Here is a 138946-nt window from a genome sequence, read left to right as displayed (position 1 = left end):
AATGTTAAACGCTCTGTTGTTCCATCTATTGCTAATTGTGCTAGATTTTATGCTTTACCTAAGGTGCATAAAGCTGGTATTCCTTTCAGGCCGATTGTTTCCAATATTGGTACGGCTTCGTACAAACTTGCAAAATATTTAGTCTCTGTGTTTTCTCCCCTTAGGAGTCACAATTTATTTACCATTAAAAATTCTGTTGAGTTTGTTAAAAAAATTCATAGTTTCGTTCCAAATAATTCTTTTATGGCTTCTTTTGATGTTAACTCTTTATTTACGAACGTTCCCGTCGAGGGTTCATTGTTATGCCTTCGTAGAAGACTTTCTGAATTTCATTTCACCAATACGGAAATTGAGGATTTAATTTTCCTTACCCGTACTTGTCTTAAACAATGTTCTTTTGTTTTTAATGGGAATTTTTATATTATGTTAGATGGTCTGGCTATGGGTAACCCACTTAGCCCCATTCTTAGTGATATTTACATGCATTATTTTGAGGTTAAGCTGTTCCAAAAACTGCAGTTCCAATTTTATGTTCGGTATGTTGATGATTGTTTTGTTCTAATGAACCAGAATCAGTTTGAGAGTGATGAGGTTTTATCTATTTTAAACTCCATTGATCCTCATATTCAGTTTTCTTGTGAGAAAGAACGGAATAATTGCATTTCATTTCGTGATGTACTTGTTTCTCGTACAGAAATTGGTTTTGAAACTACTGTTTATCGCAAACCTTTTGCTGTCTCTTTACCTCCTCATAGACTATCGTATCATCCTCCAAATCAAAAATATTCTGCTTTCAATTCTTTTGTTTATCGCGCAATTAATATTTGTTCTTCGTCGGAACTTCTTAAAGTGGAACTTAATTATCTTAAAGCTGTGGCAATTGATAGAGACTATCCGCCAACATTGATTGATTCCATTTATAAAAAACTTTCAAATAAATCCCAAACTAATGTTCTTAACCGAACTTTCATCAGAAAGAATTTGGTTGTTTTGCCATTCTTTCCATCTGTAAGCTATCAGGTTGCTAAGATTCTAAAACGTTTCCAATTCCAGGTGGTGTTCTCTCCTATTAATAAACTTTCATTCTCTTCTCTTAAAGATCCTATTCACCCTCTTAATTGTTGTGGAATTTATAGAATTAATTGTAGTTGTAAACTTGCCTATATTGGACAGACTCGGCGTGCTTTAAAAATTCGCTTGAAAGAGCATCAAAATTATGTGAAAAAACAACAATTAAATAAGTCTAGTATTGCTCAACATTGTTGGGATTCGAATCACTCTTTTGATTTTAACTCTTTTCAGATTATCCAAAAATGCCCCAATTCATCAGATCTTGACTTTTGGGAATCCTTTCATATTTTGAGGAACAGTTCTAACTTAGTTAACGATCTTAGTGCAGTTCCATATTTTTCTAACATTTGGCTCCCATATCTTTAATATTGTCCTTTCCCCATTCCCCCCCCCCTCTTTTTTTTTCCATCTTCCTTTGTTTATTTTTGCCTTTTTGTCTTGATTGACCCCCCCCCCCCCAATTTTCTTCTATTTATCTTTATTTTTCCTTTTTTCGAATATTTTTTGTTTCTGTTTATCTTATTTCATGGTTTTCCATTCTGCTTTTCCTTTCTTGCGGTTCACGGTTACTGACAATTTCTTTTCTTTTTGTTTAAGCTTCGGCTTAATCCTTGTCCAATTGAATTCTTTCTTTCTGGGTTCGTACCTAAGCGAAAGCTCCTGACCTTTGCTTGCATTCCTATTGGTTCCTGATAGGTTTATAACTTTGTCATTGGTGTTTGGCTAATCCGCTGTTTTTATCTTTCAAGCTGCTTGCTTATCTGCTCTTGGCTTTTGTCGGATGTCTTTTCATCCATAAGCTCATTATTTTTGCATTGAAAAAGGCGTTCCCTGTAACGCCGAAACACGTGTCTGCTGTAATTTACAAATTTGTGCTTCTACTTACGTTGTTTGGTCTGACTTTATAAAACAATGATTTGCACAATTTTAAAACACTTAATTGAAACACAAACATTTACGTGTGGAAAAAACTTGCCAAGACGAGAATAGTTCACGCGTCGAGCGAGCAATCAACACTGAACGAAAATACGAATTCGAATAATACTTTGAAGTCTGTACGCTGCGCTGTACCTATTGATACATTAAGTTAATTGTTAGTTTTACTTGTTTCATAAAATAATTAAAAAATTAATTGCAATTATTTTAATTGTGAAAAGCAATTAACGTACATTAATCTAATTAAATTAATTGCAAAGTACAATTAATAGTTTAATTGCAATTAATTTAACTGCAATTAATTTAATTGCAATTTATTTAATTGCATTTAATTTAATTGCAATTACTTTTTTAATCAATTAACAAGGCAAATGAAAAAATATTTGATTAATGCCCAACACTGCATACAGGGTGTTCCAAAATGGACTGACAGTTTTCAAAATAAAAGAGATTGGTGACAGAAATTTTACTCATTCTTGCTGATTATGAACTTGTTAAGTCAGGAATTTGCTTTGCTACCTTTTGCTTGCAGCATCAAGTACTGACTAAAAGTTGGCAATGTAGCTTCATACTGTTGCGCACAATGCATGCGCTGTAAAATTCATTATTGTGTTTGTTCTGGAGCACGTGTGCAGATATTTTCTCTTCCAAACTACTTAACAATAATGTATTCTGTTATGAGCAAGAGGCTCGTCTAGGCCTAATGTGAAAAATATTGCAATAAAGACTTTGAAGTACGGCACCGTTATTTGCGAACTTCTATTGAGACTTGTGGTAGCGGTGGAAGAGGAACACTTTGAGAAAATCGTCTTCTAATAGCGACCGTAATTTTCCCATTCGGCAAATTATACACAGAGCCTGATGGGCTTTTGTCAATGACACTACGCTTTGTTGTATCTTATTTTGATATACTTGTTAACCCTCTTCATTTATAAATGTACATGTTTCAACTACATATTTACTTATTTACTCATTTGTTAATGAAATTCCAAGCAATAAAAAGAAAACAAAAGGGGCCATTAGGGTGGTTAAAAAAAAAATTGAGCTTAAGACCAGGCCACCCCTTATTATTTTTTATACTAACTAATAGTATTATGTTGTAAAAGTTTTAGCTTCTTACTCAAATTTTACGAGGATATTCAATATCCCTCTTATTTAACTTTAGCCCTAGTGTAGAATGTCGGTAAAACTTAGTACCTCATAAAAGTGAAAAATTAAATTGTATTAAAATTTCCTGTTTTGTATGTTAATAATCCGCAAGAATGAATTTGGCATACGTTTTGTAAATATATTTTTTGTCTCCGTTCCCTTATAATTCCGTTTTGGAATTTGTCAGTCCATTTTGAAACACTCTGTATGTATGTTCATCCGCGCAAGTGCGGTTACAGCAATGACAACTTAGAAGAAATCACAAGTAATGCACGCCAATCTTTCAAACATAATATTTTAGAAAAGGTATTTGATAAATTACGATTGATTAATTCGTAAACTCATTTTGAAAATCTTTTTTGTTTATAAAAATGTAGGCAATAATAAATTGATGATAGCAAGAAGTATTCAAAAGCGTATGTGAGTATCATGCGAAAACCTTAGAGTGAGATGATTGAAACCACTTAAGTTTACCATTGTTCTTCAAAGATACGTAATTAATAAACATTTGTTGATAGATTGTTAGAATAGAAAGAACTAGCTTCAAAAATATTGAAATATTTCAAAATTTGCTATTTGAGAATATTAAATAAAGTACCTAATATGTTTTTTTTTTCATTCTTTAAAGAAGACGTTTTATTATTTTTTTGTATTCCGAATTAAATACAAAGCAAATTACTCTCTGTGTTAAAATTTTCTGCTATTTAAAAAAAAATGGCATTCATCGAGATAATTTTTTTAAAGTTATTTTTCTGTTAATCAACAAAATCTAAAATCTATTCCAAGAAAATTCCAAAGCCGAGATTCGTAATATCAAATAGACAAACGCATTGGAGGATGTACACCTGATAAAATATGCAGGGAATTTTTCTTCGGACACCATGTGTGGATAACATTCGATATCACACAGAATTCTATTTACGAAGAGCTTCTTTTTTAATCTCCTCTTGTTGAACGAAAATTCCTATTTGTCCTCTCTTTGTTCAAAGTCTCGCATGAGGGAATACAATTCCCTGTTTGTACATTTTTTTTTTTACCTGATGCGGGCTCGTTTGTGCCCCAAAAGAAAATTTGAAAACCAAACTTTATTTTGCCTTTCTGATATACATGTGCTTTAGTTCTTTAGTATCAGACTTTGATTTTCTTCTCAAAGGTGATGATTTTTCTAGGAATTATTTATTGTAAAATAATTCAATTTTAAGTATATCTGTTCTTCATACTTATATGAAAGTTGAAATTTATTTCAAAAAAAATGAATCAAACAGATTGACGTTGCAGATGTAAATATTGTTTTCAGTAATGTAATTTTGAAAAAGGTAGTGAAACAGGGAAATAATAACGAATCGAGTTTTACTTTTGGTTCCGTTATATTTCTAGAAGTTGCAAAAGAAAAAAAATATTTACAATTTACTTATTATACTTCATTTATTTCTAGACAATCATAAACTATATAACTCAAATAAACCTGTAATTTCATTAAATTCGGAGTTCTTCTGATTTCTTTAATTTGAGAACTTTAGTTGAAGACCTCGTTGAAAAGCAGGGAAGAATTCCATTGCAAAAACTCTCAGGATTGCCACGAAAAAGAAGACTAAAAATTCCTCTTTAAAGAGTTTGTTTTTATTCTTAATATTAGGGTTGAATTTGTCTGTACGAAACGTTACTGGGTATTTCTGTGTCACGTTTCGGGATTTTAATGGTTTTTATCCACTTCCTGGAAAAATTAAGCATTCTTGACAAAAAGTTTCCTGAATTTCTACAAGTCGCAAGAATGCAGACTTTTCACTGTTCTGAAAAACATTTTTAGCTCCCAGTTAAAAGCTTAACTGAGCGTATTTATAAAGTGTATCGGCTTTACTTCAAGTACGGCCCGTCCATGCTAATTAAACTCCCAAAGGGAGCGAAAACGTGTGGGCTGCATTGCGTTGCAAGATTTGCAGGTAAGTAAAATGATCGTTACTTACTTGCAATTCTGGCATAGCTTTGGCCATGTTTGCAATAATGCTCTTTTAACTTCCTTGATAAATCAGAATGATGACAAGATATTATTTCCACGGACACGACTGGTTTTAAACGGGAAGATTTCTGAATTTTTCAGGAGGCTTCTAAGATAATATCAGGAAGGTTACTGAATTTTAGCGGAAAAAGTTCCTGGAATTTGCAAGATATGTTACTGGCAGATATTGGGCACATCAGCTGCCCATTATTTTCCAGGAAAGTTTCTGAATCGTTTTTACAGTGAGATAAGTGATTGCCAAAATATTTTTGCTGTTGATGGGGTATTACTCCCAAGTAAAAGCCTTTAAAATTATTTTAACATATGCTTCCCTAATGCTCTATAACTAGAATATGAATGCTGAGCTGTACGACGAACTTGAATAATCTTTAAACGTGAAGTTAAATATTTAATACATAGGCTAGACCAGGGATAGTTGGCCCACACTTTTCTGTGATTAAAAACAATATAGTGTAAAACACTTAGGATTTTTTCCAGTTAAAATTATCAGTTTCTTCATGGTATATATTTTATTTGCAAAACTTGAAAATAAGAGTTATAATTATTGTTTTCAAGTTATGAAAAGACTAAGATTGACGTCTAGTCGATAGGGCCAACTTAAGATTGCGGAGTACGTTGGCTAATGTCGTTTATTTGATGTTTTGCTAATTTAGAAAATGAAGATTTGGACAAACTTTGATCAGATCTTTCATTTAATTTCGAACAAGAAACCTATACTATATCCTGTAAAAGCGAATCCGTCATACCTCATACTTCATGAATAAAAATCCAAAAGCATGGGGAACAAACCAAAAATCCTACAGCAACAATAATTAAGCAATATTAAGTCTGAAAGTAAATTAACTTCTTTCCTGGGAATCATTTTCAATGTTACAGGAAATGCAAATGATAAATATATTTTTACCAGTAGTTCTACCAAGCATTTTCACTTTGTACACGAAATCTTTTTTCCCAAATCATTTACTATTTTCAGTTTGAAAGTAAAATTTTATGATTATCTCTTCTAACAGAAGTAAAATACGAATGAATAATTACACTGCAACCAGTGAAAATTGCTCCCAAGGCTATTTCTGCTGATCTTTATGCAAAATGACCTCCTGAATCCAAATATTATCCACATTTCCCAAATTGAATTAATCCGAAATTATCTCGAATTCCGAAAATCGGTTGGCCTGAGACATGCAGAAAAGCATATGATTCATTTCATTTTTTGTAACCCGACCTTAGGAAAGTATTTCATTTTTTTTCGCATTGTATAAAATGAATTTTTAAAGAAAGACATTAATTTCTCAAAAAAGTAATTATGAAGAAAGTTCGCTGATTTCAAACAATACTTGCTCATTTCAATAATTAAAAGTATGCCTGAAATAATCAAAAGATGAATTGATATCCGTGTTAAAGTTTCATTTCTGTATACCTTTATACACAATAATGAACATGAAAGGAAAATTCCGCTGATAGAATATTTTAATTGCACTGTCATATTGATCACTTCAAAATTAATCAGCAGTTCCTGCAAAGTTTAAATGAACTTCCGAAATGCCTTCTTTATTTCACTTCTCTTGAAATAAATTAATAACTGCTGATATGTTAGTGACAGGTATATAATTAAAGAGCCTGCTACGCGGCTCCTGAATTTTAAATCACTTGTAGAAGAGATTTATTTAACATTATAGGCAATGATTGTTTTTAAATAAAGCATTATTTTGAACGCATGTCGTAAGATTTTACTTTAAAATACTGAATATGAAGTACAGAAGCCGTTTCAATTTCATTAATTACTTGGGTGTCTGTTTAACACGTTTAACGTTTATCTATTAAGAATTGTTTTAGATTTAGTGACTTAACCTCCCATCAATCGAATTCTTTTTTTGCGCAGATTTTTTACCTGTGATAAAGCTCTTGCTCATCGTTCACACTCCTATTGGTTCGTTGTTGGTTCAAAAGTTTCTCATTGGTCTTCGTTGAATCCACTATTTCTTTTTAAAACTAATCGCTGTGCTCCTCGTTGTTTTGTCATTCAGTTACTCATTTTTTTTGCCTTGAAAAGGGCGTTCCTTGTAACGCAAAACACGTGTATTTACCTATCTGCGAATTTAAGCAATAAATTGTGGCTATTTTTCATTTTGCATTTCTGAACAAAGAAATTTATTTATTTCTCACATACTAAGGGGATACTTAAAACACAGAAATGTTGTTTGCCAAAATGATACAATAGATTTAAAGGGTTTACGAACAGTCTATTCTTGTTTTTAACGGAAACAGCGATAGTGATAAGAGAAAATGAGACGTTTAATAAAAGAAGAACCATACGGATAAATAACGCAATGGATGTTAGATATATACTACTACAAACCTCGGCTAACTGGCATGGCCCGTGGGGGGGTTCGAGTCCCTCTCAAGTCATTGGTACTGTCATTTTGTTAAACAATGTTAGAGCATAAATACCATTCGAAACATCTCAATATAAGCTATTAATGAATGACCCTTTTTAAAAATCTTCTTTACATTAAAATGTGTCCAATATGAATCAACATTGCTGTTGTTTTCAGAATTATGATATTGTATTTTAGATAACAAATTTCCACCTGTCTTCTGATGAAAACAAAAATATTAATCATCTTGAAATGGCTTTAGACCATAGAATTTCAAACCAGAAAATCTTTATGAATTGAACTTTTTTTTTTCATTGTAAAAAAGAAGAAAGTAAAAGTTTTTGTTTTCTTTAGGTAAAAGCCTTGAAACATATAAGTTTGCTTCACTCCCCCCCCCCATCTAAAACTACAAGCATGGCTTCCCATGCTAACTGTTAATGGGGTTGTTTCCTTTAGTCAAAAGTAGTACTTTTAGTCACTGAAATTGATAGAATAAGCAAAAAAAAAAAAAAAATAGTAATAACATGCACCCAGAAAATTCTTTCATTTTCCCAACTGTTATTTTCTAATTAATTTTTTAAACTGTCTGATTTTTCAAACAAGTCTGGATGACGTTACAAATGATGTCCTTTGGCGCATTTTTCACTGCGTTTCCACGTTATGATAATCAAGAAGCGAAATAAAATTGCGCTCTATGCTTGCTATCAAACATATCGCTGCCAATACAGGTGAGTAAAGATGCGAATTAAATATTTTGCTCTGTGAATGGCAACAAAGAATAGCATTTCATCATTTGTGATGTCGTGGGCAGGAAATGTAAACAATGAAAGCGCACCGATTCAAGTAATTTTTTTTTTTAAATATATAACTTAAACAAATTATTGAAAAAATGGTATATCCTATGTTTTTATGCATGTTCTTTCAGAAAAAATACTTTTAAAATTTTGCAAATGACTCCATTGGCAGGGTAAACTGGCATGTTCCACACTGGATCAGAAGTTATCTGATTATTGCGTGAATGAGCATTGTTAAGCGCCATCTATTGGAACATTTTGGAGCTATTTTTTTCGCTTGGCCGAAGAAAAAGCAGAGTTAGACATAATTATATGTAATTGCGTTCCTACGAAAATTCATTTTAATCAATACTCTTACAGTTATTGTGTTTGCTAAGGAGCATTCAATGCCCTAAATAGTTCGTAGTCAATTTTACCAACTGATTTATATTACATTTTCTCATTGAAATCTAACATTATTTTAGGGTGAAAATGAAAGTTCCTCATAGAAAACTAATAACTTTTTTCGGGTGATAACACAGTCACTCATGAAGATTTATGAAGTTGTGTGGTAAAAACCAGTAGAAACTAATAATTTTTCGCATGTACAGAAAACTAATTTTCATTTTTTTTTCGATTCTTAGAATGTTCTCTTGTTAGGATAAACAGTGAAAGATTTGATTTCTGTACTGTTTTTGCTCTGATTTTTGCCAATCTCGTAAGGAAAGTTGAGTTCTCTAATTTTTAAATGATGAATCAAGACAGACCTTCTATATATGATTTTTTTAAATTTTAATAATTCATATATTATAAGAAAGTTAAATTTATTGTTATTCGTATTCGGAATATTTTGCTTCGGAACTTAACACTTTTCATAACATCCAAGTTTAGGCTAGTTTTCCAAATGTCAAGCATTCATTTCAAGTTATACTTTATTTTTATTTTTTTTTTTATTTCATTTTATTATTACTTTTTTTCCAAGAGTTGAGCTCTAAAAAAGAAACACATTTTTATTATTAAAAATATTTGAAAGAAAAAAAAGTAATAAACAAACTTTTCTACTTTTATTCAAATATTCTGAAACGTTCTATATTCGAGGACTAGCCTACATATTCACTATTGTGATAAAATTTTGTTTAGTGGCATATCATGCAATGTATGAAAACTTTTGCACACACAGTAAATTAAAAAAAAAAAAGAAAGTGAACTGATTTTTTGTGAAATTTATAATCGTAACTCAAAACTTTTCGTGACAAAGCAAAAGATACTGAACTTGAATTTTACAAATATGTTTTTCGTTCTTTGTAACTTCTAAAAGCTTAATAGTTATCTGAAGATTTATGGGTTTTATCGCAAGTACATGGATGTTGCTCTATTCTCCCGAAGGTCTGCAAATTGCAAAAAGTAATGAACTGTAGCATCAAGTGGATGAAATATGCTTACCCTTTGTTGCTGTGGAAACAAATGATTCAGGAAAATTTCCCAAGTGCGTCATTCATGAAAACCTTCGTCTGGAAATTCTTTTAATGTTGAACTCGTTTTGCGAAGGATAAAAACTGGGAGGAAGAAAACTTGTTTTTAGGATAAAGTTATTGACAATGTTGTATTACAAATCTAAAAAAAAACATGTTACTATATTTACTATATTAAACAGGCAAAAATATTTCTTGGCGTTTAAATTTGTACGTTAGGAGAAATAAACCGAATTATATTTTGTAAAAGTATGCAAGAGTGTAAAGAGTATTTCACCAATTATAAAAGTTTGAACTTTGATTATTTAACCAAAAAATAAAAACTGGAAGTAAAAAAACTAGTTTTGTCAATAAAGCTATTGCCAATGTTGTAATACAAATCTCAAAAAGAATGCTACTATATTCACTATATTAAACAGGAAAACATGTTTCTAAGTGATAAGTTATGAGAATTTGTACGTTAGAAGAAATATACTGACTTAAATTTTGTAAAAAATATGAAAGAGTATTTAAATAGCGCTATACCTATAATAAAAGTTTAAGCTTGGATTTTTTATATGAAAGATAAAAACTGGAAAATAAAACTTGTTTTTGAGATAAAGTTATTGAGAATGTTGTATAAAAAATCTAAAAATGGAAAAAAATTCTACGACTTTACATTTCCTCGACTGCACCTTCTGAAATTTTAGTGATTCTAGAATCTTTCTTAATTAAAGTTTATACACCTATGTAGTTTTCAATTAAGACTCAGCCATTATGTTTCTTCGGAGCTAAGCATCTGCATCAAACCATAATATTGTCGCGGTATTTACCAAACTCATTAAAAGCGGTCATCGACCCAGTAATTCAACGCAACGGATTTTTTGGACATCCCGAAAATATTCTTATTGCTATGTTAGCTGATGATAAGCAGGACACACAAGTTTTGGCATTGCGCAGAATCTTAAAAGCACGGCAGGTAAAGAAGCCTTCAAAGAAAATCATTCGTACATTTAAAATTCCTAAGTTCAACTTTGAAGCTACTGACTATATTGATATAATAAATTGAGCTAATGTGACAGTCACTGAGCCATCGTTAACCAAACAGGCAGATGATCAACTTATTTCAAGGTGCATGATGAATCCACAAACTACAAATACTATCATAGTATCCACTATCAAGCTATTCCCTTTTCACAATCAAGTCACTAAAAGGTTTGTAAAATCAGTAACCGAAGCGTCCGCTTCGGTTTGTGGACCTTCCAGACGGGATGGATTTATTAAAACTTGTTTGGAGTCACGCAAACAAATGCCAGTCTTTAACACCAAAACACAATACAGACCAGTATGAGACCATATTTTAATCTTTGTCGTCAATGTAACTAAATATAACCATTAACCAACCATTTATTTAACCAATGTATCTAAAAGTTGGCAATTTCTATGATTTTGTAAAATGTTTATCATACATTATTGTGGCAGGATTAAATATTAATATTTTAAAAGATATTTTATATTCAGGATGTTTATTTCATCGAACAACTTTTCCACATCGGCCAAAAATGACTATTGTAAAAAAAATATTGTAAAAAAAATTCCGAATAATGGCAATTTCTGTGATTTTTTTAAAATGTTTAACATTTTTGATGCAGTATGAAATATTAATATTTTAAAAAGATATTTCCTATTCAGGATTTTGCTTTAATAGAGCAACTATCCCACACCGCTCAAAATTAATTATTGAAAAGAAAAAAATTTCTCTCCACCCTAGTGTACAACCCCATGCTACAAACTAATTTTTTTGCCAAATTTCATAAAAATCGGCCGAAAGGTGTAGGAGCAATGCGCGTCACAGAGATCCAAACTGTCCGCTTTTGGTAGAGAAGCTTTTTGTTTTGTAACTGACAGTGTTAGATATTAAAACACCCGAAATTATCGAAATTGGTTCAATTATCATTTGGTAGTTAATTTTGAGTAGAGTGTAGTTTTTATTAATTGCTAAATTAACACATATCACTAACTGGTGATATTGATATAATTCTGTCCTGTGTATACTTTTACAGTTTTAGTGAGAAAATCAGCATAAAATACTTTAGAGCTCAATTAATGTAAATAATTTTACAGCTTCCATTACCAAAGTTAGTGTTTTCATAACTGGACATCAAAAAATAGGAATGTAAATAGTATAAATTTCTGAATACATTATTTTGTTTAAGAAACTTTCAAACAGTTTCCATATTTTTCCAAGTGGAAACAGAACCGTCTGAGTAAAAACTATCCCCCCTTTCCCCTCAAAAAAATCCCTACAATTTCGCTGTTTTTTTTTTATTTTTTATTTTTAGTCGTGCCAATCTCTACACACATCATATGAAAATTCTTTGTTAAAATGTTCACTTAAACATTTCCAATAACTGATGATATATTGTTACACTATTTATGTTTTGTGTACATATTTAGTATTAATAAGAAAAATAGCAAATAATACTTTATTTTACAGGGAAATTAAACTATCTTACGGATCGCATTATAAAATTGGTGTTTTTATGTGGGATACTGAACAAAAAAAAACTTTTGACACAAAAACATTGGAATACTATTATTATACGTTTCGGAACGCAGAATTTTGTTCTTCAAATTTTAAAATTTCCAGTTTTTTCCAAAAGTTTTCTGGCTTTTTTGACCATTTCCATCTTAAAGTGCCAATATTGTCGGCAAAGAGAGATAACCTTTGCGTCAAACTACTAGTCACTTTAGTTTAAATTACGAGTTCTAAGTACACTGTAAAAAAAAATCGGAAACGTTTCTGAGTATATCGTGCAGCTGCGGTTCATGAAATTTTCGAAAACGTTTCTGAGTATTTCGGAATTCTCTTTCTGTAATGTCCGGAAACGTGTCTGAGTATTTCGGAATCCTCTTTCTGTAATGTCCAGAAACGTGTCTGAGTATTTCGGAATCCTCTTTCCGTAATTTTCAGAAACGTTTCTGAGTATTTCGGAATCCTCTTTCCGTAATTTCCAGAAATGTTTCTGAGTATTCTGTGCAGCTGTGGTTCATGAAAGTTTCGAAAACGTTTTCGAGTATTTCGGAATTCTCCAAACAATTTTCAAAAACGTTTCCGAGAATTTCGGAATCCTTTTTCCGTGATTTTTTCTAAAATATAATTCTTTATTATAGTATTGCATACCATATCAGTTTCAATTCTTTCATATCTAAGAGCAATAATACAAGCAATTTTAGAATCATTCGTGGATTTTTTTTTTTTTTTTTGGAATTTCTAATGACAAATAGCATGGTTAACAGCATAACATATGCACAGTTATAAATTTTTGAAAAATTATGAAATAATCTACTAGTTTCACTCTTAATCACAAAATCGTCGGGGAATTGGAGTGGGGGCACCTTCTGAAAAGTGGGGATTGTTTGTTAAACAATCTTAAACTTCAGTTTTTCTCTCAATATTTTTAAGACAAAACTATCAACATATTGTATTTTTAATGCAGAACTTAAAAACATATCTTGTATCAAACTTGATAGCTTTTATCTTCGGATAAAATTTGACAGGACTTACCTACCCTTCGCGTTCCGGAATTCGTTCACCTCAAATCAATTTCTCTGACGAACAAAGTGTACCGAAAAGTACCAACAGAGAAATTGATGAATTTAAATATGACACCAAGTCCCCCTGCTGGAACCATTCGGGTTGATTCTTCAATTCTTGCCCTTTTCCAGCTCATCACAAATATAAATACTTATTCAAAATAGGTTACTGATTTTATTTTTACAGTGTGCGCAAAATGCATTATATATTTTATTTATTAAAACACTGAACATGATTATTCCATTTCATATATACGAGAATACCCCCCCCCCCCCACCATAAGAGTGATGGTGCACCCATAAAATGATATGAAGCGCCCCCCCCCCTTGAAAAAGCAACATCATATACATTATAAATCAAAGTATCATATACATTATAAATCAAAGTATCATATAAATTATAAGTCAAATACTTTAATATGGTGTAAAACTACAAAATTATTTTAATAAGTCTTTTTTTTTTTTTTTTTGCTTTTGGTAAAATTGAGGCTCGTAAAACGAAAAAAATGAAGACACTTTTAAATACATATATGTATTTATTTGTTAAATAAATTAATACATATTTAACTAATTTAAAGCGTTTCGCTAATGCAAATATTTAAAGAGATATCGTCATTTAGATAATACGGAAGCACTATGTTCCTAATTACAAGAGATAGTTTTTTTTTTTTTTTTTTACTTCATACAATCTAGCTACACTGTTTACAAGAGAATGAAAACGTGCAACCTTAAAGACGAACTATCAAACCTGACAATTTGCATATTATAACATTTAATTCATAATGCTTGATACATAAATGTTTAGCCAAATATTAACTGAGATTGACACATAAAAACAAAGTACACAATAACACTTATTTAAATTTTTTTATAATCTTCAATTCATAAATTTTACAGAATAAAACTAGACACACTTGCACTTTAAATATGTGTTCTATGTAATGTAAAATATTTTCAAATTGCAATAGTTCACAACGAAAAAATGATACTGAAGAAAATAGTTTTTTTTTTTTTTTTTTTTAAAAAAGATTTATATGGACTAAATCTCTTTAAAGTAATAGAGTTGCAAAGCGACTTACCTATTCGTCGGTGGTGGTCTTTTGCAGGCTTTGGTCACCAAAAAGGTGATTTTTATGACAGAATAAAATTCTGCCAACAAAAATTACCCATTTGGTAGAAAGAAGAAAAGTATCCAAGAAAAAAGTAAATTACCTACATAAGTTATGCGACGCAATGAATTTACATGGCGTCCTCTAGGCAGTTATTTGGTTTTGAATTTCAGTTTGTATTCCTTCCGCGAGCATGCGTCGAGAATTTGCACTTCGTACTTAAAAATAAGTGACATAGCTTCAAATTCAATCTCATGACGATACATATGCAAGAAAATATAAGACTTTAAAATTATCTTCAGTGAATTCATGCGAGGAACAAAACTTCTACTAATCCCCTTGATGAGTGTTACTTCGCATACATGAGTCAGCACTTGTTTTCATTGCGTGCTTTCGAAAGCTTCAGTTTAGATTTGCGCTGGACTATAAAATTGCCGTGTAAGCTGCGCATGCGTCGACTCTTACTTTCTTGCTAAACGGGAAACGTTTTTGATTATAGCAGAAAACTGCAGAGGGCGTACGAATCTGTGTATTACGGAAAACTTTTTTGTATATTCAGAGAGTTTTCCGAGATTTTTTACAGTGTAGTAATTAGTTCCAAATTGTTCTATAATTAATTTGCTTAAATATTGTTTACCGTGCATTTAACTGAATAAGTTATTTCCACACTCAATTCATTTCCCAATGCAAACTCCCTAAATAGTTTCTAATTTGAAATATAATATTCTTCTGTTAAAGAAAGTGTATGGAGAAGTTATTAATCTTTGAATAAATTTGTGAACTCATCATTTGCTTAAATTGTTAATATTTGTTTAACTGTCTAATTAACTGGTTCACGTATGATGAAAAGCTAGATATTAATAGTTTAAATTGTAAAATGTACATTTAGTTTCCTGTAATAAAAATAAAGGTTATTCAATAAAGCGTTGTTATATGTTATTTAACGGGAGTTCAGAATATCGTAGAGTTTCTTTTCATACTGTTCAAAAGCAGTGTTGCTAAAATCTTAATGACAGAATTTTAAAGTTTTGGTTTTTGGATTAAAATTTGGTTTTTAGGTAGTTTTGCACAAAATTGACTTTGAATCCTTAAACTAGCGCCTACAGAGTAGCAATATATATTAGGGTGTCCCAAGATATAATGGCGAAAAAAAAAATTGTGAAATCGAATACGCATACCCTCCAAATTTTTTCCATTTCACCTCAGAAACATGAGAAAAAAGTTCCATTGCAATTAAATAACGGGAACCCGTGCCGACTTGAGGTCAAAGCTGGACCTAAAATCCTGTAAGGCGACTACAGTGGAAAAATTGCTAACTGCATAATTCATTACTACACGCGACATCAATTTATTTAAAGCAGATATTTACAACAATATTAGACTAAAAGAAACATTACTGTACATATTTTTAATTCAATGTTTGCTTTTTGCAGTCAGAATAGAATGTCCTCTGCTCTTGAACACAACGTAACAGATTGTTTTTGTTCCTTATCAGCTGTTAGCAAATCATGAAAGTTCTGCATCATTTTTACCGCTCTTTCAGCTGCATCGTTCACTGCACTAAGCTTTGAGACACTCTTTTTCACATAAAGGAATGAAATATTATTGACCATACCATAAAAACTGGATGAATTTTTGTAGAGCAGCTTTTGAGATAATTGGGTCCACATTTTCGTAAACTTTTATCAAAAAGCACAAATCATTTTGGGTGCTTTGACTGTCAAAATGCATTGAAGCCATGGTTTCACGTATATTGTCACTACAAAAAAGCAGACATCAAACAATGCTTCATTTTCCTTCGTATCTAATTTTAGTTGTGAACTAAATATAATAGTTTTAGGGAGTAAATCGCTCGAGCCATCCATCGAGCTTTGTGCATGACTCCCGGTGGTCTTATTTTAAATTCATTTTCTGTATCTCCACCTAAAAATATGATGGGCAGTTCTGTCAACTCTTGATAGTCATCCCTGAGCGTAATATTAGTAAGTTCAGCACGGTAAAGTCAAGTAAATTTTCCAAGTTAGGGTACAGTTCGGAACAACTCCGCAGTTCCTCCATAGCATTTAAGTGAGATAGATCAGTTCATATATGTGATGGCGGCAAGCAAAGGAAAGCATTTCTCTATCAAATTTTTGCTCAAGAATAGTGCAAGAACCACTTAAAGGACCTGTTCTGGAAGCTGTAATATCACAACTTAACTTTGTCTTCGAGATTCCAATCTAAAACTGCCTTTCAAACAGCCTTTGTTTGTTCTTTTCCTGTGGAATTATCCAGTTTAGACTCAGCAATGAGTTGTTCCGTCACATCCATATAAAATAACTATAGATAAGCGATCTTCTTTTGATTTTTGAGCACTCAAAGCAGGCAACAGTCCCATCTCCCTCTATTTTGATTAACCGAAGTGCATCAGCATGTGCAATATTGAATAAATTGTTTAAATTACTTGAAAATTCTTGTTGGCGCTGCCTGAACACTTCTTGCAGTTTCTCTGCATTTTTTTGTAAGTCTCTCTAGATTTGATACAGGTTTTTAAGTTTATTCACACAATTTAGCAACGATTTGGTGGGAACGCGTGCCTTTTCCCAAAAGATGATGCATTCCCGAATAGCGATATTAACACTTTCACTGATGGTTAAATTTACTTCTCGAATGTTATAAAACAAAACCGACAGAACTTGTCTGTTAGAGGGAAGTTTCAAGCCCGTAGTTTGTTGTTTTACGACTCCTATTAAAAATATCCCTTTTTTCAAACTTTGCAATTCCACTGCCATGTTTCGTTCCCTATGGAAGACTATACTGCGCTCGCTGACCGGAATGTATTCGTACTGACATGTTTGACGGTTTGCAAATTACTACGGATAAGCCCCCCTCCCCCCAATATATGTTTTTCTGTTTTCATTTGCTTTCTGTGCACTATTTACAGCTGTTTTGAGCTTTGCAAAGTATCGCGTCGCCAGCATTCGCTTGCTTATATGAATACACGTGCTATTTACACGTTTAGGCCTTTAGGCGCAAGTCAGCACGGGTTACCGTGCTTCAAATTGCATGAAACTTTTTTTCCAACGGTTTTGATATAAAAGGAAAAAAAATAAGAGGGTATGCGTTTTAAAAAAACGACTTTCATTTTTTTGGGACACCCTAATATATATATATATATATATATATATATATATATGTTACGGCCAAAGCCCGAAGTTCGGCCAGTTCGCGAAATGGCCAAGAGGTTTGGCCAAAGCCCGAAATACTTGCAATTAGTATTGTATTTTCTACTTTGGCTGGCCATTTCGCGAAGTGGCCGGGAATCCTTGGCCAAAGCCCGAAATGACTATATTAGATTTAAGATTAACGCATAACAACACATCTGTCGCTTGCAATGTGACGTCGCGGCGTGCAATTGGTAGAAACTAGAAAGGGGGTGCCCCAGGGCCGCCGAGAGCCAAATCGTGCCCCTTGTCAGTTTCGTCACCAAGCCCGCCTCCCCCAATAAAAGCAGTAAAATTTATACTATACTTTGATTCCGAATCGAGCCCCTAAGTTTTCGACTAGGGTGACATGTTGGCATCTCGTCGGGCTTGGAGGGTGCTACCACGTCCCTGTGAACGTCCTGCCAATAGTTATTCAAAGCTTCGACGTCGTTTTTCTAGGCTTTAGTTCTTCAACTGAGCTATGAGTATGAATTTCTCGTATTTTCTCTTCTTTATTTTTAGTTGAAATTATTTGCGATAGCTAATAAGGGGTTATTCAAGTATTGTGTGAGTATTCTTTGGTCATTTTGTACCCTTCCCCCCATCTTGTGAGAAAAAGTAAGCATACGTTATACCCCCTTCCCCTTTTGCTTACATAAGATTTTATGACATTTTGTACGCCACAAGATGCTCTTTCCCCACGTTTTTTGTTGTTGCACTGCAACTGCTTCGTTATTTAATGTCTATCTAAGAATTTCTGTGACCGATCTCCTCTTGTCAGAGAAATGGGAGACCCTTTGGTCTCAACTTTCATGTTACATAATACTTGACCAGTCACAGCTGAGGTTAAACCTAAGGCCGTGTTTTTCAATCTTTCAGTGTTTGTGGCATAAATTTTAAATATAATTTTCATTTCGAAACCAAAACTAATGACAAGTTATTAATTTAATGCGTGCTTCCCTCCCCAGAATTATATTTAAAACCCCTCTATCACCCAAATTTCCACAAAACCACATCTCAGAGAAAATCTTCAAGTCAAAATCAGTCATGATTAAAAAATTAGCTGAAAAGTAGATATACAAATTCAAATACAGCAACTTAATCGTCGGCAACGCAAGTTTTGGAAGTGACTTATTGCACGAATAATATAGACTTGTTTCTATTTAGAAATTAATTATGTAGTCATGTCTGATTTTTTTCATTTGAAAATATATTTTGTCTTAAGCAGAAGGTTTGAGATTTGAGAAGCTACAAATGTTTTCTTTTTATTTTTCTGCTTTCAGCTGTGAAAAATTGCCAATTTAAAAACGAGATAGCGAAGAGGGGAAATTTAGCATGTTTTGCGCCGAGTCCCTGTGATTAGTCTGTACCCACAGGCTATTCACACCGTTGCTTTGGTGCGATAGCCATTTCGATAATTTTTAGAGTATTTTTATTAATTACGAACTATACCCGCATGACAATGCTCGTTCTAAGAGTTTGAAGGAAGTTACTTGAATAAATGAAAATTCTCCCCCCTTCCATCTCTGATGCAAAATAATAATTTTCTTGTACTAAAATGTGTACGTTCTTTAACCCCCCCCCCCCCCAAATGACAATAATTAATAAACAATCTGCAATTTAAAATATTTTGATAAATGGAAAATACATGAAATTACATAAACAGTTGCTTTAAAATGTAAAATAATGGAAAAAAATTCTGTAGTTTTTTCATCCAAACTCGTTAAGTAATCACCCTTACCGTAACCCAATCGATTTGAGAGCGAAGCAAACTCCGATCGATTAGTGATACAACCTTTCTTACGAAAGCGTTTAAACGATAATCCCGTTCTCTCGCCTTCCTTGCAGAAAAAAAAGATGGTAATTAAAAACACATTGTATCTAGAACAAAAGGAAAATCTCGCTCCTCCATCCCCCGTAGAAAAAAAAGAGTTTGGCTGAAATAAACTACGCAATTTATATAAATGATCATTCCGCATCCTCAAGAAGAAAAAGTTTTGAATTAAAACTCGCATTGCAAATACAGCGAGACGAAAAGAAAATCAATTAAAATGCATACAATGAATTTAACCTAAAATAAATGCAGTAAAACATGCGTCAAAACGTTTAAGGAAAAAAAGAAAGAATTAAAATAAATACCGTGGCAATAAGAACAAACTTTCCTAAATGTTAAAAAAAAAAGTAAATAAAATATGCTAAATTTTCTAGATTCCTTTTTCTTCCGAAATATTGATTCATAAAAATTCGAACTAAGGAAAAAAACAATGTTAAAAATAAATTAAAATAAATATAATGACATTCATGTATAAAATATTAGTAAGGACATGTTGTGGGGGATTTTCGACAAAAAGCGGCATTAAAGAAATGCCTCTTTAAATAATATTAACAACAAAACTATTTTTTCTTAATATTTTTCTTAATGAGCCCTTAATATTGAGGATTTGCAAAATAATTAAAACAATTTTGAAGCAATATTTCTTGGTACAATGTGATCTAGGATCTTTAAAATTAGGTCTATGGAGCAGAAAAAGACTGGCGATCGTCCTTAATTCAATTTGCCTTTGCATTCGCACACTTTACACAACGCATTTATTGAAGATAATTCGCTCATTTGAAGAGCGCAAATGTAATCTTCCTCACGCGCAAGTATAATCTTGATTTTCCTCTTCGTACTTTGGCCGATCGTCCATAGCCACTTCGCGAACTGGCCGGCCAAAGCCCGAAATGCAGAAAATTTCGGGCTTTGGCCGGTAAGCCTTCAGCAATGTTGGCCAGTTCGCGAATTGGCTGGCCAATTCGCGAACTGGCCGATTTCGGGCTTTGGCCGTAACATATATATATATATATGTACATATATATATTTTTAAATTTAAACCAATTTATTTCTTGGTCTCTTTTAATTTCAAAGACACACTGTACAAAAATTGTGTAAGTTGACCAGTATTAAAGGTTGTAACGTTACACGAGTTCTGGAATGTGTATTAACGTAGTTTTAAAAATTCAAATTGTTGGTGGAACCTTGCACTATGGTTCCTCCAACGGTGGAGGAATAGAAGAAATTTTACAAACACTTCTACTTTACTTAAACTTTCAGAATCTTTACAAACTTTCTGAAAGTTTCGTTCTATAAATAGTCGAATTTTATAGAAATGTTGAAATGGAATAAAATTTTTCTTGTTAAGAAACGCTTTTTGCATCCTCTTTTGCGGATAAAATTCTTATTAAAAAAAAAAAAAAACACGTAACATTTTTCTTAAACAGGAACAGAAAATATAACAAACACAAAATGCAGAAATATTTAAATACGATTGAGGGAAAGATGAAATACGAAACGTGTTACTGTTGAAAAAAAAATCATTTAGTTTTATTCTTGTAGTTCATTACATCATTCGAGTCTATTAAGGCGTTTAATATATGTTGATAGTTAATAAAAATGTTTCAGCGAAGTATTTATATCCAATTACTTAGAGCAAAATGAAGAAAAGAAAAAGCTAAGACTGGAGGGGGAGGGGAAAGATAATTACGAGGAAAAAGGAAGAAAGAAAACTCATGATATGGCAGTTAATAAGTAAACGTAATGAGTCTAAGTTTTAAGTAACCCAACACATTAGCTTATATAAGAATTGCTTATGATGCTTTTTTAAGAAAAAAATTCAAGATACAGGAGTTTTTGCTGCAACACGTAACGATGATTTATATTCTTCAGCAAATTAAATTAAGAGTGTTGATTGTCTTCATGAAAATTTCTTCTTAACATATTCGAATGTGGTTTTAAGTTAATTGTATCACAATACACACTGTAAAAAAAAAATCCGAAACGCTACTGGGTATTTCCGTGTTACGTTTCGGGATTTTAATGGTTTTTATCCACTTTCTGGAAAAATCAAGTATCATTGTCAAAAAGTTTCCTGAATTGCTACAAGTCGCACGAATGCAGACCTTTCACTGTTGTGAAAAATATTTTCAGCTCCCAGTTTAAAGATTAACTGAACGTATTTATAAAGTGCATCGGCTTCGGTTCAATTACGGCCCGTTCATGCTAATTAAGCTCCCTAAGGAAGCGAATAAGTGCGAACTACTTTGCTCTGCAAGAATTGCAGACGGGTAAAATTAACGGGTAAACAGGGCCAAGCTGTTAGATTATCTCTACCTAAGATGACTCTAATGTTCCAGAGACACAACAGGCTTTAAACAAGAAGATTTCTGGATTTTTCAAGAAGGTTACTTAACTTCAGCGAAAAACGTTCCTGGTTTTTGCGAGATATGTTACTGGCAGAAATGGGGCACTTCAGTAGCCCATTATTTTCTAGAAACATTTCTGAATCGTTTTTACAGTGCAGTAAAACTCTAATTATCAGAACTCAAACAACACGAATCTCTGATTATCCTAATCGCTTTCAGAGTATCATAAAAAATAATTGAAGAGTTAAAACGTACTGTGAGATTCGAAAATTATTTATTGTGTTTGAGCCCGCTAATATCCTTATTTTCGCGAAGTTATTCCAATAGCTTAATTTGACCGAGATATTTAGCAAGCAATAACATTCATTTACAGTACTATAGTACATGTGATGTTCTACTGCACATCACTTGTAAGTACGCTTAGCATGAAAATTATTCCCTATCTATATGATTAATTAAACGCAATTTTTCTTCAGAAATATCTTTTTCTCTCAGTTTCAACGTGCACACATAAAATTGCAAGAAAAGTATAGCTGATTTGCAATTTTGTATCAAACTACGTAAGCTAACTTTTTTAGGTTTGATTGACATATGTACCAAGTTTTACTCTAATCCATCAAAACATGTGTTTTTATAGTAAACATATATATACTAAAGGATGTGTACAAACGTATACACATAAACACGCTTATATACAGTTCTGGTAAAACAAATTGCATCACCCTCGCATTTTTACAACAATGGGATTATGTGAGAAGTTTTGGTCGACCGATTAACAATGAATGTATGTGAAATTCTGCAAAACTTATGAAATAAACATTTAACAGCAGGAATCCGATAATTGTTTACGTAGATCGGGACTGTCAGTTTAAATCTAATGGCAAGATAAAGGTTTTTAAATTGTTACTTACCAGTTTTGTCCTATGGCACAGAGCAGAATCATCCTGGGAAATGACGTTTGGAACTGAAGTAAATTGATCCCGGATAGTAGGAAGCAATTTCTCCTCCAAAATGCCAATATACACCTGAGCGTTTACTGTTCCTTGCACAAAGTGAAGCCCACCAACTCCTTGATCAGAAATACATCCTCAAATCATCTGGGATACGGGATGCTCAACTGTGTGTTGGATGCAGTCGGAATGATATTCTTCTCCTTTGCGGCGTGGGTGATGCAATTTTTTTTACCACCACTGTAGCAATATAGATATGCACTATGGTTTTCTATATGTATGATTCAAGATGTACTTATATTATCTTTGGTGTTGTACAAGCAATCATTACTAATAGAAGAATAGAACAGGTTTCCATCATTGATACAAAGCATACATCACCTAAGATAATCTCTTAACCAAAAATATAAAAGGCGAACATGAAAAATATAGAATTAAATCAGGTCGTTAATTCGAAGAACTTTTGAGTATTTTTATACTGTCATTATTTTTATTTCCTTTCATATTTTTAGTAGCTGTCATATGTGTGTTGTTTTTTTTTTTAAACGCATTGGGGGGAAAACTAGTGAAGTAGATATAGTAAATGTGTCTACATATTGAATAAAAATTTGAATTTTTTGCTAATGTATTCCATTTTCTTTATTTTATAGGATAAAGGACCAAGATCTGATTCTGTGCTCTCTTAATAATATGTGACAGCGCAAAACCAAGAAAGAGACTTTTTTAAAAGAATACTTTCGAAGAAAAACCAATTTCAAAATTAATGAAATGGACTTAGTGTTTAAATCGTTAATTATTCAAGAAATCCAAATTATTTTCTGGGATCATTTCTTAGCATTCACATTTATGACTGCGAAAGTTTTTAAAGCAATTTCTACAGTTGATTGTGAAGAACCTTTCTAATAACTTTTACTGTGGATACATGTTTCTAATCAACTTCATTTAAAAGAGAAATATTTGAAAAATATTTTTGAAATATTCATTTAAATCCCGCATGCTTTATTGCGTGTTGTGCAAAGTATTGAGGATTTTAAACTTTGGCAAATAAATATGGAAAATACTTATTGTATATTGACTGGTGTAAGGACTAAGATGAGACTAAGGAATTTTCAGTATTTTTTAAGAAATATTTGTGTGTATTTATTGATTTTAATACACACATATTTTTGTGAGTTTACTTGAAAACTTACCCTTTTATTAAAGATGTTTAGTTTTAATTACTTGGAAAAGTTCTTTTTTACCACTATCACCCGAATATTTCAGACTCTAGAACCGAAATTTAAAGTTCAACCTTTATTTTAATTTTTTGAATGTTTTCATACTTTATAGATGTAACTTAAATTAATATTACATACTATATACTTCATATTAAGCGATAATAATTGTCTTTCTTGCTCTCAAAAATTACAAAATCATCTGAAATATAACGATTTTTAATGTTGAAGGGGAAACGATACTATCATTAATGTTTTCTGTAAGGATTGTTCTGAAAAATAAATCCATCAAAACAAAAGACTATTAGATCTATCAGAACCTAATGATTTAAATCGAAACTTTTTATATGTATCTACTCTTATTTAACATATTTAAACGATAACGTAGTATCTGGTTACTACGTTACTGTCACATGATTTATCAATATATTAAACACCAAAATCAGTCGTATATCTGAATATTCACTGCACATTTTTCCAGTCATCAACTGTGATCATACATTTTTACTGTAAAATTAATGAAAAGGCATAAATATTTCGCTCATTACCTGTCTATTCCATACACTTGAAGAGATAAAGAACGTGAAAAACATGAAACCAAGAACTTTTTTCTTAAACCTTACTTGGAGATGCTTGTATGTTTTACATCTATATGTGTTTTCGTCAATGATATTTCATCCCCTTTAAATCATTTCTTTTTGGTGACGAATTGAATATCGGGAGAAATTATTAAAAAATCCTATTGAACCTTATATGAAGATTCTTGCTTGCATCTATGATAAATACTTTCTTCTGTATCCTTTCATTTCATCAAGTGCCAAATTGGATATCGAAAAAACAAAATTATTCTAATTCATACTTCAAGACGCCTGCTTACGTCTGCGATAATTATTCTCTTTTGCAGCTTTTTATTTCTCCAAGTGCCAAATTGAATAGCGGAAAAATAGTTTTTTTTTTTTTTTTTCACCTTACTTCAAGATGGCGGTTTACGTCTATGATGAATTTTCTCCCTTTCATCCTTCAAGTGCCAAATTGAATAAAGAGAAACATGTAATAAATAACTTCTTTTTCAAACTTACTTCAAGATACCTGCTTACGTCTATGATGATTCTTCTTTCTTTGATTCTTTAAGTGAAAATTTGAATAACGAGAGAGCATATAATAAATTACTTATTTTTAACCTTACTTCAACATGGATGCTAACGTTTCTAATAATTCTTCTCCTTTACATCCTTTAAGTGCCAAATTGATTAACGAGAAAGTATATAACAAGTAACTTTTTTTAAACGTTACTTCGAGATGCCTGCTTACGTGAATGATGATTCTTCTCCTCTACATCCTTACAATACAAGTGCCAATTTGGATAAATCTTTACAATACTCTGAAGAACTCAATCTAAGTATTTTTTCCACAAACGACTCAAATGACTCTAACTATGGCATGCAATCAAATGGACCCGGAAAAGTATTTTGGGCCTTACTTCTCATTCCACTACCGCTGGTGGCTGTGATTGGAAATATCCTGGTGATTTTAAGTGTGTACAAGGAAAGAAGCTTGCAGACTGTTACGAACTATTTCATAGTAAGCCTTGCGTTTGCTGATTTATTGGTTGCTGCAGTTGTGATGCCGTTTGCTGTATATGTCCTGGTAAGTTTACTAAACGTGATTTCTGTCCTAGTTCTTTAAAAATATATTTTTTAAATATAAATGTAATGATATATTGTTTTAAAATAATTAATGTTAAAACTAAAATTTAAACATATATTTATTTTGTTAAATAAAACAAAAATGAAAAAAAAATATCCCTGTAGTGCTAACCGTTTCTCTTGTTTTAATTGCACTACTTATCAGTTTGTATTTGAACAGAATTAAAATTCTTCATTTTATAGTTTGGAAATATTTAGCAAAGCATCGTTACTAAAATCTTGGTTAATAATATTATTTTTTGGTTGTTTTAAGCATATTTTGCTCAAAATAAAATAGCTGTGTTTAAAACCAAATGCAAGTACTATTTGAAACAAAATAATATCATTTTGAATAACTTAACATTTAGTGATTTATATGCATTTTTATGTTATAAGAATTTATTTAATGTATTGGTTAATATTATTATTCTTTGCTTCATTTAAGCATATTTTTCTCTAAATAGTATAGCTGTGTTTAAAAACAAATGCTAGAACTATTTAAAACAACAGAATATCATTTTGAATATCTCAACATTTAGTGATTTATATCCATCTTCATGTTATAAGTACAATATATCTAATAATAAATAAGTATATCTAATTTAGAGTAAAAACATGTGAACTTCACTCAAGAGCTAAACGACGTACGTTTATTGATAAGATATTTTTTTTTTAGGAACACGTTTTTGTTGAGCCCAGTGTATTGATAAATTATTGTTTTAATTATTATAATCATAGCATAGTTCGAAAAATCAAACGTTCCTCACAAGTATTAAACTATATGTTTTTAAAATTAATTATTTTCTTAAAATCAACTTCAATAATCTTTAATGAATAAAAATATGATTTAATTCGTTAGCATTTTTTTTTCAAATAAACAAGTTTCATACATTCAGCAATCTATCTTACTTTGCATTTAATCATCACACTTTTAAATGATGAAAATCTTTTATGACAATGATAGCAAAATTTGGCTTCATGTAGGTTATATCTAAAAATGAATCGATAGTTTTTTTTTTTTTTGTGACAAAAACGATAACCAAAGATGCCCCTTATGTTGCATTTACGAGTGAAATGAAACCACTTAAATCAAAATAGAAAATAAAAGCGATAAAAGAATTTGCTAATTTGTTAACTATTTTATTTACCTTACTTTACTATTATTTAAGTTGCCATGTTTTACTCACGATATAAAGTTTCGACAGTTTTTACAAAGTTAGATTTATATTTCGTCTACAACTAAAGTCGAACTAAAAAATAAAAAAAAAGCGTAGTGAAAAAAAAAAAAATATTTACCAATATCCAATTTATTTTCATAAAATGTAGACGATTTAATACGTAAGATAACGATGTAAAGATTTATTTAATGATGGTTTAGAAAACGGTATACATACATGTTGGAAATATGGTACGAGGTTTCTGTTACACCTTAATGTATGTATAGCTAATATAAATCAGTCATTAATAAATTAGTTTTGGCAACAGTTAATGATAGAACCACGTTGTCTAACAATGTATACCATAATATAAAATATGATATTACAGTCTGACCAGCGATAATATGGAAAGGCAAACATCCGGTTTATTGGCGGAACAGGACGCATCTAATAGTTTACAGGGGTCATCGTTCGTTACAAATATGCACATTTGCCTCTTAATTATTTAGACACAAATCTGTAAAAATTAAAATTTGTTCACTGCAATATTTATTTAATCTAAACTTATTCGATCTATATTCTCACTAAAAAAATTAACCGATTTATAATTTTACAACAATATTCTTACCATTTTGCTTTTGCATTTCCGGTCGAACGAAATTATTTATTTATTTATTTATTTTATTATTATTACTGTTTTTTTTTTTTTGTTTTTTTTTTTGTTTGTTTGTTTGTTGTTTTTTCCAAGAAAAATCTTTTTATCTTATTTTATATTATTGAATGCAATCAATTAGTAAGGCACTAGTGACGTTATAAAACGCGTGCAACGAAATCCCATTTTCGTTTTCTTTTGCTAGATTCATTCAGATGAAATCGTCTTTAATTGGCCGATTGCCAAATTACATATAGTTCGTTGTCAAACTGTAAGCGGTTAAGTATCCACGTTAAGAAAAATCATTAGAGTAGCACTCCGTATCAAGGCCATGGACAGTATAACTGCAAATTTATATTTTTAGAAAATCAGCATCGTTTGCACTGTCGGCATTTTTTAAGCAAAGAATGATATTCTCTTTTGCGCAGTAAAAAACTGCTTCGTGACATTGAATAAATAAATCTATTTTCTCATGTCCGCTTTACTTGTTATTTAGGGTAAAGCACTACAAAAATCTAATTTATTCGCAGCAGCGCCGTAACCAGACTTTTCTTTTGGAGGGGGCATTACCAAACACATTTTTGAAACATTTATATGTTCTATCAAGTTTAGTTTCATGTGCATTCTATTGATTTTTGTTACAATAGATTATCTAAATGGAGGGAGGGGATGTTCTTACAAAACGGCATATTGTTTAAAAATAAATGAATTTCTCAATAACTACCATAAACTATCATAAACACACAATGAATTTGTACAATATTTCAGTCAAAACTTATTTCACCAATAATAATAACAACAATATTATTTGTGTCACCAAAATATAAATAAATAAATAAAATGAATAAATAACGGAAAGCATTTCTTTGGGTGAAAAATTTCGGAGGAGGTTTGAACCCTATAAACCACACTCTTGCATACGATCCTGATTCGCAGTCATACAGTGTTGTCATACAATGCTTACACTTAATATATATTCATTTTTCGAAACAAAAAATGCACCTTTTTAGGTAAGTATTAAAAACGATGGAATGAAATTTGAAAAATCTTAAATAATATACTTATGACAATACTTCCTTTATTAATAGTAAAATGAGACTATAGTAAAAAATTTTCCTACGGCAGTTAAAACCTTTAAATGACCGTGAGGTAAATCTTGGTAAAAACTATTTTAAATGGCGCCTGGAACAATATGGAAAATTTTTCAGATCTCGGCAAAACTATGAAAGCTACTTTGTGCTACACTTTCAGTTATTAGAGCTTTTTTAACGCTCGAAGAAAACTGAAAAAGTCTTAATATACACTTCTAAGAGTCTTTTTTTAACATCATTAAAAACTTGGTCAATATTACATTTTTGAGTCGACGAAAGGTACATTTTTTAAAAAATGAAGATATCAATGCATTACAGGTATTCTTTCTTATAGTTGAATTACATGAACCTTGATTTTTTTCGCAGCATTTTAGTTGCATCTCGGTTCATAAGTGTTACACTTTAACATCTTGTTTCAAGTTTGATGCTTGTATGAATAAAAATATCAATAATGTAATTAAAGGAAACAGACAAAAATTATCAAAATAGCTAATTATTGCAGAGCGAAGGGGCTAGTTGTTTAATAAAATTGATTTTTATATTATTTTATTAAAATTAAAAAAGACATGTTAGATTTAGTAACATAAAGCTCGCATGTGGATAAATATGCCTTCTCGTTTATTAAAAACTAGCGGTACCCACACAGCTTTACCTGTAGTAGAAAATTAAAAGGTCATTTGGTCACCTGTATATTTACAAATAATGGATGATGAATTTCTCGCCAATTATCTATGTTAGTTTGCTCGTCCATGTTATGAATATTTACTCGTCCATGATATAGTAATTCGCTCGGTGCAGAGGAATTAAATCTGCCAGTGGTGGTAAAAATAATATCATAGAAAATGAACAAAATCGAATTTTCGAAAAATCGCTTCGGGGTGCTCACCCCTACGCTGCAAACTATAATTTTGTGGCCAAATTTCATGAAAACCAGCAGTACGATCTATGTGCTATGCGCGTAACAGAGATTCAGACATTCAGCTTTATTACCAGGAAAGATAATATGTTGTAAGACATTACTATGGTTACTGATATAGTTATATAGTTGAGGTTGCTGTAATTAAAAAAAAGTTTTAAAAAAAATATTTGGATGGATGGATTTTTTAAGTCTTGTTTGATCAATTGAGATCTTCCCATTTCTAAAGTTCTTTCAACACTTTTTTAGATAAAACTTCTAAATATATTCGAAGAAATGAGTATGAACTTCGAATAAATTTTTTTATCAAATATTTAATTACTGACGCACATGCTTTTACATGAACATAGAAAGAAGCATTTTGAGATAAAATATATCATATCTTGCAGAAAACGTACCAGTTATACTAGTAATTTTTATTCTAAATTGAATAGCGAAAGTTGCAAGACTAAAGCAGTTTTATTAAAATTAAAATTATGTTACCCTTTTTTTCTGTCCAAGATATTTTCTTAGCTCTGAACTAGTAAATCACGGCAGAAAAGTCAGATCTCGTCTTTTCAATACTCTTTTTTCCTTGCTAATTATCACTAGCTAACAAACGACTTAAGAAGTCTGTTATCAATCATCATCTCACCGTCGTCAAAATACATTTTTCTTCCGTTTAAAATTATATCCAGTAGAAAAAGTATGGCGCTATTAAATCAATCATTTTTCAGCCATTAAACTAATATTTCCCTACGTATCTTCCTGTAAAAGGAAAGAAAAAAAGTTTATAAATCATTATTTATAAAAGCTAAGTAATGAATATTCATTATACAAAATTTTAATAAGGTTAATAACCCGAGAAAAAATATTTTTAATTAGTGGTAGAGAAGGTAGTAATTATCCTTCATAAGCTATTAAGGTAGACGCATGAACCATTAATTTTACATAAATAATTTATTTTGCAAACGCAACCTAAAAAGTAAATAACATGATAACCCTTACATTTCAAATTAGTTCCTACATTTGAATGCCATTGTATTGGTTCTTCATACTGATGATTTCATGAATTTTGTTTGAAAAAAATAGAGATTTAAGACCGCTCTCAAGTTGAATTTCTGCAGTTTAGCGCTTTTACTTCTGTTACAGTATTGTTACAATGAAAGCATCTTTTCCTTCATGGCCATCTGCAAATTCCATGCTATTTTAGAAGTATTTATATTTGTTACACACATCTAGCGTAGGACTTCAGGTTCTAAAATTGTTTTGGGGTACCATGTTTATTTCAGTTTCTTGTGACGAAAGACATTGCGTGATTCAAAGTTGGCTGATATTCGCTGTAAAGACGATTCAGAAGCGTTACTGGAAAATAATAGACAGCTGATGTGCCCGATATCAACCAGAAACACATCTTACAAAAACCAAGAACGTTTTCCGATAAAAGTCAATAACCTTTCTAATACAGTAGGAAATCTCCCCTGTTAAAGCCAGTCGTGAATCTTTTAAAATTAAATAGGTTTAATTTATTTCATTAGAACCTTCCTGATTTACTTAGAAAGCTCCAGAAATATTAGAGCAACCACGGTCAAAGCTACGCGAAAACTGCAAACAAGAACCAAGCATATTCCTTGCCTAAAAGGCCTGCCTCGCAAACCTGTAGCTATCCAGTGACTTATTTGCTCCCATTGGAAGCTTTGTCAATCCGAACGGGCCATAACCAAGCTAAAGGCGATACACTTGATAAACACAATCAGTCAATATTTAAATTGGTAACAAAAAATGATTTTCACACCAGTGCAAGGTCTGCATTCGTGCATCTTTTAGGAATTCAGAAAACTTTTTTGCGAAGATAAGGTAACGCACTAGTAGTGGCCACAGTTAAGCATATTTTATGTCTTTTTTAAGCAGTGGGTCTACAATATTAATTCCAATTTTTTAGCTCAATAAACGTACTATAGCTCAACTATTCCTAAATCGTCCCATTTTCTAAAAATGCCAGAATTTCAATTTTTTCAATTTTTTATCCATTTTTTTTCCCAAACTTCAAATTTGATCCAATAGTGGCCACTGCAAAATCTGAGATTTTTAGTAGTGGCCACATGCATGAGTCAGTAGTGGCCATCTGACATCCTTTCCTTAGAATTCACATTACTCACTTTAAATTCAAATAACTGATGGATAAAATTGATCAATATGATAGTTACATTAAGTACCAATATATTAATCACATTTTTATTGTACATTTCTTCCTTCAAAGTACATGCGTACTTAGGATAAAATAAAATAATTTTAGTAGAAAATTTGCATTTTCATTTTTTTACGCTAATGTAAAAGGTAAAGTAAAAGGAAATGAATGTACTTATATAAGTTTTCTACATATGAACTTTGGTAAGTATGAACTGAATAATCATTATCACTACGAAATCATCTTTACTAATAAAAAAGCTGAAAGTCTGTATGTCTGTATATCTGGATCTCTGTCTGTCTGGATGTCTGTGATGCGCATAGAGCCTAGACCGTTCGGCCGATTTTCATGAAATTTGGCACAAAATTAGTTTGTAGCATGAGGGTGTGCACCTCGAAGCGATTTTTCGAAAATTCGATTTTGTTCGTTTTCTATTTCAATTTTAAGAACATTTTCCGGAGCAAAACTATAAGATGGACGAGTAAATTACCAAGTTATCATAACGTGGAACTGTAACATGGGCAAGCCAATTGGCGAAAGTCACCATACATTATTTATAAATACATAGGTGAACCAAAAGACCTTTTAATTTTTCTACTACGGGCAAAGCCGTGCTGGTATCACTAGTTCATAAGAAAATTGTAAGTACACAATTCAATGTAATTCTAGGAAAATTTGTTTCCTAAAACTTACCAAGGTATATCAATGGATATAGGAAACTGGTAGCATAAGTTTTCAATACTACTAAAAGCAGGGTGTCCATGCAATCAGAAAGTCATGGATTTCGGCTATAATCAAAAAACGTCATGGAAAAGTCATGATTTTCGGAAAAAAGTGCTCAAAAATCATGGAAATTGACAATTGGTCATGGATTTTGAGTTCAAGAACATGCATATTTAACGAATTCTACACATTAGCTTAAACTTACGCATCTTGGTCATTTTTTACGCTATTACGTGTTAATCCCAATTTTTCACACATTTCTAAATCCGATTGCATCCGCTTCTGTAACACTCGCTCATTTTTCTTTTCCTTGTGATTTTACCTTTTGGACATTTATAATTATGTATTTAGCATTATTTTTAACCCTCGTTATATGTCTTATTGTGTAGTTGAGGACTTTTAAACTTCTAATTTTGCCGATCGCATTCGATGTAAACATTTTAAGTCACCCGTGTTGACTCAAGAGTCTCATAAAAATTATCATTAATTCTCAGCTATGTCTTAAGTTAATGAAGAGTTTAGAAAATAAAATTGGTCTGAAGAATTAATTACGGACGTTTTGTCTATCGATACAATACAGAAATCAGGGAATTTTCGAAGGTAAAATTTTTAAAAAGTCCGTAAATGTTACATATTTCACAAATTCGGAAATTTTTTACAACATTTGTAACCTATCATAAAACTTTGACTATAAATGTCTGGTATTGTCCGGTAAATTAGTTTTTAAGTACTTTATTATTTTATTTTTTTCTGATTATTTATGCTATTTATTGTAAACATAATTTTAGTAACTACTAAATTATTGCTAGTCACAGATAATTTAGAAAACTACTAGTAGTACCATGCTCCTATTTTTTATTCGGTAAGCTTTGAAGTTTTATCCGGTAAACTGATTACTTCCCCCTTCCCAAAAATTTGAATTTTGGGCGTCCCTGACTATTAGCAGTCATAAATAAATATGAATCAATAGATTATAAATTGCAAAACACATAGTTACTGACATGATTTAGAATACCAAAGAGAAAAATTGATCCATAAACAAGTGTTATAACTAGGAATTTTATATATCATGGCTTTTTCTAATTTTACTGTGTGTGACTTACTTCTAATAATGTTTTACCTTTAAAAAAATGTATTTTTAAGAAATGATTGCTTAAATCTAAGAAGTTAAAATTTATCTGCTTTGCTTAGAAAAGGGATAACTTCGATCAAGCATTATGCCCTTCCCCCTTCATTTTTTTACCTGCTCAGCAAGCAGGTTGCAATCTCTCTCTCGGTTCTAGTAGAATGTTTCTCCGCTTTTTGTACTAGTGCGCCGAATTCCTTTTTTTTTTACCAACAATGTATTTAATACCCCCCCCCCTTGATATGCGCCCCTGGGCCATGGCGCATGAGCCTAGGGGATGGCCTGTTGAATAATCCGGACCTGTCCATAGAAGAGGTAAACGCACTAGCAGTCACCACAGTGAAGCGTATTTTTGTGGCTTTTTTAAACTGTGGGCCTACACTATCAATTACCATATTTGAAGCTCAATGAGCATATTAAAGCCCTTCTCTTCCTTAATCGTCCCATTTTTTAAAAATGCTAGAATGTCAATTTGTTTATTTTTTTTTCAAACCTCAAATTTGATCCATCAGTGGCCATTGTATAATGTACATGAGTCAATAGTGACCGTATTGCTGTTTAGAAGTGGCCACCGGGTGGCCACTACTAGATCATACAATAATATTATGTCAGAAATGAGGCAGGTTATTATGTAAAGATATTACAACCTATTAAAAGGAAAATTGAGTTGATTTATAAAAAACCTCCCTGATTCAGTAGTGGCCACCCGGTGGCCACTTTTGAATTTCCCAACTTTTTTGGTACCAGTAGTGGCCAGGTGAACTGTCAGCCAAAAAAGTAACTATTTTGAGTTGAAAACGTTCCAAACATGATCTTTCACATTTCATAATATGGTTATAGCTCTAAAAATATTATTTTTGAGCATTGTTCTATTCATAATACAACACAATGTTTATATACCTCGTTACGGAGAAGCGTTAGAAGACAGCTGAAAAACATCGACAATCCAGACGACCGTATTAAATAGTTGATAACAATTTTCCATGATGCTCTACCTACTCCTCCTTGAATTGCTCACTACACCATAGCCTGAATTCTACCTCCTGCAGGTTTGAATCCACTGGGACCTCTAGAATCCTTATTTTTAAAATATAAACGTTAAAGTGGCCACTACTGGTGCATTTACCTTACTTGATTTTTTTCGGGAAATAAATGAAAACCTCTGAAATCACGAAACATTCTACGGAAATAACCAGTAACGTTTCGAATTTTTTTTTACAGTGTTGGTTGAGAACGATACCGAGCATATCGTCGTATTAATTTAACCTGAATTTTAATTTTGGAATCTTAACGCTTAAACACACTCGAATTTGTTTACCCTTGCTTCTTCTTTTATATAATTGCTATCTATTTATTCAATTAATATTCAACATAATGTTTTCATACCTTGGTTCTCTTCAGTTTCTGCACTGTAAAAAAATTCCGAAACGTTACTGGGTATTTCCGTGTTACGTTTCGTGATTTTAATGGTTTTTACCCACTTCCTGGAAAAATCAAGTATCATTGTCAAAACGTTTCCTGGATTGTTACAAGTTGCACGATTGAAGACCTTTCACTGTTGTGAAAAATGTTTTTAGCTCCCAGTTTAAAGATTAACAGAGCGTATTGATACAGTGTATAGGCATCAATTCAATTACTACCCGTCCATGCTAATTAAGCTCCCAAAGGGAGCGAGTAAGTATGGACTACGTTGCTTTGCGAGAATTGCAGGCGAGTAAAATTCTCGTTACTTACCAGCAATTCTGGCTTAGTTTGGCCATGTTTGCAATAATGCTCTTGGAACTTCCTTGATAAATTAGGAATATGCCAAGCTATTATATTATACCTTCTTAAGTTTACACTAATTTTCCAGAGAGACAACTGGCTTTTAACGGCAAGATTTCTGAATTTTCAAGAGGCTTCCTGGATAATGTCGGGAAGGTTACTGGATTTTAGCGGAAAAAGTTCCTGGATTTTGCAAGATATGTTACTGGAAGAAATTGGGCACATCAGCTGCCCATTATTTTCCAGGAACGTTTCTGAATCGTTTTTACAGTGTGTTGCTGTGGTAGCATTGATGTGAATTCTAAGGAAGACTTTTTATTTACTTTTTTAAATCCCTTTTGCGTATTCTGGTCGTTTCTTTAGGCAAATCATATGGCAAAGCAATTCATATTACGAACAGTGCAAGACATCGTACACTGTAAAAACGATTCTGAAACGTTCCTGGAAAATAATAGGCAGCTGATGTGCCCAATTTCTTCCAGTAACATATCTTGGAAAAATCAGGAACGTTTTCCGCTAAAAGTCAGTAACCTTTCTGAAATTAACCTTGAAACTTTCTGAATAAATGCGAAATCTCCCTTGTTAAAGCCAGTCATGTCTCTAGAACCTTCCGGCAAAATTAAGTAGGTTTAGTGTTAGTGATTAGAACCTTCCGGATTTACCAAGAAGGCTCCGTAGAAATCAGAGTGATCACTGCCAAAGCTATGCAAGAAGGAACCAGCCATATCTCTTGCCTGCAGTTCGTGCCTTGCAAAGCTGTAGCCATCCATTTTTTTTTTCGCTCATCATTAATTGCAAAGCTGTAGCCATCCATTGTTTTTTTTCGCTCATCATTAATTGCAAAGCTGTAGCCATCCATTGTTTTTTTTCGCTCATCATTAAGAGCTTAGTCAACCTGGACAGGCCTTAAGCAATCATGGGTCGATACACGTAATAAACACGCTGATTTAATCTTTAAACTGGTTGCTAAAAATATTTTCCACAACAGTGAAAAGTTTGCACGCGTGCAACTTGTAGCGATTCAGGAAAGTGTTTTGGGAAGATACTTGTTTTTACGGGGAAATAGTTGAAAACGTGTGAAATCCCGAGACGTTCCACGGAAATAACCAGTAACGTTTCGGATTTTTTTTACAGTGTAAGGCATTTTTGGGTTTCGAGGTATTTAAGAGCAAGCAAAGAGTTCTGTAGGCAGCTATGAGCCCCCTAGACTACGTATTAGGCCCTGGTTAGCTGTCTTGTAACTCTGGAGAGCACAGTCCAGTTGAAACAGTTGCACAACTATCAATTATGTGTTTTTGGTCTGTTCTCAAATTTTCAGTATTTTCCTTTTCATTTGCCAATGTAGAAATACATGACAGAGGTAACCTTGAATGATAGCATAAGCAGGTTTTTGCATGACATCAGTTTGGGTTTGATTGCGCCAGAAAGTTCTTAAGTTCAGTACTTTCTCTATCTTATTTATCAGGTGTCAGACCGGGAGTTTGCACACAAAAACACACAAAAATTTACAGCAAATGCTGCAGTTCTTTATTTCCCTTTTTTTTTAACACCTGTAGTGACAGTGTTTTTTTTTTTTCTTTTTTTCTTTTCATGTTCTTACGCGAGTGCTGCTTCACGCAACTGTTTTTGCTTAAGAGACAAAAACTTTGTTTTTATTTTAAAAGATTTACCAGTTGTTAGGAACGAATTCTGCGTTGCTCCCGTTGGGTTTGAATACTAATCAAACAGAGAGCTGCACTAAGTTTTCTAATAGCATATTTTAAATTTAAAAAATTTATAGAAGATATATAATTTTAAGAAGTTAATTTATAACGTACCACGCATCTAAATATGGATCACATGTGATAAAACTATGTAATTATGGCAGAAAAATATGACGAAAACAAATTTCTTACTATTTGAGACTTTTTATTGAAAACGTTAAAAAAACTGAAAATTGCTAAAATTTCTGCTTATTTGTGGCAAAGGAAAAACTTATGCCACACACCCCAAAACTTTAATGGGAGTTGAGTGTCACCAATGGTACCTTTTTCGCGCTACTCATCATCGAAAATAGAAACATACTATTTTTACTAATTTTGGCTAAAAACATGAAAAAACAGCATTGTTTCGAAACCTCTACCCAATTGCGGCAAATCATGAAAATGTCAGAAAAAAATTCGAATTTTTTATGTGCACTTTGCTCCACCAATGGCACCTTTTCCGCACTAACCCATCATCGAACTAAAAAAAAAAAAGGTGTTTTTCAAACCACCCTATTGTATAGTCATCACTTTTTGAAAATGATACCTTGAAAGGAGTTATTTTCTTAAGTTTAGTTATCTTACATTTTCCCCTCCAGGTAAAAATACATATTAAGTGGTTCCAACTACTTTTATTCGTTAAATGGAAGGTAAATTGAAATCATTTACCTATAAATTTTACTTCCCCTATTATTTGTAATGTTCAAATTCAGATGTTACCATTCTGCCCATATCTGCTATAGTTTGAGTTAAAAGGAAGCAACTGAGTTTGTTATTTTCCTGTTGTTTTCAAGGATGCAATTTTGACTAAAATAAAATGTTTCAGCGTATTTACATAAATTTCGCGGTTAATTTAAGCTTCTATGTGATTTTTCTTTCAAAATCTTATTAGGTTGCATTTTAAGGATTAAGCAGGTCTCATCCGACCTGTGGTTTTCTGATTGAGCATCATCGATGCAGAACTTCTAAACTAAGCATCAAAAACGATACTGTATATTGCGCGCTTATTTCCCTTCTTCAACCTCATGAATAAAAGAAAAATAAATTTCTGGATTTAAACAAGTCCCTAGGGTAAATTTAAAAACAATTTTGAAAATGTAAACACGCTTCCATTCGCTAACAATCAGTTACTAAGTGAAATTTTTCATATCCAGTTACTCTTACAGAAAGTATAATCTTGAATAGAAAGCTCAAAATTTCATCTCTCAATTCATTCAAAAGTAAGGGAACGATCTAAACTTGAACCATCATTTTAACACCATTTAATCCTATGTAGTAAGCACTATAGTTGATTTTAACCTCCCTTTGTAAAGTAAAGGACGTATTGTATTCGGGGGAAAATGTTCACTCAAATATCAGCCTAAATTTCTATTTTGCTCAACCTCGAGTGAAGAGTGAGTTGCATTTTCGGCCCGACCACACGTGCATATACACCAAAGAACGTATGGACGTCCGAAACATCCATTTTGACAATCCCCGACTTAATTACCACGAGTTTTCTCGTGACGTCTGTATGTGCCTATGTAAGTATGTATGTGCTTATGTAAGTATGTATGAGCCTATGTAAGTATGTATGTGCTTATGTAAGTATGTATGAGCCTATGTAAGTATGTATGTACGTATGTTATATGTACGTGCGTACTTAAGTATCTCGCATAACTCAATTACGGTAGGCCGTAAAAAGTTGAAATTTGGTATGTAGATTTCTAACGGGGTATAACTGTGCACCACCTCTATTTTGTGTTGCATTCGGATATTCCAAAAGGGTATTTTACACCTTTTTTGGGGTAAAATCAGTGTTAATTTTCATGAAACTCAAGTTATAATTTGGTGAGCATTTGGCAACATGTTCCAAACTTTTGGTAGCCAAATTTTGTCTCCAACTTGGTGATGTAAAAAGTTGGGAGATAAAAAATTGTTTTTAGAATCTGGTTTCAATTTGACGCTATTGGCGACACTTGAGAGTTGATTTTAAATCACGTTAAAATTGCCATCCATATTGCCGTTATCTACATATAATGCCTGCAGCTAGACCTACAGGCACACTAGAATTTATTTTTATATAAAAGAATAACAAGCTATTTTAATAATTCTTAAGCTAGTTTCTAAATAGTCTCTGTAAAACGCTTTTTTACTTCGATTCGTGACAAACTAGGGAAAGGAGAATATTCAAAATGTTTTCTTGCTTACTTTAAGGTACTATTTTCATTAAATTGTTAAATTGGCGTAAAAGGATGTTATCTGAGGTCATGTGATGTCATCAACTCGTTTATTTATTTATTTTTTTTTTATTTTATTTTATTTTATTTTATTTTTTTTTATTTTTTTTATTTTTTTTATTTTTTTTTTTTTTGTACTTAGGAAGTTTTGCGCTAGGACAAACTTTCTTACCCCCCTTCAAACGAAGTTTTTTTTTTTTTGTATTCTTTCCACTCCTTGTTTTTTAATTGCCAAGAAAGCACATGCCCAAAGCGCCAGAGATTTCATAAATTTATATATTTTAAAGATGCCTAAGTAGGCGAAAAAATGAGTATTTTCAATAAACGGCTTCTAATGGCAATTATAGTTGTGTTTTGACATCATGTTTATGAGTTTAGATCGTTAATAGTCCTCAAAGTTTGAGAAAAAGGTTTATGATTGTCAAATTTAAATTTTCTTATCTAAATGTGATCGTTTCCGAAATTTTAAAAGTTTTTTTTTTTTTTTTTTTTTCTGATAGAGCATGCTTAAAAACAGGATTTGACCTTTTTCTTTTTAATTTGACAAAGTTTAATATTTTTTCAAGAAATATTTGAATCGGTCCAATTTAACTTTTTTCGCTTCTGCACATGACATCACAAGTGTTGAAACACAAGTGTTGCATTCAGTAATGCCATTAGCGCAGAATGCAATATGTAATTCGCTTCTGAATTATATCATAACGTGCAAACGCGGTAGACATCAAGCGTAAGCATTCAGCGCGCCAGTGGATTAAGCGCCAAAGTTCATCCCTTGTGACGTCATAAAGACCACGCCTTGTTTGAAAAATCAGACATTTTACAAAATTAACTAAAAATTAAACGTTTTCGAAATAAAACATTTTTCTCGATCCGTGATGTTTTTTTTTTTTTTTTTTTTGCTCGTTCTATCAATTTTAGTGACTAAAAGTAGTAACGAAAGAAGAGGAACTGAATATTTATGAGACAAATCTGTGCCTGAAAAAACTGATTTAAAGTTTAGATACTTGATGAGTAACGAAAGAAGAGGAACTGAATATTTGTGATAGGGGTAATATCATCTGTTTCTCTCCCTTACAACAAAATAACCACTCCTTTTTCTTTTTTCTTCCTATAAATCGCGTTTAATTTGGCCAACTAATTTGTAGACACTTTATCATAACAATGTTTATAAAACTATATAACTGTAAAATTATACTTATTTCATAAGCTAAAAAAGCAACGCTGACGTGTATTTTTTCACTTATTTATTAACAAAACTACTTTATTTGCTTCATCAAAATATCCACGATATATTTATGCAAGGACTTTGAGTGAGCGTATGAGGAGCATTTTTTCCGTCATCTTAGAAAAGTCCCCCCAATATTACATTATGTTACATAAAACATTTCTTTTATCCTTAAAAAAATTAGTTTGGAGACTTTCTATCAAAATAGTGAAGGACTTTTTAAACAAAAGTTTATATTCAAAATTATGCATTAGTTTTGCGAGTCAAAACTATCAAACCCCTTTTTTGCAGGCTGGATCCTCCAAACACCATGGGAAGGTTTCTGACAAAAAAAAAAAAAAAAAAGATAGGGCCTTCAGAAACATGTCAAATATGGTTACATTCAATGAATATTTAAATATTTGCTGCTACACTATTCTTGGTGCTGCGCTAAATAAAAATCTGCCTTCAATTCCGATGTACGCTTTTTCTTTCTTCATATTCATTTTTTGTTTGCACATAAAGTTGTTAGAGTTACTTGTGTTACTTTACTGTTCTCGTGAATATTTTTTTCAATCAAATGAATCAAGTGTTTTTTACAATGCTACTCTAATAAATATTTTAAAAACATCGGAAGTATTTGGGGTTGCATCTTCTAAATCAACTTTTTTATTTTTGTACTAATTCCACAACTTATTAACATGTTTGCCACTGCTTCAAAATTTTCTCCGGATTAAATTCAGCTTGTTGATAAAATTTATTTCTAGTTAAAATCAACGACTTAAATCTTCCAAATAGTGGGAAATAAATATTTAAAATATATTTTACTATTCGTAATATCCTAGGAGATGGCGCCACAAACTATTGTCAATCCTTTGATTAGATGTTTCCGGGTTGAAAAGTAGATTTTTACCGATTAATGTATTTTTTAAAACCAAATTCAGAAATCCAAACGGGCATTTTTTTAAAATAGATACTTTATTCTTTTTTTAAATCTGAGAAAACAACAGAAGTCATCTTTTTTCTTCAAAATAATACACAGTTCTAAGAAGAAACGATCATGTAATTAATTGTTATGAAGTAGAGCTGCGCATTTTTTGCACAAGTTATGTTTAATAGATTTGAATTATATTAATTTTTGAAATATTTGAAATGCAGGATGAGTACAAAAGGACCCAAATCGTACACCTAGTACCAGGGGTTCCCACCTTTCATGTCGGACACTGCCATGAAAATAAATATTTAATATATATTTTACTCTACATAATATACTACGAGATGGCGCCACAACCTATTGTCAATCTTTCAATGGAAAATTCTTGGATGGGATGTTTTCAAGGTTAAAAGTAGATTTTTGCTAATTAATGTATTTGTTTTTTTTTGAACCAAATTCAGAAATCAAAACAGGCCTTTTTTTAAATAGATACTTTATTTTTCTTCAAAATCTGAGTAAACGACAGAAGTTATCTTTTTTCTTGAAAAGAATACACAGTTTTGAAAAAAAAAACGATCATAAAATGTTCTGAAATTGTCTGATGCATGTCCTTTTTACTTCCTTTTACAAAAAAGGAAGCATTGCATTCGTGGAAAAATTTTCACTCAAAAACGTACAATAATTTCCATTTCGCTCACCCCCGAATGAATATTAAGTTTTTTTTTTTTTTTTCCATTCGACCACTTCGTGTATAAATGCCTAAGAACGTATAGACACGCGAACTATCCATTTTGACGATTATTGAGTTAAATACAACGAGTTTTCTCGTGAGTCTGTATATACGTATGTATGTATGTGCGTATGTACGATGTGCGTGTGCATGTCGCATAACTCAAGAACGGTTATGCCCTAGAAAGTTGAAATTTGGTTCGTAGACTCCTAGAGGGGTTTAGTTTTGCACCTCCCTTTTTGGTTGCATTTGAGTGTTTCGAAAATGGTCTTTTGTCCCTTTTGGGGGGGGGGGGATCATTGTACATTTCGATGTAAACTCAAGTGGTGTCATAATTTGGCGGACACTTGGCGATATATCGAGTCTTTTGGTCGCCAAGTTTTGTCGCCAACTTGTTTTTTTTTTTTTTTTTTTTTTCCATTAAAGCCCTCCAAAACTCCTGAAACAGAAACATAAAATGTTTCTCAATATTTTTTTTTTTTTTGAATGTTCACATTGCAAAATGTTTTCGTATAAAACAAAGACCTCGTTGCAAGAAGGGACAACCCTAAATTTTAAAAATATTCAGAAATCACAAAAGAAAGTGTCTAAAATTAATTTTAATACTAATACTATGGGTGCCTACCTTTCATGTCGAAGACTTCATCATTGAAATTTTTAGAAGAAATGTGGGGGGGGAGGGAGTTGGCGGATAATTTTCACTTTTTTGAGGGGGGCTCTTGCTTGGATCTTCGCGATATTTAGGGGTGGTGCGCCCTTGCTCTTAAGGGGGGAGGGAGGCACTCTTGCCTACTACAACACTGCCACATCTTCAGAAACTACTTATTGAGAAAAATTAATTTAAATACAATGCGCCATAGCTAAAATTCTTATAGTAACACACTGACACATCCCAAAAATAAGGTTGAAGATTTTTTTTTCGCTTGTGGCTGTTTTGTTATTTAAGAGAACTAATAAAAATGCACCAGGACAGGGACCGATACAGGATTTCATTTTAGGGGGTTATGCTCAAGAATGCAGTCTTACGTAGGACAATTTTCTTGAACTTTTGAGTCTTTAGGTGTCAACAAAAAGTACAAAATTGGCCATTAATTGACTAAAAACTTAACCAATTTTAACTATTATAAATTAAAATTTATATTAGGATTAATTAAACTTCATAATAATTTAATACATTAAAATGATCTAGTTAATTTGTATTATATTCTGTTCTAGACTAGTATTCGCACCAGCCAATACAATAAATAAATACTGCGAAAACCTAATAAAAATTAAATGTTTTAGAATATAATGATAAATATTGATCAAAATTAAATATTAGCATAATACTCGACACAGGACACACATCCAACTTCACATAATATAAAACTTCAAATAATATAATAATAAAAAAATCGGCAAAAATCTTCTTTAAAATAAAATATTTTACAATATACATAATTTGGACATTGACGAATACTCACCGATTCTTTTCAATTGTAGAAAAATTAAAAGCGAATGAAAACGTCGCAGTCTCTGAGTCTGATACAAGAACTCCGGATATGTTTCCATCGGTTTTGAGTTTTTAAGCTTTTTTCAACTTAAAAAAAAAAAAAAAAGACAACAATGTTTTGTCACCAGAATACTTCATTTTTTCGTTACTGGTAGTCCTTTTTCTAAAAAGCTCGGATTTTTTCAGCACAGTTTCCGTCGAAAACAATGGGATGGGAACAATCGTGTAACTAGGTTTTGGGCTAACACGATACTAAAATTTTTCATTTTTTGCCCGCCACTAATTCCAAAGCACTGACTTAAGCTAACTATTAATAGCTCATTTAAAATTAAACTCAGTACGAACAAAAACGAATCTAAATAAAAATCACTACAGAATGGAATCGGACGGCAGACACTTCTTTGTTTTCAATTTACTGGCGCCTAAAAACAGCGTCGTGAAGAAGAGACTGTATCAAGCAAAGCCATTTCACTGTCTACATATAAATAGAAAAGTGACATGTAATACCCCAAAAAAAGGGTATTCAAAAAGTATTTATTACTTTTTCTTGTAGTTTTGGTCAGGTTTTCTTGTCTTTCTTTTTCAAGCTGTCATTTTCATAACTCAAATGCAATGAGCCTAATAATAGATTACAAAGTATTTTAGCGGATTGAGGAGGGGGGTCACGACTCCCATGACCTTTTTTATCCATCCCTTCATTTAATGCCATAAAAAATTGAATTCAAAAAGATATTTGCCTTTTCTTATGGTTCCAATTTTCTTTTAATTTTTCCAAGCAAACATTCAAATATTACCATGGGTTTGCTGGGGGGGGGGGAGTCATGATCCCCATGACCCCTACCTTGTAACCGCCACTGTGCCAAGACATGTATATAACTCAAAATCGACTACTTTTGACTTGTGACGAAATTGTGTAGGTTGTAACGTTTTTATCTCTTGCGTAAAGACAAGAGAATGCATAGAATCTAAGAGACTTTTATCTAATATTTACAGCTATTTTACAATAATTTTATTTTGCAAGATATTTGTTAACTTCGAGAGCCCATCGTCTGTTGCTCTCAGCTCTTTGCTCAGTAATGTCTCTCCTCTTTGACCTACTTAATTTCCCTTATATACGGAATTTTTTCGATGGGGGAGCTTCTTATTGTTTACGCCAAGACTCGCAGTATGATGACACCCCTCGTGGGTTATGCTTTTTCCTAGTGTCTGGGATTTGGAATATCGATGACAGTGAACTAAAAAATGTTCGTCATAGTGTCACAGATATCATCTCACAACAAACGGAGAAAGTTAATGAGCACAACAAATGTCCAGCTCCGTATAGAATTCAGCTATTTCGAAGATCCCATTGCAAGCATTTCGCAGAAAAAGGAAGGCTAATGCCGTATTTATGTCTAGTCCTAGACTTATCCAGCTTCCATTCTGGTGAGAGATATAAAACACAAGAGTAACGTGTTTTTCTCACGATGAGTGTGGTCTGGGAAAAAATTTCTATACCGACCTCACACATTGAATCGAAATAGCAAACAACTGGAGAAATAGTGCATCGGTATAAGGTGTGCGAAATATGCTGGTAGCGAAATATGCTGGTATTCGCTGGTAGCTATGTCGTATAAGCGTTGGTGATATGTTGAGTAAAATGTAGCTTAAGGTAAATCCAGAAAGTTTACCTAGTTCACAAATTCAACAAAAATGTATCGGGAAATATTTACTGTAATGAACCTCATTTTCACTCCTTCCTTATTACTTTCTTCTACATCTAATATAAACAGGAAAGTATGTGATTCGTAGAAATGTTTGAATTTCGACGGATTCGAACGTTTTGAGGTGTGTTGAGTTTTTAATTTGTTTTAGTTAAATCTTCTTTATTTACAGAATACAACAATCAAACATGAATCAGGCAACACACCTAAAGCTTGGACACCAGTTTTCTGCAACGAGGCTTTTGTACAAATGCTAATTTTGTCCCCCGGCAATTTCAGAACCAAAAGATCGGATAAATCAGCTTCCTTTAAATAGTTGTTGGAGATGTCGCGCACTTGTAACGAAATATAATATTTTTCTTTGCATATTTCAATACAAATCCCAAAACCGGTTAAAAATAGACCTGCCCCTTTTTGCACTGAGGTCCTCAAATACTAGTTTCTAAAAATATTATTAACTACTGAAAACAAAACTATGCTTAAGTGTTCATACACTGGCGCAATATGGCCTATGAGGGCTCTTGCGCGATAAAACCAAATATAACCCACAAACCGAATAACTCTGGACAGAAAAAGCAAGTTTTCGTTAAAGTTCACAATAACCAAGCATTTTAGTTGGGAAATTGTTACTTTTTTTTTTCGTTTTCAGCGCACTGTTTAACAATAGTTTGTTAAATGTTTCTAGTTGTTTCCGCCGCCTTTAACAGAAAGCTATTATCGTCGCATGTCCTTCTTACTTGCTATCAAAAAGCCAAGAAATTACGCAAAACGGGAAAAAATGACGAACAAAAAGATGTCGTCATCTCATTACAGTTCTCGATGTATTGCGTAAACTACTCGAAACATTAACATCAATGCAACTCGCAAAACCATAACTAACAAATTAATAAATCTGAATTCATAACTTAATTTCCCTACGCATTTCCGCGAGTTCTTTCTGCAGATAAATTTAATTATCATGGTATAAAAATTACGCGAGACCACAAACACTGGTTCTACGCTTGTTCAACCGAATACTGCATGCGTGGGAGAAGAAGAGTTATTATTTAATTATCTACTACACTGACCACATTATCACACTTCGATGATATTGCAGATGAAAAATATTTTCAGCAAAGGTAATTAATTGCAACGTGGAACGGTTAGAAATGATTCTTTAATTAGTTAAAATATTTTTGATTTATTTTCAAGTACTTACCTAATTTCTACTAATATGTATTTTTGGCAAAAAGCGTTATTATTAATTAAATTTTCTTTTCTGTGTATTTCTGTAATATGTTTTATACTTAAAATATAATTTGTTTTCTTTTAAAAATTTATGTAGTGTATGAATAGCAATTATAAATACAGTAAAACCTGTGAAGTTGACCACCTGTCTAATTCGATCGCTTTTTTCAGGCACGGAATAAGCCCTTATCATATAAATCAAGCTATGTAAGTTGACCGCCTCTTTAAGTTGACTACTAAAGTAGGGCACCGCAAGTGGTCAACTTACACAAGTTTCACTGTATAATGCAAAATTAAATTTAGAGAAAATTTGTAGCGTAAAAAAAAATAAAATGCTGAATAAAGGTTTGTATTTAATCGTTGAAAGAAAATATAGATACGTAAGGAACTGTCCGTAAATGATGTAATTATTTTTCTCCATTACATTTTTGACCTCCCCCCTCCATTTCTTCTTACTTGAAAAAAATGTCAATTGATGGTGCCGCAGATAGTAAACCGGTCAGTCAAAGAAAACGAATTGAAATTCAAATTTTTCCTCCAATTGTGACATTTGATTGCAGCCGAGGTAGACATTTTGAAAACATTGTAATGTAATTTTGTTCACTGAAAACATTTTTCGAAAAAATATGAACTAATCTGCTACTTTGATGTTGTTGTTGTCGTGTGCCAGCCAGGCTGGCAATTTGGGGTGCGCTGCTTTACTTTTTCAACTGTACCGTAGTTTGGTGTGAAGTCCGACTTCTACAGTACACGCATGCCATAAGGATCCGTTTATAGGGTAGGCAACCATTCACATCATAACAACACATTCACACAAAGAAAGGACAAAGACAGGAGAAAGAAAGTACGTCCATGCCCGAGCCGGGGTTCGAACCCGGACCTTCGTGTCGCAATCTGCTACCTTTCTTCGATTTAAAGGTTTACTATATGCGAAACCATCTATTGAAACACTTTTGAACTACAATGTGGAACTCTGGGGATACAAACTTTATGGCTCGCCACATGAATTTTCTGCAAGAGTTATTTTTTTATCATTACCCATTTTCCTGCTATAAATTTAATCCTGTTTAAACAGTCAGTGTATTTCAAGATACCCTGTATAAGTATCACACACTAAACGTATAGCAACGACAAAACTACAGCTGCAACAAACGCCATTTGTAACGAGAAAACTACAACTGCAATAAAAGCCATTCCTTATTCAAGACTTCCAAAAAATATAAGTTTTCTACACTTTGATATATTGGCATACACAGTTTTACATCGGCTTTTACCGTTTTAAGATGTAATACATTTGCTGTTTATATAAACTAAGTATTTCCTTAATACCGGTCATTTCTAGATACATTAACATTCAGAAGCAAGTACTCTACGATGCTTATAAAAAGATGTCATCTTTTCCCCTGTGTAGCTTTCTATTCCTTTATATTCAAAACAAATAAAGGCTGAAATGCCTAGATTTTTACCAAATTTTACGCTTCTAAAATCTCTAAAATGTGACGAGCCGTCCACTGAGAAGAATACCATTATTTAAGGATAAAGATGGAAAAGGCATTGAACTGTTATGAGTTGCACATCTGTTCCCAGCAATATTTTCCATTTATTTTGAGTTGAAATGACTATTTCTTTCTTTAGCCTTTACACAGAAAAGAAGATACTGTCGCTGCTCTAATACCACGACGAAAGTTCGGGTGAAAGTTTCAATTGTGGATTTAAAAAATGTACGTAACAATTTTTACGTAAACTATAATTTTAGGTTAAAACACTTAGAAAAAAATCAACTAAATATGTGTCGTTTATTGTAAAATAGTATACCTCTATATTTTCAAATGCGTATTTCTTTACTAAATGTTACCACACTATTTTTTTTTTCTTTTAGGATAAAAGCATATATATATATATATATATATATATATATATATATATATATATATATATATATATATATATATATATATATATATATATATATATATATATATAGCTCTCTGTTTAACGACTTTCAAGGGACCACAAAAAATCGTCCTTAAATAGAATGCTTTTAAAACTAAAACGGACCATAACTCTGCATCTGATATTAAACAATTTTGCAATTGAATGCATACATCTGTGACTAACGGTTGCGAAAATAAAGGTCTTGCAGGTTAAAACGGCACACCCTGTATAATAAGCCACAGTAAAATCATTTAAAGGAAGAAACACCACTTTTACATTAAAAGACTGATAAGTTTTATGAACTCCACATTTAGAATTTAGAATCAGCTATTATTTCAGATGCATTTAAAAAAATAATAATACGATATGCATCATAAGAATACAGTATTACCGTCTGAAAGTAAATGCAGTAAAATCCTGTTACTCCGAATACTAATACACACATAAATCACAGCAACTGATAAGGATTATCATGGTCTAACTCCACTCGACCATTTTAGATCAGCTCCGCAGGAACTGTAATTTGTATTTGTTTCATGTAGGCCTGCCAATCCGGGACAGGAAAAATACGAAAAAACTTTTGACTCAACCTGGTATTACACACACACACACACATTAAAAAAAACTTTTCTGAAGTAATTAAATACAATGATTAAAGAATATCTATTTATAGTAATTAATAAATCATAGATTTCGATACATGGTATGGTTGTTAAAATGTAAAGTTCAAAATAGTTACAATTTACCCTATTTAAACAATTAACAAAAAATTTACATTTTGGTAGTTAAATATCCCTATGGGTTAGAGTTATGTATTTTGAATAAGCTGATTCTTATACAAAATTTTAGCATATAACACTTTACAAGAATTTGTAACAAATTCATATTACAAGGATTAGGATAAAAATGTGAGAAATAGTAATACGGAATAAACGTGAAGTACTTACGTAAATACAAATCATTCTGCTGTTTTGAATCAAAAACATCTTACAAAATAAAAACAGTGCACAGTTCCTTACTAACTTTTCAAAGCTTAGATATGTATATGGCCTTCTTAAGAGAACATTCCTATTAATGGCACACCTATAAACGTTATGATTGCTCGGAATTCTATGTTGTTAAATGTATTTCAACAGAACAGTTTCAGAGGGTAATGTGAAAATATGATTTCTTAAAACTGCACCGTTAGCTAAAATATTTTCAAATGCACCGTTAGAAAATGGGAAATGAAGCGAACGGAAGCCGTTTGATATGATAAAAATATATGTTCAAGATAAAACTTTTCTGATTTGAAAATACAATTAACATATTTTTATGCTTTGTATAGATGCCGTACGTAACTTTCAGAAGGCTACAACCGGCATGTTTTAGAATCAAATGTGTCTCTTTATTTGCATTTTAAAACGCTTTCCGTCAAAAAATTAATAAGGATAAAATAGTTCTTGCTGCATATCATACCCTTCCTTCTTTTTATCGATATTGCTAAATACAAATGCGAAAACGCAAGAACGCCGTATCGTCGCCTCAGAACAAGAGTAAATTATCTTACTATTATTCTGAGGTTTTGATGTTTTAATGTTGCTCTGACGCATAAGTTTGACTTAATTTTCAATTTCGCTGTTTTAATTTTGTAATTTTTAACGGCTTCGGTGGCAACGAGTCTTGAAACTAAGGTACAAAGGCATTGTAAAATGTTTTTACACGTGTTTGAAAATATTTCATTAGTATAAATTTTATTATACCGTTTATAGCGATTACTATATACATATAATAACAATTATAATTTAAAAAAAACGGAAAAACAAAGCGTTCACATTTCGTTATTTTGGTGTACTTCATCATTTTAAGTTGCTATAAGTCCATTGGTAAATGGAGATTTTCTCTTAAATTTTCCAAACTTCTCTCTTTTTTTAAAACTAATTTTACTTTCTTACTTCATTTTAACCGACATCAAAAACGGAGCTTATGATTTCGTCTTGCGGCTTTTTATGTATTTTTCGTATTACTCCAAGAATACTGGACCGATTTTAAAAATTCTTTTTTTTTATTTGGAAGGGTATACTTTCCAAATGGTCTCATGCTAATTTTGTCTGGATCTAATGAGGGGTCCCAGAGAAATCTAAGAAACTTCAAATTTCATACGTTCTGGCTACGTAGACAAGCTTTCGTCAGCTGCGTGATACGTCACAGATCACGTGATTTTGGCGTGAACGGTGCATTTTTCGAAGGCGGAATCTTGTCTTGAAGAATATTTAATTATCACGTTTCGGGATGTTTGATTTTCACGGCGCCGCCTGTTAATTTTAATTATAGTCTTATTAATGCATTTATTACTCTTGTAGCAAATCAGTAAATTAATGTATTTTGCTACGAAAATAGATGATTTATTTAACATAAAAAAAATTTTTGCTAATAAATAACTTCATTTGGTCATTAAAAGTTTTTTTTTTCTTACTCTTCAGTTTTCAAAAATATTTAGTGTTCAATTCAAGGGGAATTGAAGACAAAAATCCCTCGCCCTTTCGACGATTAAATTTATATTCCTTAATAAATATATCGTAACTGGTGTCCGATTTCTGAACTTTGACAGGTACTCTAGATTTAATATTTCATGACGCTGTCTGTTTAATTTTGCAGTTATGGGAATACTAATTAGCAGACTTCGTTGGAATTTTTTTATTTACTATGCTCCCCGATTACTAGAAGACGCCTGGACCGATTAGGAAAACTCTTTTTCTGTTTGAAACGGTATGCTTCTCCCGGTCGTCTAATGGTCTTCAAGTCCGGGTAAGGATCCTGGAGAAATCGAGGGAACTCTTCAAATTTCTTACTGGCGCTTTGTCTTTTGTAAATTCATAGCGTCTCACTTAGTTCAACGATTTTTATGGTTTTTTGTTTCATGGATAAGAGTGATCGAACTTAGGTCCCAAGCCTTTGCTTCACCATATTTGTTTGCTAGAAAAAAAAAGTTATAGGCAAAAAACAGTAAACTTCATTTAGTTTCAATATTAAACGATTCAATATAAGATCCATTGTTCAGAAATTGCCCCATAAAACAAAGGTACTTTCTTTACTCAGTGTTAAAGAAAGTACCAGGCCCGTGTTCAGAATTTCATAAAGGGAGGGGTTTTGGTTTCAATGTTTTTTCGTTCTTACCTGCACTGTCAGAAAAACGCAACAGTGGCTCAAATAATTCATTTCTGGTTAACGGCTACAATGAGGGGCATAGCGGTGTGTGGGGGAAGGGGGGGGGTCCAAAATCTCAGAAGATGTGTTTTCAAGTGATATTACCAATTCTATTATTGTATATTTTATATACAGTACACATGCCTAGTTTTTATTCGGCTCATGTTTATCCGGATCAAACTTGTATAGTTAAAAAATATATATTTACTTAAATAATAATTTAAAACTGTGAGTGCAAAACAGTGCTGCAACTAGAAAATAAGTTTTAAGGGAGACATGTTGAAAAATAATCTAATCTGATAAGGGTTTCCTCCCCCGGAAAATTTTGAAATTTTTAGTACTGAAAACGGAATTTTAGACGGTCTTTGGCTCCGCGGAAATTTGTAGAAATTAAAGGCGTGGAACGCGATTATAGGTCATATTTATTGACGTTATGGCAAGGAATGCAGCTCAGAGACTCTCCCTCATCGTTTTTTTTTTTCTTGAAAAATGGATTAAAATTTATTTTTAATCTCCCTTTCAAATTTTTGAAATTGAAGTTCCAAAAACGCAATTGTAGATTAACTTTGAAGATTTTTAAGAGGAGGGGATTCTGATGCTAACCCCTGGATTTTCTTAAAAAGTTCTAAAACTTTAATCAGTATTTGGATATTAGGAGGAAGGGTTCAAAGGTTATTCTACTTAAATTTTTAGTTAGTTTTGTTTGAAGAACCTAATTTTTGATGATATTAAAGGAAGACGATTCGAGACTCTTGCTCGCATTTTTTCTGAAACTAGAGTCTCAAAAACGCAGTTGTACGACCATATTTGGTAAAATTAGGTCCCTTTTAAAACTGAAACAAAACCAAACCCGAGTTTCGGCGACTCAATTTTAATCAATGTTGATAGAATAAGCGATGTTGTTCGGGGGCTTTTTCGGGAAATTTTGCGAAACTGAAGATCTGGAAACCAAAGTTTGAAATATTCCGTAATACTATTGGCATGGGGGGGGGGGAGTCGTAGGAGTAGCATTTTGAAGAAGATTTTATTATTTTCTGAGAAACTAGAAAAAAAGGAAAAAAATGCTGGGAAACTTCAATGAGAATGTTTTGTTTTTTTAAATACCATAAACAAACTTCAACATTAAAGTTAATTTTTAGGTCAAATTTACACATTTCTTTGGTTTTTATTATATTTCCACTATGGGAGGGGTTTAATCCCTAAAACCCTCCCCTTGGACACGGCTCTGGAAAGTACCAGAAAACATTAATATTAATCAGGGGTGCCTCTTAAGGGCGGGGGTGTTTTGAGGGGTATTTTTTCCTTTTTAGTGGGCTGTTGCTTTGGGGGAGTACCCCTCTAAATATTTCCCCTGTATTGATCATTAGTAGTCATATCGCAAATTTTGAATAAAGACTCCTCTGAAGCAACGAGAAATTCATTTGGTATCATTGCTCTAGTAGAATTTTGATCTTCATATAGACAACATCACAGTAAATACTCTGGTGTTGATCTATAACGGGCCAAGGAATGAGAAAGGTGGCTTTTTTCACGAGTTACGTGACACGTATTAATGTGAAATATAAAATAGTTAGGAAAACCATTGACATTTAAATAGTTCTAATTAAATTAGCGCAGAAATAAGTCCTGGAGAGGTACAAAAATCAATTTTTAATGCCACTCGTATAAAATATGCGCATTAAGATTTTTTCTTTTTTCAACCCACACTTAAAAAAAGACGTTCTCAATTCGTAGGAATCTTTTTATATATGTCCCCCGTAAACTCAAACACGCATAGACCAATTTGGAAAATTCTTTTTTTTTCTCTCGTTTGAAAAGGTATATACTTCCCAGGTGATCCCATGGTCATCAGGTCAGTATCTGAAGATGGGATCCCTGAAAAATCAAGAAAACTCTTCAATTTCTATGGACAGCAAAGTTAAAGCGATTTCTGTTGTTTTTTAGTGACTCGTAATTTTTTTTTCGGAAAGCATTCATTTATAAAGTCAAACTGATGAGGAAGACAATTTTCTTTGTAAGTAATTGCGCATCTGATAAAGCCTTTCTTCACAGTCTTTGAAAGTCTCCGAGATGCTGAGCTCTATTTCTTTCTCTATTTCGTTCATCTTAGCTGTTTTCAGACTCCTGTACACGATTCTTTCTCTTTCGAGATGTTTTTTAAGGAGTGTACCGCATACTCTACCCTATGTACTTATTTTATATTTACACCACTAAAAAGCAAAAAATAAATTATTTTCAAATAAAAAAAAAGAACCGACTTCAAAAAATAAAGAGGAACTAAAACGTAAAAAATAATTGGTCATACTTACATATGATTTAATACCCAAACGTATAAATTAAATTTATTTTACAATTCAAGTACAAAAATCAACTAAACTAAACACCCAATTACAAAATAAACACTGATTATAACTACTATACGATGGATTTTTTCAATACCTAACTAATTATATACGATCTCTTAATTTTTAATAACCGTTTGAAGTCGGGGCCTTCTATAAACTATTACCTAACGTAACTGACAACTCACCAAATCTTGAGTTAACACGAAACAAAGCGCGAAAGTCTTTAAAACTAAACCTACACAGTTACGTTAGATAGTAGTTTATAGGAGGCCCCGATTTCAAATGGTTATTAAAAATTAGGAGATCGTATATAATTAGTTAGGTATTAAAATAATTCATCGTATAGTAAATAAAATCAGTGTTTATTTTATAATTAGGTGATCAGTTTAGTTGATTTTTGTACTGGCATTGTAAAATAAATTTGATTTATATGTTTGTGTAGGAAATCATATGTAAGAATGACCAATTACTTTTTTTTCTTTAGTTCCTCTTTGCTTTTTGAAGTCGGTTCTTTTTTTATATGAAAAAAAATATATATTGGACTGTATATTTCAAAGAAGAAACCCAGCCTAGAGTCATAAATGGCACGACTGAAGATTCCTTTGTGGTTGACTTTTGGCGACAATTTGGTGTTATTTCGCCAAATATGATACCATACAGCATCCGTCTGTAAAAGTTATGAACAAAATGATAGGGATTTCAAGTAGTATCTCCGACACGTAAAGGTCTTTGAAGTATGAAACTCGCGGATAGGCTTTTCTTGAATATTACAAATCTAAAGGTACTTGACTATACCCCGAACTGACTACGTTGAGGATAGCTTGACCGAAATATTAACAAAGAGTAGCATTGTTTTATTAATCTCATTAATCTCTAAGTTCAAAAATGTGTTCTGTCTTAAGTAACTCAACATTTTAAGAGTTTCAAGTAAGATTTTTTTTAAATTTTTATTTGCACACCTACAAATATATATATATATATATATATATATATATATATATATATATATATATATATATATATATATATATATATATATATATATATATATATATATATATATATATATATATATATGTATAAATATAAATTAATCTACATTTCAACCTGAAATAAAATAAAATAAGAGACAAGAAAAGAAAGACGATCGTGCAGTGTAAATACCTTTTTCCACTTAAAATCCTCAATATCTCTTAAGTTAAATATTATAAACATTGACTAATTTTGAATTTCATTTGCTAATTTTCAAACTTCTATTTTTAATGAAAAAGCTACAATCATATTAAAGCTAAAATAAAAGTTTTCAAGTGTAATAGAAAATTGCTTTATTATTTAGCTCAGTTAGCGATACAAAAAGAAAATGCATTTCATGCCGCATAAATTTTGCTCAGAATTTTATAATTAAGATTAAATGAAAAGCTTTCAAAACTTAATTACTCAAGCAATATCAGCGAGTATTACATTTTTAATTTACTCATCTGCAAACAAAAATCCCTGGGGCCCATGAATTGTTATCAGTGCTTTTAAATATGAAGAATTGTTATTTCAATTTCCCCCTGGGGACTAACCACTTAAAAGCATTTTCTAGTATTTATATCTTTTAATATTAACTTTCTTCACATTTAAAGATAGTGTATAATTAGAGTTCTGTTTCTGTATTTTAAAACGTGTCGTCATGTGGAAAAGGAACCACATTTATTATTAGTGTAATAACTACATATGATGCAGTGAGAAGGAAACGGATGTAAGTGGACATAATTAAACTTTGATTAAAATGCGTTAAAAGTTGCGATCTTAAGCAGGATTTCATTAAAAAGTTTTCTAAATCGTGCTGTACTGCAGTACATTTCAGGTCTAGTAGTACCATCTCTTGCCCCAAGGCAGAGGAGAAGTTCAAGTACTATTTGTACTGGTTATCTCCAAATTTTAAATTTTGGCACCTACATCCCTTTGCTTCTCACTGTCTCATATGTGTATAACAATTACAATGGACGGGGAATCCTTTGCAATCATCCTATCTTTACGAAAGGAAACGTCAAAAAGGATTTTTCTAGAAAGATTAAAATCAGTTAAAGTTGAAGGAAAAATCAACAAGCATTTTTTTTTAAACGTTCAAAAATAAGGAAATAAATAAAAAAATAACTGGTTGTCAAATATGTAACATTTTAGGACACAAAAACGTCATGTGCCAAAACTTTTTTTTCTGCAACACAAAAGGAAAACGAGCTGATGTGTGCATCACATGACTTCCTTTTACGCCAAATTTAATGTCATTTCCCTGTTACTGGTAATTTTAATGTGATTCAATAGTTAACTCTCTAATCACCAACTGTGGCCAAATTTAAACAGATTTAAAAATAAAAAAAATAAAAACAACGCAAAATTTGTCGCCAAGTTAGCGACAAAATTTGGTGATCAAAAGACTGCCGATATATCGCCAAGTGTCCGCCAAATTGTAACACCACTTGAGTTTACATCGAAATTAAAAATGAGTTCCCCTCAAAAAAGGGTAAAGACCCCCTTAAAAACACCCGAATGCAACCAGGTGCACAACTAGTCCCCACTAGGAGTCTACGTACCAAATTTCAACTTTCTAGGACATACCGTTCCTGAGTTATGCGACATATATACGCACATCAGCACATACGCACATCCACACAAACGCACATACTTACATACCTACGTACAGACGTCACGAGAAAACTTGTTGTAACTAATTCGGAAATCGTTAAAATGTATATTTCGCGTGTCTATACGTTCTTAAGCACTTATCCACATGTGGTCGAGTCGAAAAAAACTCAACATTCATTCGGAGGTGAGTAAAACGGAAAGTAAGGTCGATTTTTGAGTGAAAATTTTTTTGCGAATACAATACTTTCTTTTTTGTAAAGGGAAGTAAACAAAAGAATTAGAGGGGGGGTGGCAGATGAAAATATTTATTGACTATGTTGTAGTAATCAAGCGATGCATTAAATTAGGGGGCCAAAGACACAATTAGAGCTTTTGAAAATGTGAAACATAGCGATATGATGCAACAAAATGTGTTTGAAATAACCAAATGAATGAATGTATAAAATGAATGACGAAACTAATGATGTGGCCATATGCATATGTATAGTCTGCCCACGCATAATATAGCAAGAGTTCAGTCAAGACGAGTGTATTTAAGGGGAAAAGTCAAAATTTGATGTGCGTTCTTCGTAAAGATTTAGATTTGAGTCGCCCAGATTAGAGCCGCCATTCGCCAATGAAAATGGCTACCAAAAAATCGCAGTGCTCAAAAGTGGCGACAACGGTTTTCTTTTTTTTTTTTTTTTTTTTTTTTGCAAAAAGCAATAACGCGCTTCAAAACTACGCGTTCAATCCCATATTTGTTATTTATTTTACAGACAGAAGTGTTCTGACTAAAAGCCAAGAAATGTTCTGCCCTAAATTTTTATTACATTAAAATAATTGTGAAACATTTTTCGTTGGATGTTTATATCTTTATATAAAAAAAATGAATCCATTAAACTTTTGTTTATTTATTCGTAGTCATAATCCCTAAAGTTGTTGTTAATATTACAAACAGCGAATCAGTTTCATGAATAATGGCCATTAAAAGTGCACTAATTTTTGTGACTTAGGTCGCCAGTCGCTACCATTCAGAAATTCTAGTCTAGAGCTTTAGTACTTCGTCAATTCAATGTGACTCTGCTTAATTTAGAGAATTACACACATGTGTAAAAGATAGCTAATAGATACGTCCATTTCCGTCTCTGAACCGGATGTTTGCCTTTCCATCTCACACAGTAGAAAAATTCCGAAACGTTACTGGGTATTTCCGTGTTACGTTCCGGAATTTTAATGGTTTCTATCCACTTCCTGGAAAAATCAAGTATCCATGTCAAAAAGTTTCCTGAATTGCTACATGTCACACGAATGCAGACTTTTCACTGTTGTGAAAAATAACTCTCAGTTTAAAGATTAACTGAACGTATTTATAAAGTGCATCCGCTTCAATTCAATTACGGCTCGTTCATGCTAATTAAGCTCCTAAAGGGAGCGAATAAGTGTGGACTACTATGCATTGGAAGAATTGCAGGCGGGTAAAATTCTGGTTTAGCTTTGGCCATGTTTGCAATAATGTTCTTGGAACTTCCTTGATGATTCAGGAAGATGCCAAGCTTATTATATGATGCATTCCTAAGTAAACTGTAATTTTCCAGACACACGACTGACTTTTAACGGAAAGATTTCTGAATTTCTCAGGATGGAGCTTCCAGGATAACTTAAGTATTCCAGGCCCCACAATGTATGCCCGTAAAAATTTTTAGGTCCAGAGATTTTCTCTTTAGAATCTTGATCTGTAGGTGTTCTAATGTGAGAATATCTTGGGTACACATGTTGAATCCTGCGCGAAATAATTTTACAGGCCATCAAAGATAGCGGCCATTTTGGTTCACTTGCTCATTACGTTTTTCGCAACGTGCGTACCTATAAATTTATTTTTAGTTTTGAACTGAAATTTTTGGGCCTTAGAAAGTCAATTAATGTGATAGTTATGTCATAAAAACCGCTCTGGCTTTTCTACAATTTTTACGTGAGGTATCTCTAACGTTTTTTGTTTAACATTCTAGTTACTTAAAAGTGTACAAAAATTAATAACTCTTAATGAAACCAAACGATTTTAAAGTGTATTTCCTTTTGTGTAAAACAATATTTTTCAAGGTCACCAGCGTAGCCAGCAATATCTTCTGTAGGGGGTTTTTCGGTCAAAAATACCTTCTAAAGGGGGGTTTTTTGATAAAAAAAAACCTTCTGAATGGATTTTTTCGATCAAAAATATCTTCTGAAGGGGATTCTTTGATTAAAAATACCTTTTGAAGGAGATTTTTTGATCAAAAATACCTTATGAAGGGGATTTTTTGATCAAAAATACCTTATGAAGGGGATTTTTTGATCAAAACAGCCCTTTCATATGCATAAGCTACTGTATTAAAATTTGCATTCATGTTAAAACCAGTGGCTATAGGGCTTCCCCCCCCCCCCTCGGTCCACGCTGTTCAAGGTTATTTATCGTCTGCTATCAAAGTAATTGTTTTCGAGTAAAAATGTTCCACAGTTCCAAACTTTTTGATTCATGTTTTTCTGTGACAATAACTATTTTAGCAATGGCTGATATTCCTAAACTGAGCTCAGAAAGTTTTGGTAGGCAATTGAAGACATCTTGAAGACAGTTTTAACAAACGAATATGTACAGAGATTGAGTTTTTGTTAAAGGATGTAGTAACAAATCAGAACTGTGCAAGTGTTGGGAAGTGTTTCGTTCACTGGTATCACTTGTAAAACACTTGATTATTGCTGATCGCGAAGAAAATTACAAATTATGCGTTCAAGCTGTTGAATTACTGTTTCCAGTCTTTCGTGTAATTGATTGCATCATTTATCTACTATATGAAACATGGCACGTAGAGAGGATAAGGGCGCTAGAAAATGAGTGTCCCTACCTGTAAGAAAAATTCATTCAAGGTAAATTTGTTGTTAAAATTCAATGCTGTGAAGCCAGAGATGAAATTGGAACAAACAATTCAACGGTCACAGAAAAGTGTCGGAGAAATTGCAGAGCAGACGAGAAAAAGTATGTTGCCGAGTGGCATCTAGAGTATCATGAAATTTTAATGATATGCAATGTGTTTCGTGGTCTTACTAGTTCTCATTTAATGGATCACTGAGAGAGTGTCCCGCATCCTTATTTTTATAGGCAATCGTAGCCAGTATTTTGATGAAAATGTCAAAAGACTTGTTGATTTTATCCATCAACATGTACATCCCTATGATATTTCTGAAACAGAGCAACTTTACAGCTTTCTCACTAAACAACTTGTAAATGGTAGTGTCAAGATTCGCCTTCTCAGCATCATGAATCATTGATCAGAACAGTACCGCCAGTTTAGACTGGATACATTTTGTTTCAAAAATTGTCTGATTTACTTTCCAAAGTCAACCTACCATGCTTTGAGGCATACAGTCTCCATAAAATATCACTTCTAAGGTAATGGGGAAGAATCAACTTTAACAAGGGTACAGAGACATGGAAATAGCGAAAGAAAGGGGAGAATGCATTAAAAATATTTTAGCTCATGACTTGTTTCCAACGAACACATTATGTGATGGTCAGGGGCGTGCACAGAAAATTTGGGGCCCGTCACAAATGCCCACAAATGTTTCGGCCGCCCTTCCATATTGTTTAAGTACATATTTCATCCCTAGTTTTAAAAATAATAGGCCCCCTTCAGGCTCAGGCCTGGGCAAACAGGTTTCTCTTATCCCCCCCCCCTCCCCGGTGCACGCCCCTGGCGGTGGTGATTCACCTACCAAGCTAGATTGCAGAAATATCCGTTCCCAGAACATTTTTTATTTAGTAAAGTATCCCCAATAAAAACTGCCCTCGTTATATATTTCATGTCACAAGTCCGCCAAATAAAGATAACTTCGCCAAAACTTTTGGCGAAGTTATCAGCAATGTTCTGCACGGATTCATTCCTGCATGCTCTTTTCATGACCTTCATCCTGTGTTCGATAGTTATTTGCAGCATGTTGTGAAATAATTCGAAAAGATGAGAAGAGAATCAACTAAGGGCAGAACAAACATTGCTGTAATTGACAGAAAAACACTAGTACCTATGCAGGTAGAAAAATTCTGGTCTTCAGTATCAAATAAGGAAAATTTACAGTAACTAGCACGCAAGGAAATAGAAGAAATGTCAAAAATGCTACATTTTCAGCTATTGCTAGTGGTTTAACAGTTAATGAAGAAGCAATCTGCAATACTTTTCATAGCAGATTTGAGACACATCATTGAAGAGCTTAATTAGAATAACTCAAGAGAAGATGCAGATCTACAAATTTTTCCACACATAGACTGGGCTGATAAAAATTGCTCAAAAAGAGTGGCTGCGGCATCAAATGATACAGACGTCCGTCGTAGTGCATTAACATGCAATGCAAAAACAGATCGTAACCTTTTTTAAAAGTAACTAATCTTGTATTTTTCGTTTATTGTGTTGTTGAAGAAACATGTATGTGATAAACAGGAGTTTAAAATGAGCATTTTGGATTATTTATTAATTTTTGTACCCTTTTTAGTAACCAGAATATTCAACAACAAATGTCGGAGATATCTCCACGTAAAATTGAAGAAACAGCTAGACCGGATTTTATGACATAATTAATACATTAATTGACTTCCTTAACTCCAAAAACTGCAGTTCAAAACTAAAAATAAATTTGTAGGTACGCCCGTTGCGAAAAACGTAATGAGCAAGTGAACCAAAATGGCCGCTATCTTTGATGGCCTGTAAAATTATTTCGCGCAGGATTCAACATGTCTACCCAAGATATTCTCACATTAGAACACCTACAGATCAAGATTCTAAAGAGAAAATCTCTGGACCTAAAAATTTTTACGGGCCTACATTGTGGGGCCAGGACTAAAGGAAGGTTACTGAATTTTAGCGGAAAATATACCTGGATTTTGCAAGATATGTTACTGGCAGAAATTGTGCATATCAGCTGCCCATTATTTTTCATAAACGTTTTTGAATCGTTTTTACAGTGCATGTCAGACTGTATGTATGCGTGAGAGAGAGAGAGAGAGAGAGAGAGAGAGAGAGGCAGAGAATGAGAAAAATAAGCTTTACATTACTTTTTTGTGAATATGAAGAAAACAAATAATTCTCTTAAACTGCAGTATTAAACTGATTACTCGATTCAAAAATTGGACTTGTATCAGTCACTGCGAAAAGCACCTTGTAGATAAACTGCCGAAAGAAAGCTCATGTGCTGAAAGCGTGTTACGGACGAAATGAAACTCAAGTTAATAGCATAGTAGGGAGAAACCTCTACACTGTAAAAACAATTTAGGAACGTTCATGGGAAATAATGGGCAGCTGATGTGCCCAATTTCTGCCAGTAACATCTCTTGCAAAAACCAGGAACGTTATTCGTTGAAATTCAGTAACCTTGCTTGCATTATCCTGGAAGCTCCCTGAAAAATTCTGAAATAATTCCGTTAAAAGCCAGTCGTCTCTTTGAAAAATTCGAGTAAATTTAAGAAGGTAAAATATAACAGCTCGGCATCTTCCTGATTTATCAAGGAAGTTCCAAGAGCAATATTGCAAACATGGCCAAAGCTTAGCCAGAATTTTACTCGCCTGCAATTCTTGCAAAGCAGCGTAGTCCATACTTATTCGCTCCCTTTGGGAGCTTAGTTAGCATGGACGGGCCGTAACGGAACTGAAGCCGATACACTTTATAAATACGCTCAGTTAATCTTTAAACTGGGAGCTAAAAATATTTTCACAACAATAAAAAGTCTGCATTCGTGCGGCTTGTAGCAATTCAGGAAACTTTTTGACAATGATACTTGATTTTTCCAGGAAGTGAATAAACATCATTAAAATCCTGAAACGTAACACGGAAATACCCAGTAACGTTTCGGAATTTTTTTGCTGTGTATTATCCGCAGCTATTTTCCATAACGTTGCACATTCGGGTGTATAATTCTTCCCCAAACTGAGAAATAAACTGAAATTGCCTTTTTTCAAATACACATCATTGCATAACCAAAGACGACTATGACGGAAGTAATTTCATGTCTCAGAAATGTTACTGATAATAACATTTATGCGGTTTTTCTCCTTCCAAATGCTACACGTATATTCCTATAATTTTTTGACACAGAGCTATTTTCTTTCTAAATGCACTATCAACATCAGGAAATCAAGGGAAATGGTTCTCTAAAGAACCAGTTTAGGAAATTCCTCAGCTATAAAAGATAGCAAAAGAAAATAATGATATAAACAGAGCTAAAAATTGGCTTTCGGAGCATATTTGTTTTCTAATGCAATTTTTTTGTACTTTAAAGGATTCTTTAAATGTAAACTGAAAGAATTTCATTTCCAAACCCAGACGTTTCTGTTTATTTTACCCTTTTTAGATTAACATTTATAAATAAATAAATAAATAAACTGTAAAAAATGTATATTGCTATTTAGAGTCCAGTTTCCTTAGTCATAAAAGCATGTAAGAATTGGAATTATTGTTTTTCATATCATGTTTTTTTTTTCTCATGTACAAAATTTTAATCTTGAAATTACTCTGTATGTCTTATTACAAAAAGTGCATGTATTTTTCAATTTGACAGTCGCATTATGAATTCTCCTCATTTTTTAATAAATTAACGATTTTCGATGCTAAAAAAACCGTTCATTGAGATTGACACGATAATTTTCATTATTGCTATTTCATTGGATATAAAACGATGTAAAAATTGAGCTAAGGTTCCTTCATAAAATGTGTTTGTATTTCCTAATGGATAAACATTTTTAACTCTCTAGTCAAGAAATGTTTCGTTTTTAATAAAAATTAGAACCTGAAATCTGTCCTTTATTTCAATTTATACAAATATAAGGGATTGATGTATTGTTGAGACAAAACTGAAACCCATTAATCCAAAAGAGTCATTTTGGTCACTCCTGATTTAATTTTAACTAGACCCTTCATTTTGTACCACAAGTGTGCACCTATGTGTGCAACTGAAAACTCGATGGCCTTCCTCGAGTCCTTTTTCATAAGTTTTGATGTGATTAAGGTTATTCTCTAGCTGTGATGTGTGTATAGTTTAACGTACGTACGCATTATCTCGCGTAGACCCAAAACGGTAAACCGTACAGTAAAAAAAAATCTGTATTTTAGAACGGAATAATAAGTATTCATGTCTATTATCAACTGGTTTTCTGATAATGTCTTCATTTTTTTCGTTCTTTTTTACTTCCTTTTACATAAAAAAAAAGTATTGTATTCGCGAAAAAATTTTCACTCAAAAATCGACCTTAATTTCCATTTTGCTCACCCCCGAATGAATGTTGATTTTTTTTTTCGACTCGACCCCCCATGGACTCAATACTCGTATAACTCAAGAACGGTATGTCCTAGAAAGTTGAAATTTGGTGCGTAGGCTCCTAGTGGGGTCTAGTTGTGCACATCCCCTTTTGGTTTCATTCGGGTGTTTCTAAAAGGGTCTTTTGCCCCTATTTGGGTAGAAATTATTGTTAATTTCGATGTAAACTCAAGTGGTGTTACAATTTGGCGGACACTTGGCGATATATTGCCAGTCTTTTGATCGCCAAGTTTAGTCGCCAAGCTTTTTCACCAACTTGGTAACAAATTTGGCGATTTAAAAAAACAAATCTGGTTTCAATTTGGCCACTATTGGTGATATTTAGAGAGTAAACTATTGAATCACATTATAGTTACCATTAATGGGAAAATGACATTAAATTGGAGTAAAAGGAAGTCATGTGATGCACACATAAGTTCGTTTTTTACTAGATTTTAGTACTTGTTATTTTATTCCGCTGCATTTTTAGAATACTATTTAACTTGAAACGCTTTGATACGGTACTTTTGAATGATTATTCATTAACTCATATTTTGTCCAAGAAATTTTTATACCAATGACATATAAACAAGTTGATTGAAAATTCGTTTATCATCATCATTTAGACTTCTTTAAGGTTTTTTTTTGAAAATAATTATGACATATTTTTATGTTATACTTCCATGGGCTGGTTAACGGTAGTATCCGAAGAACTGAGTTTTCAAAATGTTTGAAGATACGCATTTTGGATTCAATAATAGTAAATTGGAATTTGTTGAAAATAGACTTTTTCACCGATTTTTTACTTCCTTTACAAAAAAGGATGTATTGTGTTCGCAAAAAGAATTTCACTCAAAAATCGACCTTAATTTCCATTTTGCTCACCCCCAAATGAATGTTGAGTTTTTTTTTTTTTTTTCAACTCGACCACACGTGGATAAATTCCTAAGAACGTATAGACACCCGAAATATCCATTTTGACCATCCCCGAGTTAATTACAACGATTTGTCTCGTGACGTCCGTATTTACGTATGTATGTATGTGCGTAGGTGCGTATGTATGTCGCATACCTCAAGAACGGTATTTCTTAGAAAGTTGAAATTCGGTACGTAGACTCCTAGTGGGGTCTAGTTGTGCACCTCTCTTTTTGGTTTCATTCGAATGTTACAAAGGGGGTCTTTTACACTTTTTTGGGTGGAAATCATTGTTAATTTCAAAGAAAACTCCAGTGTGTTATAATTTGCAAACACTTGGCGATATATCGCAAACCTTTTGGTCGCCAAGTTTTGACGCCAACTTGGTGACAAATTTGGCGATTTTTTTTTTTTTTTCAAATCTGGTTTCATTTTGGCCATTATTGGCAATATTTAGAGAATTGACCATTGAATCACATTAAAATGTCCAGTATTGGGAAAATTAATCTGTATAAACGTTTTTTTTGCTCCGGTTCGCAACAAACTTGGGGTAAAAATATTTAAAATGTTTCTTTGCTTAATCCAAGGCACTACCATCATTAAATTGACGTAAAAGGAAGTCATGTGATGCACACATCAGATCGTTTTTTTTTTTTTTTTTTTTTTTTTTTTTTGCCGGCAACCAAATAAGCAATATTGTACACTAAATCTAACGTGCAATAGATGACAAAAATGACAAAAAATAAAACTGAAAAATTTGCAGTTGCTGCTCTTTACCCGCTCAAGGCAGTATAATTGAGTGCATTTCTTGTTAAAAAGTTTTGGGGAAAAAAATTTGAGAATTGAAGCAAAAAATGGCTACACAGTTACCAGATTTGCAAATATTTTCGCTTCTTTTCAAATTCACATTAAATGAATAAATTATTCCAATTTTTTGACCCACGTAAAAATCGACATAGTAGTTAAATATGTTAACGACCCTTAAATTGTTTAAATAATACCCTTAAGGTAGTTGAAATTGTTTTACCCATTCATTAATAACATGTTTTACTTTGTTTAATTAGCATGCATTCATTTTACCCGACTAACTAACAAGTTTTATTTAAACAGTTCTGACATTCTATTTTTTTTCTTTTTGAATTTGGGTTGTAATCAACTATAGAGCACTGAAAGTGTAAAAAAAAAAAAATCTTAAGTGAAAAAACAGTCCAGTAATTTTTTTTTTTTCAAAACTTGTCTACAATCTTTGATTTGAAAACTAAGTTTGTCCGATAAATTAAACTCTTTTAATGTTTCTTACAAGAAACAGATCTCTTTTCTTTTCTTTCTTTCTTTCTTTCTTTTTTTTTTTTTTGGTACACTTATATACACTTGAACAGCAAACTTTAGAGAACTTTCTTAATTTAGCAACTACGTCTTGCAAATAAAAGTTTTTTTGCAAGTTGGTCTCATCTCCTTTTATTCTATTTTAGGAGCCTAAATTATCTTATAAGAATTCACTTTCATCCTTTGGTCTGAATTCTTATTAAATATCTATATATTAGAACCGGCAAGAGACAGGAAATTAGATTAAGGAAAAATGAGAAAGAGTTATAGCAAGATCAAACGGCAATATCGTTGGACAGAGGAAAGATTTATTAGAAAAGGAATGGCAGAAGAAGACGTTAGCTGGTAAAAGTAATATGGTTCAGACTGGATGCATATAAAATAAGAGAAACTAGAGAAGAAACGCTTTATCAGACAAAATACATTATTAAAAAACTGCAAATTTTTGAATTTCCTGGTTTTATTTACATTCTCATGGAATTTGTTAACTATAAATTCCTTTTGCAATGTACCAAGATTTAATTTAGTGTTTACTATTAAGTTCCATGCCAATTTTTGTATTTTTAAAATTAATTTATAGCGATTAAGTTCATATTTAAATTTCAACTGCGTAAAAAATCGAAAACATTATATTTGGTGCTTTCAGAAAATCATGGTTCGAAGTCAAGGCTTTGAATATTTTAGAAACTAGTTTTAATAATGTAACTACAAAACAAAACTTTAAATGAAATAGTCAGACTAATAAAAAAAAATGCTTTTCAATCATTACAATATAAATCAAATAATTAATGGGAAACGTATCGTTCTATTTCTGATGATATATTTAGCCCATTAGGAATTCTTTACAATTTCATGCTGTCTGTCTAATGGCAATTTCTACATTCATTACGAATAAATGATCAATAAGTCTGCAACAGACTTAGTAGACCGAAATAATTTACATAAAAATTTCTGGTGAATTATAGCTTCAGTTCGATATTTCTCTTGCTGTTCGAAATATTGGCCCAGAAGTTACTCACAAACTTTTCTGTCATCTAAATTAGTTTAAGTTACATTCGGAAAAGTTGGAAGTTTGCCATAGCAATTTTTCAAGTTGGATAGTCACTGCTTTTAAAGATTGTCTGCTGGTAATCAAATTATTTCCCGAATTAGTATTGATTACATGCACTCCGAATATTTCCTTACGTAAAAAGTTAGATGGTAGTAGTATATGCTCATAATTGTGCATGTTGTTGCCGGAGAATTGACAATTATTATTTTTTCAAAGTTCAACTATACATAAATGCAATGATTAAATTCATTATTTATATGTTATTTCAAATGCTTTATATGTACTTCATGAAATTTAGTAGTAGTACCTAAAGCAAACGGGCAATTTATCGAATACTTTATTTATAAAAAATTATAAAAATATATTTCGATTACACTTATATTTAAATACATTTAGGATAAGAGATATATTTTTAAAAGAATAATTTTTAAAACTGAAAAATTATTTATTATTTTATACATTTTTGGTTTGCATTATATAGTTATTACACACTTTTATTATAAAGTTATTTCATACTTTTAAGGAAGGATAAGAGATATATTTTTAAAAGAATAATTTTTAAAACTGAAAAATTATTTATTATTTTATACATTTTTGGTTTGCATTATATAGTTATTACACACTTTTATTATAAAGTTATTTCATACTTTTACTATATAATTAGTATATACTTTTATTTTATAGTTATTATATACTTATTATATACTTATATTTTGTAGTTATTATATACTTATTATGTACTTTTATTTTATAGTTATTATATACTTATTATGTACTTTTATTTTATAGTTATTATATACGTTTATTGTATAGTTATTATATACGTTTATTGTATAGTTATTATATGCATAATTATATAAAACCACACCCAGTGGCATTGCAGCCCATGGGAACCAATACCTACTGTGCCTATTTCAATCTTCCTGACCAAGGGCTCTGGGGTGCCAGGCAGATGTTCTGGTTAGGTGTTCAGCCTAACGTTGAGCCCCCACACTGTAAAAAATTCCGAAACGTTACTGAGTATTTCCATTCAACGTTTCAGAATTTCAATGGTTTTTATCCACTTCTTGGAAATATTAAGTATCATTGTCTAAAAGTTTCCTGAATTCTTACACGTTGTCCGAATGCAGATTTTTCTCTGTTGCAAAAATAATTTTTAGCTCCCAGTTGAAATATTAACAGAGCGTATTTATAAGGGATATCGGCTGCAGTTCAGCTGCGGTTCGTCCATGCTGCTTAAACTCCCAAAGGGAGCGAATAAGTATGGACTACGTAGCTTTGTAAGAATTGCAATCAAGCGAGATGCTTGATACGTACTTGCAATTTTGGCTTAGCTTAGACCATGGCTGCAATACTATTTTTGGAACAGTCTTGATAAACCAGGAAGGTGCCAAGCTGTTAGATTATCTCTACCTCAGATGACTCTGATGTTCCAGAGACACAACAGGCTTTAAACAAGATTTCTGGATTTTTCAAGAAGGTTACTTAACTTCAGCGGAAAACGTTCCTGATTTTTGCGAGATATGTTACTGGCAGAAATGGGGCACATCAGCTACCTATTATTTTCCAGGAATGTTTCTGAATCGTTTTTACAGTGCAGGGTTTAGTTCCCAAGCACATTTGGTACTCAGTTTATCGACCCACTGAAGGGATGAACAGCCGAGTCGACCATGCCGACCCGGGAATAAAACCCGGGCCTGCGGCGTGGGAGCACGGACCGCTACCACTGAGCCACTGGGCTTTAGACATTATTATATACTTTTCCATTTAATTGGCGTTTTTGAGATATATTAGCCCGGTCAAAATAGACCAAAAAAAAGCGAAAGTTCGGAAAAATTCCCATAAAGCTGAAAATTGGTACAGACTTTAAGAACATCATTATACATGAAATGTCAAAAGTCCTCATCGATCCAAGTGGAGCTAAAAATTTTATGCTAGGTCAAAGGTCAAAAAATCAATTTTTCATATATATCTCTTAAACGATAATTGTTAGCGAAAAAATGGAGGTTACAAAGTTTGAAAGTTATACAGTTGTGTACAAATAAGTGGGGATTCCGAGGATGGGTCATGGGGGTCATACCTTCCACCCTAAAGCTACTAAATATAAGTTAAAATGGCATTGCAGACATATTTTTAAAAAAAATTTCCCTTAGACCCCTTATTTGTAACCCCTATTTGGTACTTTGACTATGAAATTAATACAAATATAGTTAAGGACAACACTAAAGTGAAGTGTCAGAAGTCCATATCGATCCCGATAAAGCTAAAAATTTTATTCAAGGTCAAAGGTCAAAAACCGATTTTTCGCAACTATCTCTTAAACGGTAAGTGTTAGTGTAAAAATAGGGGATACAAAGATTGAAAATTAATAGATAATTAATAGATAATTAATAGATAATTATGCACAAACGGGAGGGGATTCAGTGGATGCGTCAAGGGGTCATACCCCCTCTCCCTAAAGCGATAAAATAAAATCTAAAACTGCAGTTCAGGGACTCAAATTTCTAAAAATTCACCCTAAAATCCCAATTTTTGTCCAAATATTGCACTTTGACTATGAAATTACCATAGAAATAATTAGAGACATCATTATAAACGAAATTTCAAACGTTCCCAACGAATCCCAGTGGAGCTAAACGTTTTATTCAAGGTCGAAGCTCAGAAAATCAATTTTTCACAAATATCTCTTAAACGGTAAGTGTCTTAAAATAGAGGATACAAAGGTTTAAAACTATGCATTTATGTACATACAAGCGGAGATTTAGAGGCTGTGCCTTGGTGGTCTTAACCCCCAGCCCTCCCCCCCCCGTAAGCGACAAAATTAAAGCTGCATTTTGATTACATACTGACATATTTCGTTGACCTTAAACCCCCTATTTGTGCCCGAAAATTACTTTGATCCCTTTCTGATAACGAGTATTTCCAAAACCAGAAGCTGGATCTGCCCTAGGTGTTAAAAAAGCTCAATATTTGTGCCCCCCCCCCAATAAATGATAACATTTATAAGGTATCGCAGTTTTTGAAACTTGGAAATAGTACTGAAGCTCCTTTTCTTTCTTTCGAGTGACCTCGAGAAACTACACTTGACCGCTATGCCTATCCCCTCTTACGATTCACACCCCCCCCCTTCAAATTGAAAAGATCAAATTACATTCAGGGGAGAGTGGATGCGCTTAGATTCCTTTGTATGAGCAAAGTCAGTCGCACAAGTGCTCCTATTAACAGGGAGTGATTCTTTGATGTGAAAAGTCGGGTTTATTGATACTATTTTTGATATGAATACGTACCCTTAACAAATAATTCTTCAAAGATGCCGCAAGATTGCTTCATTTGCAATAAATCTTTGACTGACAGCGAAATTGTTACTGTTGAACGCGGACTAAAATCTTTAATTGATTCAAGTAGTGCAAGGAACGATGGGTTTGTTGAATACTTGAAAGACAAACCAGTCGGTGGATCAGTTCATGTAGTGTCGCAAAATGTACACCCGAAAGTGGGCATTGCGGCAGCTTAAAGACAACAAGAGACAGAGGCCAGTACATCTCTGAGTAGTCCACCTCCTGCTAGAGTCCTATCAGGTGAGACAACATTTTGTTTTAAAAACTGTTGCTTATTTTGTGGTGATGAAGCAAATGAAGAGACTGAAAAGAAAAAACAGCAGAATATACGGCGTAGAATTTGTCAAGTTGCTACTCTTTCCTTTAAAGATAATATTCTAAAGATTGCACATAATCGTTCAGATAACGTAGCAAAAATTGTTATTGCACGCATACAATATGAATACGATTTAGTTGCTGCTGAAGCGGAGTCACATTCTAGTTGCTACACTTCATTTCTAAAGCGTTCTGTAGGTCTTAAAGCAGGTCGTCCTGAAAATCCCGCTGTTACTATGGCGATGACAGAAATATTTGATTATATTGAAAATAATGATGATTGTCAGTTTTCACTGTAAGAACTAAAAATATTTGTAAAACTGAAATCCCAGATGATAAAACAATCAAAAACAGATTAAAGTTAAGGTATGGCAATAGAATGATTATAACCGAGAAACGTGGAAGTTTAGCAATGATTTGTTTACACTCAGCACGATATACTGAACAAAGCTTGGTACGAAAATAAAAAAAAACAGCAAAAGAGGAAAGATTTAGGATACTAAAGACTGCGGCAGAAATTATTCAAGAAGATATTTAATCTGTCGTGTGCGACAGTAACAATTATCCCCCGCCATGTCAAATGTTTGAAAATATTAATAGTGACATTCCGAAGTCGATGACTTATTTTTTGGAGCAAATTATCTTAAAAAGAAAACGATCTAAATTGGAACATTTGAAATTAATATGTACTAGTGTCAGCCACTGTATTATGGCTGCTGTTCGTCCTAGATCTTTCATCTCGAGATTACAATTGGGTCTCTCAGTTTTTTTTCATCGACGATTTGGATCTAAACGTTTGATACAAATTTTTTCGTCTTTTGGTTTAAGTGCTTCGTATATGGCGTATGAGGCGGCTACAGTTTTTAACCATCAGCCACATATTTTACCACCAGAAACGGGGACATTTATTCAATACGCAGCAGACAATGCTGGTATTAACGTACACACTTTAGATGGCCATAACACTATACACATAATGCGCATAATCCAAATTATTACTCCTAGAAGTTCAGTTTTAGCAGAAGATCCTTTATCGCGAATGAAACAAATTATTTCAGCAAAAGATTTTGCAGAAAAAGCTCATGTGCCAACACAAGAGTACCACAATAATGGTGCAGTAAGATATAGTAAAATAACTGCTCAGAATTTTGCTTATGAAAGTGATACAACTTCTTTCTTGCTCCGGAAAATAGATTTGTTATGGTTGCATGGGAAATGGAATAATTTATCGCTACCAGGTTGGAACGGATATATATAAGAGGTTTAACAAAGAATAATATGGATTTTTCAATGTCTAGAATTTTGTTCTTACCATTTTTTCACCAACCTGCAAATGACTACAATAGTATATACACTACTTTACTTTGTGCTTTGGAGAATACAAAGCATTACTTGTTACTTTTGATCAACCTTTGTATGCAAAGGCTAGAGAAACTGTTGCTGCTGCACCTGAAGAATCTGATTAGGGATAATAGGTACTGAGAGGCATCTTATATCCGTTAAATAAGGGATAAAATTGTACTTGTTTCACCATTTTCACATAATTTGAACCAGAAAGAGTTGAACTTCATATAAAAACGTCTTTTCAACATATTGTATCATTTACAAATTAATATGCGCTTTTTATAATAACAGTTATGTTTTTGAAATAATTGCAAAATAAAAAAAAAACATTTTTTGACCTTTGACCGTGCATAAAATGTTTATATTAAGTGGGATCGATGGGGATTTTTTATATTTCATTTATAATTGTGTATTTTGTGTCTCTGCCAATTTTCAGCTCTATGCGAATTTTTCCGATTTTTTAAGTTTTTTTTGTTTATTTTGACCTTCCATAAAATTTTTAGTTCAAGTAGAATCGATGGGAATTTTTCATATGTCATTCACAATGATGCATTTAAAGTCTGTGCCAATTTTCAGCACTGTACGAATGTTTTCAATTTTTTTTTAAAAAAATTTCAATTTTGACCTTTGACCATGCATAAAATTTTTAGCTCCACTCGGATCTATGAGGACTTTTGACATTTCACTTATAATAATGTTCTTAAGGTCTGTACCAATTTTCAGCTTTATGGGAATTTTTCCGAACTCGAATGTCTATTTTGACCGGGCTATATTGCGAATCAGAAAAGGGGAAAAGGAGATATGCAGTAATGATGTGTTTGCGATTCCGTAGGCTAAACAGAGGTAACGTAATGTGATGTTACTTAAACATTGTAGTGATATATACTCATTCAAATTGAGAACCTTCCTAACCTAATTAGTGCATACTGTGCATTTAAAAGCTTTGTAAGTCCATTTTTTAATGATTATTCCCATACATCATATTGAAATGGAATATGCGTTTTGTTATTCGGAAAAATTATGGTCAAATAGAATATAAATTATAAAAACGAATGAATTGAAGCAAGAATTTATGTCTCCCTAGTAATAACACATTTGTAGGTTTTTTCGTTCAAATGCAAGGCTTATTTCAAAATAATTCTTTACGCTTAAATTTAGGCTAATTAAAACAACTCATTGAAAATTATCTTTCAATGGTCTGTTACAGCTGAGTCATTCCATTTCAAATCAGGCAGGCAGGTATGAAAAGTGTCATATGACCATCGCCGATTTTTTTTGAAAAAAATACAGTAGTTACAACTAAGGTACATATGAACTATCCCAAAAGGATTTTGCAAGAAAATTTTTTTTTCTTCAGTTACAGCCTATTAAAATTCTGCACAAAATCCGCCATTTTGGAAAAAAACCGGCAAAACACTCCATTTGAAATGGACACTATTTCAAAAGTATTTAACCTATTCGAATAATTCTTTTTTCTGAAAATAAATAAGGACCCATATATCCTCTAGACATCGTTTTTGAAAGTTTAGTTAGGTTTTTTGATAAAAAAAAATTCATTTTTGTTGCCAAAAAACTGCATTTTTACCAATTTTATGATTTTTTTTCTCCATGAAAAAAAAGTTTTTTTTTACTAAACGAAGATGGCAGTCTAAAGCCCTTATATGATAGTTTCATAACATATTTTATTAGAATCCTTGAGTGCATACAGCCTCGTAAATAAAATTTGAAATGTTGAAAATTTTCAAAAATTAGCGATTTTTGAAGTGATTTTACTCAAAAAACCCATTTTTTAAAAATCTAAAAATTGGCTCATTTGAACCCCATATAATGCTTAACTAGTGGATAGACACCGCATCCGGTATTTTTTCCCATAAAATGTTTTATGATTTTTTGAAAGTGACCTTATCGCCCAAGGCATGCATGTAAAATAAAAATGTCTAATAATTTCAGTCACTGAAAATCTGATTATATTAATGCCTTATAGCTACAAAAACGGTGCACTTTATCAGGAACAACTAAAATCTTACTGACTTTTAATAATATATCAGTAACAAACTGCTTTTGATGATCCAGTCAATTCGTCTTTTTGTAAGACTCTGTGTGTAGTTTATAGATAGAAGAGCCTTTGGTGATTATATTAATGACTAGCTATGATAATGATGTACTTTATCAGTAATAGTTAAAATCTTTCCCTTTTTTTTAAATAAATATTAGTTTATTTCGTCTCCAAAGTTATGCATTCACCGTTACTTTCATATGCAGCAACAAATCATATTTTTTCTCTTTCAATAGTCATTCTCTTCAACTCAATTACACGACAGGGGAAATCATCAAAGGGAAGAACAATACAATGCATTTAAAACGATTAATTTTAATTTCGTGCTTTGGTTGTCATTGGCGAATGTTGTCACATAATTTTTGGATCCTACCTCGTATGATTACTTTTATACTAAATTCAAACCGTAAAACTCACTTGTAGTTTAAGAATTTAAAAAGCCCACCTGTTTTATGAGAAAAGTAATCAATTGTACGTGGTTGTAAGTTGAGGTAACCAAACAGATCTCACTAAAGGTGACTATTATAGCCAGGGATCCAATTTCTAACAAAAGAAGTGCAGGATCCCTATAGTCTTCAGAACTTGTTTTAATGCTTAAGTGGCCTGAATTCGGTCAAAAATACAAAAATTCGAGTAAAACAAGTAAGGAAGTATGGGAGCTCAGCTCCCATAACAATTAAGCGCTGATCAACAGAAAAACATATTTATATAACGAAATACAAAAAGGCGAATTGACTGGGTCATCAGATATTTTGAAAAAAAAAAAAAAAAACTGCTGGGTTTTATTCAGACTGGCATAGGAATGATGTGAAAAAAAATTGGACTTCATATTCGAATTCAGTTTTGCGTTATTTTGGTTTTACTACAAAATTTCAAGGTGTACGAACGCTTTTGGGAGCCACTGAATTAGGCCAAAGGCTCTTCTATCTAAAGGCTACACACAGAGTCTTACAAAAAGACAAATTGACTGGGTCATCAAAAGCGGTTTGATATTGCTATATTATTAAAAGTCAGTAAAATTTTATTTGTTGCTGATAAAGTGAACCATCATTGTAGCTATTAGGCATTAATCCATTAATATGATCAGATTTTCAGTGACTGAAATTATTAGAAATTTTTATTTTACATGCATGCCATGGACGATAAGGTCACTTTCAAAAAATCATAAAACATTTTATGGGAAAAAATACTGGATGCAGTGTTTATCCACTTGTTAAGCATTATATGGAGTTTAAATGAGCCAATTTTTAGATTTTGAAAAAATGGGTTTTTTGAGTAAAATCACTTCAAAAATCGCTAATTTTTGAAAATTTTCAAAATTTCAAATTTTATTTCCGAGGCTGTATGCATCCAAGGATTATAATAAAATATATTATGAAACTATCATATAAGGGCTTTAGACTGCCATCTCCGTTTAGTAAAAAAAATTTTTTTTCATGGAGAAAAAAAAATCATGAAATCGGTAAAAATGTAGTTTTTTCGCGGCATAAATAATTTTTTTTTCTTTATCAAAAAATCTAACTTAACTTTCAAAAATGATGTCTAGAAGATATATGGGTCCTTATTTTTTTTTAGAAAAAAGAATTATTCGAATAGGTTAAATACTTTTGAAATAGTGTCCATTTCAAATGGAGTGTTTTGCCGGTTTTTTCCAAAATGGCGGATTTTGTGCAGAATTTTAATAGGCTGTAACTGAAGAAAAAATTTTTTTCTTGCAAAATCCTTTTGGGATATTTCATATGTCCCTTAGTTGTAACTACTGTAATTTTTTCAAAAAAATCGGTGATGGTCATGTGACAGACCCTGACTGATCTGAAATGGAATGCCTCCTGTTAAACGTACACCAAAAATACTTCCAAATCTTGTAGCAGTGTTTTGAAAACAGGCCAAATAGCTCGTGTGAAAGCTGAACGATTTTTTTTACTATAAAACACTAGCTGACCCAGCCACGCGTTGCTGTGGCGAAGTAGTTGGATTGAAATATTATTTTACTTAATATTTTAATAGAATCTAATTAATATTTTAGTAAAGCTGAAAATAGTCTAACCAATTTTAAAACATATGAGATTGATAATGGTCGTATTAGACTGAATTAAGTACTTATTGTACCACTTATTGTGTTAAGTACTAACTAAATCTTCAACGGTAAAAGCTCTGTAGTTGCGTTTAGTAATTTTTTCAAGTATTACGTCTGCCAAAAATAAAAGGAAAATAACTTGAAAGTGACAGTAAATATCGAATTTGATTGTAAAATATCGGAACGTAGAAATTAAGCATAAACCAACATATACTCTTAGAATGTACACTATATTTTATTCATCTCAGATTTCTCTATAGTTTATAATAAATAACTTCTTTACAAAACACATTAACTAAATTAAAAACATATAAAAATTAAATTTTATAAATTTGGTGTAAAATCTAGATTTGGACATCGGTTTGTTTGTTTAACTCTATGGAGTGCATCTTCAAGCATACATTTTTTATAGTTCCCTCACAGCAATGATAATTGTGTTGGATATTATGCCGTCAAAATTATCTTAAACAGTTGACGAATACTGCATTATAAAATGCAACTCCCAATGATTGTGTGCTTCCAATAATTACTATTCGCGAAATGCATCGTGATATGTATTAAGCACTCGACAATTAACGATCCGCAAATATTCCTGTCTTTTCGGGAATGTTTAACGAAAACAATTGCAAAAACAACATTCACTTTGTTTTGGATGCACAGTTTTGTTTTGGATGGAGTTTTGGTCTCAATGTCTTGGCTTTAATTTTCAATTACGCCCGAGATTGATGAATGTTGTGTTCTTTGTTTGCGTGGCTTCCATGTTTTTTTTTATTTTATTTAACACTATAAAAATAATTAAGAAACGTCCTGCAAAATAGTGGATAGCTAACAGGCCCTTTTTCCGCCAGTAACATATCTTGCAAAAAGTAGGAACGTATCCTCCTAAAAGTCAAAAAACCTCCTAAAAATATCCTGAAGTCTTTCTGACGAATTCCGAAACCTCTACCATTCGAGACAATCATTTCTTAGAAACTTTAGAGGGAAACGAAGTAAGATTAAAAGTAATAGCTTGGCACATTTTTCGACTCACCAAGAAAGTAACAAAAGCATTATCGCAACCATAACCACTGCTAAGAAAGACTTTCCAGCATGCAAAAAGAATTCTACGGAATCCAGAGACTCACTTGCTCCCATTTAAAGTTACTTCTATCTAGACGGGTTACGACGACGGTAGTGAAGTCATTCATCACTAAAATTCATTAACCTCCGGAAATTATCCTGGAATCTTTTTTTAAAATTCAGGAATCTCCCTCGCTAAAAGCCAGTCGTGTCCCTGGACCTTCAGAGAAAACTTAGGTATGTTGAATACAAAGCCTAACACATTTCTACTTTTCCAAAAAAGCTCCAAAAGTATTACTGCAAGCATTGCGACAGGTTTGAAAGACTTGCAAGCAAGTACCGTGAGTCTAATTCGCCTGCGACTTCTGCAATACTTTGGAATCCAAAAGATCATTCACTCGCATCGCCAGCTTTGTCAATGTAGACGCGGAACGTAATTGATCTTCACTCGCACAGTGAATGCAGACCGAACGTAATTGTCCTGATGCCGATAAACTTAATAAATACTTTCAGTTGATCTTTAAACTGGGAGCTAAAAATATTTTTCTCAACAGTGAGAAGTCTGCATTCGTGACATTTGTAGCAATTCAGGAAACTTTATGACGCAGATACTTGATTTCCAAATAAAATTGTTGAGAACCTATGATATCCCGACATTTTCCACGAAAGTAATCAGTGACGTTTCGGATTTTTTTTACAGTGCATGTAAAATAGCGTGGAACATTGGTAAATAATTTTATTTTTGAGAATCGGGCCAAGCACATTAGGTTTTTGACAATGTAAAAAAAATAATAAAAATCAGGATCTCTTTTGGTGGTTCAAGTGCTCTTCGTTGAAAATATCTTCGGTAAAATATACTCGTTGACCGTTTTCAAGACGTACTGCACAATGATGTACAGAAGGGTCTCTTCTGTATGTGGGGAAACTAAATTATGCCTCATAGCTTCGTTGCTGCTTATATAACCACTTATCGCGCTACTTCGTCAATACCTCGTACCTCAAATGCGACCTAATAAGGACTGTTAATACCATTTTTGACAAAGTATTTGATGGATTTCTTGGCACTGCAACACTCGACATTTATATGAGCTTTATACGTTTTTAAAAGCAGTGATGATTATGGAACTACCCGCTGCTTCTCAATTTTAACTTGATTTTTAGAATTTGACATTTACATTGAAAAGTGTGGCCTCTACACTCCTACTTCTTACGGCGTTATTGTTGATAATCGTCAATATCCGTAACATAGTATCTTTTGTAAATTTTAATTAACATAAGAATAAAATGTTTTAAGGATGAACTAACTTGCAGCGCCATCTATTAAGAATTTACAGAACCAAACAATCAATAGACACTATTAATGTAAAATAAACATTTTATTCGCAATAAAAAATTATAAAAACCATCCTATCTTTTAAGTTGGACCAAATTACATATACGTATGAAATTTGATAAAAATCGGTTCAGTAGTTTCGGAGTTTACCCCGAACAAACATCGTGACACGAGATTTTTATATATATAAGATTATCATAACGTTCTATAAGTGGTTTTTGATCACCTTGAATCTAACGCATTTCTTAGACTTGAAATCTTTATTTTGAAATAATTTAGAGTGTGAAATTTTTTTTTAAATGTTGCTTTCGAATTACCAATTGGATTGCCAACTTTCTCTGTATTTCTTTCTATTGATGGCACAGGTAAACGTGGACTGGGAACTAAGCGACACGTTGTGCGACTTCTATATCGCTGTGGACGTTACGTGTAGCACAGCTTCCATCTTCAATCTGGTGGCAATCAGCATTGATAGGTAACTCTTTCGAGGAATTCTGATGCATTTTCTATATTTTAATTATTATACTTATAGGGATTTTTTTAAACATATTTTTTTTCCTTTAATTTACAAAACTGTAAACGATTTCTTTTTGAATTTGGGGAAAATGGGAAACAAAAAGTGCATTTCTAAAAAACCTACGGTTAATATCGAAAGGCATAATGCATAGAAAAATATGAATGCATTTTTTTTCATTACTTAAAAACAATTTTTAAAGTGATTGTTAGTTTTTATTCATTATTTGATATAGAAGAATGTGAGGCAAAGTGAAACAGTTTAGTAGACTGAGCTTTTCCAAAATGAACAAATTGATTTTTTTTTTTTTTTTTGAAAATAACTGTACATCGTATTTTACAGAACATTGTGTTTTAGAATAAAACTTGCCTTGAAACCTATTTTTTATTTTTGGCAGTAAAATTATGCTTTAAAAAAATATTTTTTAAACTTTTTTTTTCTTTTGAAGTGGCAAAGTGAAAAATGAACACTTTTTTGAATAAAATATTTTCTATTCGATAGTGAAAAGTATTTTTTACACTCATTAATCAACAAATAAAAAGATAATTGAACAAATGAAAATATACTGAAACAATAAACTAATAAATAAATACATTACTTAATTAATACATGAGGAAAATTAAATGGGTGAATGAAATGGTAAAGGATTAAGAAAATAAATAAAAAATTTAATGAAGAAATGGAAATAAACAAGTCAGTAAATGAATGCGCAAGTGATTTACTAAATGATTGAATGAGTACTCGAAATGATCTAGAATTTAACTTTGCCCCGCATGTACTTGACTAACTGAAAAATAGCTAAATATTAGCTAAATAAATACTGCACCGAATATTTGAAGGCCCTAATACGTATTTTAAATGTTAATAACAAGAATTTTATCACTTCATAATCTAAAAATAATTTTTGACTTACAACAAATATTACAATTTGAATATCCATTTTTTAAAACTGCTTTGTATTATCATATGCTTTGATTTTCAGAGGTTTTTTTTTTCTTGACTGGAATAGACTACATTTGTTACTGCGTAGTTAAAATTTTACCAGATAGGTGGCACTAAAAGCGGAGTAATTTATTGGACCATTTCACTTAACCCCACATTCCCTTACTTGTTTTATTTTGAGCCTCTTGAAAAGGACAGGCTGACCTATCCGACATTTTAGTTCCAAGACAAAATTGGGTCCAACCTGGTTTCTAGTAATTATAAATACGTTATAATATTCGCTGGTTGCTATGTCGTAAAACAATTGATGATAAGTTGAATAAAATGTCACTTAAGGTGAATCTAGAAAGATAACTTAGTTCACAAATTCAACAAAAATGTATTGGGAAATGTTTACTGTAATAAGCCTCATTTTCACACCTTATTTGTTTTTAATTTGCATTAATTAAATTGTCTTCATCTACAGAATAAAATAATCAAACATCAATCAGGCAACACATCTAAAGCTTGGACACCAGTTTTCAGCAATAAGGCTTTTGTACAAATACTATTTTTTTCACCCAACAGTTTTGGAACTGAAATGTTGGATGAGTCAGCTCCCCTTATATAGGAGCCTTAGTTTTGTTATTTTTCTACACTCGTAAACAAACATCAGCATAAATAAATTTGAACACCCCAAAAATTTCTGCACGACAAGAGTTATAGTCATAAATAAGGGGTCTAGATATAGTAAAGTTGTTATGGCGTAACGCATTGACTACGCTTGCAGCTGCACCTGGCGGTAAAACTCGGAGTTAGCTCTGTTATCACAGAAACAGTAAGAAATAGGAAGATAAGTCAATAACAAAAATGGTTTGGCATGATAAAATTAAGAAAAAAAAAGACACTTTACACACAGCAATGTTAAAAAAATGTATAAGCTCAATAGTTTAGAATGTTATTAAGTGAGAATGAATAACTACACCATTGAAATAGTTTTATAATCTTACACAGATAAGACACATCATAAATTCAAGAGCAGAATAGATGGATTAACAGTCGGGGCCCTTTGAAATTTTACGGGGTTCCTTGATTTAGAAAGGAATGGGCTCTGACTGTTGATCCTTCTACTCTGCTTTTGAATTTATGATCGGTCTTATCTGTGTACGATTATAAAACTATTTCAATGGCGTAGTTATTCAGTAGTCTTAATAACATTCTAAACTACTGGGCTTATACATTTTTCTTTTTTTTTGGTTTTTTGCATTGTTTGTTGGAAAATCATGTCAGCTAATCTATAGAAACATGACAAATGACTTCTACAGAAAAATACAGAGAATTTAATGGTAAAAGATTCACGTGGTTGTACTTAAACATGTTCGCGTTAAATTTGATTTTAAAAAGTTGCCATTTTTCGCTGCATCCTGTATATGCTCAAAAAAGGAATTCTATATTGAAAGAAATACCATTAATTCATTTGGACATTAAAAGTAAAACTAAAATAGGCGAAATTGTATGTAGCATTTACGTAAAAATTGCATTATAGTAATAAAAATTCGAATTATCAACACCTAGAAATAAGCATGATGATTTTTCTCAAAACTGTGTAGTTTAACAAAGCATTGAAATGTTTTAGGGATAAATACTATTTCAATATGCCTGATTGCAAAAAAAAAAAAAAAAAAAAAAAAGTTAATGTGATAAATATCACCAAAGAATAATCTCCACGTATCAAAGAACCCCATACATTGATGTTTAAGATTTTTTTTAATTATGCTCATGATGAAAAAAAAAAAAAAAAAACGGAACGATTAATGAATATTGCAAAAAATACAATAGGTGTTAAAAAATCATAAAATATCCTTTTGTTGCAATGTAAAGGGACAAATTGAACCTGACGCCCATTTAACACGTTGAGAAGGGGAGCTCTCAAACTCTTTCATTTCTTGGTAATTTTTAAAGAGTTAGAATTTGCTCACGGCGCCCTACTTCAACTCTATTATACAGGGTGTCTCAGTTAAACGTTTCAGAACTCCTAAGAGGGGTAGGATGAAACTCTACTACTTCTACTAGAAATAATGTAGCAATGCGGGGAAGGAAATGATTTCCTGAAGCGGTGATATAGTATATAGATGCACTATGAAATAAAAGAGATCGTAAGTGGAAAAAGACCATTCCAACGTTACGTTTGGGACAAAAATACGCTTGAATTGCGTTAAGATTTCGTCATATCTCTTAATATTTCAGCAAAACGGGGGTAAGCAATTTTTTTAATCTTTACATTTGATACAAAGATACTCCTGACACAATTATATTTTTATTAAACAATTTTGTTATTTAAAATAAAATGTATTTACATGCGTCATGTGCGGGACATCCAAAGTCAACCTCTGGTAACTAGTTCATGAATAAGCTAAAATTTGTGCTCTATTAATACAGCAATGACGAAAAAAAAAGGTAGATTTTGAAAGCTATGTTTAAAATGTAAAGAAACATATTTCATTAATTTAGAAATAATTATTTAAACCATTGAAAAAAAAATATGTTTTTGCCCGTTCCAATGAAAGTGGTCATTTTGTCCCGCACGTGACGGTTCCTATATTCCATAAAAAAGAAATAATTTTTGAAGAAAGTTTTTGCTTAAGTAGTCACACATGCATTTGTGATTTCTGAAGCAACAAAATTTTGTTCATCATCCTTTTAAATTATTATTTTTTTATGAAATATAAAGCGTCACGTGCGGGACAAAATTACCGTTTTCCATGGAATGGCCCAAAATATTTTTAACAATACATGTAAACAAGCAAAAGGTACATGGGTCCAAGTACATGGTTGAAGTTTTATCAACTAGCTACAATGCACATCTGACATTGTCGGCGCATGAGACTCCGAACAGTCTGGAATTCTTCCTGCATACCTCAAATTTCTGGGGTTTGGGTACGCATTTCCGACCTCACATTGCTGTTTGATTTCGAGTCGTCAGGATGCATCCCACCCCTCTTAGGAGTTCTGAAACATTTAACTCAGAGACTGTGAGTATGTGTATCTTGATACCGTTGAATTTTCACAGCATTCCTCACCGCTCCATAAGGCACCCAGGGTTCCTCGGTACCCACTTTGAAACCCCTGAAGTATGGTGATACAAAATATTTTCCGTTACTTTCTTTTCCAACTGTGTGAGATGAAGCGTCTTACATAATATATAAGTCCTTTTTAGTTATTTCAATGTTGTATTTTTCCAGGTACATTGCAGTGACGAAACCAATAAAATACTCCAAGCACAAGAATGGAAAGCGAGTATCCCTAATGATTGCGATCGTGTGGTTGGTTTCAGCCGCCATCGGTTCTCCGATTGTTTTGGGTCTTAACACATCTGTAGAAAGAATTCCGGAACTTTGTGTTTTTTACAACTCAGATTTCATCATTTGTTCATCTCTCGTGTCATTTTACATACCTTGCATTGCAATGATATTTCTATATTACAAAATTTTTAAGGTAAGAGACGGTTTTAATTATCTTGTATAAATGTATCATTTATTCCAGTAAACAGATTTATTTATGTATATCTATTTATTAAGGAAGTTATTTTTTGCTTATTATAATTTTAGAACAAGATACAGCTTCCATTGAGTTTTATTGTATTGTTTTATTGAGTTAGTTATTTGTTCAAGATAAAGAGGAAACTAGTCTGCTGGTGAACTCATGGTGATACATTTCGTAAGACATCATAAAAATCATATGATAGAGTATGGTCGCTTAGGTATCATGCATTTCTGAACATAATTTGCATAATTAAACAGCTGTTATAGCATTAAAAAAAAGTTTGGAATTTTTTAATGTTGCGCATTTTTAGTGTTTTATTTATTTTCTTTTTTTTTTCTTCTGAAGACGTTTTTTCGTGGTATATGATGCAAACAGGCTCGTTTTTTTTCCTCTTACGGAAAGAGAGAAAAATATACAACCAGGGAATAAGAGTGTTTATAAACTTAAATTAAGTACAAAATCCTATGTTCATCTTCAAAACATTTATTATTTTATTCATATTCATCCTCATTTTCTTTATTCATCTTCAAAACCGGTTTCCAAAAATCAGATTGTTTATTCAATGCTTGAATGTTATTACAGGAATTTGTGATTCAAACAAGTCATTCTGCTAGAAAATAATACTGTATTTTATTTTAAACATGTAACGGATTTGATTTTTCAAATCTTTTCAAAGTCAATCTTTTCTTCTTCTTTATGTCAAATGATGTTTTGAAGTTAAATTTGCTAATATTAAAACGAGTTTAAAAAAAAATCATTACCCCGCAAAAGATTTTTGCACCCTAAGAAAAGTAGACTCAACAAGAAGTTTTTACGTGGATCCTTGATGACAGGGGGAAGCGAGGGTGTCCAAAAGTAAACTGGCGTCAGATGGTCAGGAAAGGAAAGGTTTGGGTTGGCCAAGATGGAGAGTGGTAAGGAGACTGCATTAAACCGGGCTGAATGAAACGCCATGCTTAGTGGTATCGTGCACCCCTAGGTTTTAACAGAATAAAATAAGAAAGAAAATTTCGAAACGTCAAATATTATGTACGGGATTTGTTCGAGTTTTTACCAGTTTCCTGTGAAAATAAAGTATTCTTACTGGATCATCACAAAATGCATGAATACAGATTTCACACTGGTTTAAAAAAAAAAAAACAATTTTAGCTACCAGTGTCAAAATGTGATCAGCGTTTAATAAAGTGTTTCTTCAATTACGGCCTGTCTAGATTAATTGAGCTCCTGATGAAAGTGTGTTACGCTAAACTTTTGAAGAATTTTAGGCAAAAAAAGTGCTAAGTATTTGCTTGGAATTTTGCGTTCGCTCTGGCCATAGTGGCTAAAATGCTTTAGGAGCATTAGTGTAACGGAATAGGGCAAAATTACAACTATAAACATACCTAAGTCAGAAAATTCCTAGTTTGTTAATAACTTTACTGGCTTTGATTAGGAAGATTTCTAAATTCTGCAGAATGATAGCAGGTTAATTTCATCAAGGGTACTGAATTTTAGTGGGAAACTTTCCTGTTTTTTGACAAATATGTTACTAACAGAATTGAAACACGTTATCGGTCCATTATTTTCTAGGAACGTTTCTGATTTTTCAATGTGTACTAATGTAGCTAAGAAAGAACAGCAATTAAAAATGTTAACTCTAACACATTATAAACTTTACAGGTTATCATTAATGATATATTGTTATCCTCTTATCTCAGTAGCTACTACTGTTTCCTCAAATTACATTTTCAAAGCTGGCAAGTAGTTTAAGAAACCTATAACATTTATAAAAATAAAAAAAGGATCTAATTTTAAGCATGCATTCCGTACAAGTAAATAAATGTTCTATGAATGGTTCATTCTTTAAAGCTGTCTTCGTTTCTCTCTTCATTCTTTGAATTTTGTTTTTATATCTGATAAACCTGAACAAACTTATGATTTTAAATTTCGTACCAATTAGCTGTACTTTCAGTCGGTGAAAATATTTTAAGAATATTGATTACTTCTTTTCTGGCATACGTTGCAGTGCGAGTGCATACAGTGCGAGTTTGGAATGTAATAAGCAAGCCCGTCATTTTGAAACGTGTTTCCAGCAAGAAGGGACAGAGGGAAAGGGCTTAGATTCAATTCATGTTTTATCGAAAAGAAACACAAACCACACCCAGATACAGGGTGTTCCGAAAATGATTGATACATTTGAAAAACCAGTAAAAACTAAACGGGCAACGGCATAAATGCAGATGTTTCTGAAATCTTGGGGAAAATCATTAAGAAGTGATAGTAAAAATCGGGACTAAATATATAATTGCAAAAATAAAGGTCCCAAACGTCTTCAGAAGGAGATAGGCGCCATTAAAGTTTAGGTTCTAAAATTTCAAATGTTCATAAAAAACGGAAAAATTGGTTGATTCGTTTGCAGTTTTCGATAAAATTATTCTTTTTATTAGTATTTTCTTGAAGATAAATTTTGAAGATGTAGTTTAAAAAATGCCTTTAAAGGACGCTTTAGACTTTGGAGTATCGAACAACTACTTTTTACCGCTATTTTTGAATCTCATTAAATGTTTTCTAATGCTTGAACTTAAATTTTAAGCTCAAAATCTGAATGGTTGGGAGTGTTTAAGTAGCGAAAACTGAACCGTCTTCAAAGGTTGAAATACACTTTGTCACAAAACAATGTATGCACCAAAATTAAATTGAACTGCAACCAACAAAATCGCCAGGAATGTAGTTTGGTAAGAAATGATTTCAATTTGGTCGCCATTGATTAAACGGTAAGCGCGCTATGCGCATACAGGATGCGCAAATAAATACGATTGAAAGTGTGCAAGGTTGTGTCGAAGGGCACTGCCAGCGAAACTGTCGAGTTGTAAAGATGCTATTGTAACTAGGACGAACTTTTAGAGGTATACGAACAATTGTTGAACTTTTTTAATGGACGTACAATAGGTTTCAAAGAAGCAGGTTGTTTGTACGCGCGTATCTGCAGCCACGTCGGTTGGAGTGATCTGGTAGTAGCTTAGTGTAGGTAAAAATAAATGAATCACTTTATTGCGATCGGTTAAGGCATTCTAGAAACATAAGTGAGAGCGAAGATCGAAAATTATAAGAGCGGCCAATACCGTAACAACAAGGTCGCTAAGCCGTTTAACACTTTCCATGAAACTGATGGTATCAAGAAAAACAATCCTGAGTAGACTGAAAGACGCTGCTATCTCGAACCAGCGTCCAAAGCGGTGGATTGGATTTTCGCCAATTGGATTTTTGCTGCACTTGCTTAGCTGGGTTGTGACAGACAGGAGGCATGTTATCTTCAATGATGAATCACGATTTAGTCCTAGTGATCGTAGGTAACCTATTTCACTTCATACCATGCCGTGTTTTGTCTTGTATTGCTGCTAGAGGACTCTATTCAACTTACGGTTTTGTAACCTTTATTGTGTCATAACTTCTTAATAAAACAGTATTTTGTTCTGAATTTGTAATCATTTCCTTATCTTGTCATATCCCACACCCATATTAAGTTTCGTAAAGATCGCTCGCTTCTTTCAGGGTTAATGGGTTTTTTTTTACTTATTTATTTTATTTATTTATTTATTTATTTTTTGTGACAAAGTGTATTTCAACTTCTCAACACAGTTGAGAAGCTGAAATACAATTGTTTGCACGACTTAATCACGCTCAATGATTCTGATTTTGAGATGAAAATTTAAGTTTATGTCTAGTCATTAAAAAAAAATCGAATGAGATTCAAAAATATTAGCAAAAATAATTGTTTGTTACTCCAAAGTCTAAAGCGTCTTCTATCGGCATTTTTTAAACTACATCTTCAAAATTTATCTTCAAGAAAATACTGATAAAAAGAATAATTTTATCGAGAACCACAAACGAATCGACCAATTTTTCCGTTTTTTTTTATCATCATTTGAAATTTTAGACCTTAAACTTGAATGGCGCCTATCTCCTTCGGAAGTCGTTTCGGACCCTTCTTTTTGCCGTTATTATTAGTTCTGATTGTACTATCACCCCTTAAAGATTTGCTCAAGAGTTCAGAAACACCTTGTCTACCGTTTGGTATATGCTTGGAACAACAGTAAATTTTCAAACAGACAGACTTTCAAAATAAGCTACAATGTTCCTCAACAGATGGCGCTGCAGATATTTAGAAGAGGCTGCAGGTGTGTCTGTCTGAAAATTTACTCTTTTTCCAAGCATATTGCAAATAAACGGTGTATTTCTGTCAATGCTTGTAGAGTGTTTATCGATTTTTCAGATATTCCGGTCATTTTAGCGACCTAACAGACTGGGTTTTCGTTCATACCTTTTAACCCTCTGTCTGAAAATTTACTGTTGTCCCGAGCATAATGCAACAAACGGTATATTACTGTTGCTTTTTATTGATTTTTCAAATTTATCAGTCATTTTTGGAACACCCTGTATATAGATATAAATTGATTTCTCAAAACTAGGGAACTCAACTGCCCGTACCCACTACCCTTCCAAATGACGGGCTTGGTACTAAGTATTAATCAAATTACTTAATTTGGAGAATCAAACAGAAGAAGTAAGAAAAATTCTTCTTCTTGTCCTAGTAGATTCATATTCAACTAATTCTCGAAATAAAATATTTTTTACTTTGGTTATTTTGGACATAGTGTGCAAAGTAAAACGCAGAGTTGTTTTGCTGTCACTAATATTTTGCTATATGTTACAGGCAATTCACGCAAGAGCTAAGAAGAACAGAATGCGTTCTGGCAATTCAGAATCTGGACTCGGTCGCAGCACTGGCAGTACGAGTTTAACCGCAGAACCCTACGCAAAATCCAAGAAGAACCAAGCTGGAAAAAATGATTCCGGAAGTACGAGTGGTCTCCAAATCGTTATTGAACGGGACTACATCACTACGAACACTGGCAGTGGTAGCCAAGACGACGATTACGATGACGATACTGGTGGGGACGATTCGATTTCAAAACCAACTCTTAAAGGCGGAGCAGCTGCTTCAGCAATGCTGCTAAGTGCTTTTGTTGCAGAGACAATACGAATCGAAATTCCTATCAATGGAAATACAGATTCGGGTTACGGTACTTCCCATGTGGAACAGGAAACACAGTTTGCTACGTCTCCTGATATTTCATCCAAGCCGATTGAAATTGTACTTGAAGATCAAGCTAACAAAATCACACTTCAGACAAGAACGAATGGTGTTTCCAGACGGAAAAAAGACACAGACGCAGATAGCATTCGATCGAAAAAGAAATCAAGGTTCAATCTTGGGCGTCGTCATAAGAGCAGCAGAAAGAAGAGAGAAAAAGCTTCGGCGAAAAAGGAAAGAAAAGCCACAAAAACTTTAGCGATAGTTTTAGGTAAATATGGGCCTTCCTTAAGTGGTTTAAATAACATGTATTTTTCATTTTTGCTTTTAATTTTTTTCTCATATTTATGGAATCCGTGGTAATCGCCAAAAATTTAAGAACCTGTCGAAAAAAGACCATTTTTTGAAGGAAAAAAAATGTTTTTATTCCTAAAAGAATATATTTCTACGATTTCAAAAATGTTTACATTTTGTGTCTACGACTGTTAGAAACGAAGTTACAGCCAATTAAGAACACCGGAAGTGATATTGTAACAATCGGAAGTTGAACTTATGACCCCTAACACCCCAAAAACCGGAAGAAAAAAAACGCTTTAAAGAAAGTAAACATATTCACAAGCATAGTCAAAGAATGCATAATTTTTTTTAAATTCCAGTCTCAAGAATCGTCTAAAACGTTAATACCTAAATGAGAGAAATATGTATATGCGTTTTCTAAAAGAGCACTTTTTTCGATGTTTGCATTTACGAAAAATCTCATAACCTAAAAAGTTTTATACCAATTAACGTGATTTTTTTCAAATAATATTCCTCACAGTACTAGCTATGCTTTGAACTATAATCTAAGTTCTATATTAATATTTCAAAATTTAACGGTTATTTAACTGTGAAATATAAATGGTTTATCGGAAGAAAATTTATGAATTTCAATACAAATTGCCATATTTTTCTTCATTTTGGGACTGGTATGATGTTTTTAGTGCAGAACACAGATAAGTAGTATATTAACTTGCATTAGATTTGATTTTTAATTATATATTGAGCTGAAATGTGTATAGAGTCTTTGGCTAAAGGAAGTAAGAAATTAGCCTTATTTTTGTTCAAATTTCCTATTTTTTTTAAAAAATATTTAAAAAATAATTATTTATTTATTTTGTATTTATTTTTTTTATTTATTTATTTGTTTTACTGTTATTCACTTTTCATTATAAAAATATAGTTAGTCAATATTTTTTTTAAGTACTCCGAACGTAGGCTAAGCCTCGCGAAATATTTCAACTTTTTATATACAATCGATTTTCGGTTCGGTTTAAATAAATTCGCGACATTTTCCGCCCTTGAAAGCACCTATATCTTTATTTTCGCGAAAATAAGTTGTTTTGCATTAACACAAACGTAAATCAGAGTAGAAATGTTGGGAAGAGAAAAGAGAATCACAGTATGGAGGAAACCTTCACCATGTTGACAACAGATTCCAGAAGCCTCACTGTAAATCGTGCTTTTAGTACGATTGTACTAGAATATAAGCTATATCACGAGTTATAAGTACTCGATATTAAGCTATAATCACGAGTTATAGACTCCCTTTGTTTTCTACTAACATCTTAAAGTTCCCTTTTTGTTATACTTTCGATGTGATTTTCTTTTACAATCTGTTCTACTTATAGTCATAACAAATAAATAATTTCAGCCGTTCATAGCATCAATGCTTTTCCGAAAACAAATTTAGTGATGGCACATTTTATTCTTCTCGAATTATGCGCACCTGGCGTTGATTTGAGGAACTAATTAAGTAGAGGCCAAGAGTCAAAAGCGTCTTTCTGGCCTTACCGCCAGTTTAAAAAAGAGTCGCACAATTACCACAAAAGTTAAATATGGCGGAAAACCAAATCCCCGCTAGGTTTATCCAACCTTTCATTCAACTATGTTAAGTTGCTATTTTCCTATCTCAAAAAATATAAGCAGAGCCTTCATCAAATAAGATTGGTTTTAAAAGGTGATCCTTTAAGGAGTATGATAAAAGGAAATCCTTAAAAAAAAAAAAAAAAAAAACCTTTCAGCAAAAATGTATTTTTAAAAATCATTTTTAAAAATTGTGTCTTTATATCAGCATTATGTTAGAATTTGTCTCTATGAAACCAATTTTAATAATGTTTAAATAAAATGTAATATTATTACCTATGTAAACGTAATTGTTATTTATTAAAGCTCTTCTTTTATTATAAAGTGGAGCTTCCGTCTTCTTGAAGCGAGGATGTTTCATTTTCCATGTGAAAATGCCTATCATGAAAAATTATTCAATTAGAAATGCATACAATGTAATGTCAGACTGGCAGCAATGACTAAAGAGGCAGAGCAGAAAACCGCTTGCATTACACTTCCAGTTAACTACCAGAATTCACTATCAGAGTGCTCTCGGTCGGCAAGTAGGCTAATATTACACAAAGGAAAATTATAATTGTAATTTTTACAATTATAATTTTCTGGCAGATATCGTTCTAGAACAAGCCTGTTGTTTAAATTGGTTTGTAATGAACAAAAAGAAGTATCGAAATATTCGAAACCTTTATCTTATGCAATTCATCTTTATTACATTGAAGGCTGATAGACCCGTACTCCTCCTCTTTTTTACTTCCTTTAAAAAAAAAGGAAGTAGTATTGTATTCGCGAAAAAATTTTCACTCAAAAATAGGCTTAATTTCCAATTTGCTCACCCCTGAATGAAAGTTGAAATTTTTTTCGACCCGACCACACGTGGATATATGCCTAGGAACGTACATACACCCGAAATATCCATTTTGATAATCCCCGATTTAATTACAACAAGTTTTCTCGTGACGTCCGTATGTACGTATGTATGTGCGTATATGCGTGTGTATGTATGCATGTACGTATGTATCTCCCATAACTCAAAAACGGTATGTCCTAAAAAGGTGAAATTCGGTACGTAGACTCCTAGTGGGGTATAGTTGTGCACATTATATTTTGGTTGCATTCGGATGTTCCTAACCAGGAAACATCACGATCAAGGAAATTCAAAAAAATTCCAAATTTGTGGCATTCGAAAGAGCATTGGAAAACATGTTTATGGCACTGAAACTACGTGCCCTCGTGACCACGTTATCGAAATATGATGTCTTAAAAATTGCCGAAATTTTTAGTAAAGTCGCCAAATTTAGCGAGTTTTGTTCATAAATGGAAGGTACGGGGCGAATTCAACATCTGCATCTGACAAGACATTTCACTTCCATATTTGGTCACCACCAAAGCGCGTGAGAAATATCGCATTAATTCTTTACTCGGGGTGACTACCATGGCGCGGGGTGTCGTGGCACAGACTGCGGCATTGAAATTTTTAGGGGCTTGTGTTCCGGGATATTAACGTGCAACTGTATAGGGGAAAACGCCACAGCCCGAAATATTTGTTTTATTTTATTGTAAAAACAATGGAATTTTTTGTTATTCTTAAGACTGTTAAAAAACTGATGTTTAAAACTTTTATGCTTCTGCGGGTGAAATATTTCCACTGAAAGAGTTTATTCGATGATGAAACTCTTTTGAAAAAAATATGATAACCGTAGAGAAACGGTAAACACACTTTAAAGTCTTTTTTTTTTTTGAAAAGTCGTAAATATGAAGTCTTCAACAGTATCTAAATACGAAGAAAACGACATTTTTAAAGATTTCAAACCATGTTCTCAAATTAAAAAAAAAAAACGATTTTTGTCAGATATTTTCAGTGTGTTTTTCGTTATGTGTATCATTTTCAAGTTATGTGTAAACCCTCTAACAAGTCAAATAAAAAAAAACTATTAATTTTTATTTTGCTCGAATTTGAATTCCCTTTTAACGTGAAACATAATTGGTAAAAGTGACTTCAGTATTTTTAAAAATGACTAAATAACATGCAATATGATGTGCATTTACGTTATAGCCACTTTCAGTTGCAGTGACAGACTTTTTCGAACTACAGGGGTTGTTGTAATGAACGTCGACTATAAAATTTTTGATAATAATCTGTTGAAGTAATTTCCGACATCGTTAGTTTTGCTGTGCAAATTTTTGACATTTACTATCCGTTGTTTTCTTTTTTTTAATTATTATTTTTTTTGATTTTAAATTAAACATTTTCGCTAGCAGTGGTCAGACAATAAAACTTCATGAATGATAATAACTTTTGAAAAAATAAATAAGAGCTGGGATACTACAATCCATGATCATGTTCTTTCAACATCAAAAACTATCCATTTTATTTTCAATATATAAGCTTTAATAAGCATGTTTTTTTTACTTATTCATATTAATTCTGGTACATAATTATTGATTACTTACAACACAATTCATTACAAGAGTACAAACTTAAATTAGTTAAGTAAAACACACTTGAAATGCACTTAAATTCTGAAATGCATTATTATCACGATTACAAAGTTAAATCCTACGTTCAATTTCGTTATAAAGTTGTAGCTCCTCTGGATAAAGCTCTCTAGTTTCCATTTCACAGGCTTCTTAGTTACTTTTTAATTTTACCCACACAAGTAAAGGTTTAATTCGAAACATCGTTTACGCGCTTTGCAGATGACCAGAAATGGAAATGAGAGTCTTGCTAGATGCAAGCGATGAAATCACGGGGTATTTTCCATTTCTTGCCAAGTCTTTAAATTTGGCGAATTTTCGTAAGATTTCGACAGACTTTGACCCCCCATATCTCAAAAACAAAAGGACGAGGGCACACAATATTTGGGTCAAATTTTTTTCTAAAGATACTCTTTCGAATGCGACCATTTTTAACTTTTTTCATGATTACTGAACTCGTGATGTTTCCTGGTAAGGGGATCTTTTACACCTTTTTTGTAGGAAATCATTGTTAATTTCAATGCTAACTCAAGTGGTGTTATAATTTGTCAAACACTTGGCGATATATCGCCAAGCTTTGTCCCCAACTTGGTAAAAAATTTGGCGATTTTTTAAAATTATTTTTTTAATTTTTAAATATGGTTTTAATTCGTCCAATCTTGGTGATATTTAAAGAGTAAACCACTGAATCACATTAAAATTGCCAATAATGGAGAAATAAATCTGTGTAAAACGTTTTTTTGCTTCGGTTCGCAAGAAACTAGGGGTGAAAATATTTAGTGTTTCCTTGTTTTAAAAGTAACTATACACCTCGAAATTCAGGTTTGATGAAATGTTATTCATAATTGCGAATGTCACTCATTTAATAAATATTTTTAAAAGTTGAGCACAAATGAAAAAAAAAGTAAAACAGTGGTAGATATTTTATATAAAGTCGAATTTTTCGGTTCTCGTTATAACTCTAAAAAGGTTAAAACAAAAAGAAAAGGTAATTGGAAGGTAATATAAAATAGGGTCTCAGAGAGAAATAAAGATTTGACAAGGAAGAGAAGGAAATAAATATAGTGCAATCATACAACGTAGATTATAAAAACGCATGATTCGATGTGGCCAAATTTCTTATACTTCAAAGAAGACTTAACTGAAATTGCTCTTTTAATTTTACTCAATTCACTAGTTACTGCTTAGAAACGCACGAAGCTGATTTGTGTGGTCCATTGTTATGTGTAATGTAACTAATCGAAATCAATGTATTGACATTTTCAAAGAAAATCCAAACTTCTTCATTCTGTATCAACAATGATTGTTGAAAAATTGGATACAAACATTAAGAAGCGATAAAATGGAGGAAGTGAAGACTTTCATTCATCTAACCAAGAACCCCAAGTCACGTGATATATTTTAAAACAAAGCATTGGAAGAAATTAGGTTTCTTTTGCTTGTTTCACGCAAAACGTGCCAACCATTCATCGTTGTTGAGTGACGTGACTTGGGGTCTTTGGGGCAGCTTTTGCTAAGCCAGTGATTGGACTTGTTCCCTCCATTTTTATTCCTGCTCTAAGGATAAAAAGAGTCGCGAAATGTTTTTCAAAAAAAATATTTTTAAAAAATGTAATCTTTGTACTAATAAAATAAGCACCTGTACTCGGTTGATAGTTTTCTTTCTTTTTCCGTGTTTTCATATGTGATTGATATCTAGAAATTTCTTTTCAATACGTTCAAACGTTATATATTTGTTTCGACCCACTGTTTTTAGATGTTTATCATTCGAACCCTTTTTTCTCAAGTTTTTAATTTAACATTAGTTCTTTTAACATTGTAGGTATTTAAATGCATCTTCCAAAATACTGTTTTAACATTCAAAAAGACTGAAGGGATTGTTTTGGAAACTTTTCAGTTTTTGCGTGTCTGTTAGTTTAAGCATTAGTGAGAAAATTCTCAGATTGGCAGAATATCTATTATTTGACCTAATCGCATTTTATAGCTAATCACCATTTTTGTAAGGACTGCAACAAAAGTAAGACAATCAATCCTACTTAGATAGTCTAACGGACAAAATAGCCTTTCCAGTAGGAGTTTTCTTTCCTTTTTACAACCGTTATGTAACGGAAATAAAAGAAAATAGAAAATCGTGTTTCTAACAAGTATCAGAAATCGACTTTTCACGTGTATTCATTTACATACACCTGCAAAAATCGTAAACATTTTTATTGACCTAAACAAACTTCAGAATTAAATTGTCTTCCAATTCCAGGTATAATTAGTTCTTCAGTCTTTAGAATGTTAATTAGTCTAAATTATTTACGTGAATATTTATATGGAAAGAATAAATTGTTCATGATTGAATAATTCAGATATTTCTTCTTTTTTGCCCATTACTTTAAACTCTAAAAGATTTTAGTTTAACGTAGAACTGGAAATAGAAAAGGAACATAGATTCAAATCTTATCTAAATTAATGCATGCGTACAAATCGACGAAAATTGACATTTTTTTTAGTTTACCTAAAATATTCATCAAATAATTAGCTACCGGGAGATTTCATGATTATCAAGAAAATCCTTCTACTAAAACTGTTTTTTTTTTTTTTTTTTGAACATTTCTTTATCAATGGTGAAAAGTGCTTCTTAAAACTCTAAAAGCATTTTTTTTCTCATAACGTTTCTTTTATATCCTTTTTGTGTATCAGTTAAACAGAATAGCACCATTTTAAAGTATCAGTCTAATTGTTTTTAAGTTTTGATTCTAAATTCTCAGTGATTGCTAAGTAATTTTTTGTAATAAAATTTTAAAGGTAATTGTCTGTGTAAGGAACGTGTTTTAAGTGCATTTCAGTTGAAACAATTTATCATAATAACTTTGAACTGTGAAATCTTTTATTAAATTCAAAAAATAAAGCAGAGTATGCTGCAGCTTTTAACACCAATATAATATCTGTGGGTTAATTCGACTTTATGTAATCATTGCTAAAATGCATATTAATTAACTTATAAAATGCGAAGAATTTTTAACCGTACTTTTTTATTGGATACCTTTAAAAAAATCCTATTGTCAGTGTAAAAAAAGTCTCATTTTTAAATTAATATTTGAAAAAAAAAAAAAAAAAATCAAACCTCTACGTATACCTCAAATGGAATAAAAGTTTATATGCATCATATGCATGTTAGCTGTTGTAAAACTTAGGTACTTGAAACGTTTGAAATTTGTTTCGTTAAAATTGAATAATATATTTATACATGACCCCACTAGATGGCACTGACGCTTTTAATGCTTGACAAATTATGACTTTTCTGTGTTAAACCGTTGTAACTATGATTTGATCTGTGCATCCACCAATGACAAGTTTCAAAGTTTTTTTTTTGATTGGACGTCGCCCATTTTGACCGCAAGAGGCGCTAAGCGGAATTCTTGCATCTACCAATCAATGACAAGTTTCAAAGTTGGTTTATTTTTGATTGGACGTCGCCCAATTTGACCGCAATAGCCGCTGAGCGGAACCCTTGCATCCACCAATCAATGGCAACGTATGGAAAAAGGGGCTTCCTGTACACCTTCTTTGTTGCCATGAGTTTTAACAAATGTCATGGCCTATAAGCGTAAGCGAAACTTAGTGGGATCATGGTTTATACTATCACTTTCGGTCTGATCCTGATTGATCGTAAAATTTAAAATAAACCTCGAATTATTATTATTTTTTCTGTTTTTTACAGGTATGTTTCTCGTGTGCTGGTTGCCATTTTTCACTTGCAATATACTGGATGCAATTTGTATCAAAATTGAAAACGACACCTATCGTCCAGGAGTGACGGTGTTTCTTTTAACCACATGGTTAGGTTACATAAACAGTTGTGTAAATCCCGTCATATATACTATCTTCAACATGGAATTCCGAAAAGCTTTTAAGAAGCTTATGATGGACTCCTGGCACTGTTGACGTTAAGAACAAAGTTGTCTGTTGTTGATGTGTTTAACTTTAACTTAATTTACACTTTTACATATTTTTCATCAAGACATATTTTTAAAGGATATATTATTTTCAAAAAGTAATTCCTATTAACTTACAGCATTCACATCCAGGTTTATTTTGCTATCTATACGTACCTGATGGTCTTTCCTATGAACTATGTAATTCTTGAAAAATTATGTTTCTTTTATTAGTTAGAAAAAAAATGAAAGATTAAAAAACGGATTGTTTAAACAGTAATTTGCACATAATTTTGAATGTCATTTATGTTGTATATTGTAATTTATGCAGACACATTGCATGGAAAAACATCCTTGCTACTATTTTCGGTGATTTGTACTTGATTACTGGTCATATAATAGTAAGAAAATACTAGTACATGCCGAGCATTTGCCTGAAATAAAAATCTCAGAGCAAAATCTGAAATCGATTGGCACGGAGCACTTGAAAAAAAAAGAAAAGGTTAATTTAAAAAAAGAATTGTATCTATAAAACATTGAAGTCGACTAATTTATACTAGATTTTAATAAACTAAAGAGTTTAAAATTTACAGTGCTATAATTTATCATGACAATCCTCTTTAAAATTTAAAAGAATTTTACCTAGAAAACAAATTATCACCTGTATGATTCTAAGCATTAATGGCCAGTTAGGGAAGGACAGTACACGGTGAGACAGTTAAAAAACTGGAAAAAACGATAAATACATTCGTTTTAAGACATTTTAGGGCTCGATGACTTAAATTTGTTTACTTACGTTTTGCATAGTATTTATCAATACATTTAAGCGTAAATTAGTATGAATGAAGCAAAAACTAGTATGAAATGATTCCTTATATTAAACTAGGGTAACAATTAATCTCTCAGTGCACCACATCAACTAGTACAGTGATATATTTGTAATTGTTATTTAAAAAGTAAATCCTTAGTTTTAAAAAAATACCACAAAAAACGTTTTTTTTTCACACAAAATTTTTACGACGCAACCATTTGCAAAACTTACGGTAACCATTTAAAATTTAAAAGGTCTCGCAGCAAAAATGGAAGTATATAAGCAGTCGTCTTGTTGTTATTAATTGAGGCATCACCATGGCTATATCTAATTTACTTAACTAACATTTATGAAATGTTTCAAACAGCAAATGAAGGTACATTTTTTCACTTTTACGAAAACTTGACACTGACTGAAAATTACTGAAAAAAATATGAAATAATACAAATACCGAAATAAACGATACTACCAAACTGGAGACATCCAGTTTCCAATTTCATACCCAATCTCTTGTACTCTATAGCTTAAAACAAAATGAGCACACGTGATCGAAATGTGGGCGTAAATTGCACCACATAATGTGTAACAGAACAACTATACATCTATCGGCACAAACATCAACTTAATTGAAAAAAAAAAAAAAAAGAAAAGAAAATCTGGTGGTAGGTCTATTTTGGTCTCACTGTGAAATGCTCTACCCTGCAGGTTAAAAGCTCTCTGAAAACAAATATTAGTAATGCATATTATCTTGCAAATGATTAGCTTTTCCCATAAAAATCGTACGCACACTAATCCTCTTGCGTAAGTATAAAAAAAGATTGCACTTTTTTGCAAAGGAAAAAAAAAGAAAAGAACTGTAAGTTGGTGCAAAAATAATAATTCTTAAATCATTTATTAAAACATGTGCACTAATTACGCTATTTCATCTATATATTCTTAAAAAGGAGGTTATTTAAAGACAGCACCTAATTATGTAAACAATATCTGCTATTATATTTAGAAAAACTCATAATGACAGTTGTAACGACTCACCAGTTTAACTTTTTTAATCAACTTTTTTTAAAGTTCTGTCTTACTATCTTGGACAAACTAAAAATATTTGTTTTTCTTCTGATTACCTACTAAACAAAACACTAATATTATTCTAATAAGTTTGGGGTATTAAGCAATAACTAGAGCAATATACACAGTGGGATATAAAAAAATGGAACTTTTTAGTGATAGAATGAAATATGCAAATATGCGTAGCAATATGTTTTAAAGTCACACTGAGAAATCGATTCATAGACGTCATTAGAAAATAAAGGGCAGCTGATGTGTTCAATTTCTGCCAGTAACATATCTTGCAAAAAACAGGAATGTTTTCTCCCAAAAGTCACTAACCTTCCTGAAATCATACTATCATCCTTAAACCTTTCTACATAATGCAGAAAGAAAACCGGTTAAAGCTTCTAATGTTTCTAATACCTTCAACGAAAATTTAATCAGTAGCTTAGAACCTTCCCGATTTGCCTAGACAGCTCCAAATGCGTTATTGCAACTCGTTCCAGGGCTAAGACAGAACTGCACGTGCCAAACATCTAACTTGCCAGCAATTCTTGCAAAGCTGCAGAATCCAGAAACTCATTCCCTCTCATTAGGATATTAGTTATTCGGGACGCACCGTAATCGGATTCAAGCCGATACACGTAATAAATGCGTTCAGTAAATGTTTAAACTGATAGCCAAAAATATTATTCCTAACAGTGAGACGTCTGCATTCAGAAAACGTTTTGACAAAAACACTTTATTTTCACAGGAAATAGGTAAAAACATGTGAATCTCCAAAACCATTCATGGAAATTACCAGTAACGTTCTGCAGTCAGTGCAATATTTCTTTAAAAAAGGGTCCCATTAGCTCCAATACAACGTTTTTAATGGTCAACCAATTTATCTATAAACTCTTCCAATTTGGTTTTGGGAATGTGTATAGTCATGTATCACGGTTGCTTGATTAGCTGGGACATCACCCAACTAAAAAAAAAAAATCTGCAGAAAATCTTTTAAAAAAATCTGCAGAAAATTTAAGCATATTTGGAACATGCTTTCTAAAGAAAATCTGCAGATTTTATCTGTAGATTTTTTGCAGAAAGCGTGTTCAAAATATGCTCAAATTTTCTGCAGATTTTTTCTGCGGATTTTTTTCTGCAGATTTTGTGAAGAAAGCATGTTTCAAATATACTTAAATATTCTGCAGAAAATCTGTAGATAAACTGCAAAAAATGTACCCAGCAAATTAAAAATAGTAGATAACAATTAATAACAAATGAAATTAATGCAATAAAAATCCGAAAACATTTTTAATTTTAAGTTTCGACATTTCTTTAATAAAAATGAGTAAATTCACTGCAGAGTGGTGTTTCATGTTCGTTTAAAAAAACATACAATTAAAACTTGAAATACGCATCCAAAATGAAATTTTAAATTTTATTGAATTGAAGCTTATGCAAATTGAAATAATTAAACCAAATTTGTCACAAAAATACATCGCTATGATTGTAAAATTAGCATAAAGTTTCAAGACGAAATAATAAATAGAACAATTTGTAAAAATTAAAAATTTCGAAAAATTCCTCCAAATCGACCACGTGGTGGAAAGTAATTAAGTTAATTAGGCTGGTTATTATTGAGACATCGTAACACATTTTTTTTTATTAATAGATATTGACAACGTAAATGTTTGCTCAAAATTTTAAGTCAATCGGTGAAAAAGAAAAAATTCCAAAAATTAAAAACCTCCGATTAGGCATAACATTTCAAACTAACCCTAATATACTATACACTTATTAAATAAAAGTTAATTTAATCAAATAATAATTGGTGAATTTTAAAGTGTCTTACCTTTTTGTGAACCGAGGCATGAATCCAATATGTTTTCATGGGTTTCCAATGATGGAACTTAAAATTTCCCTAATTATTTGTTTCCGTGACGGAGCAAAAAAACAATACGCGTCACCTGGTCGAGGGGTAATCTACTCTCGTAGCCTTGTGCTTGTGGCACCCGAATATTGCGGGACGGACCGAAGCCTCCGTGGACGGTAAGAGGCTTGGCGTTCGGTGCGTTTGTACTCGAACGGCGCGCCGTTCGAGAACATTATTTCAAGTCATATTTGTTCTTATTTAATTTCAATTTCCTGATTTTTCTCCAAGTGAGACAAATTTGACTCTGTTCTAATCCGTATCCTTCTTGAAAATGACATTTTTGAAAGTCCTTTCAAACCATGTAATAACTTGCGTTATTCAATATCGTTTTGTTATCAAAAAAAAAAAAAAAAAAAGATGTATTGTAATTTCACTTTTATTTGATTTGAATCATGCACTTATATTAAAATTGATTTTCATGTCATATTATTTGTATAATACAATAAACAGACATTTTTTATTTGGTAAATGTTTCAAACGTGTTGAAATGCTTTTAAATTTCAATTTAAGTTATCAAAATATAAATCAAAGTTCTTGGGGGAAAAGTTTAAGTAATTTATTACTGATTTTAATAAGAGAAACAAAGAAATGTGCTTAATTTTCTAAAAACTGAAAAAAAAATATAAAAAAATTTAAAGTGTGAAAAACTTTTATACTGTAATAAAACTTTAAGAAATAATTTGAATTGAAATACAGATTACTTTTTGGTGACCATAAAATATCTACAAACGTGCGAACTATTTAGAGAAAACTGTAAGAGAATTTTTTGTGTAGATTTTCTGTAGATCTAATTGAAGAAAATTTGCAGATTTTTTTTACCTTTAAAAAATCTGCAGAATATTAAAAGAAGACTAAAAAGAAAACTTTTTTGTGTGGATTTTCTGCAGATTATTTTGAAGACAAAAAGCAGATTTTGCTTGTCGTCTAAAAATCTGCAGAAATCTTGAAAAATACTTCAAAAAAAATTTTTTTCTGCAGATTTTCTGAAGATTATTTTTAGCTGGGCATCATTGTAAGACGCTTCTTTTGTTGCTGTTTTCAGTTTCAAGAATAGGAAATAGTCACACGATGATAAATCAGGTGAACACGAAAGATGATCGACTACACAAATCTATTACCAAGTGTCAAAACTGAAAACTGGAATGAAATGAAATTTTTACGATGGTCCATTCATTTAAGCAGCAGGCCACACATGCTAAAGAACATTTATTTCCAAAAGCGAATTTAAAAAGTATATAGATGAATTTAATGACCGTTCGAAACGTTGCATTTAAGTAAATGGTAGTACCTACTTTGAATACACATTAGGTTTAAAACATATTACCACGTTTATTTTATCTGATTAGTAAAAGTTCAGTTATTTTTTTGGATCAGGTTGCTGTAAAAGATAAGCCTTAGCATCCAGACTTTTTAGTCTTTATTCAACTACTTAGTTGTTTATCTCAAACAAATGGTTAAAAATACAATAAGGATTCAACTCGTAATACGGAAGAAGTATTTATAGATATCGTAACTTGGAACTTTGTAACTTGCACAAAATAATTATTGCAACTGTCATACTGAGTTTTTTGGTGCTTTCATCAATTATTTGCGAAGTGAATTTTTTAATGGCTACGATGTCTTTTAAAATTTTGTATCTCTGTTATTTATGTAAGTGTCCTGATGTGCAATTGCCAAATGTATAAAATGTTGTAATTTAAAATAAAGATTTTATCCCATTATTATTGGCAGTGAGTACATTTATCTGTGTAATCCTTATATATTATTTCTGTAGCCTGTTTTTAGTTTCTACGCGTGATCTTCCTCAATTATTGATCGATTTCTTTGATTTACACCTTATTTTAAAGCTCATCGTGCAGGCTACTGACGAAAAATAGACCCACGGCCTAAAAATTGATTTTTTTTCTGCCAAAAACCTGTTTGAACGAACCAGAATGAGGTTTTCGGTTAAATTTATTACTTTACCTTGCACTATGACCGACAGAGCTAAATAGCTTGATCGGCAGAGCGTTCGACTGGTGACCAGGAGAATGAGTGTTCGGGCCCACGTCCAGACAATCTGCATCAAAAAATGCGAAAAATATCGCGCATTACATAAACACTTAATATAATGAATAACAAATATGAGGGAATAGAAGAAATGAGAAGGAAACGCTCCTTGCTGTTATGAAAACTTGATGCAACATGGAGCTAAATTACTTCAGAATAGTATGGCTTTTTTTTTTTAAAAAAAAAGCTTTGGCTCCAGTAAGAAAATTAAAGCATAATGAACGCGAAAATACAAGTATCAGGTTTAAGATTTCACACTACAATGGAATTGTTTTTTATTCAGAAAAAAAATAATAAATCGTATATTGAAATACAGATTCTTCTAATGAGTTTTTGACCCTTTGTACAGCTAAAAAATTTTTACCTCAAATTGAAATTACGCTGTTCATTTAAAACTAAGAGTATTTTTTAGAATACGAAGTAAAACAGTAAAATTACTAACTTGATGGGTAAAATATACTTTTTTTTTCCTTCTATCGGCAAAAAAAAACAAAAACAAATAGCCTAGCACATTTTTACTACATTCGAAAAGCTACGCTTAAAAAAGAACTTAGTTCAAATTATTTTGTATTTTAACCGTGCGGTTAAGCAGCTTGCGATAACAAATTGTAAAAATTTTAAAAAGTAAAAACACTTCTCTTCAATATCTTATCTCATTTATTATTGCTGTGGATTATTTTTTTGTCAGTATGTGAGATCTTACTTATCTCTTGAAGAAATTCCCCCCTCATTTAAAACTTATCAGGCCGGCTAATGATGAAAAATAGACTTACGATCTAAAAATCAAGTTTATGAAAACGCCCCTTGCTGTTGCAAAACCTTGATGCAGCCTGTAGTTCTTATGCAGATTTTTTTAAAGCAAAGTTCTAATATAATTTTGCAATTTTTTTGCGTCGCTTTCGGCCGAAAAATGAATAAAAATAAATAAATAAATAAAAATAACTTTAAAAAAATAATAAAGCTTAAAAGCACTGGACTTAGTTGTTCGGTAAATTGATAAGTTTTTTTTTTCGGTAGAGCGTTCGGCTATAAACTATTTGAACTTCGGGCAAGCCCGAGCTGTCCAACATAATAGCAAATTTAGATTAATATTATGCATTACATGAACTGATAACATACAACAGATAGCACACGCAAGACAATAAAATAATTGCGATGGGAATGCTACTTAGTGTTCCGACTACTTTATGCAGGCTACAGTTATTATTCAGATAAGTTGACTGTTAATCGAAGGGTGTTCTTTCCTTTTTTTTAAAGCTTTGACTCCGTCCAGACTACTGAGTATAATGTAAGCATAAAAAAATATTAAATTTTTCTCAAGGGAATCTTTTTTGTGCAGAAATCATTTTCATTGTATGCTGAAATGTAGATTTTTCTAAAAGCACTGTTCGATCCTTTGTACAAATGAAAAAAATACTACACCAAATTGAAATTACGAGTTTCGTCCAGTAAACCTTTAATTATTTATTCGCGAATACGATATGAAACATTAAAATTATTATGAACTTCATTAGTAAGAAACCATTTTCTACTCTTCTGCTTTCAGCTGAAAAAAAAAACATTTTGTCTACGTTCGAAAAATTACGCATAAAAAACGGACACAGTTCAACTGGTTTTGGTTTTGAATTTTAAGTGTTCGATTAAAAGAAAAACATGCACGTGCATTTAAGCCGAAACTGTTAAAGCAGCCTGCTATGGGAAATTGTTTAATTTTCAAAAAAAAAACACTTATTTTCAATCCAATTTATTATTTCTCTAAAATGTTTGTTTCAAAGGCTACGCGAGATCTTCCTCATTCTTTGATCAAATTCCATGTTTTACGAATAATTTCAAATCGTATCATGCTGGCTAATTACAAAACATAGAAACGCATGATCTTATTATTATAAAAAAAGCTTTTTGCTGTTATTTTATTACGCATTCCTTCAATGAATATTATTCGAAAAGGTAGGCGCAATTGCTAGGTTTCTTGGAGTGTCTGGCTGTTAATCAGAATGGCAGCAGTTTGAATCCCCGCCAATAAATATCTCTTTAATGTTTCTTTTTTTCCCGTCAGATGCTCACATGGGCGGGACTGTATATGCCACGACCCGTTTTTCCACATGCACAATTACTACTTTTTCACGAGTCACTCTGCCACACTTTTAATTTACTTTTAATAATTTTGTTTGCATTGAAAATACGTACAACCAAATGTTGAGCGATGATCAAATTATCACAACGTTGTATATAACGAGGTTTTGTTACTGATTTCTTCAAATTATATGCCTTCTCTACTCTTACTTTTTTTCGTTTATTTTTTTCGGTTCTTCTTCATAATGTTCTTTCTTTGAAATTTTTAAAGAGAGAAATGCTTCATGAAACGATTTAAAGCACAGTACGGAATTCCGCACGGGTCGACTAGTTTTTATTTATACAGGTATTTTACAACTTCGGATGTTGAAGGAGTTTTTGAAATCAAATACATATCGAGATTGGTGAAAAGATATGTCAGGCAAAATTTGCACACACACATGTATAACAATCTCGTAGCAATGGAAGGGAAGTCTATAGACTAAAAATTTAGCTATGGGTAAACCAGCTAGAAACTGGTCGCTAATTTAGTCGTAGAATAAATTTATCAATTAAAAAAATATCAGGAAATCAAGTAGCTGCTCGCACATAGATTTGTTTACTGCAACTGACATCTAAACTGGCTACTCCTCGGCAAGCAATATACATGGTACGATCTAAAAGTAATAAGCATCACCTTTTACTGACACATGCACACCCTGCAGCTCGCTTCGTTTGACAAAGACGGTTTTGGGGATTGTTGGTTTTACAACGCAACGCTGGTCAGTTGCTTCCCATTTTTTGGAGCGGTACCATCAGCTTTAACAGTAACCCCTACATGGTGGTGCGTAAATATGGTGATACACGGCGATATGGAAAGTTCGTCAGAGCAACGCAGAGAGATTAAACTTTGCTTCCGGTTTCCTTACGAAACGTTCGCAAAGCTTCAACGTCGCAATGCGTTTGGGACTGAGTGCCTTTTCTATTTGCAAGTAGAAAACTAGACTGGTATTTGAGTCTTTACCAAGTAGCAAAAGTCCTGAACTCATCGAAAGCAACGGTGCAACGTACTGTTACGGAAAAGTTGCACATGCGGAATGTCTGCGCGAAACATGTGCCGAGAGTTCTGACTGGGTCCAGCTCTCCCGTGGTGCCCTAGCCTTCCTACAGTCCTAGCTTGTGGCCTCCTGACTTCTTCTTCTTTCCACACTTAAAATCATCGCTGAAAAGGAAACGTTTCGACTCCATCGAGGACATCCAAGCACATATCGAAGCAGCCCTTGCAGATATCCCGGAATCTCCCCTTTAGGGATGCCTTTGAGTCATGGAAAAGCCGCCTACAGAAGTACATTGTTGCAGGAGGTGCCTATTTTTGAAACTGTTAGTAAGTTGTACCAATCAGCTCAATAAATCTGTCTTTTTAAACGAAGGCTCATTACTTTTGGATCGAACCGTGTATGAACGTGTTCATAAAAAGGCCAGTTAAACGGATTTATTTAAAAAGGGACTGATTTATTTTAAATACATACCTACAAGGACGTTCTCCCAAAAATCTCTGAAAAGAAGGTCTTACCTCGTTAATAAAAAATCAAGTAAAAGAATTCAAGCGATACATATTATTTGAGTTATCTGATTCCAAAATCAACTGTATATTTAAGAAATATTTAGTCGTTAGTTTAATCTGGAACTGCCATATTTTTTTAACCCATCTATGTGACGCAACAAGAAGATAATATGGTTCGCCAGGGTTCGGAAAAAACCCGCACAAGCTGTTTTTCATTCAACTTTATTGAAAATAAACAAATTAACATAGCACAACGAATATTTATATGAGTAGACCTTTAGTTGCTTCAATCAATAACATTAATTATTTTCAAATTGTTTGCCGTTAGCAGTTATACAGAAGTGCAACCGCTTATCGAAATTTTCAGCCATTGCCGCATGTCTTTTACCTCTAATCTATCCCATTCCCGCCAAAGCAATCGATTTACAGAATGCAAACTTTTGTGTGATTTAGGGCAGACACAATGCTCTGAAATAGGCCATACACTGTAATCTATGGAATCGAGGCGTAGAGAGTAGGGTGTTCTGTCTATAGACATCATATCAGAAAAATGCACCTTGCAAAACTCTTGTCTTTTTCGAAACGTGAGCTGGTGCGGAGTTTTTAAAAGTGATTTTCAGTGTATGTTGCAAAAGTGCTTATTGCTCACAGAAGTACAACATCTTCTGAAGTATCCTGTTGGTACACTTTTTTATTCATTTTAACGCTTTCATCCGCAAAAACCAGAGTTTTTTTCTGCTCGTTAAATTTTGCCACACACCAAGACCAACTTCGGATTTCGGCGATGTTCAACATTTTAAGTCACATTAAGTTTTTTCGATAATTTTAAAACAAAATTAAAACAAGTACTAGTCTGAATTTTTTCTTTTAAATGTGAACAATGATAACTACAAAAAGTTATAAATGCCAAAAAAGTGACTTCCAGTTTTAATCGTTCTCATTGCAGGAATTAAATCAACTTATCGTTTAAATTTTACCATGTGGTACAGCATATATTCAGGTAGATTTCTTCTTATGACCACTGATAAATAGAATTTCTTTTAAGACAATTATGAAAAAGTTTAAGAAAAAAGAAGCAATGCGTTAACTGTTTGCTATAAATGCAGGTTTAGTTTGAAATTCTTGAAAGGATTTTTTTTGTTTTATATTCCGTATTTAGTGATTTAATATAAATAGTAGTAGAATAGTTTGAACAAACTTTAAAGGAATCACAAATTTAGTAAGAAAGGTAAACACTTACCAATTATGTTACAAAAATAACATTAAAACATTATAATGCTATCAAAAAGGATATACGTAACTTCCATGCAATTCATAAACACCTAATTTTCCCGTCTATGTTATATCACTATAATTTATCTATGATTTCGCATTTAATACAGTAAACTGATTGAAATAACTGTATAACGAAGACATTTTAGTATGTTTAAGCTTCAATGACAGGATTCCAAGTTGTTGAAATTTCTAAATTTCGCAATAAGGCAGGAACTTCTCTGCAAATAAATACTGTCACGACAGTCTCGAGATAAGAATTTGTAGATAAATACAGAACGTCTATTATCATTACGAATTCAGTTCAATATGTTCAGTTTCACGTAAAATGTTTCAGTAAAGCAAATGAGTCAATCTTAATTTCTTATTACTACAATTTGGTGTTTCAAAATGTATGTTATTAACGATATATCTCGCACGATTTTTAAGAAAACGTATTCAAATATGCATTAATTTTATGTACTAAGAAATTGCTTCACACAGTTGATGCATACGTAACAACTTAAATCAAAATAAAACACAGAAACATACCTGAGTTTCTACGCTAAAAAGGCAAAAAAAAAAAAAAAAAGTAACAAATAGTTTAAGGCGTATGATCTTCAAAAAAATTTTAATTGGTTTTCACTCTTCAGCTAAACTATTTTACAAGGTAGCATAGTAGACAGGCGTTGGCTATTTACGCTCACATGTGTGAGTTCAAACCCGACCCGGTTCAAGAAGTTTTCAACGTACGGAGAAGCGTCAACGTTCATGTTTAATGATTATGTGGCATGTTAAGGCCTTTTGTATACGTATTTGGTTTGGATACCTTCAGGGAAAATTAAAATCCAAGTTCAATTTACGTCGGCTTAGGTGCCACTACCTGAAGTGAAGTTGTGCTGATAAAAAAGTCTCAAGTAGTAATGATATCTTAAAAAACTGGTGTCAGTCCTTCACTGTAAAAAAAAAAATCCGAAACGTTACTAGTTATTTTCGTGGATCATTTCGAGATTTCACTGGTTGTTCTCTATTTCTCCGTAAAATCGAGTGTATTTGCAAGAAAGTTTAACCAATTGCTACAAGTTGCACGAATGCAGACTTTTCACTGTAGTGAAAAATATATTTAGCTACCAGTTTAAAGATTGACAAAGCGTGTTTATTAGATGTATTAACTTTAGCCCAGTTCCAGCTCGTCTAGATTGACTAAGCTTTCAATAGGAGCGACTTAGTCACTGAGCTGCATCTTTGTAAGGCAAGGGAGATGCTCGGTTTTTACCTGCAAATCTCTCATAGCTGTGACCATGGTTGTTCTAATGCTTCTAGAGCTATCTTGATAAATCAGGAAGGTTCTAATAAAAAGAATTAAACTCACATAATTTTTCTTGGAAGTTCTCCAGACATGACTGGCTATGACTGGAGAGATTTCCAAAGTGTTCAAAAAGATTCCAGAATAATTCCGTAAAAGATTACTGACTTTAAGCAAAAAACGTTCCCGGTTTTTGCAAGATATGTTACTGACAGAACTTGGCCACATCAGCTGCCTATTATTTTCCAGGAACGTTTCTGAATTGTTTTTACAGTATTGGGTAATGCACTAAATCTGCGAATGATGAGGAGCCAATGGACCAAGACGCCATGACGAAGAAGGGGTTATTAGAACTTAACATTTAAAATAAAAAAATAATCATGTTCACGCATGCTACTTTGAATTTAAGAAAAAATATTTATTTTTATTAAGTTGAATGTCACTGGAACTTCAGAGAAATATTTAAATTTATTGAATATTGACCTTGTTGGTAAAATCTTGCCTTTGGGGCATGATAATCATTATCATGCTTTTTAACGTACCATGTTTTTCTTGAAAACTCCTCGCGTTGCAATTGGTCCTTGATCATTTGATCACAGCAGTCAGTAAAAATAAAAGACGGGTTATTTATGTTAAAAGGTTTGTACGCGTTTAGTGAGTGTTCCTTTTTCTTTTTTTTTTTGCACAATCAATGCGTATAAATGAGTGAAGGTTTTCCATTTCAAACTCGAATTACTGAATACAAACAAAGGCAATATATTTATAAAAGTGAAAGGTGCAAAGAAAAATGAATGCGTAATACATGATATATATATATATATACAGAAAATATTGTTTATTTTAATTTCAAATATGTAACAAAAGCAACAGTAGATATGATCCACTCATGTTTAATACAGTACATTTTCACTGCATTCTTCTAATGATGCTTCGTATAGTTATTATGAGACTAGGACTGATGCAATCGCAAAATACCTCGCTTAGTGCATATAATAATATTTTTACAACGAATAATCTTTGTATATTTTACTTATGTTTTGCAACATAGAATATGAAAATTTTATTGATAGAAAAGTAATTTATTAAGCAACAACTATTAATACATGAAATACACCGCCAGCTCAGTCATTTCCAGCCGAGGACTGCAGAAGCACGAAACTGCAGTCCTCGGCTGGAAATGACTGAGCTGGCGGTGTATTTCATGTATTTTTGCTTTAGCCCTGGCTAATGGGCGGTAATTTACTGAACAACTATTAATTTCAATAATTCAAAACTTAAAAACCCATATTTGAGCAGCATAAGTAAGAAATTACTTTCATTAGAATTTAAGAACAAAAAAAAATATATTTAAAAAAACTGCTTCAATTTTAAAAGATATTAAAAATCAGCACTTTATAGCATGGGAAAAACATTATCAGGACTGTTTAGTTTTACATGTTTGGAAGTTTGAGTATCACCATTATTTATACAGTACATACTTATTGAGTAGCATAACCCGTGCATAAACACTCAAAGTTTAATTTCCACAAATACATAACATCGTTTATAGTTCTACGTCCGACCTTTTGAGGGATGGTGCTTTGCCCGCGGACACGCACTATTTTCTGGAAGTTTTGCTTTTTTTAATGTTCAGAAGGAAGTTATTGCTGCCAATTAATTAACCACAAAATATTTTTTAACTCTAATTTTCAAAAAAAAAAAAAAAGACTACACTTAAAAAAACTGAGGAATATTTTACGGTAAATTTTAATGAAAAATAGAATAATCGCATTACAGATAAATGTTACAGTTAATTTAACCGGAAAAATTAAGCGATTATAGAGTCAATTGGAAACACTTATGACTGATGGTGTGAAGTGTATAATTAACCATTTCCGCGCCTCCTTCGAGTACCATTCAGAATAGGGACTAGCGCGACTTTCTGTAAAAAATTAGGAGGCAGGTTCGCTTTATGTGTCTCATTTATTTTAAACAGCGCAACCATTAACACACTCACACACATAGTTCCCATTTTTTTCCCGTAAATCTTAGAGTAAAAGCTAGCGTCGACAACGCATGTGTATTTTTCCATAAAATATTTGACAGTGCGCTGTAAAAACGATTCAGAAACGTTCCTGGAAAATAATAGGCAGCTGATGTGCCCAATCTATGCCAATAACATGCCTCGCAAAACCCAGGAACGTTTTCCGTTAAAACTTAGTAACTTTCCTGAAAAATCCAGACATCTTCCCGTTTAAAACCAGTCGTGCCATTGGAACTTTAGAGTAATCTTAGCTAGGGATAATATAAAATCTTGGAACCTTCCTGATTTATCAAGACAGTTCCAAAAACAATGTAGTAAACATGGCCAAAGCTAAGCCAGAATTGCATATAAGTATAAAGCATCACACTCGATTGCAATTCTTGCAAAGGAACGTAGTCCATACTTATTCACTCCCTTTGGGAGTTCAGTCAGCATGGACGAGCCATATTTGAACTAAAGCCGGTACACCTTATAAATACTCTCAGTGATTCTTTAGACTGGGAGCTAAAAATATTTTTTACAACAGAGAAAAGTGTATTTGGACAATTTTAGCAATTCAGGAAACTTTTTGACACTGATACTTGATATTTCCAGGAAGTGGGTGAAAACCATTGAAATCCCGAAACGTTACGCGGAAATAGTCAGTAACGTCTCGGATTTTTTTTTTAGTGTGTAGACTGTAAAAAAGATTCAGAAACGTTCCTGGAAAATAATGTACAACTAACATTCCCAATTTCTTCCAGTAAAATAACTTCCAAAAAACAAGAACGTTTTCCACTAAAAGCCAGAAACCTTCCTAAAATTGTCCTGGGATTTTTCTGAAGAATTCACAAATGTCTTCGGTAAAAGCCAATCACGTCTTTGGAATAAATCAGGAACTTTCACAGCAAACTTAGATAGGTATTATACCATAGCTTGGCACCTTCATGACACACAAGGAAAGCTCCTATAGTGTTATTGCAACAATGCCCAAAGCATCAACAGGTAAGTACAAAGCACTTACTTGCCTGCAATTATTGCAAAGTTACGGAGTACAAAGTTATCGTTCTTTCCCATTTGTAAGTTTAGTTCAATCTGGACGGGCCGCATTCAAACAAATGGCTATACAGCTAATAAATAAGCTCAATTAATCTTTAAACTGGTAGCTTAAAATACTTTCCCCAAAAGTGTGAATTCCGCATTGATGCAACTTGTAGCAATTCAAAAAACTTTTTTGTAAAGACACTTGCATTGTACTGGAAATAGATGAAAAACCTATGAAACATTACCCGAAATTAATCTGTGACGTTTCGGAACTTTCTTAAAGTATACCAGACGTTCATTCACCAGGAAGTGTTATTCACTGGGTCAGTCTACTCTATAGAAACTCTAAAATGCAAAATGCATAGCGACGCGTCTGCCATCTTGGGGCTAAACGATGTTTTCTTCCTATGTCTACTATGGTTTAGTAGCGTGTTTTGCATCTTGACTGTGAGGATTGTGGTTTCTTAAAAACCCTTAGTTAATCCACAATCAAGAAGCACTCCAATTACGAAGCAAAACGCGCTACTTCATTATATCAAACCTAAGAAGAAAGCGGCATTTAGCCCCAAGATGGCGGGCGCGTCGCTACTTTTGCAACAATGTAGGGCTTTATACTCTAGTTCATTAATAATTAATTTTCATTTTAGCATGTACAAAGTAAAACTTCAAACATGTTTTTATGTTTTTAAGAATGTTTTACAAAATAATATACTAAGCATTACATATGAATGTAATTGGGCAAATCCACAGGTAACTGACTGGCATTTTTGAAGCAAAACAATACATATTTTGTGACATTCAACACAAAATATGTGTTGTGCAAACGATCTTTTGCCCTGGAATCTTGTACTTTCTAAGCTAAATAGCAATGGAATAATTTAATTTCTGAAATATATTTTTATAATTTTTAAATATTTATTTAAAACATGGTATTTGACTGCAAATTTAAAAAGATGTATGTCAGCCAGTTACCATGCTTTTCACAATTTTTTTTTAAATCGTCCAAAATGTATTTTAAGAATTTAACTATACCATTGAATTAAACCTAAAAATTACATCATTCCACGGGAAAAGATTGTTTTTGCAATGTACATTTTGCGTTGAATATTACAAAATACTTAGTTTTGCTTCAAAAATGTCTGTCAGTTACCCGTGAACTTTTCTAATTAGGATTTCATATTTTTAAAAAAAGTGATGATTCCACACAAAGAAAAGTTCTTATTCAATATGGAATACGTTTGGAAGTCCTGATTGATTAATCGAACACCAAATTCTTACCTTCGGCGAGTGACACCTCAAGTTACATGGCACTCATTAATCAAGCACGGCTTTTCGGCATCAAATTGAATTTAGTTTCGTGACGAGAAATCAAATAAATACTTATTGCTTTCGAAACACGCATTCAAATTGCCGAGGTTCAATTAAGTTGTAAGCTCGCTTTGTGAATTGATCTGATTAGATTCTGGGAATGTCCGCCAGTGTCCTTCGATATTAAAGTGGGAAAGATCAGAATTATAAAGTTAAGGGTTTCTGGTGACAAGCCTAGATTGAATGCCGGGGAAATTGGAAACGTCCTTTATCGTTTGGCATATAATGGGTATGCTACCTTCTGATATAAGTGATCTGGGACATGCAAAGTAGATAGAATAGATTTTGTATTGAACTTTGAATTGATTATTTTTGTATACTTTATGCTATGCTACGCAATAATAACTCACAATACTGTAGTATCTTTACTAAAAATTAAAGTGAAAGTCTGTGTCTCTGGATGTCTGGATGTCTGTTACGCACGTAGCGCTTAAACCATTCGACCGATTTTCATGAAATTTGGAACATAATTAGTTCGCAGCATAATGGTGAGCACCTCGAAGCATTTTTTTTTTTTTTTTGAAAATTCGATTTTGTTCTTTTTCTGTTCCAATTTTAATAACATTTTCCTGAGTAAATTATCATAACGTGGACGAGCAAATGACCATAGCAAATTGGCAAGAAATTCATCATACGTTATTTGTAGATATGTAGACGAACCTCATGACCTTTTAATTTTATACTACGGGCAAAGCCGTGCGTGTGCCGCGAGTATAACATAAATATTACAAATTGGATTTTTAGAGCTTAAATGTAAAATTATGAAAATAATTTGGCATAGGAAAAAGGTTGTGACAAGTACTAATGTTAAATAGGATTTTATTGCTGAATACGAAATCTCCGACTCTGATTGCCGACCTTCTATTAATGCGAATCTCGCAAGTCAAAAAAGACATAAGTTTTAAATATAATTTTTTCTTCATCAAGAGAGAAAATTGAAAATACTGTTAAAATCACTACAGTAAACTCCCGATTGTCCACAAGGTGCTTATCCTCGCCCACCGGATGTTGCCAAGCTATCACTCTAAACATACAGTGCTGGCCAAATTATTAGACTAAAGAGTTTTTTTTTTTTGTTTTTTTTGTATACTATTTTTGCTAAAATACTATTTATTTTACTGTTAAAGTACAATACATACTGTACACTGATAATTACGTTATTTTAGCATAATTTAATGTTTGCAGGTGGCAGTACTGTCGGCTTTGTTTATGTTCTTTGTTTATCTACCTACCAGGAACATAACCTCAATCATCTTATACAGTTCACTAGTTCTTTTTATTAGTGTGTTCTGTTATATTTAAAGTTAGTTTTAGGTAATTAGTGAGTATGTGTATGTGAGTATATATAATAGTGAGTATAAACAATTTTTTACCTCCTTTTTAAAAAAGTTAAGAAATGGTGTAAACCTTGTGAAAGTATGCCAAAAAGATTTAAATTGCTCTTCAAGAAAAATGGGAATGCATACTAAATATTAGATAATTATTTCACTGTTCGTTTATGTGTCTATAGTTTTGTAATCAATAAAGAATTTGCTTTTTAAACAGTCTTAGTCTAATAATTTGGCCAGCACTGTAAAGTAATGAATTTGTTAGCATAAATATTTTTTTCAGTATTTTGGCCATATGAACTAAGCTAAGTGCACTGGATTTCCTGGCATTCGTATTTTATAATAATTCGTATAGTCTAATAATTTGGCCGGCACTGTAGTTATGTAAGTGTTTTGGATGATTCCTGGGTTTTTCCAAAATGTTACTGTCTTTATTAAAATACTTTCTAATATCATCTGAGTAATTCCTGGTTATTTCAGGAATGCTACTGACTTTTAGGAGAAAACTTCCTTGTTTTTGACAGATATGTTACGGGCAGTATATCGACACATTAGCTGCCTTTCTTTTTCCAGGAATGTCTCTGATTTTTTTTGCAGTCTCGTATCAACAGAAAATAATTAATGAGCTACAGACACTCTATCAAAAAGATCTCATTTGGTTTTGCGATGTTTGAACTCCTGCACAACGTTCCAAGTTAAAGCTTTGAAAAAGAAAACTCGTATATTCAATTCATCTCAACAACTAATTGATAAAAAACTAATTACTTTTACTCTTGGAGAAATCTATCAGATGTAATAATAAGGATATTTTTATGTTGAAACATTTTAATTTCCAATCATATCAAGAAGTCATACCAACGAAAATAATCATCGTATTTTAATTGGTTTTTCTAGTATTTGCCATCTTAGTTAATGAGTCTAACAACTTACTTTTTCTCTGCCACAGAAAAAAACACATTTCACACTGCTTTGATTCCTTTTCTATCCATTAAACCTGCCAATGGGTAAACACAATTCGCTTCCATGTTCTCTATTTCTTTTCCCATCCTTGCATTTTTCCTTTTCTTTCGCTTCCTAATTTCTTCCAGTGCAGATTTTCGTTTTATTAACCCTATTTCACACTAGCAACGAAGCGACTAACTCAAACTACTTTCGGAGAAAATTAAATTCATTTCTAATTTTATAGAAAGCATTTTCTTACACAAGTGGTGAATGAACCTCAGAAAAGTCAATTTGGAAATGATGCAGGCTTAAGTTTTATTCACTGTATTTTTTTCGATATTTTGTCTGATCAGAATTTGATTCTGGTTTAATGCAAGGAATATATTTTTACATCCTCACCTCTAAAATTTATGTACGTCTTTTTCCGGCGGTAATTACATTTTCAACCTTTTTTACAAAATGTTCATTAAAAAACCATTTTGTCAGAACTGCAAATTTTGACCTCCTTAAGATGACTTCTTCCTAACGTTAATGTTTTGAGGTACATTTCCGAGTATTTTAGAAAAATAATGTGCGTGCATTTTTTTGATTTATAAAATTATATACATATATAATTAAAAATATTTCTCGAATGCAGTTCGTAATTGGATCAGGGTTCAACTTGAAATACAACTCACAAATAGTTAAAGCTTCTTAATATGAAAGGTGAAGATTTTCAGAGTCTCAGATATGGACAAAATTCTGGATTGAAATCTATTCGCAAAAGATATAAACCCAGGTAAATCGAATTAAGTAATCTGCAATTTGTGCTACTCGACGTTGTTATTTTTTAGACCTTAGTTCAGTTGCGACAGGAGCTCTGAGTTACTTGTTTAGCTGAAAAAACAATGGATTTTTTAAAATATTTTATTTTTAATCCTTTTTACTTTCTTCTATATCTAATACTAGCATTCCCGTATTCGGCATTGCTCAGGTAATGGAATTAGAAGGGGTTAACAGTGCTTGGTGCACCTAGTTTCGAAAATCCCCTATAATAATTACTTATTACCTATAACTTTTTCTAATTTGGGGAGGATCCCGGGGTTCCTGGACTCCTTACAAATATGCCCTTGTCCTTAACCGATCTGTAACTGTTATTAACTATCCTTTTAAAGTACTGATTATCTTTGCAAACACAGGCCATCCACATTTCATTGATATACCTACGTTTAAGCAAAAACTTCTTTGTATGCAACATTTTTAGTTTTTTTTTTTTTTTTTTCTGGTGCTAAAATTATTAAGCTGCTTGATGAACGGACTTTGGAGCAAGCTACATAACATTGGCCGTGTGAAAAAAAGTCTTCTCTTAAATCGATCCCTGCTACTTTTAATGTCTGTCCTTGTGACTTATTAATGGTTATTGCAAAGCGAACTTTAACAGGAAACTACACTCTTCTAAATTCAAAAGGATAGTCCGCCTGTGATGATGTTCTTAAAAACTTCGTTTCTAGTTTTGAAAAAATGAAAGCAATAGACAGAAACATTATGATTTGACTTGAGAAAAGCCTCGAAGAATCACGTGAGAAACAAAAACAATATCAAATTTATAGTTCGCTATCGACCAAAAGTTGAGATGAAGTATTGAATAATGATTTGAATGGAGGAAAGCCTTCGAAAATAAGGGATTTGAATTTCAACGACAGGTTTTAATTTCTCAGAAATTAACGGATTTTAATTAATTTCTCCCGAACTAATTGAGATTTCGAAAAATCCTTTCTTAGTGGTTACTTTCGTAATCATGCGGACATGCCTGCCAAATTTCAGGTCTGAAGCTACAGTGGTTTTGGCTGTGCGTTGATATATATATATATATATATGTATATATATATGTATATATATATGTTATCTCAGGACATTGATTTTTATATATTAAGATATAGAAGAAAGTATTGGATTCGTGCAAATTTCCGAATTCCGAATGTTGACGGATTCGAACGTTTTGAGGTGTGCTGAGTCCATTTCGACTATTTTTGGAAAATGTCTGTCTGTCTCTGTGTATGTGTGTATGTGTGTGTGTGTGTGCGTGTGTGTATGAGTGTGTGTCACGTCTGTGTGTGACCAGTTTTTTTGTGGCAGCTCTACAGCAAAAACTACCGCATGAAATCGAACGAAATTTGGTACACATATGTGCCCCTATGTGAACTTGTGCCCATTGGTTTTTGGCGCGAATTCCTCCAAGGGTGTGGAGCAATGGGACGTTTTTTGAGTTACGCGTGCTTGATATTCCTCAGGAAGTAACTGTCGGAATCAAACAAAATTTGGTCCATATGTTGCCATTAACAGGAACAGGCGCTGATTCAATTTTGGTGTCAATAACTCAAACGGGGGTTGAGCTATAGAACGTCTTTTGTCGTCAATTGTGACTGCTGTATCTCAAGAAATAATGAACGGAATGAAAGAAAAATTTTTTGACAAGTAGTTCTTAGTGGGTATAAGAGCTGATTTTATTTTGGTGTCAACAGCTAAAAAGGGGGTAGCGCAATCGCCCGTTCTTTTTTTCCATTGTGAGTGCCCTATCTCAAGAAGTAATGCTACGTTCTGGTTGAAATTTGGAATATATGTGAATCCATATGTAAACAGGCTTTGGTTCAATTTAGACGCCAATCGCTCGAAGAGGTGTTGATTTTTTTTTTGAATAAAAATAGCTTTATTAATGCAACAATAAGAAAGATAAATCGTAATAGATTGTCGTCTAAGTATTTCTCGTGATTTAAATTGAATGGAAATGATCGGAAATATTTTTTTTTTTTTTTTTTTTTTTTATTTCCAATGGCTGGCAGGAAGAAAAGGTTACAAAGAACAAAATAGCAAAAACAAACACAATACACAGAACAAGGAAAAATACAGAAACAATAGGGTGAAATATTTAGCTGCCGATACGCTCTCTTGCTTCCCAATAACGGTCACACAGGCTACGTCTGGAAAGCTGGGTGCAAGTGTGCAGGTGACGAATGTCCATTTCTTCGTTTGAATTGCAAAGGGGACAAATGATCGGAAATATTATCTCAATGATTTAAAATTTTAAACTGTTGCCATCTTATGCTTGTTAACAAATGAAATATTTGTAATTAATTCAAGCAAGACTTTTAAAATAACTTTCAATTTTCGCTCTTTGCTTTGCTTTTGCAATAATTCAGACATTGGGATGGTCTTCAAGTTTTTGCATATGTAATTTTGTTTTTGTTGGGAATATTGCTTCCTCGTCAAGCATGGGGAGGGATCAGAAAAAAAAAAGAAAAATATAGAAAAAAGTTTCGTGATGGCCACAACATACTAGTTTTGCTATAGCATTGAATCATAAGCCAAACGATCGCATTCACAATAGCTGCGTTTACATGCCACTTTCATACCTCGAATATCCCAGCTGCAGCTCCGAAAAAAAAAAAAAAAACAGTTGGAAAATTCTACGCGAACATGCGCAAAAAAGGTTGTAACCGTGAAAGCGGCTTTACTCAGCAGCCTTAGCAGCTTTACTCAGCAAGTACTCAGCAGCCTTAGCAGCTTTATTCAGCAAGTTGAAAAACAAAAGCAAAAAAAAAAAACACATCGTTTCACGTAGTGCATTCTGGGTAAAAACCCAACAATCAATGCGGTAGGAGACTGGAGCAAGAAATATCCAGATTTACCCGAAAAATAATTAGAATGAGGTTAAAAATAGGTTTCTCCGGGATAAAAAATCTCCAAGTGAACTGGACTACTATAAAATAAATTCCCTCTATACCATGTACTGAAAAGAGACGCCATATGTGTCGAAAGAGCAAGTATAGTGCGAAAGCATCAAATTAAAAAGAAAATGTCGTTGCAGTTTACTTTCAAACAAACAAATTTTGCCCCTCCTAGCAGCCGAACTAAAGCCTATGCACTTAAACCACTTTCTCCGGGCTCAAATCTAGCATAAAATCGAACTAAATCCAGAATGTTATCCAGAATCATGAACCTTCACAATCGAACGGTCTGGATCAGAATGATTTCAGGACTCCCGAATTGCTTTGGCCTTTTCGTTAGAATTTGAAGCTTTGGCACAGTATTTTTTCTTTCAACATATTTGGCATCTCTTGTCAGTCAGCAGTAAAGAAAATCCAAACGTAACTGGTGATTTCCACAGAACGTTTCAGGTTTCACAGGTTTTCACTAATTTCCTGTGAAAATTAAGTAACTTCGTCTGAAAGGTTCCTGAATCAACGCAAGTTGCATGAATGCAGAATTTTCACTGTTGGGGAAAAATACTCTTAGCTACCAGTTTAAAGATTAACTTAACTTATGTATTGAGTGTATCGGCTTAAGAGTAATTATGGCCTATCCTGATTGACGAAGCTCATGATGAAAGCGAATAAGTCTCTGATTTCCGAAGCTTTGCAAGATAGTGAGATGCTTCGTACAGGGTGTCCTGAAAAAGACTGACTGTTCTCAAAAATTTTTAACAGGATAACGGTAAATAATAAGAAAGTAATTCTTGCAGAAAATGCATTTGGTGGGCCTTACATTTTACCCCAGTGAGTTCCAAATTTTAGTTGAAAGTTTTGCCAATAGATGGCGCTGCAGATAGTAAGTCCGTAAATAAAAAAAAATAAGAATAAATTTAATTTTGACATCTGGAATTCAAATTATGTTTTTCGCAATCACGTGTGTGTGTGTGTGTGTGTGTGTATGTAGGTGTGTTTGTTTCTGTCTGTGTACAGGTATGAGTGTGTATGAGTGTTTGTGGTGGGGGGGGGATGTGTATGTGTGTGTAGGCATATGTGTTTGTGTCTGTGTGCAGGCATTAGTGTGTGGGTAGTTGTGTGTATGTTTGTGTGTATGTGTTTATGTGTGTGTGTAGATGCGTGTATGTATGCGTGTAAGTGTAGGATATGGACGCAACCTGGTTTTCGCTAGAGGAGCAGCATCGTGAGGAGCCGGGGACGGTGATGCTGCAGAGGGTGCTGGCGGGAAAATAAAATGATAGCACATCAAAACAGTCAAATGAAAGCAATAAGCAATCGTGATTGTTTAAAAAAAAAAAAGGATGGAAAATTGCATCATAATTTTTCGAAAATAATGAACAAAAAGAACAAAACAATATTTTCAAACACTCGTCGCCTGTAATCCCATGTCGCAATCGGAGGAAAAATCAGTGAATTTCAAATTTTCTTTTCCGACTTACTGGTTTACTATGTGCAGCGCCATCTATTGAAACATTTTGGAACTAAAATTTGGAACTCTGAGGGCAAACAATTATCGCCCACCACATGAATTTCCTACAAGAATTTGTTTTCTATCATTAATCGTTCTCCTGTTAAAAATTTTTGAAAACAGTCAGTTTTTCAGGACATCCTGTACTTGCAGTTCAGTCTTAGCGTTGGATTTAGGCGCAGCTGCTTTTGAAGCTTTCTTGGTAAGCCAGGATTGCGCCAAGCTACTACTTAAAACCGAATTAAGTCTCCGAAAGGTATAGAAACAAGAATGACTGTAACTGAAGATTTTTATATACATATTTGATATATTTCTCTATTATTTAGGAAGATTTAAGGATGATTTCAGAAAGTTTACTGACTTTTAGCGGAAACCATTCCTGTTTTTCGCAAGATATATTACAGGCAGAAATTGGGTGCATGAGCTGACCATTATTTTCCAGGAACGTTTCTGAATCGTTTTTCCAGTTAAGGTGGGGGTGAGGGGTATTCTGTATTGTGAATGCATTCAGTAGGCTTATACTGCAATCAATAGCAATAAAACAAAAACATTTAATTTAAAAAGTAAAACGCATTGTTTTTCTGGTGTTAATGCTGACAGTCGAACTGGGGCTACGCAGTCAAACAGCTTTACCTGGGCTCATACCAAATGCAATTTAAATGGAATCCAGAATTCCGTCTGCATCAATCTCAAGGATCCTCAAGGTCTTGCCGATTGGTAAATATTTTCACTGAAGTTAAGCAAAATACAAGCGATAAATGTTTGGAAGAACGAAAAAAATGTTGCCTACCAAATATATTAAATGTTGGAGACATGCAACAAAAGGTGAACTTTCTTTTGAGTCAATTTTTTTTTTTTTTTTTTGTAATAGTTAAAATTCAGAAATGATCAAATAAAACGATTAAGCAAATAATTAAAAAAGCATGAAACTATCTCGAAAAAAATCTAAATTGGAAACCAAATGCAAAATAAAATATTTTTCATATTTTTTTAATGTTTATGATAAAAGGCAATATATGTCTGTTTATGTCTGTTCTGTATGTCTGTCTGTTATGTAAGGCAATGTATATTTTCCCGTATGCGAGTTTATCTACCTGTCTTTCTGCCGCCTCCCCAAATCGATATATATTTCCATGTAAACGCATAATTTTCTTGTTTGACTCAAACATAAAAGCATCTTTTTTTTTTCATATTTTGTTTCTTTAACTGAACATTTTCAGTCAATTTTGAACAAGTAGAATTAGATTGGAAGCTCCATCCAGAGCTAAGCAAGCCTACTTTCCTCTACGCCAGCATCAACATTCTAGTATCCAATCAATATTCAAGTAATTAGCCAAGATCGAAAATTATATCGAACATACCTTTTTAACATTTTAAGCTGATTCCTAGAAACGAAACATGTCTCGACCTTGTGATAAAATATTAAGTGAAAAATTAACAAACGAACAAATAAAGTAAACACCTTTTAAACAACGAAGCAAGTATATTTTTCCTATAAAAAATTCTTTAACTGCTTTCTAAAAGAAATACAACTAAAAAGCTTTCCAAAATAAATTTATTTTAGCAGGAAAAAAAATCTTTTGTTAAACTACTTTTAACTAAAAAATTAAAAAAAATTTAAAAATTTAAAAAAAAAAGTAAAGGGTTTTAAATTTTCCCCGTTGCCAAACCCTTACGAAAAAAATATATAATAATAAATATACTTTAGAAAATACATTTAAAAGAAATGTCAACGTAAATAAAAAACTTTCATCATCAAAAAATGGAAAAAAATCGTCTACACTGCTCTTTCTGTTAAAACATAAATTACGTCGAATTTCCTTTTATTTCCTGCAGAGCCTTAAAGTTCCCATAGCTAAAATGAATTAAACAAATTTAAATTTTAAACGCAAAATAAAAACAAATCATACCAACAATTAATATTTCATAGTAAAACATAGGGTTTCGGTGTTAGAGTTGGAGTCATAGAGACGGACATAAGCTTATTTTGATCTTGGCCTAAATAATATTATTACATTGATTAGGTTAAATTTATTTCAGCTTTGATACCTGTAGTGTAAAGAAAAATATTTAAAGAGGAACTTAAAGTGTATAACTTTTGCATGCTTCAAAATAACTACTGGAGGCAAAAAAAGTTAAATAATGTCAGTCAAAGATAAATGGCTGGTTTATCTCTAATTTTGTCGATATTTTAATTTTTCTCCCCAATTTAATGTATCAAAAGGCTCTGAACAACATTCCGGGGGGGGGGGGGGTTGTGTTGATTAAACTGGGGGAACACCTAATAGTTTTGTTAGGTACGTAATAAGGTTATTCGAAATTGAATCGTGTCAGCATTGTTGATATTGTACAAAATGATATAAAAATGTGTCGTCTGTTGGATGTTTTTACTCTTTTTTTTTCCTGATTGCACTGAGAATTTCATCATTTTGTATTGCATAAAAATCTGAATACTTCAAAAATCTTTCACTTTTTAAAATATAAACTTGAAAAGTAACATAATATGAATTTAAAAAAATAATAATAAATAAGGATGAGCTTTGAGTTGCCATCCGTAGTAGTGTTTGAAGATTAATGTAAAGCTTATTACTTTTGCTGCCAAAAAAATTTTTTTATGGTGCCAGTGATACATAAAATTAATTTATTAGAAAAGTTAAAACAAATATATTTTTAAGTTAATAATGTTAAAAATGTAGATATTGTGTTAAGTGATATTAAAAATATGTCATTTATCAAACTGATCGGTTCTGACACTTTTTTTTTTTTTTTTGAAATCTTTTCAGTTTTGTTGTAATCTAATACTTTAACATTACATAAATTTTAAAAAATCTTGAAAATTGTCATTGGAAACGTAAAATAAAAACAACAAATAAAAATTTAAATGGCAAATTGATTCTATCGAAAAATGGAACATAAATATACGCACCACAAAGAGAGAAAGAAAAGGAAATATTTTAGGTATTATATACGTTCAAAAGGTGAAAGAAATGATAATAAATGAAGCGAATGTTTCAATCTCCATGATATACCAGAAGTAACCAGAGATTTTTAAGCTGTCAAAATGTCTGGTGGTCATCAAAAATATTGGAAGGGGAACTTAAATTTCTTTGAATTGAAATCGACTCAGAGTTTTTGAGACATTTTGCTTAGTTCAGCCATCGGAATTTCTGCCAATTCCTGAAACATCAAAAAGTAAGGCCGCTATATAAGGGGAGCTGACTCATCTGGCATTTTTGGTTTCAAAATTGGAGGGAGGAAAAACTAGAATTTGTAAAAATCCTCGTTGCAGGAAACTGATGCAAAGTTTTAGATGTGCTGACTGATTGATGTCTGATTATTTTATTCTCTAAATGAAGAATATTTAATTTAAACAAATTAAAAACAAATAAGGTGGGAAAATGGGATTTATTACAATATACATTTCCTGATGCACTTGTATTGAATTTGTAAACTGAGTGAGTTAACTTTCTAGATTTACCTTGAGTTACATTTTACTCAACTTACCATCAATTTTTTAAGACATAGCAACCAGCGAATATTATAACGTATTTAAAAATACTAGAAAAAAAGGTTGGACCAAAAGCTATCTTGAAACCAAAATGTCGGATAAGTCGATCTGTGGGCCGTGGTAGAGCCCCTTGAAAAAGACAGGCTGACTTATCCGACATTTTGGTTCCAAGACAGAATTGGATCCAACCTCGTTTCTAGTATTTATAAATACGTCATAATATTCGCTGGTTGCTAAGTCGTAAAATAATTGATGATAAGTTGAGTAAAATGTCACTTTAGGTAAATTTTGAAAGATAACTTCGTTTACAAATTCAGCTAAAATGTATCGGGAAATGTTTACGGTAATAAACCTCATTTTCATACCTTATTTGTTTTTAATTTGTATTAATTAAATTGTATTCATCCACAGAATAAAAAAATCAAACATCAATCGGGCAACACACCTAAAGTTTCGACACCAGTTTTCTGCAATGAGGCTTTTGTACAAATGTTTACTTTTTTCGCCCGATAATTTTGGAACCAAAATGTCGGATAAGTCAGCTCCCCTTATATAGGAGCCTTAGGCCGTGGTAGCCCAATCGGTAGAGTGTCGGATTCGGGGCGGGAGGGTCCTGAGTTTGAACCTCGATGGTCGAAGATTCACCGTCGTCATTTAAGGGGACTGGGCGACGTTAAATATGCTCGTGATCTCAATGTCCTCCGAGTGAAACGATTCCTCTGGGGGTGCTAGTACCAGGTAGGTATGAGCTCCTGGTCTGGTTCTAAATTCTCATTAACTGTTCGATCCGGTGATGGTGCTGCCATCTATCGGTATAAAAAATAATGGAGGCAAAGCACTTAGTATGCAGTCCTTGACATAAATACAGTTGTAGTCAGTAGTGACTCGGAATCGAAGTCGGTCTGTCCTTTTCAAGGGGTTCTATCAAAAACAGTCCATTCAGATACGTCAACTCCTACAACAAAAGAAAACGCAAAGAAAAGAAAAATCTCTCGATGACTTTTCAAAATTTTCGCAGCCATAACTATTAATGAACTGTTACAAATTTATAGTTTTAAATTTAAAAAAAATGTGTGTTACTTATTTTTTTTAAAGTAATTACTTTATTTTTTCAGAAGATGATCGAAAAAATGTTTCATATTTATTTATTTCTATTTCTGTGGGGATTTTGTTATAATTTATTGAAATTTTAATTAAAATTTTTCAAAGGAATTTAAATTATTTCAATGTGAAATACATGCGTCGTTCAAATTTATATTTTAGGCTAAATCCGTCTAATCTCATGCTGAAACAGCATTTAGGTTTGTTCAAAGATGTTTTTTTTTCGTTATGTGAAACAGCTTCAAAATTTGAGACGTTAAGCGACACTTATAATAAAGCGCATTTACAGTTCTAAAATGTCAAATGACATCATAAGAGGGAATTTTGAAATTTTTTTTTTTATTTTCGTCGTCGGGAAGTAATTCGGTTTTTTTTTCTGTACAATAACAAAAAAGTCCCCATATTATTAATGCATGCAATTTCTGCAACAATATTCTTTCTGCACTTGCAGGTGTGAAGCAATTGTTTATAACTGTGTTTCTAAACTGAGGCATAACAGACATGAAAACGCACGTTGTGAAGAAATTTTCAGACTGTAGTGACCTTTTGTATGAAAAAAAAAAAAAAAATTGGTGGAAATAACTTTTTAAAATGTGAGTTAGAAAGGCTGATTGATGGTTGACACCTTTTTCGTGTAAAGTGTGACGTGTCTGGCTGCTAGCGTTACTTTAATGATGAAAGCTAAGCAAAAATAAGAAAAACACACACACACACACAGGAAGTTCCGTCCATTAACTTTCTATATTTACTAACTTTCTTATATAATTTTCTTACATTTACTAATATTAACTTTCTATAGTCAATCAATATTTTCTTAATAAGACGATTAAAAAAAAATAATAAAGTGATGTCAATGCATGGGCCACCTTTGGAACACCAAACGAAACTAAAAGAAATTGCACTTGATGTTGGCTACAGATAAAATTACACTATTATCCGAAATTGCGTTCAAAACTAAACGAACCGATTTTCCAGTATACCAACATTAATCAGCCAAAACTGCATGCAATGTCAAACACACCGTTTTAACATTAAAAGCTGATTTTTAAAAGCAAAATATGCTTCTCTTATTTGATGAAGTAGATACGCTAAAAAATTAAAAAACATAATAATTAAAAAAAAACCGAACAAGTTAAGTAGTAACGCCTTTTAGAAAAAGCAGCTTATAAATTTTTTGCATGCAAAATTATTTCATTACTAAAAATAATAATAATAATAATAAAATAAAATAAAATAAATAAAAATAAAAAGCTAATCAAATTTCGCCAATAAATAAATAAATAAATAAAACCGTAAATAAATAAAACAATAAAATAGTTTGTAGCTCTTTCTTTTAAGTAAAAAAAAAAAAAAAAAACGACACGGAGCTTACTTTTCCTCGTCGAATGAAACTATAATAAATAAATAAATAAATATACCTAAGAAAATAACTAATAAGCAATAAAATATCCACGTAAATAAATAAGATGAAGTCGGGCTGAATTTGGGGTAAAAGATTCAGAGTCGGAGTTGAGGGTCCAAGCTAGTCATTTTCCCATCAACTCTGCAACTCAGGTCAAAACATTACAATTTTAATTTATTCAATTTTGAAATAGTCATCACCATTTCTGACTTGCTTCAATGTTATATCCACGAAAACAAAAATTAAGTAATGTTAGTTTTTTAGATAAAAAGATTGTGAGATCTCCTGTAGGCTTTAATGTTAAAAATTGTTGAAGAGTTGAAAAATACCCTTAAATACATAAATTAATTAAAAAAAAATCTATACATATTTAGATCTTTTTCCTAGAAAGTGTCTTTGAATGGAAATCCGTCATTAAGGAATCAATTGCCTCATCCGTATTTGCCTCAAATATTTCGTGCTAGATGCTAATGTTAAGTTTTTTTTTTTTTAATTGTTCAAAATTAAAAACAGCTTAAGGCTTTCACAGCCAGCGTCAATATAAAAAAGTAACATTTCCGGGTTTATTGGCAGTGGACGAAATGGAAAAGAAAATCCACACGTTTCATTAAACGCTGCGGCTGACATCCTTAGTGGTTGAGTTCGATTCGGCTGATAAACTATTCCGGTCGCTCTTAGTTCGTATCGAACTCAACCACTGAGGATGTCAGCAGCAGAGCTTGTCAAAACGTCTGGATTTTCGTTTTCATTTCGACCACGGCCAATAAAACCGGAAATGTTATTTCTTCATATTGTTGAAATGGAAAAGGGAATATAGAAATGAGGTGTCCTCGCCGAGATCACGAACAAAGATTTCATTCCAATTGGACTATTCACTCAAAAGTGGGGAACATATGGAGCCAAAAGACACGCAATTTCCCTATCTCAAAAACTTACTTTCTGATTTTAATTTTTCATTATTAATTGCTTAATTATTTTATTTCTTTTTATTTTTTTCATTTTATTTCAGCGATAGTTTTGATTTGCATTTACCTTCTTTCATGCTTCTATTTTTTTAAAGGATGCAAAAAACACACTTGTAGGGTCTATCACCCTACCGCCCGATGGTCAGCCCAGCATTGCGCGTTTGAAACATTTTAACTCAGAAAAAAAAAAAAAAAATCCTTTTGCATCAATATGTGCTACAACGCGTTTTCTAATGTGCTTTTTTGTGTTTTGAATGCGTTCTGAAAGGGGGGACTGCATTCTACTCAGCCTATTTGTTTAATTTTATATTGGGAACACCTTTGAGAACTGATTGGAGAAACATTTAAGAATAGATAGGATCACATTTGAGCATGTTTGTGAAATTATCGCTTTCTTTGCGACAGTGATGAAGTCTAGCAAAATGTTAGTTCCTTGTGATATATACTCTAGGTACAGTAATTCTTTTTGTTTGTTTGTTTGACGTAACAAAAATCCATAATTTACCGCCAAGTTCAATTTTTTCTACCTACCAATCATTAGAATACCGCAATAAAATACTTAGAAATCTGTTTGCTAAATTTATTTATAGGTTGGCGTGGTAAATGCCGTTACACGGGTTGGACTCAGACTGTCCACAGTCGAAAGACATCCATTATCCGGCGCATATGGAGTAAGTATTGTAGAAGCATGCGTGCTAAAAAAAGGGCTAATCGTTAAATGTTCTTAAAGTGCTTGCAAATACTTTTACAAAAAGTGTGTTGAGCAACATAAGTAATCTAAAAAGTGTTTTCAATTTCTCTAAAAAAGGGGACTAGTATTAGGGTGCCAAAAATGTAAGGATTTGCAGTGCATTCACGACTACTTGATGTTAATTATAGGGAAACTAAGAACGTTTGATCCATAGGGAATATTGACCCATGAGGATATTTTTCATTAATTATATATTTAGGGAAAATTTTAGTCATATTATTGGTTGACCAGTCACGCAGCAGTATTCTGCAGGGATAAGCTATTTCAGAATTATCTGGTTTTCCAGAAATTTAGTGTACTATGATACGGCACCTAAAAAGTAAATTTTGAAGATTTTGAAATTTTTTAGATTTTATCCTCCAGTTTTGCGGGAAATGAATTTTAAAAGTATTCTTAAAATGAATTTTAAAGTATACTATTTAGTCACTTTTCTAGCTATCTATTGATATACAGTACTTTTATGTAACTTTAATTTAAGTTGCTGAACATTTAAGGTAAACAAAATAAAGCTAACTAGGGAGAATAGACCCAAAGACTAATTTGATGCTTTTGTTTAAGTTGATGTTTTTTTCAATGAATTTTTATTTTTGAATCGATAACATATTGTTATTTAGGCCTATTGATTTGATTTTACTGATCCAAGTTACTAAAAATTTAAGGCTAACATGAAAAAAACTACTTAGGGAGCGTTAATCCAAGCTAACTAGGGAGATTTGACCCAAAGAATAATTTGATGTTTTTTCAATGAATTTTTGTTTATGAATAGCTAAAATATTGTGATTTACACCTTAATGATTCGCATTTAGTTAAGCAATAACTTTAATGTTGTGAATATGAAGGGGGATTTTTTTTCAGTTTAAGAATCACTAAAACATTTTGGTCTAATAATTTGTTTTTATTTGACAAATAACGAAATTACTAATGATCTTTAAACCCAATGATTCGTTTCTTAATACAATAACTAAAATATCGTTTAGGTCTTAGCTGATAAAGTTTTGCATTAGAATTCTGCCTTTCTGCTGATATGCAATCAGAATAATTACACAAAAAAAATAAAAATAAAAAAAAAAAATAAATAAATCTGTAACACTTCCCCCAAAGAATGAACATTTGTTCATTCACTTCAAGTATCGCTTTTTAAAGCAAAAAAAAACACCATCAAACCTGTGTTTTTGGTTTCAATATCTATGAGTCTTTTTGCATTCATGAGGGGGGGGGGGGGGGTCATGTCTGCCTAAGTGTTCTAGGGACACCTGACCCATTTGCAGATGTGATGAATATAATTTTTTCGTACCATTTCTACTTTGAATTATACTATTATTTTTAGCCATAATAATGCGCAAAATGGCAAATTATTTATGAATATTTTCTATTTCGTTCTAACTTATGCAAGAAGAAAAAGGAAGAAAATATAAAATCAAAAATTGGGCCAAGTCTTCCCCCACCCTAGTTTTCCCAATACACTCAAAAACCAATCAAAGTCTTCTGTAAATATTGTATTTTTAAAATGTATGAAAATGTCTCCGAATTTTTTAAAAATATTTTTTTTAAGTTCAACTGGGGAAAGTAAAACTAGATGAGTTCATGAATTAATTGCAAATCTAAACAGCGCAACACAGTTTTCGAATTAATAAGATTAGTTTATGATAATATCCAATAAACTTTCTTTAGCAATGCATCCTTTTTTATCAATTGCAAATGCTTTTAATTCAAGAGAACAGTGCATAAAAAAATTCCTTTTTGTTGAATGAAACGTGAATCTGCAAAATACTTCAATCGCGGAGCGCACTGCCATCTAGTGGGAGATGAGTGGAATGTATTTAACATTTTATTTCGGAATTGACAAATACAGTTTTTTGCTTAAAAAGAATAAGAATGCTTCGATGCTTGAAATTATTTTTGATTGATCTTACTTTTTATGCTCTCCTGTTTTGTTACAAATTTTAAATAAAATCGCTAATAATTATATTTTCTCATTTAGCAGTTCTAAAAACTGTTTGCTTTGTAACATGTTTTTTTTTTCTTTTTTTGCCAAAATATAAATAAAGGATGATTTCTTAAATTAAGGAAAGAAAATATTTTACCACACTAGTTTCGGCAAACATTCCGCTTCGCATGTACCCTCTCTTATACAGCTAACTTTGAATTAAAAGTTGTGCATTGCTTACCGAATATTGGAATTCAAATTAAACTTTTTCTCACAGCGTAACCACGAAATTCATTTCTATCAGAGGCGGCGCACAGTGGGGCGAAAAAGCCAAAAAGCTCTTATAAATGGTTTTTTTTTTCCTACTTTAAACCAATTGAGGATTAATAGATTTGCACAGGTCTATCTCTTAGGCAATCAGAACTGGAATTTTAGAGTCCTTCGTCCACTACAAAGCTGAAGGGAGCCTTTAGAAAGTTGAAGAACCATGAGTGCGGGAATTTACAAAAATTGCTTTAAAGCAATCTACATATTTTTTTTCTTATTAAAGGTGGGTGTATTTAATTTCTCTCATGTCCAACGATAGTAATAGGTAACGATAGTAAAAATGAGTAATCCAATTCTCAAACCAAAAATCGGGTTTGATCAATACCGAAAATTTGGGAATTCAAAGCTATTTTTTTCAAAACACTCTAAAAAAATGTCCTCTTATGTCCTCTTAGAAGTTAATATCCATTAATCATCAATGGTCTGTTGAAAGATCCTGAAAAGGAATTATCTGCGTAAATCTGCGAATTTTGGACCCTAAGCCCAAACAAATCTAAAAAACTCCGTAATAACATGCCTGTGTATACAAACAAGCGAGAGAGGTTTAAAAACATTTTTAAGAGCTTTTTGGCGTTTTTGCCCCATTGGTGGCGATTGGGACTAAAAAAAGGAGGATGAGGAGGAGAAAAAAAACTAAGAAACAGAATTTTTAGCGGTAGCAAAAAATTAAAGAGAAAATAAGTACAAAACTTTGCTACTGTTGGGTTTTACAGCATATGACTGGTTATTGAGGCAAATCTAAAAGCTTAGCTCGCGTTTGAGAACGCGTTTGATGTTGTGTACATTTTGATAAACTATGTACACAATAACTTTTCCCGAAGAAACACTTTGACTTGAATTAGACTTACATTAGTTACCCTGAAGTATTTTGAGATGTCAAAAACACTTGGTAAAAATTTCATTAAGCAGGTATGGCTTGTTAAAGTAAGAAAAAAATGATTTACTAATATCTAAACAATAAATAAATGAACTAGTAGTTACTGCCTGTTGCTCAATAATGTTTCGTAAACAGATATACAAAGTAAAACAGATAGTTATGGTCTGTTTTTTTTTTATTCTTTTTATAATTTCTAGTTTTGGTTCCTAGGCTGGGAAATAAAATAAATGAACCATAAAAAGTGGGGGTGGGGGATCCTCCCTTTGCCCCCACGCCCGAAACGCCGCCACTGATGAACTTCACTGGCACGCTGAATGGTTACGCTTGCTTTCTACCGCGTTTCCAGGTTATGCTAATTCAGAAGCGAGTTAAATATTGCGCTCTACGTTGCTATCAACCATATCGTTGCCATTACATATGGTTATAGAAGCGAATTAAATATTGCGCTCTGTGCTAATGGTATCAGTGATTGACATTTCATCACTTGTGATATCGTGTGCAGAAGCGTAAAAAATGAAATTGAATCCTCTCACCGATTAAAATAATTGTTGCGAAATCCTAAACTTTGTGAAATTATTTAAAAAATGATTAAATCTTATGTTTTTAAGCATACTCTTTCACAAAAAAGTACTTTTAAAATTTCACTTCATTGTGCAATAATGTCTCCAAATTTGCCGAATCGTATGACAAAATTTGCCAAATAAAGATTTTTTATGAAGTTAAAAGTGACCTCCCATCGAAGTGCTACTGATCGCATGTCATAACTTTCACAGAAAAACCTGAAAAAATTAAATAATGATAAAATAAAACAGCCATGGAAATACGCGTGGAGAAACCGTGACTACTAATAGTGCAGGGGAAAAAAACAGTAACCTCAAGAGAACTTTTCGTTTTCTTCTAAGACATTAAATAGTTAGTGAAAATAGTAATGCGCTTTAGATGCTTTCCAAAGAAAAAAATCCATCAGTTACTCTTAAGTTTTCATCTCTTTGTTTCAGAAGTAATAATAGGCTAGGATAATAAATGTCCTTAAACTATAAGGGGAAATTTAAAATGCATATTCTGTCTTTTGAAAGGACAATGGCGCTTCTTAAAGCTTATTATTTTACGTTCGGAGAGAGGATTTATAGCTTCTTAACATGCAAGTCCTCAAAGAAAGAAGTGCATTTTCGACACTAATGAATTTTATTGAGCGATGATTTTGTTTGCTATTTATTGTCTTGGTTACTTACTGCTCCACAACTGAATGCTCGAACCGTTTTGCATGTTCACATGAAAATGCTTTTGCCGAATATTTCAAGCCTAATATGTTAAGTAAGAGCTTTGTTTTTAATTTTTCATGCTTCCACTTAAATAAAGAAATTTATGTCCAAATTAAATGTACAGTTCTTTTTCACAAACAACCAGTGGCGGCTCGTGCCTTGAAATAATGAGGGGGCCGGATCTTAGGTGCACCCCTCCCCCCCCCCCGGTTTTTGAAAAACTAATAATAAGAACATTTTTTTTAATATTGAAACTTTCTTAAATTGTTATTTTTTTTTTTTGCGATAAATTATTAAAATTAAAAGTAAGTCACGGAAGATATTAACCTCATTTTTACGTCCATGATTGCCGGCAGGATGGTGTACTTTCTCCCCCTGACTCAAAAATAAAATTTAGTTAAACAGATAGGGAAAAATTACAAATATATCACAAAAATTATTAATGTCACGTTTATGTCCAGTACGCTTTCCGGTGCTGCAGTACATCTCCCTTGCAGCACCGGTAAGGGACTGCAAAGGAGACCCTTTCACCCCCTGGTTTTTCAAAATAAATTAATAAATTTTAAAAAGCAATATTAATCTAATATTTTTAACAGTAATGTTATTTTTAATCTTCTAGTAGCTAATTATTTTGAATGAGTAATTTTTCTTTATTTTAAACAAGACCAAATTACAAAAGTGCAAAAATATTTTGATTGGAGGAATATGTAAAAATTATGAATTAATTAACTTTAACTAAGATGGGCAAAACAGAATACTCCGTTGTGTTAAAATCTTGTGCATACGGTGGCTATTCTTGAGCTCCAATGAAGTCCGAAAAATGTGTCTTGCACCAATCTTGGGTGTCTTTGATCTTTTTGCAGGTGCGGAATCCTGTTGGAAAGTTCATTTTTTGTTTCCAAAGAACTTTTACTACCAAAGTAAGACAACATCTTCCAAAATGAATTTGCTATATTTATTAATTAATTTCATCCCCTGATTAACAAAAACCAGTGGTGTCTTCCCACTAGCCCATATCCCACCCTAAAGCAGTACAGATTTGGATCTTTGATGTCGTTGAACAATGTAGACAAGCGTGTCTGCTAAATGTTATTTCTTATTGCAAGGAATTTCATAATATATCAGTTGACATGATAAATCAGTAAGTTCCTTATTGATACTGGGTGAAACATTGACTGTTTTGAAAAGCTCAGTAACTGTGAATAGAAGTTCATACACTGTAAAAACAATTCAGAAACGTTCCTGGAAAATAATAGGCAGCTGATGTGCCCAATTTCTTCCGGTAACATATCTCACAAAAACCAGGAACGTTTTCCGTTAAAATTCAGCTACCTTCCTGAAATTATCCTAGAAGCTTCCTAAAATATTCAGAAACCTTCCCGTTTAAAGCCAGTCGTATCTCTGGAATTTTACTCCAAACTTAAGAGGGTATATTATAAAAGTTTGGAACCTTCGTGCGTTTGCAGGAAAATTCCAAGAGCAGTATCGCAAACATGGCCAAAGCTAAAAGAGCCTTGCAGGCAAGTATCAAGCATCTCACTCGCCTGCAAAGCTACGTAGTCCATGGACTGATTTGCGCCCTTTGGACGCCTTATGAGTCTGGACGGGCCGCAATCGAAAGGAAGCTGATACACTTTATAAATACGCTCAGTTAATCTTTAAACTGGGAACTAAAAATATTTTTTACATCAGTGAGAAGTCTGCATTCGTGCGATTTGTAGCAATTCAGGAAACTTTTCAACTATGATGCTTGATATTTCCAGGAAGTGGATAAAAACCATTGAAATCCCGAAACGTTGCAAGGAAATACTCAGTAATGTTTCGGAATTTTTTTACAGTGTAGTGTGGAACATTGGTAAACATATTTTCAAAATCAAAGGTTTCTAGATGAAAGATGTCGAGTATGTTAAGTGATTTAATCATTTCATGGCTGTTATCCAAAACCAATTATATTGGCAGAGTTTAAGTTGAATGAACTGTTTTTCTGAACTCAGTAAAAAACTTATCATAACTCCCTTACACTAAAAAAGACTAGTTCTAGTTGTAAAGTTTTTAATTTTCTTGACATAAAAATTAATATTGACTCCAACTGTGAAACCACAATTTACGATAAAAGACGCAAATTTCAATTTAAAGATCACTGTCTTCAAAAATTTTCTTCTTGTCTCAGTAAAAAAGTTTTCATTGGCATCATTGTCTTGCAAGCTATCAGAATCAAAAGAATCTTCAACACACCACAGCATTTAACCAAGAAATGAATCTACCCAAATAAACTACTTGAAAACAATTTCCCAAATAATCACATAAAAAACATTTTCTCTTGCACTTCCTTTAATCAACATTTTGTTTCACTGTAACCGTCTAACTGTTCACTCTTATTATTTAACTTCGGGAAATCACTGCACGTGGATTATAGCTATTGATGCTCTATGTATTTTGTTTTTCGTTGGACCTTGATTTTTGTCGAAGGATTTTTTATTTTTCTCGAAGTGATTTATTTTATTCTTTATTGACTGTTAAGAAGTGTACCGTAATGTTGTAAGTGTTGATATTCCCTGGTAAATATTAACATTCACATACTACAGACTTAAGTGAAAGACAAACTATTTCTAGTGAGTCATCTGTAAAACTCGATGTTATCTAATATCGAGCAGAAGAATAAGATCGATAGATTAGCGAATAAGAGCGAGCTATTAGAAACATATACAAATAATGCTTTTCTGCAGTTTTATGTTAGTAGCAGGCTTTTCAGCAGTAATTTCGAATCCCTTTCCTGCCAACAAATTTCAATATTCAAGACTTCTCCCAGTCCAATATAAAACTTAAATGTTTGATATTTTTACTCAGGATTGCGTCTGATGCGGGGAATTCAGGGGGAAATTATTTTTCTACTATGTGTAATGTTGCAAAGATGAAAACGTCTTAGCAAAACGAAAAATTCTTTCAGGAATAAATTAGTTGTATGTACTTAGGGCCTAATTATTGCTTCTCTTTACTTTTTTTTCATCTTTTATGAAAAAAAAAAAAAAAAAAACTTTTTTAAACGATCGAAACATTTTTTCCCCATCACCAAGAAGTTAAAAAGTATATTACTCGAGCTGTTGCAAATGTTTACTTACACAATCAGCCGGTGGCACATAATTAAATAGTTCTATTCACTATTTATTTTTTCTGTGCGTTTCAGAAATTGTGTTTATTAGCCTTCTGCAGGGAAAAAATCATTTATTCCAACTCATTCATTTTTAAAAAGTAAAAAAATTAAATAAAAAAAAGAAAAAAAACCTGAACAAAATCTGACTGTGAAAAGAAGTCACTATTTCAACATAATAAACCAAATTGCCATTTTCTTTAAAACTTGAAGTTAATATAAGGGAATCTTGAATTCAATGCATAATAGAAATTGGACTAAAATATTTTCGCAATCTAATCTTTTAATACTTATATAATCCTGTAACACATGTCCGTTTCCAAGCTGTTAGTTGATAGGGTGTCCCCCCCCCCCCCAGTCATCCCATCCAGATAAATTCTCACAAGGAAGGGTATGCAGGTGATTTGTGGGTATTAAACAAATAAACCAAATATTGAATTTGAGGGTTTGAGAGAAAAATCATAATAATGAAAAAGCCCATAATTTTAAAGTTTTCCAGGAGGACTAAGAGTGTACACTCAATTCGTCTATGAGTCAAAATGACTGTATGTATGTGTGTGTTTTTTACACAAATCCACAGTTTAACACTAGAAAGACGGAGGGGCCTGTGTGGCCCCTCGCATAGTTTGTTGTTTAATAACTCGGATAATGTCTAACGGAACGTAATGCAACTTCCTGACTTCTCATTGTATGACACTATTTGAATGATTGTTTAATCATTTTATCATACGCCTCATAGTACTGTAAATATTGATCCTTATACCTAGAAAGACGGGAGGGGCCACAGTGGCCCCTAAGCTTTTTTACAATAAAATTTTTTTTTTCCTTTCTCCTAATTGTTCTAGCATAAAAAAGGCCATTCTCTCTAGTTTAACCTGTAACATCCGCTTTATACAGCCAGTTGGATATCCAAATGCTATAAACAGTACTGACTGCTTACCATCCTAACGGTAGCCATTGCTCTTGAAAAGAAAAACTGATCCAAGCTTTTGGCCAGTATAGAGAGCAACACTACAAATAATTGCATACTAAGTTTTTATTTAGTCATGAAAGAAGGTGCTTGGGCAGGTGGATACACTCAGGAAGTATGTTTAAAATAATTCACCCCAAAAATGAGTAGGGGCCACACTGGCCCCTTCAGTCTTTCTAGGTATACAGAAAATGTCAGTCGTTCTAGTGTTAAGTCGCATATTTACCAATGTCACTGCAATTCAGAAACGTTCATGGAAAATAATAGGCAGCTAATGTGCACAATTTCTGCAAGCAACATATTTTTTTTTTTAAACAGGAATGTTTTAAAGCCAGTCATGTCTCTGGAGCCTTCAGAGAAAACTTAAGTATGCTTCATATAATAGCTTGGCATTATTGTAAGCATCGTCAAAGGCAAGACATAATTTCTGGTAAGTCTCAAGAATCTAACTCGCCTGTAATTATTTCAAAGCAACGGAATCCAGATAACTCGCCTGTAATTCTTTCAAAGCAACGGAGCCCAGAGACTTATTCGCTCCTAATTAGGAATTTAGTCGATCAGGACAGGCCGTAATCAGCTAATATTTAAACTGGAAGATAAAAAAATCTTTTCACAATAGTGAGAAGTTTGCATTCGTGCAATTTCTAGCAATTCAGGAAACTTTTTGAGAATGCTGCTTGATTTTCACAGGAAGTGGGTGAAAACTTTTACAGTGTTTTTACTTTTGTGTTAGTGTTGGCACAGAGGCTCCTTTAATGCAGAGGAATGCACATAGGGGGGAGGGGGTCGACCTCCATTGGGGCAAAATGCTCCATACACAAATCTAGTTAATGTCGAATCTTTGCCAATTTTGGCGCATAGATCCTTTGCTGCTCAGGAATTTAAATATAGAGGTTCTGCTCCCTCTCTCTGTGTGCGGAGGGGGGAGGATGAAAAATCAGAATCTCTGAATCAGAATGTTAATGCATAACAGTGGCATTAGCTGAATTTTTGAAATTGAAAAAAAAAAAAAAACAATCCGAAGTGGTCTAAATTTAAATTTTGAGCCTCTATATTGCTCTTCTGTACACGCTAACGGGAGATTTTCTCTAATTTTGTTTCCTTTTATTTGAATCAGATTTTAGAATATGCGTCACCTGACACAACTATTTTCCTCCAGGCAGAGCGTGCATCGCAGCCCGTTTTATGCATGAACAAACGCAACAGGTAAGAATTGGAAATTCGTTTAAAAACATATAAGTAAATGATATAAAATATACAGCACAAAGTAACAAATGAGTATCTTGCTAACAAAATGTTTCTTATGAACTAAAAAAAAAAATTTTGGGTTGGAAAAGTGTTGATATGAAATGTGTTTCTTTATATCTTCTTTCAGTTTTCAAAATTGAACAAGCCTTCTTTCGTCTATTAATGCACAACGTAAGGCCTAACATACTCATAATAAACATTTTATGCAAAATCCTTTTGAAAACTACTGTAATAGTAATTCAAATTTTAAAAGCATTAACAGTTTTTAATCCATTAACTGTGCAATTGAAAAAGAAGAACGGAACAATACATTTACTCCGTATTGAAAATTTGTAATACCAACAGAAATATTTTAGAGCTAAATTGCTTCCATTATATATTCTTATTTACGCAATCAGTCAGAGTATTTATAGCATGACCAAAACTGCGCTATAAAAATGACTCACAAGGGCATGGATTTATTTTGTTTACAAATGTGGATGGCAACGCCATAAAT

The 138946-nt window shown here is 32.4% G+C and overlaps 1 protein-coding gene across 1 annotated transcript; it reads left to right on the top strand.

Moving 5' to 3' along the window:
* Positions 1–25308: 25308 nt before the first annotated feature.
* Positions 25309–97234, top strand: LOC129228496 (dopamine D2-like receptor). Its single transcript, XM_054863177.1, has 5 exons — positions 25309–25656; positions 79109–79218; positions 83421–83673; positions 88415–89066; positions 96861–97234. Exons 1-5 carry the CDS (start codon positions 25309–25311, stop codon positions 97082–97084), a joined length of 1587 nt encoding a protein of 528 aa, XP_054719152.1. The 3' UTR covers positions 97085–97234.
* The last annotated feature ends 41712 nt before the right edge of the window (positions 97235–138946 follow it).

This window comes from Uloborus diversus, chromosome 8 (assembly GCF_026930045.1).
Source record: "Uloborus diversus isolate 005 chromosome 8, Udiv.v.3.1, whole genome shotgun sequence".
NCBI classification, from domain to species: domain Eukaryota; kingdom Metazoa; phylum Arthropoda; class Arachnida; order Araneae; family Uloboridae; genus Uloborus; species Uloborus diversus.
The sequence above is the reverse complement of the archived record's forward strand: the minus strand, read 5'-3'. Positions and strand labels throughout refer to the sequence as shown.

Bases quoted from the DNA above. Each gene is read 5' to 3' on its own strand.
- LOC129228496 (XM_054863177.1), top strand. From the start codon at position 25,309: ATGCCTGCTTACGTGAATGATGATTCTTCTCCTCTACATCCTTACAAT. The intron at 79,219-83,420 runs GTAACTCTTTCG...GTATTTTTCCAG, and splicing joins GTGGCAATCAGCATTGATAG to GTACATTGCAGTGACGAAAC. The intron at 83,674-88,414 runs GTAAGAGACGGT...TATATGTTACAG, and splicing joins TATATTACAAAATTTTTAAG to GCAATTCACGCAAGAGCTAA.